The sequence below is a fragment of the Strix uralensis genome, chromosome 1, assembly GCF_047716275.1.
Source record: "Strix uralensis isolate ZFMK-TIS-50842 chromosome 1, bStrUra1, whole genome shotgun sequence".
In the NCBI taxonomy this organism is placed as follows: domain Eukaryota; kingdom Metazoa; phylum Chordata; class Aves; order Strigiformes; family Strigidae; genus Strix; species Strix uralensis.
The window spans coordinates 124,487,865-124,605,744 of record NC_133972.1 but is presented as its reverse complement, the minus strand read 5'-3'; the positions used below and the strand labels follow the sequence as shown (position 1 = coordinate 124,605,744).

Genomic DNA, 117,880 nt, shown 5'->3' with positions numbered 1-117,880 from the left:
ATTTAAAAACAGAGGAGGTAGGTAAAAATCAGTAACTTCAGCAATAGCAGCATAGACAGTTTCCTCCACCGCAATCTCCCATCTAGATTTTCCGAGCAGACTTGTGATTTCAGCAGCTGCCTTGGCAGGTGCCCAGCGTGATGCACCTGAAAGCAGCCAGGCTGTCTGACAGTGGATGCGCAATGGTTTCGGAAAATCAGAGGTCTTCAAGAGTTCTCAAGTCGATCATCAAAAACTACTAAATATTTCACATTTTTCTTCTTTCTCAGTGTTGCACGCCCTAAGAATGGCAAATGCTTTGTGATCTGAAGTCAACACAACAAGCACTGCTGTACCACTGGCTTGCAACAGCATCTATTTGAAGGGATATTTTAAAGCAGTCTGCAGTGCTGGAAGGCAGCTTTTTCTGTACTGCTTCTAGCAAGGATGTGCTGATCTGAGCACTCAGCAGCATGATTTATTTATTAGAACTTCATACCATTTTTTTTTCTCCCCATTGACAGAGGATTAAAATTAAACATCCTTAACTGTGCAAGATGAAAGTATAGCTTAGCTCATCCAGGTATGTCTGTATTAGATACATGTGTAAGCGATTGCTCTCCCCTAGCTTGATCTTGCATTCGTGTACAGGTGACACTCCCCCGAGACGGCTTGCCCGAGTTGGATGTTCAGATGAACTGTAACTATGCCCGGAGGTGGCAGTGATTGGACTAGGCCAGGGCAAACCTTTGCAGCCTTTGGTTCTCTGAAGATTCAATCAATAGCTGTCATTGATATTAAGAGGGGCCTGTCATAAAGGCTGGGGTCCTTGGAAACACATCAGATTCGTGGTCTTGTCATTTCACCTGCTGAGCACAGTGCTGTACCAACAAGTGTTAAAGCTCAATAACTCACCTCTTCATGAGTTGGTGAAGAGGAGATGCGTTCTTGGGTCATGCACTTGCCTGGCTGCTGAGCACTGCTCCCCGGTGGTGCAAGAGGCCCTGGGGACACCAGTGCTGGAGGAGTCTGGCCAAGCAAGAGGCACCTCCACAAGTGACTGCGGTGCAGTGGGGGGTTTTGAAATTGTAGGAGCATTGAAGCAAAACTCGATGTATTGGCAGCAAGTGGGGTTTGCATTCAAAGACCCATTAGAGGTGTGCTGAACTGGGAATGGTGCTTCAGCACATGCAGATTTTGCACAGACCCCCAGGAAGCAAGGGAGTGCCAGGGAAAGCTGTGCTGGAGGCACAAGTCAGCCTCAGCAGCACAGCCTGTGGTCATCTGGGCTTACTCCACTTCACATTAAGACTTCTCATAGCAGTTACCAAGTCTAAGGGAAATGTTACCAAGCTAAGGGAAATAGTAGCACCTTACAGTGGTCTCATTCCTTGGTGCTACCTCTCCTGAAGACAGTCCAGGTAGGTGGAAAATGTGTAGCTGGGTGTTCTGCTGCCGGTGCAGAGCAATGTCTCACAGGGTGGCAAGTCCAGAGGAGGACCATGAAGATGATCAGGGGGCTGGAGCACCTCCCTTATGAGAACAGTCTGAGAGAGTTGAGGTTGTTCACCCTGAGGAAGAGAAGGCTCCAGGGAAACCTTATAGTGGCCTTCCAATACTTAAAGGAGGCCTACAGGAAAGATGGGGAGGGACTCTTCATCAGGGATTATAGTCATAAGACAAGGGATAATGGTTTTACAGTGAAGGAGGGTAGATTTAGATTAGATATAAGGAAGAAATTCTTTACTGTGAGGGTGGTGAGACACTGGAACAGGTTGCCCAGAGAAGCTGTGGCTGCCCCCTCCCTGGCAGTGTTCAAGGCCAGGTTGGACGGGGCTTTGAGCAACCTGGTCTAGTGGAAGGTGTCCCTGCCCATGGCAGGGGGGTTGGAACTAGGTGATCTTTAAGGTTCCTTCCAACCCAAACCATTCTATGATTCTATGATTGTGTGAAGCCAAAATGCTGAGAGCAGCCCTGGAGACACACAGGACCAAGAAGAGGGAAGGGAAAGCATCCCCCACCAAAGTTTCACTGTCAGGGAGGCAGTGCTGTCTGCTTTGGATGCAGGGAAAGGAGCAGACAAGTGCAAAAACCCAGCTGGCAGGGAAGGTGGCAGATGCAGAGCAAAGGGTCTCCCTGCATCCGGCCAGTGGCATGGGGACCCAGGTGACCCAGCCCTGAAAAACACTGCTGGGCCAGACTGTGCTGCTGCAATCAGGTTGCATTCTGCCACTCCATCGTTAAAGTTTCTCCTGCTCCATCAAGCACACTTACTCCAGTCTCTGGGCAGACAGGCATGACTTTGACTTTGGGGTTCAAACAGGACAAATGGGGGAAAAAAAATCCAGAAGATAACACCAGCTTTTCAGGGAGGTGGTTTGCCTGCACCTTTGGTTCCCTTGGGGTCTCCGTTGCCCTTGCAGCTGTGGAGGAGAGCGGTGGGATGTGGTCACTCGTCCTGGCTGTGTATCAAGGGGCCTGTTGGTCTTTTGCTGATGAAACGGTATGGAGAAGTCAGTCAGGCAAGGCAGTGTGGTGGTTTGTGGCATACTAGGAGCACGCATGGTGAAGACTCGCTTGGACTGAGCGGTGTCTGAAAGGGCCTTGTCGGGGATGCAAAGGGTTTTTTTTTTTAAAAAGTGTTGCCTACGAGGGCCCCTTAACATTGCAAAGTGTGGAGATGAGCATGGTGCTCTGAAAGGAACAGGGGGGACTGTGGTGGAAAGTGGGGTCTGATCGCTCTGCTAGGGCATCTACACAGCATCCAGCAGACCAGGGCAGATGTGGGTTTCAGGGGAAAGCAGCCCCTGTGGTGTTATCTAGAACTGAATGCTTCCCCAGCAAGGAACATGAAGGAGAGATGAAATACACTTTTTGCTGGAAATACCACTGAATGCACAACTTGTTGCCTTTTACACCAGCTACCTTGAAACACCACCTCATCTTGCATGCAACCAGTTACAAAAGCAAGGTCTACTTTATTCTTCAGGCTGCGCAGTTTCCCTCCTTTTGCAATAACTAACAAGTGTATTACTTTGTCCATTGCTCTCTGTGCATACATTACGTGGTGAAATATGCTGTGGTGCCTTGTGCTCGAGATTCCCCAAGCTTTGAAAAGGTGGTCTTGAACAAAAGCTATTGTTGCAAAGACCTTCACACATGGGTTGGCTGGTTGGTGATTACAGAGTATGAAGGGATGAGCTAGGAGAGCTTGGGCAGTTTTACTGCAAACACTGTGGTCAAAGTTATGCTGTAGATGTTGAGATGTCCTCATTCATGAAGCTTAAATCACACAATAGGAGAAGAAGCCATGTTACCAATGCTTTCAGAAGTGTAATGTATATGAAAGTACTTCCAGTGCTTCCATCTCCCTAGAAGTAAACAGAAATTAAAATCTGCTCTAAGTTTGCACACACAGAATCATTAACTTTGTATAGTTAGGGACTAGAGGGAGGGAGGGAAGGGGGATTTTTGGTAGATTTTTTTTTTCTTTTTTTTTTTGCCCTGGGCAAAATTTTCAACATTAACTAATTAATGTTTATAAAGCACTTTGCATATATAGTGCCTTTCATCAGGGGATCTCCGAGTATTAGATTATATTATCTTGAAGGCCCCAGGCCTGTGCATACTAGCCCTATAAAGTATTAGCCTTATAAAGTTTAGTAATTCACTTTGGGTTTTTTTCTGGGTTTTTTTTTTGGTTGGGTTTTTAATCTTCTCTCTTCTGAAAATGTGCCGAGCATTTTGGTTGTATATGTAAAAAGGCGGTAAAAAGGGTGGTGTCAGCCAGAATGACCATATGAAAAATCAGGGCCCCATAATGCACTTCTCAAATCCTCTAATTGCTGGAGTTGGGGAGTAGCAACTGTGCCAAACTTAAATTGAACTATAAATCCCACACGTCAAGCAGGGATCAGGAGGAGGCATCATCACCGGTGGGTAAAGCAGCTCTGATATTTGTTCTGCATTACCTGGTAATGACAGCAGGGTTAGGGAAAGAAAGGGAGACCTCTGATCTCTAGCAGCATCAGGAGGCAAACGTAAGCTCCAGCGTGGGGGCGAGCTGGTGGCTCTTTTGTATTGCATTAAGTTTCTGTTACTGGTGGCTGGGAGCTGGGAACCCAAGGATAGGCATGAAAATGGCCACATTTAGCCCAGTTGCAGTGTCGCTGTCGCTGTCACCCTCCGGGGTGGAGGCAGGAGGCAGAGTACCCCAAAGCCATGCCAACAGTAGTGAATCTCCCATGTGTTAAATCTGAAAAGCCTGCTTGGGCGTGGGCTCAGTGGATGACTCAAACAATTACTTAACAATAGCTGGTTGCGTGAGCTGGCAGGGATGTAGCCAGGTTCACAATGGAAAAAATGTGTGGGCATCTCAGCTTTAGCGAAACACATGGGGAGCAGACTTGCTGCTGCATGCAGGAACTACTGACAGAGAAAGCAAGGCCTTGGGGAGCAGAAACTTGACAGGGACAAGGCAGAGGATGTCTTTGCCCTTACTTGCACGTCTTACAGGTGGAATTCCCCCAGCTGAATTTAGCTGGGTAAGGGCTGCTGCTCCAAGGGCAAAGACCGAGCAGCAAATCCAGTCTTTCAAAGAGTCAGCGGTATTCAGAAATCAAAAACAGAGCCATCCCCTCTGAGGCCATCTTGCCCAGACCAAAGTGCCCTTGCGAGCAGTGAAAGTTCACAGCGAAGGGTGGGAAATCCCTCCCCTTCAAAGGAGAAAGAGAGTTAAGCAGGCTGATGACACATGTAGCTAAAACCAGACAGGTATTTCTTCATAAAAACAACCCAAGAGCTCTTCCAGAGCCTGCACACATTGAAGAACTTGATAGGGAGCTTTGCAGTGAGTAAAAGCACTCACTTACCACTCGTGGGCTGATGTTCTGAGTCCCAAAATAACTACTGCATTTGACTCCCAGGGGAGAAGTGGTTGGGAGAAGTGTGCAAGGGGGCTGCGGGGAACAGCTCACCAGCTGGGGTACAGGCAGCGTCTGAACATGGAAAGTCATATCAGGAAACCGAGCAAGTAGGATTCACTCACCAGTCTCGCAATGTGGACAAGAGGCTTGGGAGGCTAAGCCTTGCAGCCCGCACTGTGCACTCCCAGTCCTGAGGAAGACTAGGAACCCCATGCAGATCTGGAGGGTGCTCACTGTCTGGACCTAGAGCAGCATTTGGATGGAGACGCAGTCGTGGCACAGCTCTTGCTGGCACGGAGCAGCCAGAGATGGCTTTGCCATGGAGCTCCACATCCTCTATCCCTGGAGCCAGCACTGAGCGACCAGGAGGTCCATGTGTTGTGTTGGCAGATCTCCTAGGAAGCATGACCCACATGGGCTGCTCTGTTGTTGTAAGCAAGAGGGTTGTGTGGGCCAGCTGTGGATTGAGAGCGACTAGAGAGCCAACTTTCCTCCTCTAGAGACACCACAGTGCAGAGAGTTGGCCTGGGAACAGCCAAAGGTCTCATCAACTTGCTCTAATCAACAGTGTAGGCTGATGTACCATATGTGACCCCAGTGAGCATTGAGAAAGATTTCTCCTGGTCTTCCCTCTCCCCCTCAGGTATCTGTGGTTGAAGAGAGACTGGGAGAAGAGGAATCAAAGCAAGAACTATGGTGGAGCATGGCTGGGTCTCTCTTCCCGGGCTCTGACGGTGCTTTTTTCCTGGGATCTCCACATGAGCTGAGCTCGTTTTGCTATTTCAGCTTCTCCTGCACTACACGCACCGTGTTTGTCTCCCACTAGCAAATGTGCATTTATATAGAGGCCCCAGATAAAGGGCCTCTAACAAGGCAAGCAGGCACGTTTACGAGGTGCTGCTGCCGCTGGCTGTGAGTGTAAGCATTATTCTCACCTCTTCTTTGATGTAGACACTTCAGTTACAGGTTGGGCTAATATGCCTGGCCCTTCAGGCAAGGATACTCCCACACTTGCTTGTTATGCAGCAGAAGGAAGTGCTTGGTGCTATTGGTATTACCTCCAACTGAGGGCAAGCTTGAATTAATTCATGCTCATCAATAGGGAGCAAGGCACCTTCTCCCTTTCACCGAACTCAGGAAGCAGATGTTGCTGCACCAGGCCCCGGGGAGCCGGGAGCCAGGCATGATGGCTCACAGGTAACCATAAACTGTCTGTGAGTCATTCCTGCCCTGGAAGCCAACCAGCTCCTTGCTCGTGAGCTACTGTTGCAAGAGCTACTGCTCCTGTTAGACACGAGTGGTTTCACTGCCCGCTGGTTGCTGTCCCTGCCCATCAGTTTGGAAGTCACTTGCATTCCTCTTCCATGGGTGGGTGGTACAAGGGCTTTGGAGCAAAATACGGTGCTTGGCTTTGAAGGAGAAAGGCTGTGAGATTTTACCCATTGCATGGCTGCAGCTCCACCCCTCACCAAAGCAGGTGCACTGCCAACTGCAGACTTCAGCCTCAGCAGGTCTGGGAGAACTGGCGCTCTTTGGTTGCTCTTCCCATTTGCATACAATTCCCTCTAACTCCTGAATCCTCTCCCTGCAACAGGTAATTTGCCTACCTGATGGGAGCTTGGGAAGAGCCACGAAGCCTGGGATTTCCCCACATTTCACACCAATGAGTCCTGATGGATACGCTCCTGTAACTGAGCTGGGGTGTAAGAGCAACAAGGGGGAAATGCACAAGGATGAGTGTGGCTTCTGCTGAAGCAGAAGAGATGTTGGCCCAGTGCAGGGAGGCAACACTATCAGGCGTGGGCTGGGGAAGACCATCTCGTGGTGCTGTGTAGGCAATCATCCTTGGGAGTCCTCTCCCACAGAGGTCTGCTGGTCTTCTGGTGTGGACAGCTGTAGCTGAGCAGCTGTAGCATGACTGAAGAGCTTGCAAGGACCAACATCGTGGCGCTGGCAGTGGCTGAGGGACTCCAGAGAGATAGACAAGAAAGGACTTGCAGCAAAGCTGACTCTGCAGGGCTGAGTTGGGCAACAGCAGTTTAGATCAGCTATAGATCTAGAGGCCCTCAAGTGAGGCAGGAGACAGAGGAAGCTTCCCTCTTCTGCCAGCACATCCATATTTGGAGGTGTGGGTGAAGGCTGCTCGCTGCCTAGGGGCTCAGGCGCCAACAAATGAGGCGACTTAGTCTAGCACTGGGGAAGCTCGCCACAGTGCTCTCCTTCTCAGGTTTTGGGGGGGTTTGGGTCACTTTGGGGGGAGAGGTACTAATTTGTACCACCAGATGATGTATCTTCAGCTCTTGTCTTACAGCAAGCTCTTGCATAGTATGGAAAGAAATTCAAGTCCCTCCGAAACAGGCGTTGTGGGCAATTCTCATTCCCTCGGGCAGTGCTGCTTTGGTTTTATGGCCCAGGCTATGTACATCTTTGAACTATTCAAAGCAGTGGCTCTCTCTTATTAAAGTCTGTGGGACAAAATAGAGACACTGCTTCCTCATCACCTATCCACAGGGAGAGACTGACCCTGGTGCAAGCTGCTGTTGTTCCCCACCATGTGAGATGAGCACTGGGGCTCAGCCATCCTTCCAGGCAGCTAAGCAGGGATGTGAGGGAGAGGCAGCAATGCCCTACAGCAAGGGAGAGCACTGCAATGAGGCAAGCTTAGGGGATGGGGAGGGTGAGATGGCTGTTTCGGGCTCCAGTATAGGGAGGATGGGTTCCTATAAGCACATGTAAGCCTCAACTCCAGCCCATCAGCACTCTCTCCTCAGCGGAGGGCATGCAGCTTCCCCTAGAGCATTGAAAACATGGAGGGAAATACCCTTCAGAAACTGCCCAGATTTTGTATTTGAAATTCAGACCACCAGTCTTGTGATTCCTGGAGATCTGATTCATGCTTTTTGAACGTGTGGGTTTGGCAATCCTGTGCTTGCACTTACAGCCATTTCCCAACCCCTTATTTTCCCCAGAGGTGTTCTTACTTTTCCCTTTTTTACTCTTGTATACATGAAATAAACTGCTTGGGGGTTAGGGGAGTTGTTACCGATAGCAAAACTCATCTATTAAATTCACAGTGAGCTGCTCACTAAACAACAACAACAAAAAAATCCCCCACAACTTTATAGTCTAAAATAACCATGCCGGGTTGGAGCAACTCCTCCCCGCTCTTGCTTTGCCTTGGGGCGGGATAGACTGGGCGAGGGCTCCTCTCCCCAAGGAGCAGCAGGAAAATGCTGTCCCTCCACCGCAGCCACGCTGAGGATGGCAGACAAGCCCTGGACTGTCGTGGTGGATGTGACCTGTCTGTCCCCATGTGTTTCTGTGGGAAAGCTGAGTTCCTGTCCCCTCTTGGGAGGGAGGTCTGGGGCGCTCACAGGCACATAAGCCCCTTGGAGAGCATCTAAGGGCCTCTCCTGGGGTCACAAAAAGAGGATGGTTTTGTTTTCGGAGATGAAGTGTGAGAGTTTTGGATCCATATTCAGTCAGCAAAAAATCCTGGTTTAACTGTCAAATATTTTTTTCGTCCAGTTGTGGCAGGAACTGTATCTTTATCGCCATAGATATCAATCAGGGGCATAAGTGCTGCCTTAGCTCAAAGAAACAGTACTAATTATCCGAAGCCTGTGCTGAGCACCATTTGTATTCCCATAGACAGCCTGCTGCTGGCATGATAGAAGGCAAAACCCCACACCCATGGGAGTGGAGACTGTTTTCCATTCCTTGTGAGGGATCCCTGCCCACTTGAAGACAGAGCAGCAATCAGGGAGCAAAAGGGAGTCCCGCTGAGAGGAAGAAGGTTTGCAGGGTGCCAGACCCAAATTGGGTGGCAGCATGCTCTGAGTGTGCGGGGCCAGGCAGGGGAGGTGCTACTGGGAGATGTGGCCTTGTTGGTGGGTTTGGGCACTTGTGTCTAATTTCAGGAAAGGGCTTTGTTGTGGTAAATATTAGGGAGGTATAAATAGCCCCTGCTACCCTGGGACTCCACTGCCTCAAGTGACGTGCCAAGGAGATCCCCAGAGGATGGCATATCAGGAAGGGGAACTACCAAAACTAGATGGAGGGAAATCCCCAACACAGGGCTTTAGCTGCTGAGAAGCAAGTGCTTCCATCTCGCGGCATTCGCTGTGATGCCGCAGAAGCCTAACAACAGCAAGTTTGTATTGGCATCTCAGCAAAGCCCAACCTGAAGGAGACATCTGCAAGGGAACAGCTTAATAGCCTAAAAGCACTGCAGCTGCCTGGGACAGCCTGCCTCCTTTCTGCAGTAGGCACACGCAGTGGTCTAGGAAAGGAAAACCGTTCCACCCCAGCAGTCCTCCCTTGAGGAAAACGGAACCTGCATCTCTGACACTTTGGTAAGCTGGAGATGATGGTGGACACCTTTGCAGCCAGCACTCCTCAAGCCTCTCTGGAAGTCACATCCAAGATTTGGAAGCTCTTCACAGGGCAAGTGCAACAGGAGCAACATTGTCAAGTCATTAACAAAGATCATGGGAAGAGAAAGTAGCTGAGCCCTATTTTAGCCCTGCTGAATTTAACGTCTTAGCATGCCCAGAGGATCTCTAGGTGCTCACAATTTCTGCTTGTGCAGAGGACAACAGGTTTGTGCTCAAGATCTGTGAGCCATTAGTCCAGACAAGTGGCAGCTCAGGAGCTGTTTGTGCAGGAGATGTCTCCTATGGAAAGCAATCAAAGCAGTGAGTCTGAAGAAGGCTGGGAAGTGACAGTAGTCATCCAAGGGAAACAGATTATTTGAGGGGTGGGAAGGACAACTGGTGCAGCCATGGAAGCTGAAGAAGGTGGCAAGCTTTTGGGAAGAGCAGAACTGCTCAACAAGCTGTGCAAGATGAAGGTGGAAGCACTTGGTCTGCATATGGCTTGGCCATGAGCATTTCACTCAGGTTTCACCTGTGCACAGAAGTTAAAGCCAGGCAGGACAGTGCCTGGACAAAGCAGACAGTTCACTCAGTGTTTACAAATCATTCCCAGAGCTTAAAACACTGAGAAAGGGCAGTGGCCAGGGAGACCAGCAAGGGAAGGCAGACAGCGTTACAGTGTGTTTATGCTGCAAGGCATGAGCATGGGGGCAAAATGCAAAACTAAGGCAGCTGGGGGTGAAAAGGGGAGATGGGAAGGAGATCCAACACCACAGAAACCAGGTGGAGGGGATGAAAGGCAGGAGTGGGAAAGACGAGGTGGGCCACTGCACCCACATCTCAGCCAGACGTGTCTGGGGATCTTTGTTCAAAGACCCAGGGAGCGTTTGTGCTGCATCCTGATGTCAGGAACTCGAGCCCCTTACATATGGCTTACTGCCCATGATGGAGTCTGGCTTGTCAGGGAGACCTCCTCAACGTGAATGCGTCTGGGGAAGCTGAGCATATGGTGCCATGACGGATCAAGGAGCACCCAGGGGGATCCATCAGCCCAACAAGGGATCAAAGCTGCCACAGCCAGGCCTCCCGCCCATCCGCTTACGAGCTCATCCTCTGGCCGAGAGCCACCGGACCCCAGCCCTGCGCAGCCAAGGGGCAGGGCAGTCCCGCAGCAGCTCCGTGCCTCTGGCAGGCTGGGCTGGGCTGGGCTGGGCATGCCTGGCGGCCCCAGGGCAGCGGGGTGGTGCTGGCTCCTCTGGGCCCTCTGCCAAGCAGGCGGCTTCCTCAAGGGTGCCTCTGCCAGCGTAGCCCCACCGCCCTTCCTGGGACTGAGTCTCCGCGCAGGAGCCGCGGGCGAGTCGCCCATGGTTCCTGCCACTCATTGTCCCCATACCACCCACCCTGTCTGAACCCTACGCTGCTTCGACTTCACGTGCTGAAGTGTCGCCCAAGGCAGGTGATAGCTATACAGTGTTTTAAATCCCTTCTCAAGCAGAAAACCTGTGTTTCTGGGGAGGGGGGGGGAAATTCACCAAAAGAGGCAGCACCCTGCCCCTGCTGCCCTACAAGGGCTGGGCCGTGCCCCCCTAGCTTTTTGCCCTTGAGGGATACTGCCCCTGGGGTCAGCTCGGCTTCCCTGCTCTCAACCACTGTCAGAAACTCAGCTGTGGCTCAGGACTGCAAAAAATTTAGCCTGTTATTGAGAAAAAGCCTGAAAAGGCAGACATCTACCTCAGAAGGTGGAGGAGTCTCACCCAGGTATAGGGAGGTCTGGAAGAGTCAGGTCCCTGCAAAGTTTTCTTAAGTTTTGACTTGATCAAGACTATAGGGAAAAAAAAAAAAGCAAAAAAAAGCCTCCTGACTCACTCTCTTCCCAAGACTGCCCTAGCCCAGGGCATTCTCCCTGCCTTGGGAAGTGTTGCAAAATTTGAGCTTGCCCTGGAGGTATCTCTCACTAATTACTGGATATCCTGGTTTTGTGTAAGGACACAGGCAGAACCTTCCCACAGGTTCTTCTTTATGGCATGGGAAAAAAAACTCGAAACACTGATTTCTGTTTCAGCATCTCCAGCAGACTGCTGTGAAGGGTTGATTGCACACTCGAGGGGATCTCCTGGAGCCATCCTCCCCAGCTCTGGGGCATCGCTCACCAACAGTCTCTAAGAAGCAAGGAATTTCAAAGGCAAAACCAACCTTACTTTTAATATTTGCCCTCTGTACTTGAAGTTTGGGTCACTTTCAATTTTTTTCCCTTGTAATAAAGGCAGCTAAAGCTTTCAAATTAGAAGCAGAGATTCTGAGCGCTGTGTGAGATGAGGTCTGTTTGAGTTCGTGCCGTCGGCCAGCCGTGCTGCAAAGGGCTAATGAATCGGCTGGTGAAAGTCAGGGTGCAGAAAATTACAGCCCTGGCCCTGACAAGAGGTAGTGCAACCCTGGTTACCATGTCTGCTCCATGCAAGGCGGATGCTCACATGAGGTTGTAAGCCTCCAACTGTGGTTTATTCACATCACTAGGGGAAAACTGCTTCAGCTCCAAGATGCTGAACAGCCTATGCTGTATCTACACAACTTCTGGTATCTACTATATCTACACACCTTCTGCTCATTCCAGCCTCTTTCAGCATCAGTCAGGCCACCAACCCCTGTGGATGGTACATGTCCCTCCATCCCGCATCTCACAGTGCTTCAGCTCTGTGGCTGGACCACAGCACGGGGCTGCAGCTGGCAATAATCCTTTTTGCCACTCCTTCAAACGGAGATGAGGTGATTACAAAGGATTTCTCCAATTTTAAAAGACATGAAGTTAAGAATGAAAACTGCATTGAACAGGAAGCAACAATTTAAGGGTTTCTTCCTCAATAAGTCTGCTTCATTAAATACATAACCTCATACACATACCCACCTACTTCGAGAGATTTTTTTTTCTAGAAAGGCCTTTTTCTGTCATTTCTGTAAATGAAAGCCTCTGCCAGAATGCACATAAAGGTATCACTGAAGCTCCCGAAGAGAGGAGCGTGCTCTGTCTTCGATCCTCCGAGTGCCTTCTCTTTTTCCTACCCTCCCTTCTTGAGAAGTCCCACTGATCAGCTCTTCAAGGGAGTCTTTATTCTCTGCCCAATTTTGCACAAAGGTATCAAAGGATTTTAACATATTAAAACTTGCAGCCTCTTCAAAAATTTGTCTCCTTCCTCCCTCTCTCCTTGTTGCTGGAGTTTCACACCTGGGAGCTGTTATAACTCAGTCTTTACAAGAAGTAGGGTATTTCTTTTTAGAAGTTACTTAGCCATCCATATACACACAGACTACATGTATATTCACACATAATTACTTGAAAAAAAACCTTCCCCTCCTCCCTTCCAGTTTCTAAGGACAGAAATAATAAACACTTTCAAATAACTGTAAATAATAAACCCCATCATGCTAAACAGTTCAAAGTGGAAGTGTAAATATCTCAAGAAGCTTGGGGAAATACACTATTATGAATTAGCTCTCAAAAACAGATACAGATGATCTGTCAGATTATTTTCCAGTCCAAATAGATTTAAAAATAATATTCCCTGTGACCTGTTGGAGAGTATCTGCTTACTGATAACTGCAGTTCTTCAAGTAAAGCCTGTGGAGCAGCAGCACTCATGCCAAGCTGCTGAGATGAACACGACTTTTTTGCCAAGCTGCTGAGATGAACACGACTTTTTTGCCTTAGCAGTACCCACGAAGAAGACCCCTACCTTTCCTTTATCCCACCAGGGCACAGCCCCAGGGCTGGCAGTCCAACAGTGAGCTACTGATGGGCAGAGCTCTGAAGAAACACGTACTGGTCACCCTCCGCAGGTCCAGCGCAGGCCCTAACACCACCTAATGTCCACCTGAATCACACAAGACATGTCTCTGTACCCTCTTCTACTTCTGAGACAGAAACAGACTGAAGAAGAGATACCAGGAAGAGCCGTGGGACTCTGAGACGGGAGTTGAGGAAGAGAACGGATGACTGGCTCTGATGCGGTCTCCGGCAGGAACTTCTGGTGACTCTGTCAGGGAAACATCCCTTGGAAGGTGGGAAGTAGCTACTGCTGCAAGGACCTTGTAGAAAACTCTTGACTGAAGTAGGACTTAATGGTAGAAGGCTACCATGAAATACAAACTTCCTGCCAGGATCTGCTCCCTGCACAGAAACTAGCAGCCTCAGGGATGACATGAGCTGACCTGCACCACCATCACTTCCTTCGACTCCAGCAGAGCCATTCAACTTTCAAGTCCAGGATGGAGATCCTCCTCTTCCTCCCTCCTTCACAGCAAAAACCCTTTCAAAAGCAGGATGCCTGGAGACAACCAGTGAACTGTGAAGCAGGAGATCCTGGGTAGCAAAGTTAGCAGCTAACACGCCAGGATAGCTGCAGAGAGCAGGCAAGGAGTGACCAGCTCATGCCTATAGTAGAAGAGGAAAGAAGAGGTGGTAGGAACAAGGACTGATGTACCTGGAAGGAAAAGACATTTCTTGCTTATTCCTTTGAATTGTTACAAAGCCAAAAGGGGTGCTGCTCATCTAGTTTACAAAAGGCCTGCACCAAGCAACATACTGGCATCGTGGCCTGTGGGTAGGCAGCCTTTCTACCAGATGAGGGTGGGACAAGCCACTAACATACCGTAACAAGCCCAGTACCAAAAGTGGCAAAACAGAGAGGTCCAGTGGGTTACATTCTTCAGTCTTGGCACTCAATTTTGCACTTATCAAAGGAGTAAAGCCTCCACCGCAGATTGCAGTTCTCTGCTCCAGCCATGGGACTTTGGATAACATCGACTGGATCCAGTTCTCAAAGTATGTGTAGACATCATGTGTGCTACACGCAGAGGGAAGTGTGTGCAACACTTGGCCTCAGAAACCCAACCGCTCTCATTCAAAAAGTTGCTGGGAGCAAGCCCGTTTCACTAAGTCCAATGACTTATGTCTGCCCCTTCAGGACATCTTCATTTGCTTTAGTCTTTCCTTCTTCACCCTAGTGATTACAAATGAAGAGGAAAGCAAAGAATAGAACAGAAGAATGAACCTGGAGAACAGCTGACAGCATTTTCGCAGAGCACCGTGTACTCACATGGCAGGACACAGGTGCCTACAAGTGAGTGGGCCTAGAACAACTTGATGCAAACAGGAGCCTTAAGCTACTCGTGTCAAAGTGTCCAAGAGAGTGCAATGGCTTTGAGGAATTATCTAGCAACCTCTCACAGGCCCCCACGACCTTCCTCATTAAACCACGAACAAAGCTGCAGGGTATGTTAGTGCACGCCAGCTAGTCTTTGCCAAGGGTGGAAGGGAAAAGCTGGAGTCAAAGACAGTGCAGAGGGCTGGATTCAGTGGTAAGACTTGAAAATGGCAATAAAGGGAAGAAGCAGGTGTTGGAGGAGAAAGAGTACAGGGCCCCTTTTCACCATGTAACATACAAAACTTGGCCTACTATGCTGCTAAGACAGTAGTAGTCAAGAGCCAGCAACAACAGCTTTCCACCCACAACCGTATATACTGTTCTCTCTAAAGCCTGAATACTTCAGTGCAGGGATAGTTGCCCAGACAGCTCAGTGCATCAGAAATAGCAACTAGGCTAGCAGGCTACCTGGACAGCAAGAAGTGCCTAGAACAAGCCTTAGATCCCTCGCAGCATCAGTGGCATAGACAGCTCTGCTGCTAGGTTCCCAAGCTTGAACACAAGCATGCCAAGAACAAAGCGACAAGGGAGCATGATGGAAGGGTTTGTCCTCATCACCTTACAGCTGGGATTTTAGTATTCCCATAAAGGGCAGCAAGATTGGGGAAAAGGGAGGAAATGAACCCCTGGTCATCTCTCCTTTAACTCCTGGTGTGGCTGAGGAAAGCCCAAGTGTCTTCTAAGTGCCACTTTAGAAGACTCAGAAGCAAAGTTGAGCTTGAATGAGAGGCAGGTTGAAGCCCTGGGAGCAAGACAAGTATTTTTAGCCTTTGCACCAAGGCTATATCTGTCCCTGTCTGAAATTAGGCCTAAAGACCCGCTGAAAAATCTTTCTGAAAATGTCTGCTACTCCTTAAAGGCTAAAATTTTTGGGGTATGTTTTGGGGGGGGGGTGGGGGGGGTGCGGGGGGTGGAGGTATGTGTGTGTGCAAGGGAAGAGGCGGCACACAGGGAGCAACTACTGGTGAAAGAGGTAACTTGCTATGGCAGTGATGAAAGCATGCAATCTGCATCGTAGGCAGGCCATAAAAACACTTGAATCATCTATCATACTTTATATATATCTATTTATCAATTGAGTTATTTTCTCCAACATTTTTCATTTTAATATCGCATTGGTTTAAAGAAGATGAAGAGACAGGCCAATATGCAGATGTTCATCTTCTGTTCTCCAACCTGCACTTAATTAATTATGAGTTGCTTTAAAAATAGGACAATGCTTCCACTGCACATTGCTGAAGTCTGAGACTGTTCCTGTGTTTTTACTTCCCAGAACACATGCAAAGCACTCACCTCTGCCCAGCTGTTAAAGAAAACCAACCACCCCAGCTTCTGTGCTGACTGACTGAGGAAAATCAGACAAATGAGAGGTTGCTTTTTCTCCCTGCCCACTCCCACTTCAAGTAATCCTTTGCTCTGTCACCTGGTTCTGTTTAAAAACCTTAAAATACATATGTTTATCCTTGACACGTCACATAAGGCAACCATGCCAATTACTGTGATGGGCAGATAGCTGGGGCCCGCTCTCAGAGCCACGCCATTAGTCATTGTGATGACAGCTTCAGACGCTGAATTTCTCATGTTAGGAAACAAAGTTACCAATTTATTATTTTTAATAAAATAATTGCTTTAATGTAGTATTTAAAATAATTTTAAACATCTGATCAATAAGATATAGTACACAAATACGGAAAATGCTGCACTTTACATAAAAAGTAAAGCTAAGCATTTAATTATACAAAACAATTTTGCCTGATGCCGTCAATATCTTGCAAACTATAGCTTAGTTAAAGTACTGCTTTTCTTTTATATATATATATATGCTATATATACATATATAAATAATTTACAGCATTCATTTACTAGGTTTGTTTACTACTGTTCCAACAAAAAAACCCATAACCAATTCAAAACTTATTGAATTTGGTAACTATCTGCAGTAGTTCTGACGGTGGAGGGCGTTTGAATCATTGCTTCAAGTTTTGAAGTAGCATGCCAAATAACCATAGGAAGCTTGTTCCTTAAAAGAAAAGTTTCAGCAGGAAGCCATTCAATACAGTCAGAGCCTTTCCCGCCGGTCCTGGGAAACAGCCATGCTATACAGCACTGTGTCATGGGAGGCAAAATGTTTGGAGGCTGGGGAAAAGGGTGACCCAGAAGGTTTTCCTTCCACCACAAGGCAGTCTTTACCAGCAAGTAGAAAATCTGTGAATCTATTCTAGCAGTCTTAATAATCTGGAGTCGTCTTCCTCACTCAATGGAAACCAAGCAACTGTCTAAATACCTGCTATTTGGGAAGTTTCCCTTTTATACCACATTAAGGTATTAAATCAATATTTTAAATAAAGCAGTGAATCCCATGCTTCACAAACACTGCTTTTCTCCTTAAGAGAGTCTCCAGCTGCTAAGTTTCAGTGCATCCCAAGCTTTCCCTTTTTTTGCAGTCAGCACAGGTTGCTTTTTTTCATTTCTTTCTACATCTATACTCAAGTCCAATGCTATTTTTTTATCTACAGAAAGATAAACTGTTTCTTTCATTTATCTTTTCTTTTTAGGCTCTTTCACTCCTTGTATTCAAATTTAGTAATTCCAAATTTTCCCTGAACATCGAAGTATGCCCAACTACACTGTCTGATGTACTTCAATCATGAGAATGACTAATTTTGTTCACTTTCCCTCAGTCATTTTCTCAGAGGAAAGGAGGAGGGCAGTTGAAGCAAGGTGGGGGGTTGGAGAAAGCACCCCTCAATTCCTTCTGCTTGCGACTTTGCTCTCCACAAACGAGCATCCAGTAGTAATTCTAAAACCAGAAAACTTAAGGAGATGCTGAGTCAGGTAGGCAATACATTAGCATGTTGACTGTCTGCTGGTTCATGATTAAATACAGTTGCCATGCTATGCAGTGCCTTTAAAGTGTTATTTGTTTCCCTAAATGAGGTTGGATTAGAAGAAGGCACTACACGTAGAACAGATGTTGCAGACTCTGGAGTACTGAAGCAAGCGACATACATAAACCAGGGACACATATCAAGCCCCCAGAGCCTGCAAGACAGTTAAATGCAAGCAGGTAGTCAGGTGCTTGTGTTTGCAGTTGAGTATTTTCACTGGTTTACAGACTGGTTTAAGCCAAATATTATTAAAAACCCTACAGGTGCTAAGTTAGGTATTTAATAAAAATGTTTATCTGTAAACAAGAGTTATCCTTACAACGGATCATTTTCCAGAAATTGGAATTTCAAGAGAGTGCAACAATGCTTCAGTGTTTTCTTTGGCAGTAGACAGCAAGGTGAAATGTAAAATTCAAATCACTTCAGAAGAGCACGGTACAAGGTTAGAGAATGCTTCATCTCCCTCTCTTGTTCCATGCAGAATATCAAGTCCCTGAGACAGACGCGGGTTATTCTTGGACAGAGCAGCTGTTTCGTAAGGCTAAAACCTGATGATCCAGAAGCAATTCCATTGCCATTGAAACCCTAAATGGGGGAGGGAGAGAGAAAAAAATATTAGAATTTCATGGAAATGCAAGTTTTTAACCAAACTGGTTGGATTATACTGCCTACTTGCATAAAACTAGCCTGCTGATGTTTAGCTTTACATGTTGAAAACCACCAATCCAGAAGTTCTTGCACGTTAGAGACTTTAAAAGACAAAGCAAGCACTTGCCAGTTGATGGTTTATTTCAGTCAAAGCAACCAGAAAATTCTATCTTTCTTTAAAACTATATTATTATAGTAAGATAAATAACTGCCCGTGTCTGTAGTATGACTGAAGTCATACTACATAGACACTTGCACTGAGAGAGGACAAGCTAACTACGAAGAAGGTACTACCACAGTTCGTATGCAGAGCCCCAGGTAGTGCAATGGCTCTTACTCCCACTTGCAAACCCTCGAGCTCCAGATGTTCACTTCTTGAAGAAAACCATCACTGCAAGTGGGCTCTAACCTTGAAACACAGCTGGGAGAAACTCTTACCCAAGCCATCACCTGTGATTTGTCCTTTAAGGGAGTATGAAATACACGCAGTGGAAGCATCTGCATGTTCAGAACACTGTATCTGAGCCTATCCATCTCAGTCGGCTGCCTCGCTTGGTTATGAAAGCACAGTTGGTAGAAGATGATGATGTTTAGTAGTTATACATTCAGGCTACTGGAATGAGCAACCCCCACGCATTCCAAAATGCCCCAAGATTTATTATTAGGGGCGGGGAGGAGGAAGATTACCATGAGCTGCACAATAGACTGGCTACTTATCTTGGAGCCAATCTATGCTACACAGCCAGTCTCTTATCACTACTGGAGGGTTCTTGGTAATGAATGCAATTTGTACAAATACGAGTGCTCAGTCTCTGTAACTTCAGCGAGGCAATGCCTGCCAGCATCAACACCACTTGGAGATGGTGTTGCTTGGATGCAGTGTTAACTATATAAATTCTTACCCTAACACTCTCTGCAAGACTTCAGCAAAATGACTTTGCCCACTTTGCTTAGAGAAATCTGGTTAAAACCCCCATATATTAGAAACAAATACCAGTGCTGGACTATCTATAGCAGTGAATGCTACTGTTGTTAGGGGGGAAGCTTTGAAATTTGTTAAAAAAATAAAGAGAATCACCAGAGAGCACACACTAACCACAGAAAACCCAGGGCATATTGCAGAAATGGAAGCTGTATTTCTTACTAGCAGCATGCACGGTATTCAGCACCATTTCATTTGCTTTACAGTCGATACTATTAAACACTATGAAATGCCATCATTTGAAACTTTCAGTTTGTTAAATGGCTTGGAACAAATGCATGTGTGGGGAAGACTGCTGGCCACATCACACAGAGAGGGCACTGCTGTCCTGGTAAGACACAAAGGGGTCACAGTTCAAGTTTGTCATATGACAACCCTGAAGGATCCAGGGAAGAGATAGCTCTGCAATGCAGCTGCCAGCACGGGTTGAAAAGGAGGTCAATTCAACAGGATGCAGCAGAAGGCCTGAGGCAATGTTATAAATGAAACAAACCCCAAGGGTTTTCAGTAACCCAACAGCAATGTCCTTTATAATTCAAAGAACTTTACTGAGGTGAAAGTATTTTCTCTCTAAATAGTCATTAGACTAGAAGTCTTACCTTTAAAAACAAAGGTACCCCAATCCTGTTCACTCCCTTACAAAAGGAAGCAGACAGCACAAATTCCCCAGCCTGCTTTGGAAGCTGTTGGAGATGCAAGATGCTACAATAGGGCAGAAGCACCAAGCTGCCTGTGTTTCAGACAGTTATGAATTTGTTTATTCTTAAATTCTTACCCATCATGCCCAGTGCAGAGACGTAAAGCGGTGTTATGCTGTAATATCGCATCCAAAGCCAAAGCTTAGACTGGGCTCCTGTTTGCTAAGACAGCCAGTGCATACTTCTTAAATTTCACGTAGCATTACACCAGTTTATCAGAGCTACTGAGTACAGCACTTCAAGGGCCAGGGGCTCTTGGACCAGTTACTGACCATATCTAAACCAACAGCTGCTACCACATCCAAGTTAAAAGAAAAGGTTGTTCTCTCAAAGTGCATGACAGTTTAAAATTGAAGAAGCCAACAGACAGCCTAGGTCATTCCAGTCCAGACTAGGACTGCGTTGGGGAACTCACTCTGAACTAAGTTTATACAAGCATGAGCACTAACTCTTTTAGCTACTGTCCTCCACAGCTGCATCAAACCACTGGTCTTTCATGGTTTTGTTTTGGACTTCAGACCAAGCTGTGGAGTGTGATGTACTTACTGCCTTTTTGTAATAAAATATTTAGAGAACCAAAAGTGAAAACACTTGATGTTAAGATGCCATCTGCGCATCAAAATGAACCACGACAGGAGCCTCTGTTAATGTCCAAGACCTTATTTAAGAAGTGTCCAACTCTGAGCTCTCCAGCTGACACAAGGGACATGTTAGGGGAGGGTCCTCTGCTGCTCAGTTCTCAGAGCCTCCTCTTGAGCAAGCTCCTGTTGGGCAGCAGGTTGACCTTGTCTGGCCCTAGGCAACAATCCTCTCCTTTACATCTCATATGCCCCTTCCTGCACAGAAGGTCCACCACACTGCTTTTGAGACTTTAAATACCCTGGTTTAGAATACCACCAGCCCACTCCTTGCTCTCTATTACATTCCTTCTAGTTGGGCAGCAACTGCTTGCATCTTGCTATTTGGGAGATTCTTCACTGCAAAAGTCTTCAGCCTACCCTGAGACAACTCTGTGAGCCTCTTCTGAGGGGAAGCAAAAAGTGCCACTTTGCAGTCAAGCCACAGACAAATACAAAGACAAATGAATATAAAATGCATCCCTGTAGAAGCAATTCTAGCAAAGGGTACTGCATCAGCCTACACCCCCCTTCTCCAACATTAGTGCCTTAACTAGAAACTTTTTTTTTTTTTTTTTTTTAAATTGGGAACACTCCTCCACAGGGGAGGCTGGAAGATGTCAGCCATATCCTGAAGTTCCTGCCTTTCACTGAACCCCCAGCACCCCTCTTTCCTTCTGAAAGGGAAATGACACAGACACATGCAGCCCAGAAGGGGTAACTACCAGCATAGATACTACCAATCAACCTGGATATCAACAGCTGACAGACCCTGTTCATAAGCCAGGTGAGGTACTGCATGGCTCTGCACCACTGGAAATCATCCTTCACATACCGAGAGCACCAGCTGGCTTAAAACCAGTCCCAGGAGGGCACAACTGCAGCAGTCCTGCTCTTGGTCTGTCCTCAGAGTCAAGTCAAATCAGGAACTTTGCCAAAGCAACACGCTGTTGCCCTTTCTTGATCCTTAGAGCCTTTTATATACACCTGACAGATCAGTTACTCTCACTGATCTTTGCAGCAGAAGACATTGTGGAGCTCCTGCTGTAGTCCCATGCCTGTTGTGCAGCTAGTTTTGTTGAGAGGTTGTTCCTGAAACCTGTTTTAAGATCTCTAGAGCTCTCTCCAGTGGCTGGACCGAGAATTAAATACCCACTCTCTAAAAAGGCAAGAGTTGATAGAGAGTCACAGCTCACAAGGCTCTTCCTTTACCCAAGTGACCATCACCACCTTACTCCTAGTCTCCAAGGTATCTGGAGCATGTGATCTGCAAGTCTGCATCACAGGTACTGACAAGGATTTTAAAGTTGCTCAGAGCTATTCTACAGTCCCTGATACAAAGATCAGAGGGGTCAGCAGACACCTTCACTTCCACCAAATTTGGGTCAGGCTCAGTGAGATGTTCCTGGCAGAGTACATGCTCCCTTCTCAAATTCAATGGCTTCACACCAATCACATTCAAAATTTTAAACCCTTGAGAGAGGGGCACTTTAAGAGGGCAGTGTTCAGTCAAAAGTCAAGCCAAGAGTTTTCATTTCAATTTTTGGTGTGGCATAAACACATCCCAGTCCCAGAGACAAGATCCCAAGAGAGCAAACTGTCATTGCAGCTCTGCTGCATATTGTGAAAATACCACCAGCAGAAGGAAGCAAAGTCACAAGACAGTTTTCAATGACATCTCCAAACACTGAGAAATTACAGCTGTGTGCAGCAGAGACGTTGTTGAAAGGTGGTAAGAGCACCTAGTGAATTGGGGGAAAGGCATCCAGGTTCAACCCGCAGCTCTGTCACCTGCGGTCACACTGAGGTCGGTGGTGTCTAGTGTACCCTGTACATTATTTTTCCAGCTGTAAAATACAGAATGCATTCCTGTCTCATGGAAGGAAAAAAGGTTAAAAAGCCGTTAACACGTTGTGGAGTGCTCAAACACTTCCCTGGGTCTCCTCCAAGGGGAGGGAGGAGGTGAAGGGGGAAGGAAGAGACCCTGTCAGAATTGTGACAGTTTTGCTTGTACAAATAAATGCCTCATTTAGGCCAGAGAAAACAAAGTGAAAGAAGTTGCTCTTACTTTGGTGACAAGCCAGCCTACTGATGCTTGCCTATTCTAACAAGCTCAGGCTAATAGAAATACTCCCAAATTCACAATACTAAAATACTACATTACTCAGTATTTATATGATTTTTTTTTTTTTTTTTTAAATAAAGTTGGTTGTGTTAGGTGGTTGGGGCTTCGAGGATTTTTTTTTTTAACCTTAAAGACCAAGCCAATGTCTGAAAAGCTTAGATCTCTATGTCCAGGCTGCTTCTCATGCAGCTGAAAACAAACATGTATATTTATGATGTTACCTGCAGCCTACAAAGAAGCCTCACAAAGCTGTCAGATCCATATAACAGAGAACAATATTCAGTTACGCATTTTTCCTCAGAGTTCATTGCAACATTCCTACAAGTCCTTTCAAATGTAGGCAACAACATGTTTTACATATTGGAACAAATTACTGTGAATGTAATGTCAGTTTATTCACTATTATGCCCAATATTCATGTACGCATGTCACTTCATATGGCTACATCAGATGCTTAATCTGTACCTGGAGGTATTGAATACTATACAAATATGTCATGTTAGTTAATAGACAATTATTAAGCTGAAATTTTCTGGCTCTTTGCCACATCATTTTAAGCAATGTATTGTCAACTAAATTATAAATCTCTTGACCCTTCACATGTCATCAACATTTGCACGTTACCAATATGTTCAGCCTAAAGCTACAATGCAATTAGTCATTTAAATTGCAGATATCTTTCACACATAAGAAGAATTAAGTTCATCTCTAGCAGAGAGAAGGCACGATATGGGCCAGTGAACTGTATTTCTGAAGTGTGTGAATGGCAGTTGAGAATATTTTTTGCCGATTTACATGGGGAAAAATTCACATCAAGTGTATGGCCTAGACTGACAACAGGCAGGAAATTCAGCACTGGAATTGTAACTCTCTAGCTGACAGAGCTGTGATTAGGTCTTGCAGCAGATAAGTAAGATGCTGAAGCCATATTTTATAATTGCAGTAACATTTTTAGCTCCCCTCTTCCCCAAAGGTATGACCACGCAGTAGACTTCAATTGTCCCGACAGCCTGAGTAAGAACTAGAAACTGAAATCAAGTGTCTGCATATGTTAAGCATATGCCAAGTAAAAAAAAGAAGAACCCTCCTTCAGACCTAAATCTCAAAATGGGCTGGGGGAAGGGGTGGTAGAGACACAGAAAAAGAGAAGGAAACCCCTCAAGTGTAGAAATAGATTTTGTAGCCTTGCTCTGAACACCTACTTACATGCAAGTAGGATAGGTCCAATTTAAAGTGATTGCTTTTAAATTAATTTTCTGCAGCTTTTAAGAAAATACTTTAGCAGACTATCATGTACCAATGCCAAGCACCAGCCAGCAGCCTCTGCGCCCCATGGATATACAGGGAGCAGCAAACCCATCGTCTATTCGCTACAGAGCCAACTTCTGCGTTTAATTCACATTTAGACACAGTCACATCCTTAACACCAATACTGAAGCTGATGAATTATGCTAGCATGTCCTCTCATCAGAAGAGCTCATGGCCAGAAAGGCAGCAGTAACTTCTACAGCTATCACTTGTTAGAGTGTAAAGCCAGACACTCCTTTAACTACCACACATCCCTCCTGCAAACACCAAAAAACTGAGAGTGATTTGATTGCCACACAGTGGAAAACCCCAAACATCTCTCTTTCCCAAACATTTAGAAGAGTTGGGGTTTTCTTTCATTCAGCAGAAAAGGACTTGTGCTTAAAAGCTTAGTTCTTCCCAGGTCAGCCTAGAGAGCATTTCCAAAGCTTAAACATGCACCACATACAGAATACATTTGATCAACATGTATACCGGCATCCTAAGCTGTAAAGCAAGTAGGGTAAGTTTAAGTTCTGCTAACAATGATCAGATGTGGCAGACACCTTGACCTAAAAGAGAAGACAACAAGCTTGTTTTCTCTACGCACAATCAATACTAAAAATGGAACAATGACCAGTGTGGTAAACAAGACACTTCTTCCACTTCTTCTTGCCAAACTTCTTTCCCAGAAGGAGAATACAAGCTTATTTGTGGGCTGCTGTATTGGAAGATGTGCATCACCCTGGAAGTATCACATTATTTTATGCATGTTGGACAGAGCTAAGAGTTTGACAGAAAGAAAGTACTTGAATGGCTCTGCACTGACCCCAGGATATCAGCTGCATCATTTTACTTCTGTAGCAGCTACCTGCAGTAAGCCTAAGTTTCCACAGCAGAGCTAGACTATGGGTGGCAAGGCAAGACCCACACTTACTAATGGAGCAGCCAGTCTTGGTGGGGGACGGAACAGGCACAAACTATCTGAAAGGAGGAGATTTCCTTTGCCGTTGGATGAGGTAAAAAGAAAGAAAAGACACAAGATTTACTCTTGAGTCAGTCAATGTGACAAACCTGGAAGGAGGCAAGTGATGGACAAGTGAAGGACACACCACCAACAGCACTTTGGGGCAAGACAGACTGCATGCCTTCCAAGTAGTTAATGTGTTATCACTGAGCCAGAAAATGGATGAGAAGCAAGCAGTGTCCCAAAAAACATTATACAGAAGTGCAGGCATCCAAGTAAGTTTTCTTGTATAAAGCAGAAGAATGGTCCAACCACAGCCTTCACAGAAGCTGACCATAAGAGTAATTGCCAGTCTCCTAACTCTACTTTCAAAAATGCGTCTGAACTTTTTTTTTCTCCCTTCTGTGTGATAGCACACAAATATACTGCTCTCAGTTTAAGGCCAAAGATGAGCTGGGACCCGGGACCTTTGCATAGAAGGAAAGAAAGTTTAAGGACTCAGAACTGCAGCCCGTTTCCTCACAGAAAAAAAGCTTTAAATATCTGCAAGGGTTTTCAAACTTCTAAGACTCCAGTTACAGTGAGAATGAGACAAAGCTGTTTCCAAAATAGCTCTGTCATCAGAAAAGCAGTAAAACTTAATCCAAAATAATCCTTGATTATTTCTCAGCATTGAAAACATTATGGGTCATGTTACCAACCAATAAAAACTACGAAACAGAACACAGAATCAGAAAAATAAGTCTGTGGCTTCAAGTTCACTTTTTTCTGATTTGTTTTAGAAGTGTTCTCCCTTCTCAAGAGGAGTTATTTTTCAATTCTTCCCACCCTTTAATTCATTACTGTTCACGCATGCCCCACTAAAAAAGAAAAGAGGTGGGTAACAAATACACAAACCCGAAAACACATATGAATGAAATCCAAAAGCCTCTCCCGTCATTGAATCCAAGTGTCCAGAGGGACCAGAATGAGAGAGATGAAGATATTACCACCTCTGGAATACAAGTAGCACCAATTAACACATTTGCACAATAGGGGGATTTTCTTACCAGGGCTTTCTCAAATTACTCTTTCTGAACAATGCCATTCAAATGTTAAGTTGTAGTGAAGAGAACATGCAAAATAAGTGTTTCCAACCAGAAGAGGGAAAGAATTCCCATTATACTGGTGCCTTTTTTCTTTTCTTTTTTTTTTTAATTAGGCCTAGAGCATTACCCTTATTTTTTTCATTCCATGACCTTCATGGATTTGCCTCTATTGCTATTTCAAGTTTAGCAATACATAAGAAATAATCATGGCAAGATATAGTTCTGTCTTTTTATGTTACTTTTAGGTCCAAATTAGTTGACAGACACTCCTGTGGGCAAGAACCTCTTTCCTTATTTGCTACCTGCCACCCTACAAAATGATATGGCTGCTAGTAATCCGGCTTCTAGCTGTAAAGCACGTGCTCATGTCACCACATGTTCTAGTTCCCAGATTAAAATCATCCATAATAGGTCTCCTTAAAAGACCAAGAAAGAAAGAAGAATTTCAGAGTACAGGACAGGATGAATGTGCAGGAATCAAGCATTCAACTATCCCAGGAAAAAGACTTTCCAGAAGAGGTGCAAAACCAGGTGGCAGAGTACAGAGGAAGCAAATACCTAGGGCTGAAGAACCATCCCAATTAAACACAGATATATTTGAGAAGAAACGAAACATGGTATGCTAAGGAAATGCGGTTCCCAGTCCTTCACTCCTACTGTTACTGCAACAGAAGGTAGCAGAGCCATACCAACCCAGTCTGCTGAGCTGCAGTACCTTCCAGTACCCATCACATTTTGGTACTGAATAAAGAAAGGCAAATATGTAACAAATTTGCTTACAGAGTTTCACTTTTTAAATACATACTGTAACTGATTATTTCTTCCCTGTCTCCCCAAATACCTTAGGGCTTCAGTTTACATCAATAATGGCTTGAAACAATTCCTTTCCTTTAATTACTGAAGTAGGCAACAATAAAAAGAAGCTGAACAGCGTCAGCTTTGCTCTAACACAGACATAAGAGATACAAACATTGTATAAAGAACATTATCCAAGGAAAGTTTAAGTCTTAGTTAAAAAAACCAAATGCAGTTAGCACCAGTGATTTCATTCAGCACTGTCAAAGGACCATTCATATTCAGTAACTTCTTCCATCCTACCTGTCTACCAAGATAGTAGGTTTAAAAAAATTAAAAAAAAATTGGTCACAGGAGTATTATACACAGATTTGCTCCTTGCCATTGCATAGTCACGAAGTTCTGACATTTAAGATTACTTGAGAGTAAAGCTGTCTGTATTTGCAATTTGAAATGAGAAAGTACATCCTGCCTGTTTAAATTATTCTCAGACAGGTTGCCCAAAAAGATGATTTTAAAGATGCCCAAATGTGTATCAGCCTAAGGCCATATAGTACTTGCCTTCAGTTTCAAAGACCTCCTTTCATCTCTGAAGAATGGAATGTTGTTTACTGCTCAGGATGTTTTGCCATGTTATCATGAATGTATTACAAATGTTCTGCTTCTTGAACTACAGAGTGTTTGTCAAAACCATTCTTTATTCTACATGAGAAGTCTTAAGCCTTTTATAAATCCTCTCAGATATATTGGGACACTTAAACGTCTAAGTCTAAACATCCTTCTCAAGTTTGCTAGCCTGAATAATTTCACAAAAAAGAAAAAAGGTCCATGGAGAATTGCTTTCTGGTAGCATGAAGCCTAAGTACTAGGCACTGGAATGCAAGATTGCATGTGAGAAACTGAAGTAGTTTCATTGGGAGAATTACTTTCACCTCCCGCCCTTACAACTCCAGTCTAGTAAGGCAACCTGTATGAGAAGCGTCTTAAAATACAGCAGGTAAATGTGTGTCAGCGAGATGCTATCAAGGTTTATGGTCAGTTTTAGGCTTATGTCCACGTTCTTTTAAACTGGCAATGTAAATAATGGATCACCACCTTTCAGTAGCAACATTGTTATCTGTCCCACTTCGGCACAATCTCATGAAGCTTTTAATAAAGCAGACACACCGCAGACGATGAGAAATAACTGAAAACTACCTAACAGGCAGAGTTGTTAAATATTCAGAAACAAATCCGGCAATAATTACAGAAAACCACTACGAAGAACAGGAATAGTTACTCAATAGAAGCTTGGGGGAAGAGGAGAAAAGGATGGGGAAAACTGTTCTTGTACTAGACTCATTTTTTCAAGTTTTTCCAGTGGTATTATAAAAAAAATAACTATACCTTCAGCTTCATGTGAAAGTGCATTAAAAGACTTCAAAGAATAGCTGCTCAAAAGCTGGGAACACTGCTTTCTGCAGCTTGTTTAGATACAGATTCCTTCACTTGCAGTAAACAGGGAGCGTTCAAGGAGCTAATTGTGTCTCCACACCAGAAAAAAAAATAATCAGAGAAACAAGTCTACCTCACCTCCTTACAGAGGTCTCTTGTCACAGCCCAGGCCAACAGAGAACCTACAGGACAGATGCCACCGTTATCTCAGTTACACTGCAAATAATTGAGCTTTATACAAGGTCCTTCCAGACTCCAATATGCAAAAACACTGGAGTATTTTCAGTCCTAGCATCTATTTCAGCCTCCTGGTCCACAAGAATGAAAGACTTAAGGTTTATCAGAAGGACAACTTTCCCATCACTTCTTCCACACAAGAGTTACTTCCCAGGCTTCTGTTCACTGTGCTTGGGTCACAAACCCATCAGACGTTCACTTGAGCAATGCTGAGGCTTCATGAGAAAGAGGAGCAAAACTGGCAACAACACTTGAATAACAGTCCGCAACACATTTCTCCTGTCTCCAGCCAAGATGATCACTAACAGAAGTAGGCTGTCAGTCTCCTTGGAAAGAACTTCTGCAGTCCTGTAAACTTCCCAGGTCCCAGAAACAGTTAAATCTCCGGCACAACATTAAGAGATTTGTTCAGACCAAGATTTGTTAAAAGCACCTTCAAGTCACTTTTAAAATGCAGCATGAGCCAGAAAAAGTGATCAGGCTCATTGCAGGAATAGAATGGTCTAGCTTTATTTATTTATTGATTGATTGATTTTGGGGGGGGATCTAGCCAAGGTGAACTCACTATATTTGAAAAGAGTCCCTATGCCTTGTGCATCGAAAAATGTCCACAGCCAAATATCAAAGCAAGAGCCATTTCAAAATAGCCATCAGGACTTCAACTGAGGGGCCATGACAACTAGCTGCTGTGGAAGACCACCACAGCTTCGTTACCCTCCACTGCAGATGGAAGTTTCTCTAAGACATCGTTTCATTCAATCCTTCATATACAGTGCTCCTATCCACAATTCTTCCTGTAACACACAATTAAACATCCCCATCAAATTCACCAGAAACAATCCTTTCAAGTATTTAAACACAGACTGGTCTTCTTACAGTATGTAACCAGCCATTTCACATAAGAGAATTCTCACTTCTTCCTACAGGGAAGGATAAAAATAATTCAGTATGAAGACACAACAACATGTAAGTTATCTCTGTACCTCCAGCCCAGATCCAACGTTTGATGAATCCAATGGTCTTTTCTTCCTTGGTCCAATGGCTGCCAAAGCTGTGAGGTTGGCTTCTCTTTGTTGCATTTGTGCTAACTCCAACTGTTGCATCTAATTTAAAAAGAAAACACCTACATTAATTATGATATACAGTATCCTAAAGGTCTTGTTCTCTTTATGGCAGCTTCAGATGGCTCTGCAGTCCCTACTGAAACAACGTACTTCACAGCATCTTTTCCCATATTTCTGGATGCTTTTGACAGATTCCAATACTCAGTCATGCTTAATAGTCTTGAAATGCTAATGGCCCTACGGTGTAACACTTTTTATGGAGACTGTACTGTGGTATCAATGCAGTCTTAACAGGAGCCTTGTTGCTGGTTCCTCAGCTCATAAGCTTTACCATTTCTGATTAACAAAAAATACTGATCAGAACTGCTTTATGAGGCTGGATTAGTATTAAAAGTTGAAGTTAATGAGTTCTGTGAACTGGGCACATTCTTAATTCAAATCTCAATTCATGACTGCACAAGCAGGAAACTCAATTTCTTCATGCTGTATTACCTGAACCCAACACTCAACATTGCATTCTGAAACATCTTATTATCCAACTGAACAGGATGCTGTCAGTCCACTGATATTCCTCTTTTTCCCAGCACATAGTTGAATGTTCAGGCATATCTAAAGCAATTTAGAGATATGCTGCTTACGTTTATTTTCACTCACCTCCAAAAACTGTTCAATACAAGGAAATCCTTAGAAACAACCTCTACCTGGGTTAGGTAAACTTGGGATGGAAGAGAAAGCCATAATCAAGAGGGTTTTTTTAAAAAAGAAAAAGTTTTAATTTCTGCATTTCGAGGTACATACTACTACATACTACTTCATTCTGTCCGATAACTACAGGTGCCAGCTGCTCTGGAGCTCCACCCAGTCAAGTCTCCTAATAGTCTTACCAGCTTGGATTGGTCACCTCGCTAATGTAACCACTCTGCTTTCAGATCCGCCAGCTGTCCAGCAGGGAGCATGGGTGGAGAGGAGTGCTCTCTCTGTAGAGAAGGAAGCTCTTCTATTTATTCAGGTTGAGTTTGTCCTTAAACACAAACTCTGGGTTTGATGCTAACCCTTAGATGATCTGACACGCAGCTAGAACAGCTCCTTAGCCCATGCCCTTCTCCCCATTCCCAGGATTCATCAAATTGTTCCGATGGGAATACTCTGCATGCATATGTGTGCACATCCTTAAAGAAATTACAGCCATATCATGGTAGCCAAGCATGCGATTCGCCTCCCTTACTCCCCTTCACCCCCGACAATCATAAAAACAATTAATTTATTGGAATTTCTCATTCAGTCAGTAAAAATATTTTGCTTACTAAGCTTGCAACACACTGCTTTTGCTTGCTTTTCAGCTCTCAGAAATCCCACTTGGGGAAGAGAAATTCAGTGGGTAAGAACTGAGCTTGTAGCACACCTGCATGGCACCACTCCCCCACTTGCTACTACTTAAATAAAGATGAGTCCACAATAAAGAAATACTGTGGGGTTTTGCGGGGGGTGTTTTGGGGAGGAGGGCTGTTTGGTTAGGTGGGTTTTGGGTGGGTTTTTTTGCAAGTCTTATTTTACTTCAGATAGGTGGACTTGTTCTTACTTTAGTGATGCTGGCAGCTTCACATCAAGTACTGCAGCAGTTGGCTATTTAAAGAAAAATGGTATTTCGGGGCAAGATTCCTAAAAGGACCTCCACCCCTGTAAGACTCAAGCTACAGACATGCTCAAGTTTTTTCAGCAAAAGTCAGAGAATGCAAGACTTTGACACACATACGTCGAGAGCAGTTGTTTTTTGGGGTTTAGTGTCTTCTAAGGTTTTTTTGAAGATGAGACAAATGCTTCAGTTACAAAAAGTCAGCTTTGATTATACTACATAGGCTTTTGCTTACAGAAATGCAGTAGTACTTCTAGATACCATCACTTACCACACATGCTATTCTTACTTTTGTGTGCAGTGTAAACACTTATAAACCTATTCTTTTGAAATCACTCAGTTCTGAATGGAGCTTTGTTTGTTTTTTCAAAGTATACCATATTACTTTCACGAATATTTTAGAGATCGTAAGGTTTTATGTCCCTTAAACTTGAAAACTAAGTGTTCTGCAATTGTCTGAGGTTACGTCCAGCCAGCCTACTTGCATAAAATGTTTAAGAAAAACTTCCCTTTGATTTCAGTCTTAAATATGTATATTTATATTCAGGAACACATTGCAACTAATCAGAGATGGGGGAAAATAAGACTAAATCTGAAAAAGTAACTTGAAACTTCACAAACTCTATGAAACACTGAGGCTTAGGAACTATTTTTATGCAACATCTTCATCACTTCCTGGATTAATTGGGAGCAAAAAACCACTGAGATTCTTTGGCAGAAGCATGTGCTGACTTCCAGCCCCAGGTGCCCAGGCCCACTTCCAGGCAGCTACGGAGCATCCCTGTGGAAGTACACCTTCCTTCTAGCACTGCAGAAGGAAGTCACGGTGGCCACATCTTCCTGCCATGAGAAGAGGCATTCCAACACACCTTGCACATGGCATCCCTCCGGGGGCAGATTAAATTCCAAAAGGCTCCAGTGGCAAAGAAAACCAGAAGGGGAAAGATGGCTTGCTTTACTTTTAAGAATCATTACACTTACAATGAAAAGGACTTTTAAAACCATTAAACTTAAAACAAAAAAGCAAAACAAAAGCCTTTATTAATCTTGTGCTTCCATTCTTGGGAGTCATTAGAAAGCACATCCTGCCTCTCCCTCAACCCTACAAAACACATACAAACCAGCTTCACTACAATTAGACATGTGAAAAACAGGTGGCTGCTGAACATTTGGTCACTGGCTTGAAGCAGCATTGAAATAAGACCCTCTTCTTTTCACAGCTGATGTTGATGGGCAGCCATGGTAAAGACAAAGGACAAGAGGCAGAGCTATGAATTAAATAATACCAAGGGGGCTTTGGGTTGGCATCAGCATGGGGTGGAAGGGACTGGGTGGGTTGAGTACCTCTTGGTGGACTACCAGACTGCTGCTCTGGCTGAGGACTGGGTAGCGCCTGGGCTCCATTACCATTTACCCCACGCAATTCAAGCTGACAAAGCATGCCGCCGACACAGACGCCTTGCAGGAGCAAGCACTGCTGCTTGAGGGCACTGCTGGCAGAAAGCCTACCGCTACAAAGGATGGGATGTCACTTGGTGGACAGTATGAAAAAGGTGTTCTTTCTAGAAACAGAACTGATGCATCTTTGACCACATAGTTCCCAAGACAATGCCAGAAGTGCATGTCGTTACCATCATCTACTCTACCCAATATATTTTCCACCTCGTAACCACTCAAAGGATTTTTCAAATCAGGAATAATCTCACCGGGGTTTTGGAGCAAAAGAAAAAAAGAAATCATAGTCTTGTTGCATTCTAGACATCTCGGGGATTTTTCTGAGAACATAATTAAGACAAATGAATTTAAACACTCAATCTCCATAATGGACTCAACAGATCCCCATTAAGAGATATGGGCAGGCATCCAAATTACCCTGCTGAAGCCAGCAAAACCATCTTTTCATCAAGTTTTGTTCCATTAAAAAGTGTGAGATTAAATGTCCAAACATTGTGTGAGCAGTTAAAAGCACAGGATAAGGAGAAGACAGGCAGATAACATCAAGGGATACCTGAGGATACTGGCTGGCTAACTACTGCCAGATTTTCCTAAACAAGATTAGGAAAGAGTAAGAGGCAACTGTGTTGAGTCAAATCTTTCTTTAACAGACAGTTTTGTAGCATACAAGTTAGGGCAGAAAGATCACCGCAGCAAGCGAAAGACAGTAAAAGTAGTATATACATTTTATTCAAATATAACACAGAGAAGCTGCGTCTAGTATCATTTCCCTTCTATGGGCCAGTTTTACTAATAACGGTGTCTCTAACAACCAAAGAGGAACTCTCATACCTAGGTTGGTATCTTGAACACAGATTATTTTTTTCCCTTGAAGATAAAAGTGTGTAATGGCCATTCAAGAGGAACAGGGGGAACCTGCACCATACATTGAACCCACAAACTAGCAGTCTTCCCCTCAACCTGACCTACTTCATCTGCTGAAAGATGATGCTGTTCCACCACAACACAGGAGCCCAACACATGTTCTGTTCAAAATTCATTCTTCAAGAAGGGCATTGAGAAGGGACAGTCTCCAGGCAAGAAACAAATGAATGTTCATGCCCCTTGTCCCCTCTTTCTGATTTTTACATATGCTGAGAATCGCAGTACAAAGAGTTCTAAAAACCTGTGTATAAAGATCAAATTGCTATGAAAACGTCTCAGAACTTGTAAAATAGTCTTTGTTGCTGCTGGCCTTTTTAATAATAAAAATAGGGTTTAAAGTCTGGTCTTGCAGCAAGCAGGAATCTCTAGGGTGACACAATAACCATTTTAGTTAATCTGACCTGCAGCACAAATCAAGAAGTAAGGTATGTTTTAAAGTCCTCCCTTATAGTGAAATGGCATTTGCAGCATGGCTGTAATCACACAAAATGAAAGGTTTTAAAATTGACCTCTCTGTTCTTCACTCAATCCTCTACTGAGAAAAGTATTTCTTTTACTGCTCACAGAAATTCTCTCTCACTTCTGTCTCATGTTCCACATTTCAGAAAATACGCAAAATCTATTTTTACTACTATACCAATGACATTTTTGTGGCATTTTAATATCAAAAATTAAATTTCAAGTTGCATAAGAAGACAAGAAATACTTCAGCTATGAGATGCCAAGACCTTTTTTTTTAAAGCAATACTGCAAGTTGGTTTCAAACCCTTTCAGTTACGAAGCACACGATATGTGGTTGTTAACATTAATCAGAGCTCCAATAATTCAAGTTATGCAAATCTAGCAAGATTTTCCCTAAACACTGCAAGGAAGAATCCCTTAACCACAAATGAAGAAAGGAAAAAGTATGCTCTACTACAAATAAAGTCCACTAATTCACACCAGTTAATCCACGATGTGTACAGCAGAAGGTGGCTGTATTATCAAAGGGGGGAAATGGAAGAGCTACCTAGCTGAATACACATTCACCTTTGAAAAGGAGTAAAGAAAACCCTCAGGTCTCATCACAAAGTACCCAAATCGGAACAGGGTATAGCTTTCACAGAAGACAAAGTATATAAAACCTTTACTGTCTAGATCCTCAAGAACAGTTTTACCAGGAAAGGCTTCTCTAAAGGTAGAGACAAGAAATTAAACATCTGTATTAGCCAGGGCTCACAGAGCAGTAACAGGTCTGAGGTTAAAGAAAAGCCAAATGGGTGGCACTTGCCCAGCACAATGCTGGCAGGTAACATCTGTCTCAAGAAATTCATACCACTGTCCACTTCTGCAGGAGCTTCAATATACAAAGTTCTAGAAAATAAATGAAGAGAGATTTCTTTTCTCTATTCCTCAGATTTAAGTGTTAGGAACTTATTTTAAGAAAAAAAAAAACCAACAAAATCATCTTGGCAACGCAGTAACAAATAAATACAGCTGTATGGATGTAAATGAGCTCAGAAGAAATGCTGGTAAGACAGGTGGGGAAGCTAAATGCCACAATTCTGGACTTGGTTATTATTAATATAAGGGAAAGACTAAAAAGCGTATGTACAAGATACTGGGTTTAATATAAAGAAAAAAGTGGGGATGACATTGTAGGTTGACAGAGTCTGGGACAAATTAAATAAATATTTAAAGTAACAGAAGAACTGGCAGGAAAGGAAACCAGGGAAGGCTGAAGACAAGTTAATGTATGCCTAAGGGTTATGCGTGCTATCCAGCAGTAAGTACTTCAGCAGTAATAAAAGCACTGAAGTAGATGAACAAGAATTTGTATAAGACTTGCGGGGGGAAAAAAACAAGGAATATAAGCACACAAAAGAGGTCCAGAAACCTCCTATTATTTCAGCTTCCACAATAAAGAAATTAAACAATAAATTAATGAGTACTAAAATTCAAAATAAGTCAAAGCAACTGTGACCAAATATCAACATTTGCTTTTTTCTAGCTTGCATCAGTGAGAAAGTAACCTGATCACCTACATGGGCCCTTACTATTGCCCTTTACTGGACATTTTTAATGAAATAAATAGAGGTACCTGTTAAGTGTGACCACTTATCTCACTGAACTGACTTCTCTCTTTCTAGACATTTTTTTTTTCTGACCACCTTTTTCAATCAAAGTTTCACTGGATTTCATTGTGTCCTCCATTTAGTGCTTTGAAAGTTTTCTACTGCTCTCAGTTGCTTCTCCCTTCATTGTCTTTGGAAAAAAAGAACTCAAATTTTTTCACATTCCTTTAAGCATTTTAAGGAACTTGTGACAAAAATGAAAAATAAACCTTAAAAATCTGTTTTCAATCCCAAGCCTCTCACACTGCTTGTCATAAAGCTCAATGAGCATTACTGCCTCCAGCCTCTACCTTCCCTATACAAAATTTTCTGCCCTACAGGTTGAATGCGGCTGAATAGCAGACTTCTCATATGGGGGACATTCTCTGAGGAAAACTGACATTTGAAGGCTGCATATTTAAACATTTACCATCCTCTTCTCTTGCCTATAATGCAATTTCTCTTCTTGCAATTGCTTCCTTTCAAACTGTTTTAATTAGCCATACAATTAGTTTCCACTGACTTTTCCCTCTGTTGTAATTTAGATTTAACAGCAGAAAGGCAGAATAGCATGCACCGGTTTGATATGCAGTCCCCTAACTTATAATAGAGCTATATGTAATACTGTAGATTTCTTTCAGGTTAATATTCCACATACATGCTTGAGTGGCAGCACAGGCCCTGCATGGCTGTGTCCCCCAAGACCAGGTGGCTTGTCTGTCTAGAACTAAAGGGTGCAATAAGATGTTTTGGAGAACAACATAAAGTTTTTCCAGGATAGCCATGAAGTAATCTACCCATAGGGAAAAAAAAAAAAAAATCCTTCAGTTGATATTTGACATTTCCTAATATGTAAGTAACTTCCCACAAGACTTCAAGAAAAAAAATCCAGGGTGCAGTGACTTTCTGATTCCTTATTTTGCCTATTCTTGTTAAGCATCTCCCAGGTGTGGACTGTGTATTGTCTTTTACCATTTTTTTTGTTTTGTTTAACAATTACTGATGCGTTTCTGTGTATTCCCCTGTGCAGTCCCATCAGCTTGCTTTACTTGGAGGCCCAGGGAAGTTCCTGGGTGTCTACCATCCAGCATCCCGCTCTCTGCGTTTTCAGACACTGTTTAAGCTATTTTTGTGCAAGGCCAAGAAAAAGGCTACAGCCCACCACACCAAAGCAATGTACTCCATAGTTTTTGTTTCAGATGCTATCACTTGTGAGAAGGCTGCTCAACAACCATCAGCAGACCTACATTATCACAATGGGACAGCGTCCAGCCCTTGCAAGACATTACTTTAAAACCGATCATGGTTATTCCAAATGCACAACATTTTGAATGATTTTCAGCTGCTGTAACACTGCGTGTTCATTCACTCACTCTTGAGGTCTCAAAGCTAGAAAACATTTAAGATTTATCTTCTACCTTCAGGTTTCTCCATCTCATCACGCAGTCCACCCAACACTTGTTCTGGGCACAGAACTCTGTCCTAAAATTTCCTCTATTAGCAAGTTTCTAATCCAAGGCCATACTTTCAGCAGGTTACATGTCCATTATAGTCTTTCAGAGAAACTTTGAAAAGGTTATCTGAAAATCCATGAACAGGCTTAATGGAGCTTTGGGGGGCTTTTGTTTGTCACTAGATAAAGATAGCTGTTATCATCTTCCAGCCAACTGGTTTTAGGGTATCCAACAGTATCTCAGCTGCTCTTTTTTTACGCTCCTTCAAAACACCAATATGAATGCCACATAATCAGGGATTTGGTTCACTTTTTAGCCTGCTCAATCTAACACTTTACAGGATTTCCACCCCTGACTTTCTGCAAGACTTGTAACACTCTACATCTCTGATAATAGCCTCTTGTTATGTGTAGGGATACACTGCAGGGTAACAAAATTTATGTCTGTTCAATAATCATGCCTTTTTTTTCTTTCCAAAACATGTAGAAGGTGACAAGAAACACTACAAAACAATAATGATAATATAAATCAGATAATTAAGCAGAAGCTCTCAGGATGTCACTGAAGGCTCATAAAAAGCCAATTGATCATGATGAGATCTTCTTTTGCTCGCAGCATCTTGTTTGCTTTTTTGAGAGGTTATGGTTAACTAGGGAGTTTCCTTTTCCCCTGGCACAAGAGTGGTCTTAAAGAATTTGAACCATTAGGTCCAGAAGACTAAACACAGAAGCAGCACAAGAGAAGGGGGGGGGGGGGGGGGGGGAGGAAACAAACAGCTTCAAAATGTGGGTTGGAGACAGTAGGGAGAGCAGCAAAGAATGAGGTTACAGTTACTTGTTATCTGAGAATGTGAGAAGAAATAAAGGAGAGAGTTAGGATGGACACATGAAATAGAGAAAAGAAAAAAGATTATTTTTTGTAAAAAGATACTATACAACAACTAAATTTCAGTCATTGCTATATAACACCCAGGAACTCATTGGAATCATACAGACTTTTTGTTCAATGTTTTTGATAGGGTTTGTTTTGTCCTTACAAAAAAACCTAGGGTCTGCTATTTTCCTCCCAGTCAGTTGATATTAAAAGTATTGAAATTTCTCAGCATCTCATCTACTGCCGTCTTGTGACATCCGTATCAAACTCATAACAGTAAAATGCACAAGTGCATCAAGCAGGCAGGAACAAGGGACTGGGAAGACCTGTGCAGTTGTAAGTGAACAGAGCTGCTGGAAGAGCAAGGAATGGAGCAGGCAAGTCTGCTGTCCATCAGCTTGCTCCACTCGCTCCTTCCCCTTGTTCAAGATACAACTGCTCACCTTTATCCACCAATAGATGCCGCAAAGTGCCACAAGATAAGAGCAGAGAAGAAGGTAACTACTGTGGAATAAGCAAAGATGCTCAGTATGACACACGTTCACCTGCTCAACCCCAAGCAGCAATCTTGCACACACGCAACCTGAAAGGTTTGCCCAGCCTCAGCCCTAAGCTTCCTGAAGCCGTATTACCAGCACACTCGCTTCTGAAGACGAGAGACAGAAGTAGAAAAAAATCAGGGTTTATATTTAAGTTTACAGTGCACACTGTTTAATACTGACATTTTTACAGGTCTTCTGGGACGCACTGTTCATATGGCATGCTTGCGCATTTGACAGTATCCTACACCTACTCAATTTAAGTAAACTCATTTCAGAAAAGGGATGAAGCCAGAGATAAACTATAAATACAGCTACAAGAATTGCATCAACTGAACATTTTCTTTGTAACTGGAAGAATAGTTGAAAGTAGAACAGGAAATGGCAAAAAGCACCTAAAAAAAGTTATGGTTTAAAAGTACAAGCATCAGGGACAATGCAAGGACTGTATCCTCTCAGCTTGAAGTGGCAGATAAAGCTGAATGAAAAGCAGGGGTAATTTACCCAGACTTCAGGAACACCACTGCACAAAGAGCTGGCCCATGAGGTGAGCAAGGACAAAATTCTTGAGCACACAAAGAAGCAGCTTGCAGCAAGCCTTGCAGCTGTCTCAGAAGGAACACGCACTTTCCATAGGTATTAAAATCTGCTGAAACAGGTGAAAGGTGGAAGTAAATAAAGAATTTATGGCAAGTTACATAGACTAAGAATATAGGAAAGTAAATGACTTAGCACAGGGGAAGTTTGAGGCAATAGGTCATGCAAAAAGGGATGAAAAGGTCACAGTAATTATGTATAGGCTTTTGGATAAAAGAATCCACTGCCAAGTCTCTGGATGTACTTCCAGCAACGTTAAGATGTTGCCTCCAGCTGCTGGATGACAGCACATCCTGGATTTATGAGTATTCATTGTTAGGATGTAGACACTGCATTTTGGGAAACATTCCTTTAGAACATGCTCCAGTGCCATTACCCCACACTCTCTTCCTTCTCTTGGGGGTCACCATCAACACATAAAAGACAGCTTTGAGGAAGGAAGGCCCATATTCATTCTTAAAGAACTTTAAATGGATCAGGTCAGGCTTTCTAGTGGATACTCAATGAAAGCGGCCTGGAAAGCATCAGATTCCAGCTGACAGAGATATCAAAATTCCCAAGTGTGGTTTCTTAGGAGCAGGCTACACTCATAACACGACAAGACAGACAGACAATGGTGAGCCTTTTCAGGCATTCAACCCAGTATACACTGCGCTTACCAGTTTCAGCCTTAGAATATTTGTTGATTTTTATTTTGCTCTTATTCCAGCTCTACTCACGTTTGCATTTTTTAATGCAAATGTGTGCTGACCATCTACCTCCAAACTGTCAATAAAGTGCCAAAACTGACCAGCTGCATTTAGGCTCATTTCCACTCAAGCCTGAGATGGTGTCACAGATAAGAGAGCACCCCTGGCACAGAAGGCAGGTTTCCCATGAGAAATATGAAGCCTGGAGAAGTTCTGGCTGCCTCATTCTCCAGAGAACAAAGCAGCAAGGCAATACCAACACAAAGATCTGCCTCCTCTTCTTTTGGTGAAGCAGTTGGAGACGGTCACTCTGGGAGCAGCACAGCATGGAGAAATATGCAGGACAAGTGCAATGAAGGCTGTGTTAGTCCGGCACAAGGTAAGATGCACGGAAGGAGGTGAACTCAAGCACTTAGTAGAACACCAAGCACTAAACTTAGACACACCTCCTCTCTGTTGGCTCCTTTTTTGTACACCTATATGTCACTTTTTAAGAGATCTCTCATTAACAATACTAAGCAATCTAAAAAAAACCCAAAACACATACCTAACTGATTTCTGTTCTAAACATCCAAATCATGGAATATTTTTCAAAATCCTACACATTATTGTTCATAAGAAAAGAGAAAAGAAGATGCATAAAGAAATTGCTTTGTAGTGTTTTATTAAAAGAATGAACCTCTAGAAACGACCGGATGATGCAGAGGTAAAGCCACCTACAAAACAAGACAAATTAGCATCACCCACTGACTGTTGATCCTGGTGGCACTAGAGGCAAACTGGGAAGAGCTTCAGGGCAACTTTGTACTCACAGATTGAAAGCATGAAGAAAGAGTTATAAGCAGAAAGAAAGAATTAAAAGATAGATAGTAAAGCAAGTTCCTTCTCTCTCCTCTTATTTCACAAATTTCTTTTAGTATGGTGCAAATCCAGAGCATTGATTCCAATACTATTTTACTGGATTTCCATTTGTCTTGCCTGGGCTCCTACATTAATCCAAACAATAAGGGCCTTTAAAGCATTCATAAATAACCTGCTGCTGCTGCTGGCACCTAGGAGCCAAGTGCAGCAATGTTAAGCAACAACAAATTTCATAGTTCAAGAGGCACAGTTAAGGAAAAAGGTTGCTCAGAAAATCACTCTCATTTAGCACAAAGATCCTTAAAAATTGCATGAAATCAGTCAAGTAACTATAGAAACCAATTTCTTCAGCTCTGTATCACACGTCTCACACCTCAATTGTCTTTATTATCGTCTGCTGTCAGATCCTTAATCAGAAATGTGAACAGGCTTGATGATTTATTCAGCAGGGAAAAGAATCTGTAGGTCAAGTGAAAAATTTCACACACACATACACATGCACACACATCTTCAACCTTAGGTACTTTCATTTCATTCTGTTCCCAGTAGCTCTGGGGGCAACTCCAGTGAGATCCAATATTAAGGCTCAATTAAAATAAGCTCCAATTAGTGGAGCTTTTTTCTCTCAGGCTAGAAAAGTCAGGAAATGGATATTGGGAAATGTAAAAAGTCAGCTACTGAGAGGAGGCTGCAGACATAAATGAACTTATTTGTTGATTTCTACAGTTGCTATGCAGAGGCCTCTGGGAGTAAAAGCTTAACCAGTCTAAGCTATAAACTAAAACCCCTGCAGCTAAACATGAACTGTGTGAAACAAGGGCTCCATTCCAGAACAGAAAACTGCTGGGCCCAGAAAATTAAAAGCCAGAGGCGTTTTCCATTTAAAACTAAATCCCAGTACCGCCTCCCAGCCAAAGAATTATAAGCAGTATCAGATTTACAAAACGAACAATTACCCTGGAAAAATGTAGCCTATTGTACAGTCCCAGATGCTAAATCTCAAAGTTTCTTTTTTTTTTTTTTCCTTCCCTCTAATCCCACATTATATTCCTACCAAGTGTACTGCTGCAGTTTACAAAGGACCATTTCTAGACAGGACTGAAACTACGAAAATAAAATGTTAAAAAAGAGAGCTCATAATTCATTGACCTCATTTGAAGCACTGCCCTTGCCTGTGGCAGTTCCTGTCCTTCCCCAAGGCCTCTGCAAATGGTATGCAGCAGCAAAATAAACCCTGACCTAATTGCCAGGACAGGACTGCCAACCTTCTCTCAACACACAAAGGCAAGCATGGTAACTGCAAAGTCCTACCTCTTTCGCTTTCTGCTTTAACCGCAGTTGCTCTGGATCTTCTTTATTGGAACGGCTCTACCAAAGGAAGAGGAAAAAGATTGAATAGAAATTACTGGCATCCAAACACCATCGTATCCGTTAAATATTTAATAAATGACAATTTTCTCTGGTGATTGAAAGATTTAGCTTCAGGGGTGAATGCCTCAATCCAGACTGGCTTCCCTCCCCCTCCACACACATATGCACACCCCCCTCCTCATCTGGGCCGGCTGCCTCTGCTCTAGCCTGAAGCAAGATTAAGCTGAAAATGATGCTAACACTGTCAGTCAGGTCCAGTCTAGGCATGATGTTGTTCATGTCAGCAGCAGACACTTAAAAAGAACAGGAAGTATAGGAAAGCAAGGGAGTCATACTCATGCAAGTACAACACAATTCTTTCAAGTCTAGATTAGGCTTCCACCCAAGGGGCTCCAGAACTCAGCTTGAAACAAAACCAAAAAAACAACAAATAGAAGTTGATCAAGTCACATCTGATGGAACAACATCTGTTGATTTTATTTATTTTTTTTTTGCTCCTGTTCTTGAGGGAAGTGGTAAGAAGGGTACTTATTCTGTACTAGCAGTGGCTAGGGTACCAGCTCCAAGGATAGCCCTCTGATCTGACTACAGAAAACAAATACATCTGGCAGGGTGGTGGATCTCACCAGGCTCCAGCTTGAACACGCACAGTGAACCCATATTTTCAAACAGTGCCATACACAGATGTGGAGAAAGATTTACCAATTTCAGAGCCAGAAATAGAGCGGAGGGACATTTACAGCTATGTGAATACTTCTTTTACTTCATTTTCACCAGTAGGAATAATCTCAAAAGAAGAGTTCACCCCACCACACATTTGAAGGAATTCCTGTGATATTTTTAAAGAATGTAAAAAGCTAAAACCCTTTTCAGTATAGCATAAGCTATCCTAAACATTACAGATTTCCAGTTACAGGGTTAATGGTTACTACACTTAAAGCAGAAATAGGAGAAACCTGAAGATGTTCACCAGTCTAAAGGACACCACTACTTCCTTAGAAAGCAAGAAGTGAAGTTCTTACCTTGGCTGCTCGAAGCAACATTTCACGTTCCTCTTCGACCTTTCTCTGCTTTTCTAGGTGATCAAGCTTTTCAAGAAATCTCAGCTGCGCTTTAGTGTCACTAGATACGATGTACCTATCACTCCCCTGGAAAAAGAAGTTTGTTACAGACAACCAGACTTTTATACACACCACTAGAGCTATTAAACCCAATGGGAACAACCCGAAAAGAACAACCCTGTTTTTTCAAAGCTGACAAGTGTAGGCTGTTTTAGAAAGACTACAGGTGGTAGGTAGTCATTTACACATTTCCTCTCCTCTGAAGCATGTTTCCTGGCATCTGTGACTAATAAGAGGTTATTGAACAATTGACATTAACAACATCTAGTCTCTATTGACTGTAACAACAACGCCTTTAAGTCTAAAGGCTAAAATTTTGTTTTAAACAGCAGCTTCATATCCAGTAAACATTATGTACAAGACTGTCTTCTGGACAGGTTAACATGAAAAAAAAAAAAGAATTGTAAAGCAGCAGAATAGCATATCCTTTCCTCTTTAAAAAGAGAAAAGGTAAAAAAACCCTAAATTTGACATTTTAAGTTTCTAGTGTTTGGTGTTCTAGTTTCAAGCATTTAATCCAGAATTTGAAATAATCCTCACCCGGTATTTCCAAAAAGAGGTTTTATGGACTAGAGGAGTGGTTTAAAACTAGTTATAATGAATCTTGGGGGTAGGGAAAGTGACATAAATTATGGTTTATTAAAGCTTTACGAATACGAATTTTTGCCTCAGTGGATTCTTTCAAGTCATAGACTAGTTTATGTTCAAAGGTGACCTGTGGAAGTCATATGGTCCAGCTCTCTGTGCAAAGCCAGGCCAGTGAATACTAATTAATAGTTCCAACAATAACTGAACATGCATGCATTGAAACAAGACTACGGTCCTTTTGGTCAAAAAAATAACAATCAGTAGTTTATTTTTCATACTGTTTTTGCCCTCATTGGAAAGCCTGAGTTTAGTTTTACTTTAGATAGGAAAGACAAGAGAGGAAGGAAAGATCTAAAACATGGTCAACTGGCAATGAAAAGCTTGTTTTTACTATTCTGCTCTTCCAAAGACAGGCTGTTAAGCCATGCGCTGGCTGCAGGGCATTAGGCAAAACAAGGCAGGGAGCCTATTCTAGATGAGGCATGTCTGTGCCACCTGTTTGTACCACTCCGTAATGCACATCATCTTTCTCTGTTACTTTGTGAGCTTTTCTTTTCCTCAGAAATTTGTCCTTGGGCTTTTACCTGCCAAACACACTATATACTTTCAGCAACCCTTCTTTCTACCCTACGTCAATCTCACGCTTTAATGAAGCAACCCTGACACACAACTATTCTGGAATAAACACAGCATATTTTACAGCTATATTTTAGGGAAGGGTATATTTTACATATACGGACTAACAGTGACTTCAGTTGCTAAATTTTTTTCAAACACACTATACTCAGACTCTTCTTCCCACACCCAATCATATACTTTTAAAAGCTGGAATGAAGGTAAAAGTCTTCTTGTGGGGCACCATTGTCTCCCAATCTGAATTCTCACAACCCAGCCAGAGCATGAAATCAATCCCTCTTCTGGTATTAAGTGTGGTCCTTTTCAATGAACCACCACATTGTCACATATTACCAGTTGTGGCACAGACCACACCATGTGTTGCAACCAAGGAGACTTTCTTTCCCAAGCAGAGTCTGTGGCTCTGCAAAAAAAAGTCCAACAAACCTTTCCTCCCTGCTTCTGTCACTGCTCGAGATTTTTTTTTTTTTTACATTTCTCCCCACAAAGCATACGCTACTTTCAGTCTCAGTACATTAGTACAATGTTTTGAAAAAGCAGTTTATAATAATCTACCAACACGCTGCAGTCCTTTTAAAGGGACAAAGAAAGCCGTATTACAGATGATTATTTTCTCCAGAGTTTAGAAGTGGTTTGCTTTGAAATGCCCAAAGTCAGATACTCACATTTTTTAAAGCCATATCCAAGACCCTATGCCAATTAGGAATGCAAGCCTCTCAACCAGAAGCACCCCAACGCACTACCGTGAGCTTATATGGGACAAGAAATGGGTGCATCCATAATAACAGCATTTCAGCTCATCAACAACTATTTTAAGATACCTTATTTCAGGAATTTTTAGAAAAGGAACACCTGCAGTTATACCTTGTCCTACTCAAAACTTGTTCTCTGTGATCATTCAGCACTGAATTGCTTAGACAGAACACATTATATTTGCACACCTATTCAGAACTTGTAGCCATTATGATGAAGCAAGTTGGATTCAGTGTTTGTCCGTGTAACAGTTTAACTTCCTCACATAAGGCCAAACTGTTCCCAGCTACAACAGTGCAATCCCAACAAAACTAAAGTTACAAGTGTAATTGAGACCAGAATTTAACTTACTGATAGATAAAGCACATAACCACAATACAGAGCATGGTTAGATTTGTATGTGCCAAAGCTGAACTTGTGTATCTGACAGTTAAAAAGTAATTTTTACTTTGAGCTAAATTTAATCTGGAGTTCACCAGAAGTGAAAGAAAGTTTTTCTGCTGTCCTGAAAGAAGCTATTGCTTTCACAACAAAAGCACATTAGCGCATCTATACAATCTTGTTATTAAATTCATTCCTCCACACTTTTTCCTTCAAGAGAAATGCATACACTCAAGACTTCCCCACAAATGCACTCTAAAGCACAGCCAATTTGTCCCAAAATTTTTACATTAGGTTTTCAAATATGCAATGTTAGGTTTTGCAACATGCAGTATTGAAGCAAAGCATTCCCAGGTATGCCTTTAGTGAGAAGACAGCTGGCAACAAATTCAAGAACAGTTCTATGTCTTGTCTGCAATTTGCAACTTCCTTTCTAGATTAACACATACCTGTAAATGAATCTGAAACCTGACTAAGACAATTTAGCACCAGAAAGGTACTGCATGTCCAGGGGCAGAAAGGAAAAACCCACATACAAGGAAGGTGCGCTCCACTTCAGTCCACCAGGAAAGAAGTTGGAAGAATCCCACGAAGACTAGTTCTCCCACAAAATCTGATCAGTTTAAGTCATGTTGAACAGATTTGCTGAGGACAAAGCAGGAATGCAAGCAGTTGCAGAGGCTCAGCTACTATGTGGGAACCTATTAAGCTTTGGCATTTATACAGTCAATCCCTAAACCATGTTAATAACAGAAAAGCTTCTGGTAAGCTACTTCTGCACTCCGCAGTTTGATGGTGGCATGGGGGTGGGTGGGAGGAGGCTGGCTGTTTTCACATCTAGGAGCGCTCACTCCTTCATTACATTTAGAGCTTACCCCTTAAACCAGTGCAGCTGCCACACCATTACTGCCCTACAGATAGTGCAGTTCAGGGTTGCAGCGCTTGACTGCTACCGCACATGGGGAAAATGTTCTCATGGAGCAATGTTTATAGCACAGCACCCTATCATGCCTCTCGAAGTCATGTGCTCCTGAGCTCCAAACACAGGAGCACGGTAGTCATCTCATGCTGTGCATCAAAAACTTTTTTAACCACCGTACTGTTCAGTTGTCATTATTAATTCTGGTCTTGGGTGTCATATTATGTCACATGCATGCTCATACCTCAGCAATTCTCCAGATTCTAGGAGGGAAGCAGCCGAGGAACCAAACCAGCTAGTTAACTGCCTTTATGGTCTTACCAAGGCTCTATGAAGGCACTGCAACAAGTCACAGCACAGAGAGTGGCTTACAACAATCTGGAAGGCTATTCCTGCTTCAGATAAAGAGACCACCATGATAATTTTATCCTAATTAAGTTAGTGACTTCCAATTATGTAACTTTTTTTCTTAAATTTAGCAAAAAAAGGGCAAAAGTTGAAAAGTCTATATGATGGAATGGTATGAAACTTTTTTTTACCCTGCCAGCTCTCTCTCTCTGAAGGGCTACCCATCAGATGTAAGCTGCTCGGCATGAGCTGAGCAAACTGGAAAGAAGAGTTTCCCAAGTATGATCCCATGAAGCATTGGCTTTTTACACCAACTTCTACCCTAACAATAGTTACCTTGGCTTCACACCACAGCTACCCCTATTACTGTCTGTCTTTTTGTAACAAAGATAGGCCAATACAAAGCCTTACAGGGCAACTACTCAATCTTCTTGGAAAGGCTCTGGATAATTCTCTGAAATACATGGAGCCCACATTGCACACTGGTACCTATCGATAGCCTAGAAGGAAGAGAGGACAGGGGCAAGCACTGGGGGAGATGGTATAGAGGGCTGTGTAAATACATATATAAATACATAATAGGGCTCCAAACCCCTCTAGTGTTCTGTTCTTGAATTTAGATCTCTCACAATATTACTCAAACACGCAATCCTGTAAGACACTCCTCTAGTGTAATACCATCTTTCTAACAAAAGAGGGTACCTGTGACTCTAGGATTAGTATGCCCATTACTTTTTTGCTTGTTTGTTTTGTTTTTGAGAAAAGAGGAAAAGAAAGCAAGCTTATTGTAGTCTTACAGTATTATCATTGCTTACAGCAATTCAATCAGACAAAAACCTATCAGTTTTTCTATTGCTTTAGTTCAATGAGAAAGAAATCAGCCCTATCAAGCCCACTGTCCAAAACATTCCCTCGTGTCCTTGGTGTCTGCAAGACACTAAGTCCTACTGGTTACTCAGGACTTCAGCTTCCACCTCGCTTTTGCTTACAAGCTCTACTGGATCTCCCACTTTGGAAAGACAACACAGAACATGTTCAGATTTCTAAAGACTTCTCAGAAAAACTCTATATTTTTTCTATATCAATTTTTTTTCTACTGCATCATTTTCTGGCAAGGAACAGCATACTCCAACTGCTCCAGACATCACTATAAATACCTGGAAGTTTCCAAATAGTTCCTGCTCTTTACTATTGCTTCTCCAGTGCTTAAAAGACTATAAAAAGTGTTCAGTATAAAAATAACTCCTATCCCATCAGTTAGTTGCTCTTGTTAAATTTCATTAAGTATAAAGCTCCTGTAAAAAAAACCCCAAACATACAAGAACTTAAGAACTGACAGATACATCTGCTTCTAACTTCCATTTTTTTTTTCTAAAACAGCTTGATACTGAAAAAAGTAAGGACTAATATCTTACTACTGAATGAAAAAAAAAGCCTCAAAAAGCTATTTTGGCCACTGCCAAGTTATTGCTTTCCCATTTGTACCATACAAGCATCTTAAGGGAGACTGGGTCACTGGAACCCAATATACTTTATATTGAATGGAGCTAATACAAGATTCCCTCCCCTTCCTCTGAAGTGGCACTGGCAGGAAAAAGTTCCAGAAACTTTAAGATCAAAGGGGTCTCTGCCTTCACATGAAGCACTTTCTAAAAATAAAATACTCAATTCAGTTTCTCAAGACTTTTTACAGTTCCACCAACAGTAAATGCATAAAGCAAACACAAGCCTCTAAATCAACCTGACCATCAAGAGCATTCAAAAATAGTTTTACATTTACCATGCAAGACAGATTTTGTATAACAGCCACTACTTCTGTGGAAGAGGAGAAATGCATGCATTTACTCTTACGCTGGCTTTTAAGAGCACCTATCCAACAAGTCGAATAGAAAACATGAGGAATAGTTAGAGGCTATAAACAGTTAAAACAAAACCAGCCTTTGGTAGATATTGAAAATGCACATATTGCATATGATGTGCCTATACTTGGAAGAGGTTTACCTTCAAGGCTGCAAAGCAGGAAAACTTTGGTGCAAAACTTGCTTAATGATTTCCTTTACCTTGTGGGTTGATACTCTGTGCTGAGCAATTACAGTCAGTTTTTCTAGGAGCCCTCGTAATCTCTCCTGTGTAGCATGGGAGATCAAGTTCACAACATCAGAGTTAAGTTCCATAATGTCATGCCTTTTACCTGTGGAAGCAGAGAAAATCCATTACGTGTTTTAGTAGTAGCTGATAATTGAAATAATTAGCACAGCAGGTATTCTGTTCCCCCTGGAAGTCATACCCATTATGAATAAAGGTTTGGAGATTATGATTTTCCTGGTAAAGTCACAACTTCAAAGATCTCAGACATTACATTAATAAAACTTAGCCTGGAGCTTCAGAAAATATAGACATTGTTTCACTTAGCCTCCAGAACCACTCTCCTTGCAAGGTCATTTATAGGACAAAGTTAATAAGAACACAAATCAAGCTTCATGTTCGGGGAGGGGGAGAAATGGTAGCTGTAGAAATTAGTGCCATATTCTGTTAATTCCAGTAATTAAAAAAAATAGAGAATTACATTTTGCCCTGCTTGACACTGTGCTTGTTAACAACTCATGACATTTATTCGATGAGCGGGAATGGTTTTTGCAGCGCACTCCAGGCACATGGGACCCTCTCACCTGCCTCAACTGATTGGCATGGGGCAAACAGACTCAACCATCCCACAGCAGCAGCTCAGAAAACACAGATCAAGTCCAGCCAGGGTCATCATGCCATCACCTTCAACCTTTTCTCTCAGGCTGCCACTGCCTCTCCGCATTTAGGTGGCTGCAACTGAGGCTGGCAACGGCTCCAGCCAAAGCTGTGCCAGCCCTGTGCCCAGAGCCAGGCATCACCTCTGAAACCTTCCTCCGACCACAAGCTGCTGACAGAGAAGACTTCCCGTGGTTGGCACCATTGATCACTCAACACAACTCCATCAAGATACCTGGACGACAGCAACTTTTCCCTGGTAGGCACGGCAGGCAGCTGTTTCACATGCTTCATATGCCATACCCGTCAGAAGCGTTTTTTCCTTGCCCCTCACCGCATTTACAGCGGCTGTAATATTTTATGATGCAATATATAGCACGCCTTCAAAACCCATTTCGGTATTTATTGCTAAGTGGAGTGTTAAGAATGGATAAACAGTACACTGTAAAAAAACTAATCACCTATTTCATTTGCCTTTGCTACTCTAACTGAAAATGAATAACTATATCTCAAGTCAGGGAGAATCTACAATGTTCTCCCAGATACGATCAAATTGTTCCCATTATTTGATCTTGGCCAGTAAGCACTGGCCTGTATCTCAGCTGAGTGCAGAGCTCATTTTGCTCAAGCACCTTCCAATGCTTCCTCAGCAGTTTCCCACTATACTATCAGAATACTGAAATGTCAACTTAAAGACAAAACAAAATCCCCCGCCCAAACCTCAAGACCTCCCTCCACACACACACACTCCCCAAAACACAGGGCTCAATTCAAGAGCAGAAGCGTTCATTTTCTGAATTGCTGTACTCCCTGGCAGTATTCCTTTCCTCGCAATCAAAACACTTTTCATTTACGACATGAATTATTATTATTAATGTGGAACCGCTACCATGCCAGCCATGAAACAGCCAGGCTTGTATTTTCTGTCTTTCAATGAATTGTCTTCACACCCCAAACCAGACAATTATTCTAGAAGTACTTTGTCTTCATGTTTTTGTAGAGCTCTTCATTTTGCTTTCTATCTACTTCCCATGTGTGACCCTCTACTGAATTTTGAGAAAAGGTTCTGCACCAGTTTCAATGCGTATTTTCCCTTTTCCACTAGTAGCACAGCACTTACTTCACTCAACTATGCCCCATACAGCTCAGATGGCACATCTGGTAACTAACATGGGATGCATTGAGGTAGCATTTGCAGGTTACATGCTTGTCACAGCTAGCTGCTTAGTTTGGACTAAGAACAAGTTGCATGTAGGAAGACTTTGAGATCATGTAGTTAAACCACCATGACAGAATTATGACTGCACGTATGAATTGCAGGCTCTCCTGAATGCTCAGCTGTAAAACTCGCTGCTCTGCTACCAAGCAGAGAGCAGGAGCAAGGAGTTGAACAACATTCATCAAGTTTGCTGTAGTGGTACCAATCAGTGTGGTGCTATACAAATGTATGCTTCCTGCTCTGACATAATACAACATTGTTAAGCAACAGTTATTATTTTGCTCAGATACAAACATTAAAAACTTCCTATTTACAGTTTAGTGTCAGCCATTCAACATGCATTCCACAATATTATTCACCGATACAAACAGTTTTAACATCTCTTTTGCATAAAATGAAAGACTTTTCCATAAAGAAATTGATAAACAGAGGTCTGCCCTGTGCATACTGACAGTTTGAAACTTCCTCCTAATCACATGGGCAGGATATGTAATGTTGGTCAATAGAGTACATATATCTGAACAGGCTGAAGAATGCAAAAGCTGTTAGCAAAGTCAGTGTGATGCATCAAGTTAGGAGCCACAGAATAGAAGAGCCTGCTTAAGTGTCTGATTTGACACTAGCATCTATATGGTTATGTGTTCCACTAACTTTAAGAGTAATAAAGTTGTTCAGTTCTCACATGTAAAAGCAGCACCAATTTCTTTTTTTCTTAAAAGTACAGTTGTTTCCTACAAGGGAAAGTAAAAGTTGAATATAGTTGGGTAGAAACACATGAATTGAGATGGCAGATCTTAATAGTTTCAGCTCCTTTTTCAAAGACTGGAGGCAGGCTGATGAAACAGGCAAGAAGATACTACATCCACACATATCTGTTATGTATGCTTTGTTCTCACCTATGTTCAGGATCTTCTTCTGAAGCACTTCTGAGGAGAGAAAAGGTTCATCTGCACAAGAGCGGATCACTGTACCAATGAGCTCAGAGTTTGTTGCCAAAATGCACGCATTCTCCTCATTCAGGTTGACCCCAGCCATAGAAGTCACATCATTTATGTCATCTTCATCTCTACTAAAGAGAAAACCAACATTTTATGCTTAGTTCAGAATGGAAACAAAAAGAAAGCCTCTTGACTTCCAACAAACAGCCACATTCACCTATACAATAGATTTTAGTGTGGGCTGAACACGGACAGACAGCTCCTAAAAGCTTTCACACTTCAGTGAAGTGACTCTCAAACCTTAGCTTGGCTAATGCCTCAGTTGCTAGGCATGCAAATCCTTTACATGAAATGGAAATTTTTAGAAACTTGGAAACTAAGGACTGAGGTAAACCTGGATTAAAAGTCCCCACAAGCCCCCCACTCTTACAGCCTAATATTTGTTCTAAAACTCTAATTCACCAGGTAGAACCAAGTGTTGAACTAAGTTGAATACTGACTCATTGAACTTCTAAACAAGCCCATTTTCTAACCAAGATGCTTATCCTAAGAACTGAAGCTTACAGCACATGTGTATTAGCACAAACCTGATCTTCAACTTTGCTTTTAGTGAGCTCCCTTAAAAAATAAGATACAAACACTCCTTGTCAAGATACAAACCAGACCTTGCCCTTTCAATCATCCTACCACACAGTACTTATGCACGTAGCAGGGACGATGCTATGCTTCTGAAAAACAGCAGCAGAGCTCCAGTTCTTAACATCCCCCTATTAGCTGGATTCTGCTGTAACAGCTTTGGTCTACATGTTCAAAATAAAAACTCAAGTCTGGCATACTTAGGGCTAACATAACTAAGACTAGCTATAATCATGGCAAAGCTCACGCTAAGCAAATAGCCTGTGTGCCTCAGCTTTTTTTTAAAAAAAGATCATTTTAGTTAAAATATTGAATGAATTTTATACAGGAAAAGTTTTTGCAAGACGAACACAATGCAAATACCCAAGTTATTTTCAATTAAGTTTATATCACCAGAAGAAAGTCTTTTTTGATTCACAAAGTGACAAAGGCCCTAATGGTGCCTTCAAGGGCTTAGAACCAGAACACAAGTCAGCATAATTAATACAGACAGGTGGAAGCACTCATTTGGAAGGTCTTTTGATTTGGAAAAACAAAACCAAAACCACACAGACCCCCCTCCTGTAAAGTAGTCGCTGGCAAGGTTTGATAAAGTTCATCTTCAGAAAACACTGTGTGGCCTACGTAACTCTTGAGCAAGGGGTTAGTCAGAAACTTGCCATTATTAGAAGAAATGGGATCTCCTGGAGGCTGTCTTCTGACTGGCAATAGGTAGAAGCTGAAGTTATTAGAACATGTGTCTTTTGAGTATTACACAAACCCAACCCAAGACAGTATTGGGATTTTTTCTTGAACTATAAATGCATTTTCTCCACTGGGCTTCAATAGGTTTCTATGGTGCAAGTCTTCTCTCCCACAAATTTCTGGAGAGAAGCCTGGCTAGGTAGGAAAGGAGCCCAGCCTTCCCCTACTCCTCCTGGCCTTTGTTTGTGTGTCCTCAAGGCCAGGAGTTCTTACGTGATTTGTTCAGGGAAAAGGAGACCCAACAGATTCTCCAATCAGCTTCGTTCATTAAGTCTAACTAGACATAGCTTTCTGACTAGGCTTGTGCCCCAAATCCATTGTGCTAAGAGAAGCATTAAATCCTAGGACTGTCAGAACGGTTAAGTGACCACAGTTACAATTCAAAGCTGAAGTTTAAGTCACCACTGCCAGAACAGCTTCCCTCCTCCTATCCCTTCACAAGCAGCAACTGAGCAGTTCCAAGAATATACTCATGCTCTGTCAGCCTAAAAGAGACTCTGATCTTTCAAGAAGCCTGTAAATGAAGCTTCACTGCATGCTAATTGAGTGCTAACTGATATTCACAAGTACACTCCAGTTTCCTCTTCTAAATGACCACTACAGAGAAGGCTTTGCTGGTGGCAGAGACAAGAATGCCGTGACTGCCACGAATCTGCTGATAAAGGAGATTACAAAATCAGCACAACTAGCACCAAGAACATAGATCACAAGCCATCAGAGCTGCAGATGCTGGAATCTGACATCACCCTGGTGGAGCTGTCTATGGAATCCAAGTAAGCGTGCTTATACCTCAGGTACAACTGTATAGCATGCAGTTTCAGTAAATAATTTTAGCTTTTAATCTGGCCACATACTCCAAATACTCAAGCAAAAAGGAGGTAAATTTCTGTACTATACATGTACCCACCTTTCTACATACACAAGTTTCAGTTCTCTAACACCAGACTTTATCAGGTTACCATTTTCTTTAATACTTCCATGCACACAGTCTCTGTTGTGAGTACACACATACAAGAGCTTATATGCAAGCAGACATCTTCACCCGTACTGTTTTCAAGGACCAGTTCTAACTTCTTCACTGTGGGATATAAGTTTGCGTTAAGTCACCAAGTCACTAGCCTTGATGAAAGATTAATTTGCACCTATGAAAACACTGCTGCACTTATTTTACTTAACCCAAAGAAACTATCACTACATTTCCTCAGAAGTAGTGCTCGCTAAAGATTAATGTAAGTTTCAGAAGCCATGTTAAGTTTGTACTTTTTATTATTCTTTTTTCCTTGCTGTTCAAACAAACCTGAGTCATTTTAAGTAAGGTATCATGTACTTCCGGTAAGCTGTAAAAATCATTCTACCAAAATGATAAATTTTAAATATTTCAGAGTGTACATGCAGACGTTTCTGCTGGATGGACTTGCTTTCATTTTCAGCAACCCCTCCATAAAGCCCCTCTTCTACACCACCTCCTTTAATGCTTTTTGCATTTGATCATGTCACATCCAGAAATTAACAAGAAAAACTCTCCCAAGTGTTTTAAGTCTCCAGAGATTTAAACTTATCAGGACAAGGGGGAAAACAGAAGACAGAGTTCTGAGCATTACCCTGTATGAAGTCAGGTTTGACATTTATACTAAATACTCCACTGGAAAAGAAGCCTGAACAATGCAGCTGCACTGCACATCTACGCATTTGCCTGTATTGGCTGAAAAGTGAGTCTGTGGCACCCTCTGGTGTTTGACCAACGCACATGTCTTCTGAACCCATCTTTATTTACTCCATTTTATATAACAGTCAAAGGGAAAACTAGCAAGGCACGCTTAACCCAAACCTCCATGCACCATCATGGACAACTCATGAGATACAACAATTCCAGCAGAGCAAGAACCACCAGCGCTCCCCACCACCACGGGGCAGGAGGAGCAGCTGCCCAGATCTTCTCCACTCCATCATCTCACTCCTGTTTGTCTGCTAGTTGAGATTACTAGTATCTTCCAGACAAAATCCACAAGTCAGAGTTGTATGTGCTCTGGAGAACAACTCTATTAAATAGAACAGATGCAAACCAAATATTTTTTTTAGAGGGTGCTCTCTAGCATTTACTTTAGAGAAATATGTAGAGCAGTTCATAAAAATTTTGATGCCTTTAAAACAGACTGACCTTTACAATATGTGCCATGGGGCAATCAAGTGTCAGCCATGCCCATGCTTAGCTGAAATAATTTCTGCAAGGTTTTGTGGGTTTGGTTTTTTTTTTTTTTTTGGGGGGGGGGGGGGGGGTGTCACCATTTTTTCTACTGCTCATCTCAAGCAACCTAAAACAGCCCATTAAAGAGCACACATGGTCAAATTGCAGCTTATTAAGTACAGCTTAGCGAGTATTATGTTCTCAAATCCTAACATAACCCAGTCACACAATGGCAGATGGAATCGGGCTCGATGACATACTGCAATGACAGAACAGAGTTTGAATTGTCACATGTACAATCACATCAATTACAAGACATGCTCTCTGTCCATAACGAATCTCATAACAAAACCTGGAAGGGGACCATGGTGCTTCTCTATGCCTCCCACATGATCAGCAGTTGATGGATCACAGGTCACAAAGAATGGCTGTGCTGGGAATACTGAAAGTCTGGACAGAAGAGAGCAACCCACTTCATGGGTTACTGGGGAACATCTATTACCCAGGTCAGATTACACTATGTGGTGCTAGACCTGCTCAGAGAACACAGATACATGACTGAGAGAAGCCAAAAGTTCAGGTACACACTGTCCAGGTTCAGATATATGAAGATTTTCATATGTAGTCTTTAAAGTTAGAAAGTTTGGTTATAACAGTCAATAGAAGCAGCAACAGGGGTGTATTTGAAGACATAAATTCTTCAGAGTCAATAGACTTAATAGAAAAATTTAAGGCAAGTTAGAGATTTCAAATCTGAATTCTCATGGACTTAAGTTACTTTGAAAATCATAATACAAAAGCAAGAACAGAAATCCGTCTTGGATCACACTGTAAAACTAGAGTTTTTCCTACACTAAAAGTTTAACAACTTAGGGAAGGAACTTCAAGAATTCAAACTTTTTCATGTAAGGCAGTTGATATATTCCAATTGGAAGATCACAGAAAAAAAAGTTTCTATTTTTTGGGTAGGAGTTGATTTATTTGCTTTTTGGTTTTTTTTTCAAACTATGATATTTATGAAGACTTTTTTTTTCCCAAACATCACTACCCAAAAATTACATCCCAAATTATATTCTGAAATATATTTCATAAAAACTTGAGGTAGCTGAACAGAGATACTGCTTTAACATCAGCTTTTCATTTCAACTTCTGGCTACCAGTGTTTTAAGTGTTCACTATATATTGTATGTTACTGTAAACAACAACAACTCTCTGTCTATATCAGTGCACACAAAGCTGTAGCTTTCAAGAGATGAGAAGTCAACTGGTCAACAAGACAAAAGGTGTCATGTCTGCTTTTATCCCTGGAAGAGCATCTTCAAGCTTGACTTAAAAGTCGTAAGACCAGTAATGATTATGGCAGTCTGTACCTCTGTTCCAATATTACATTTCAGAGCTACAGAAATAATTTCTGCTTTTGAGAAGTTAATCAGATACCAGAACTAAAAGCTTTAAGCACTCTTGTAATCTAAAGGCCTAGAGAATATGCCAGAAGCCATAATTAGAGGTGTAGTCAAAGACTTTCACCTCTACATACAGGAACAAGCTTGTAAGAGGAGCTAATAAAAGATTTTGAAATACAACACAGAGCTTTAGACAGGTTACCAGCCAGCCCAAGTAACAGTTCAATGTTATTTGGCCGTCTGTAAAAAACAGGTTATATCTGTTCTAATCCCATGGAGAGCTTTCAATACAAGGTAACTTTGCTTTAGATTAGTTAATGGTACTCACAGGATAGAGATCAATATGCCTCCTCTACAAGTGAAAAACTAATACATATTGATGGACGCTGTTCATATAATTGCACTCTTGCGATAGCATGATGAAAATCCAATCTCATCAGGACAGTTTTCTTATATTACAAATAATTAACATCTGCTACGAGGTCAAAATTTTTAGATTCCCTCTTGCCAATTAGTATAATAAACAAGTTTCTAAAGAAAGTTGCTTTTATTTGGGCTCCATTCCCACCTCTATACTTGCTGTCTGTTCCTTTTGTTCTTTCCAGAAAAACATCAGTAAACTTCTGATATTGTTTATCTTTACCTGAAGGACGTTGCTCCATTCTCTTTTATTTTAGCTTTTTGAACAGGAGATGCTTGAAGCGACAGAATTTTATTTCCCGGCAGGGTAATTTGTTTCAGAATGGAACCTAAAACAAACCAAAGAACATGTCATAGTAGAAAGCAAAATGCTAAGACAACTGTTTAATCAGTTCATACTTCTAGCAAAGGCTACTGCAGAATCAGTAACAACAAAGCAGGTCCATCTGAAAACCAGACATTCTATAGAGTCTTACATTCTACATGTTTTGTATGGCCAAAAACCCTACACGCTCTCAGCAAATACCCTCCTCTGTGCTGACCAGTGAAAGGTTTTATGAAAACTCACTAGCTGAGACCAACTCATGTTATGCATCAACCTGGACCTGTTGAAGGAAAAAGCAAAGTCTCATGAAACGATTCTCAAAAGCATCACAGTTTAAAGGAGGTTCACTGCAAGGAGCTTATTCACAGTATTTTAACAAGTACAAATGTTTGACTGACATGCTTGTGACAGGTGCCAGAAGCAGACATGACACTGAGTGCCATCAGAACTCCAAGCAGACAGTAAAGACATTTAACTTACCGCAGAGCTTAGGTAGACAACCACTTTACATTCCTACAATCTACCAACAGCCTGCACTTATTTCTATACCTCAACAGCCCTCTCCCTTCTCCATTAAAGAGATTCCACTTTACCTGTAGGAAACTGATTAGTTTGAACAAGCGTATTCAGTGGCATCCTTTCCTCAGTAGATGTCTGTAGGGTCAGTGTTGAGGGTTGGGGGAGTGTGGATACTTGCTTTACAATAGTTCCTGATGGTTGCTGGACTACCTGGAAATGGAAAATCCATTATCAGGAGTGAGAAGAGCTAAACATATAGAGAAGTAAATAGTATCAACATCAACATGTTCGTTTAGCCAGAAGTATCACTGTGCAGGCATGCATGTCTACCTTTCAGTTTAAAGCAAACAACACGCTCAGAAAAACCTCACTTTCTTTCTTCTACTTCATGCCAAGAAATCTTAACAACTGGTGGTAAGCTTTAGCTCCAGCTCATTCAGTGAGCTCTAACTGACGCTTCACCCCTACTCTCTATTGATAACCATATTAGACAAGTTTCACTGAGTACTACACAATCCATTACACTAAGAGGCTTTTCTCTCCCTAAGTCTTGCTTAACAGACTAACAATTGAATATTGAGTGTGCCTGACAGTAAGTTCAAAAGGGTAGGTATCACATACACCTAGTTAAAAAGAAAGAACACCAAAACAAACAGCTACAAGTCTTGCATGAAATCCTTTTCCTGTCAAGAATTAAGAGTACACACTATAAAGTTACCAATGCATTTTTGGAGCCACAACATCAACTGTAAATTGAGATGCTGAGTTTCAAAGTGTTAAGCGAAAGTACACTGACCACCATCAGTTAGTGGGAACATGAAGTACCAGCTAGCAACACCTATAGGGAGTACAGCCTCTATACAAAAACATCAGTACACTGCTGAAGGGTAAGAAGGAAGGGGGTTGATAGTTTTGTTTAAAAGAGGCTCTTGAAAGAAACAAAACCAGACAGCAGGACGCCAGCACAACACAGACCTACAGGTACAGTCCATAAATACTAATTCCTCCTCTTCAGGGGCAGCTACTGAAATGCAAGAAAGTAATAAAATTGCAGCATTCTTAAAAGCCTCATTTCTAAGCCTCCTAGCTAGCAGAATGTGGGCTGCAGCTTTTGATACATCCTTTGGAAAAGTTCTTTATTACAAGTAGTAGAAAGACATGCTTTTACCAAAGCACAAAATTATCAACATCTTCAAATTGAATCCTATCTTTTTAGCAGCAAAAATCTAATACAAAGGAATTTTCAAGGTCAAGAAACCACTTTTTCTCCTCTACATCATTTATTCTAACTTCAGAAAGTCTACAGAGTGCTTGTACAGCAACACTGCAGATTTAATTAAAGAATTGACATTTATTATACTTCAGAAATTAGGCTGTCTCCTTCTGTCATCTCACTTCAGATTTATCAGTAAACATCATCAGCATAAGCATCACACATTCACAAAAAGACGTACTTTGTGTATGAAATAGTCAAGATACAGCCCACCCACCCCCATATTAATAGCACTGTGGTTTGGCATAGCAGCAGTAATGTAGAATAACTAAGCTGAAGGTGGTGTCTGAAAACCAGACATTGAACAGGCAGTTCTTGAGAAGAAACATAAGATCCATAAGAGGAAAGAACCAGGCTACAGGGACAGACTGTGGACAGAGTCCAGGCTCATCCATGCAGCACTTCCTAACATTTGCTTCTGTGTGCTTTTACCAAAGCGCAATTTGATCTTTCTGAAAGATCCAGCTTCCATACAATGGGAGTTGCAAATAAATGTTAACAGCATCATTTATGTGGTCAGCTAATTACTGAGCCACTGACCAGCTTGGACAAACTACTCACAGGCTCTGCCAGCACCCACACTGACATGCACCTAGAGATCCTCCCTACCACCAGTAAGAATTATGCTTCATCTTCAGCCCGCCAGAAACTGAAACCGCACAGGAGGAGACATAAGCATTCAACATTAAGGTACAGCAGACAAAAGAACAGAGATAGGCAATGTTAAATCAACAGTCTAGGTGGAGATTGGGAAATAAGTCAAGTAACCAAGGAGACCAGATCAACGAGAAACAGAAAGGATGTGTTGGCAGTAAAGCTGATTTTCTGTTTGCCATTCTAGCTGCTAGACTAACAAAAGCTGGAAGTCCTTGGGACTTGCAACAGGAGAGGGCAACAATCCTAGAAATATCGACAAGGATCTAATGCCAGAAACAAGCATTACAAAAATAGGTAGTATCTGTGAGAAAGAGTTATTGTCCCTTTTCTTCAGGTTAGCAGCAAGAAGTAATAAACAAAAGGGACTGTTCCTTTGTGCCTCGTTAAGTAGGTTGACAGAGACATCAGAACAAAAAGCACCAACATGCTTTAAGTAAAAAAAAAGAATGCAATGCAACATCCAGCTGACAGCATAGAGACAACTGCCTGAGAGAGACTTTGATTGGTCTTGCTTGAACCTGTTTTACATTCATAAAGCAAAGTTCGAAGATCAGCAGAGAGATGTTGAGGTATCATCACACACTACAACCAGTATTGCTTCATGAAGGAAGCCTCACCAGCTGAATGTAAAACCATACATGCAGAATAAAAAACTCTTGAAAAACAACAGAGGATACTCTGTTCAAGAAAGCTCAGTTCAGCTCTGAGGGGACTCAACAATAAGAACAAGTAGTTGGAACAGCACAAGCACTTCACTCCTTTCTTCAACCATCAGCGATGTCCAGGGAGCGTGTCTCACCGGTAACTGCAGGGACTACACCATAAAACTCTTGCTCTTTATGCTTAACATGAAGTTGTAGTCTTACAGCGGCTTTCTCACTATTGGAAGCCAGCGGCTAGTAATGTAAATTTTCATTTATTGTGATTTAACAAAAGACAAAGCAATACTACGGCAAGACAAGATTTATTTCCAAGATGAAACTTCTTTGTAAGCCGGTGCCCTTAAATGAGGCTGTGTTAAGAACATCCCCAGGAGGGAACCCTTTCAAACATGCAACTCTCACAGCATAGGTGTGTGATTAATCCCAATAGCATCCCTGCAGAACAGGTCCCTCTCTGTCCACCATACAAACCCAGAGTTTTGATAATCATGCTACAGAAATAAAAGTTATATGTTGCATCAGTTCAGTCACAATTTTGATATTAAAATATTGTGTTGCTGCATTCTTAAGCACCACCAACATTACAACGGAGCTAGCACATAAAAGTTTGCTTTACGTTCCTCAAGCACAAGAGACCTAAATTAGAAATGGGCATGCAGAGGGAGTGTATGGCAACAGAAAACCCTGCGGGCTGGAAAGGGAAAGAAATTTCTGGCAGCATTGTATGGACAGATTTGCACAGCTGGCATGTGCTTCTTTTCAGCTGGCAGCAGGACCCGTCTGTTTAGGGAAGGGAGGTCCAGATTTGTTGTCTTGTGGGAGGAAACTGACCCTCTGTCCTTTCAAGGAAAGGCATCAGGGAAGCCCTAGAAGATGCAGCTGCTTCAAACTTGCTCTTTGTACAAATAGGATGTCTGAACAAACACCAAGCTCCTGATATGGCTAAGCTGTGAAGTGGTCAACTAAGCCCTTCAACTACATCCAAGACAGGAATCAAATAGGTATTTTGAAGAGCAAGTATTTTAATCACTGTGCCTGGGATCTTCCCAAATGAGGATAAAAACATGTTTTGTATGCAAATCAGCGTTTGTAAGGCACAGTGAAGAAAAGCAATTGCAATAGGCTGCCACACTGCAGTAGTGGAGGAGGCAGAAGTAATTTCTTGAGTTCACCAATATCATATTCAAGAAGTGTTTTGACTCTCCAGTGTAGTTAAGCTTCCTCGTCTATTTGTACAGATGGTCAACCTTTCCCCTGGATTACACGGCTTGCTGCGTAGCCAACAAACCGCTCTCCAGCCCTTGTACAACCTAAGAAGCCCTCATTTTCTTCTGGCTGGAATTTCAAATTTAGTCCTCAAAGACAGTAAGGGTACCAACTCCTTTTCCAATTTGGCTTTAGCTACTACTATCGAAGACTGTCAGTGCATATGCTTGATAACTGTTTGTTTTTGAGGGTTTTTTTTTGGTTTTGTTTTTAAAAAACAAACCCACTCATAAAAAGGACCCCTCATCCACTCCATACAGTTCAATGCTTTGTTCTTTTTAAGCAAGTCTGGAAAGGTGAAAAGCTGGTAGCATAAGCTCTTTATTTAGAATGCAGGATTCTTGTATTTTATCCACCTTATGCACTTTGAAAGGAAGAAAATTAAAAAAGCAAAACATTTTAGGGGTCTGAATACTGTTAAATCAAGTATACACAATAAACAAACTACAAAGGAAATTCACACACTAGATTCCCTACTACAGATCTTCTACTATACTACTTTCACAGGAAGTCTAATGTTTTCCCCTCTTTTAAGGAAGAAATCTTTACAAGGAACTCTTATTCAAGAATCGAGTTCTTTATCTGCCAAAGGGAGACTATTCTCCCAAAATACTTGAGAACATTACTTACAGGTAGACCAGTTAGCATATTACTTGGTATCTCAAACACCCATAAACCAAACCTACTGTATTTCACAATGTTGCTCTTTTGGGTATACCTGCGATCCACAGTTTGTTGGTATTTAACATTAACATTAGCAAGAAGTTAACCTGTGCCAAGAAAAAAAATGTTAGCACATTGCTTTTGAGAGTATTGTTTTAATAAGACATTTATTCCTCCTGGAATTTGTTAGCTAATGAGGCCTGATAGGAAAAAAGCTCGTTTTCGGATGACTTCATAATTAACATGTCTTAGTAAATTTGGAGGTCAGAACTCTGCTCTGAAAAGCTCCTTGAGCTAGTTCATACATTTCAGTTAACGTATCACTAAACATCATCAAGCCACTTGTGCCTGCAAAGTATCCAAGGTAGGAACTACCAAGATAGAGAGACTGGAATCCCTGGTGGTTAGCTGAGGCACAGCCCTAACAGGGCATCTAATAGTAATTAACGTAAGCAATTTTTGTTTCTAACACTAGCATTTCCTGCCTTTTCTTCAGATGCCAACCTAGCCTGGCTGCACGCATAGCAGGGGTCAGAACTCCTATTCCCTCGTTTCTCAAGCTGGATGTTCAATTTGGTGGAATGGTAGTCAGCATGTCTTGCAAGAGATCGAGTTTACAGCTTGGCTTCAGATTCACCTTTTCAACAAGGGCTCAATATCCCTAAACTATAACAAACAAAATTAACTAACTCATGACAGACTAGATTCATATGTTTTTTAAAAAAAAAAAAAGCTAAGATCCACATTGGAATCCTCTTTACGAAACAGTAAGAGTCAAAATGACGATCAAAGGATTGGGAAGCTTGTCATATAAGGAAAGGCTGAGAGAACTGGGTGTGTCCAGCCTTGTGAAGAGAAGGCTTAAGGGAGACCCTATCACCATGTTCCAGTATTTAAAGGGTGGCTACAAAAAAGATGGAGAGTTCCTTTTTACAAGGAGTCACATGGAAAAGATGAAGGGAAAAAGATTCCTGAGGAGATTCCAATTGGATACAAGAGGAAAATTTTTCACAATGACAACAATTGGCCACTGAAATCATCTCCCCAGGGAAGTGGTGGATTCTCCAACACTGGACACTCTTAAGATTCAGCTGCACAGGGTGCTGGGCCACCTTGTCTAGACCTTTCTTGCCTAGAAAGGTTGGACTAGATGATCCCCAAGGTCCCTTCCAACCTGGTATTCTGTGATTCTTTGACTATGAAACTAAAGAATCCCGGTTACAGAGAAGCAGAGAAATTAATCTTACCAACTGTTTCACTTTAACCACCTGCTGTGCACCCACTGACTGTGCAACAATGGAGTTCGGCTGTGAGATTTTAATACTGATAGGGGTTCCAATGACTGGTTTCAGAGGCTGGAGAGGGGTTGTTGCTGAAGATGCTGCTGTAGAGACCAGCATTGGCTTTGCAGACTGGAGAGATGATGTTGCTACTGCAGAGGTGAAGACTGGCTTGGCAGTTTGAATAGCAGTTAGCCCTGATGTTGCTATCGTCGTGGTAAGCACTGGAGCTGCAGGCCGAAGAGATGCTGTCACCACTGCAGAAGAAGGAACAGGCTTCGCAGTCTGCAGAGAGGCTGTTGCCAATGCACTAGCAGGGACTGGTTTTGTAACTGGAGAGGCTGTGACTGTTACAGAGGCAGACACTGGTTTTATAACTGGAGAGGCTGTGACTGTTACAGAAGCAGACACTGGTTTTATAACTGGAGAGGCTGTGACTCTTACAGAAGCAGACACTGGTTTTATAACTGGAGAGGCTGTGACTGTTACAGAAGCAGACACTGGTTTTATAACTGGAGAGGCTGTGACTGTTACAGAAGCAGACACTGGTTTTATAACTGGAAGAGAAGTTGTTGCTACAGCCAAGGTTGCCACTGCTATCGAAGGAGATGGTGCTGCAGAGGTACAAGTCGAAAAAGCTTCTTGGGTTGGAGCTGACTGCTGCATACACTGCTGGATAAAGCTCTGAGCGTTGGGCATTAGCTGCCGTAAGGCAAGCATGCTTTTCTAGAAGAAAAATGAAAAAACACTGGATGTAATATCAGTCTTCCACAATACTGCTACATTAGCAACTGAATCCTCTTCCTCATTTTCCAATTTAATTTTTCATGAGGCAACAAATTCCTTATTCCAAACAAGTTTTGCTAGAATTCAGGCACCCTTAAATTGATGACAATACTACTCAGTGAAGACCACAAGATTTATCAGCACAGGCTGAGCAAAGGTCAGTCACCACAGCTTCACTGCACATAGCAAATCCCATATAGGGAAACTGACCCTTAACTTTGTTCCTATGCTTAGATTTTTCAATTTGGAATTTATGTTTCAGAATAAGAGCATTTTAGCTGCTTTACTACCTCAAAAAATTTTGTTTTGCCAAAAACCCCTGATATATTATAACAGCTGTGCTTATTTTATGGAGCCTGTCTGACAGAAAACTACAAATTATCCAGTAAAGTCAGAAGCAAGCTCTGAAGATACTGGCACTTCTATACTAATACAGCTGTATCTACACTAGGGGGGGATACCACTTTAATAATCTCTGTATAGCTGCAGCAGCACAACTTAAGCCAGAATAGTTCTCTGCAACAGGAGAACATTAGTAAAGGTATCTGGCAACATCTCATTTTTACTACAGCTGTGTTTGAGAAGGTTAATGGACAGAATAATCTTCAAGCTCTCTACAGATTTTTCTCCCTGACTACGTACAATCTGTTATGGCTCGGAACCAGGGGAAATCAGTTCTGCAGCTACCTGTATATTCTCACAAACCCTTTTTTTTCCCCCTTGACAGTTTCTGAAGTTTGTACATCTCCAGCATAGTGCTGTTGCTCTGGGCTTCATGCAAAAGGAACATGTCTCACATGCTAATATACCAAGTGAACAAATTGTTTGCACATCTGGATCTTCTGCAGCACACCTATCTTTAACATTCACTTCCTTTTCTTTTAAAAAGCTGCTCAGCTTTCCTCATGCTCCTGATGCAGTTTATTTACCAAAAGCATCCAGCAAATTTCAAAATCAAACAGGCTTCACAGCCAAAGTCACTGTACTTTTCCACCTATTTGAACAGACAAAACATGTGCAACAACTTCATCAAAAACCTGCAGCTTAAAGATAAGAGACTACTCCAGAGAGTCCTCCCTAAAACTCCACTTCAATAGCTAAAAGTGAATTGGCAACAAGCCATATCACATGTCTTTCCAGACTCGAGATGCAGGCATTTCCCCCACAAACAAGGCCAGCACCGATCCCCACAGCACCTTACAGAAGTGCTCCTGAAGTCAGCTTCCATTTGGCACTCAGGCCCATCACAGCTGCTCACAGTTACAGACCAGACCTAACTGGTGAGTATCAACTACACATCCTTAAGGTATTTTGGAAAAAAAGCTATCAGGGTGAAAAATGTTTTATAGGATCAGTAACACTACAGAGTCAGCTAACTGACCATGACAATGTCTAAACAACGTTTCTGAAGTCATAGTATTTCTTTGTTAATATAGCGTGCACCAGGGAGAGAGCATCTTGTCAAGGATTAGTGGGTATGGATAGTGCCCAAAACAGAAAAGTCTAGATTCTACCAGCACGCTGCAGGAGAAACGTGCAACAGCTCTGCTGTGATGGGTCAGGGTTTGACCTGCACTGATGAACCCAACTTAACTCCTGTGGAACTGCCTCGAGGTCTGTGCACCAAGTGTAGCAGCTCTCCACATTGTGGGATGGCTTATTAACTCAAGCTGAGCACTTCTGTGAGTGCATGAGGACAGTGCAGTGCCTGAGCTAATAAACCCTCAGGGGACCTGAAGGAGTGGAAGTATTAGCAAGTGCAGTGCAGCCACCCCTCGGCTCCTTTGCATGAGCTAGTCTGGGGCTAACAGGGCTCACCAGCCCCAGACAAGGTTTACCTGTGACAGATTTAGGCTGGGTCTGCGCAGAGCTACCGAGGTTCACCTGTGCTGTTTCAGGAACACAGCACAGCAGCACCTGAGCTGCCCCACGCAGGCACAGGCATCCCACATCCAGTGGGGCTCATCAGCCAGGGCCCTGCAGAAAGCAGCTACGCTACGTCTGAAGCCAAACTTGCCCTGGCAGCTGGTAGAGCTCTGCTGAGACTCCAGGTACCTCATAGGAAACCTGTCAGTCACACCAACCCTGCACTTAACAGCCTGATCTTTTGCAGCCAGAGCTGCACCAGACACAGGAAAGCCCATACTCTGAGCTGTTTGTTTTTCTAGGTTTTGCATGGGCATTTAAGAAGCTTCCAGGAAATTAAACAGAGAATAAATAAGTGACCAATATGAAAATTTTGTATCAAGCCCTGCAGAGATGACTGTAGTCTTCTAGACTCTTGGCAAACTTGTTAGCAAAGCATTTAAAGGCTGCCACTGTAACAAAAATACCCATCCCACACTTGAACAAATTAACACCACCCATCCAAAGTAGTATCAACATTATCACATGCATTGTTACATGTACTGTCAAATACTAAGAAAGAGGACAAACTCCAGAAAACCTCTGTCCCAGCTTTACCACTTAACTATTCTTTCTTGGTTCTCCACCATGTCTATAATGAATGCCAAGGAAAACTACAGATCTATTAAGCCTAAGAATACTATGCAATTAAGTAAATGTAACCAGATTTTCCATGTTTTCACTGGTATTTAACGCTTGCTATACAAAGATGTTAATTTTTATTTTGTCAATACCAATCTACCATATGATTAAAAGTGTTAAGAGAGCATTTTTTAATTTATGTGATTATGCTTGAACAGAGGTGGAGTTGTCCTGGGTTACTTTTTCCTAAACTGAAGTAGTCCTGCCAGACCCTTTCTGGAGAAAGGGGTGGGATTTTTTTTTTTTCCTGCCTCCAGTTAAACACAAACCAGCAGAGGGACAAATAGCTTTACGTAGATTCTTTGAGCTTAAATACTGCATAAACTGTGCACAGCCACTGTTGTCAGTCTTCTGTATTAGAACTCAGAAGAGCTACAGTTTTGATGAGAAAGTAAGAGGTCATCTTAATACAGCTGCTCTACTCTAGATGCACCAGCTTCCAAAGTGAGTCTCCACTAATGCCTAGAGGGTAATTACTCTCCAATTTAAGAACACAGTGTCAATTACTCTGGAATCCTCCCTCCCCCAAAATATTGTCTTCCCAAGAGCAACAGTCACACAGGGTTAGGTTAAGCACCTTTTCCTCAACTGACCTGAGCAAATACCTATTTGAGTGCTCTGACTCTTTTCTTTTCTGATCCTCCTCCCTCCCCTCACTAAATACTACATATCCACAATCAGACACTTACCTTCAGAAAAGGAACTAAATACGGTTGTGGAGATGACTTGAGCTCTATGTAAAGTTTTTTTGTAAATTCTTCTGGTTCAATTTTTGCTTCCTAAGAGGAAAGTATAATTACAGTGGTAAGTTATAACTATGAATCTAACTTTTTTTTCCCCAGATGTATCAAAACTTCATTGAAATTTACATTATCACGGAATTGTTCAATTTCAGTACTCAAATGCTTTTTTCCTCCTGTATTTTTAAACAAAAGGTTTTAGGATAGAATGATGTAGTAATTTAGATATAGTATTATCAAATTAAATTACTGTCTTCAACTACAGGCAGTTAACACACTTAAGGATACTTGTTCAAACACACATTCACTGAAGTGAATGGATAGAAACAAGTTTATAAGTAGCACTGATCCTTTTGAGTACCTCATTGTTATGCAGAGATATTTAAAATCCACTACAGTACTTTTTTTCTGTAAAAGCAGTTTATCTGCATAAAGATCTATTTAAAGAGACCAGAGACAAAAGACAACTCAGTAGTTTTTCTAAGACAATTCTAGTCTAATGCATTCATAGCATGATAAAGCAGAACACTTAACACCACCTTTCAAAATCAGGAGAAACTGAACATCAGAACATCACTTCTGCATAACACTACAGTAACACTCTTCCGGCTTGCAGAGTACAGACTCCTTTCTTGATGCTTTTTGCTCTGCCCTAGGCACAAATACCTGATTCAAGGGCTTGGGAGGGTTAGGAAGCTGCAGCAGTCTTCCAAGACCCCTCTCTCACTACTTCAGTGCCACCACGACGCTAATAAGGTGGTGGGTAGCTCCAGACACTGCTGCCTTTTCTCACCCTCCCAAGTGAGACCCAGCCACAGAGTCACCAAGAACGTAACCTCCTCCAAGAAGGTACAGACACACAAGGAAGAGGGAACCCAACATCAATCTCTGTCTCTGCAGAGAAATTACTCCTCTTCTCATGCATATTCTCTTTTGGAACAACCATTCCAAAGAGCTACATGATCAGAGCAGGGGTTTTAAGGACTGTATATTCACAGACACACAGAACTTACAGCAGCTCTCATATTTAGTCACTTGATCTACTGCCTGTTAGGTCTCACTGAGCTGTGGATACAGGTAACCAAGGTCTCAACTGATACAGATACAGTGATTTGGTCACTACATCTCAGTGCATACAGGGAGCTTGACATTCACTTCATGAGGTGCTGCCTTAAGGACCATTTTACTTCAGAGCTGCCGTTTACTCATTTCCCTCATATATACAAAACATTAATTTATTTCTCATTTAAATCCTACAAACATAGTGAAGAGCAGAAAACCAGCATTTTTAAAATACTACAAAAAGCAAACAAGTGCACAGTTAATGTATTAATGTCTGGTAACAACTGTTCTTAGAAAAATAAATAAATAAAAGTACTGTAAGTACAAGAAGGAACAACTCTAGTATGTTCCTACAAAAGCTTCAGAAGGGACAGAGAGGCATAGGAATCAAATTTTTGCAAGGCTGCATCTTCAAACAATCTACTCTCTGAAATTACACCTCTGTCTACACCATGCTTTTCTAGACTGAAAAGTCCTTTGGTACCACTAGCAAAGCCGTCCCCCTCCACCAGCCCACAGCCTTCTGCTCTAGTGGAACAACAAAACAGCAGCAACGGTCAAATGCCAAGACAAGAAGTGGCAGGAGAAATCGTTACCAAGAAAACCCAGCTGTGCTAGGGTACAGCACGAAGCAGCATACAGAAGCCACCTGCAAGGAGAGAAAGTTGCAGCCACCACGTTATTGTCTCCATCCCACTGTCCAAAGACATTATCTATGTCATGCTTGTTCCACTGGAGCTTCACTATCAACCTGTAACTCAGTCCTACTGTAAAGCAGTAGTATGGATTTAGCACTGCACTACAACCTCCAAGGTTGCCATTGAGGACTCACAACTACACTAACATGAAAAAAGAAAAAAGCACCTCAGACCCAGAAGCTACGTTAACACTATTAGCTTCTCCTGTTGTCAGTCAGTTACCTGTGTGCATAAAATGAAACAGAAATGTGAGGGGGGAAAATACAGCATGGGATTCAGTTAAAATAAGAGTTATAATGTAAGAGTTAAAGAGGGTCAGGTGTACTTCAGCCACAAATCCAACTCTTCAGTTGTTTAAAAAAAAAAAAGAAGGAACAAAAAACTACGACAAAGTCAATGTCAAAAACGGTACACAGATTATGCACTTTGTTTTTAAGAAAAGTCTCACCAATAGATTTTGCACCAGATTCTTCACATTCTGCCCCATCTCATGGGCTTGAGGCCCACTAGATGCCAGTTTTATTAGCGTAGCAAGAAAATTCTTGCATTTCTTCACATTCTCTAGCATCTCCTAGCATGAAAATAAAGAGAAGACTGTTAGATGCTGCATTGGCTCTCCAACCTCTGATGAATATAGAGAATGTTAATTTTTAATTAAAAACTTTTTTTTTCCTTACTGTAGAAGCGCTGGTCTGTGCTACTGTTGTGCCCTCTGCTTTCACAGAGACTGCCTTTTGGGAGATAGCTTGTGCAGGTGGTCCTGTAACTGGAAGTTTTACAGGTGTTCCAGTACTCGAAGGCTTTACAGCAGTAACTGTAGTAACACTAGCTGTTGCAGCTGCTGGCTGAAAAGAAAAATTAACACTTTGGTTAAAAAGTCTAACGTGACAAACATACGGTATTCTGCTAGTGTATAAGGTGGCACCCTCCCTCCACATTACTATTTAAAACATAAATAAGCAATTTTTATCTTTTGATTTTAAAAGTTTGGATTCATTTGTTTTGAGAGGCTCTATTTAATACCGTAAGTGACAGAACCCCCACAGCCACAATTCTGTTTTTAAATCAAGGGTGGGGGAAGAAATTACAAAGGCTCACCCAGACTGAAGCAATACCTGCAACTTCAAGAGAAGAGAGAAAAGTAATTGAAGAAACCAATATATTAACTTTGCCAGGCTCCTACAGTCCAAGACTAATGAATTTTGGACAATGCTAAGCCAGGTGATACTACTCTGAAGATAAATAAATATGACCTTAAGTGATTATTTATCTTCCTTTCTCCCCCTGCTGCTCCTCCCCTCAGTTGCAGTATCCCTTACTCTTCGTATCACACACACAGTAGGCAAAAGACATCACGTCCACTTTGGAAGGATGCACGTGCCAACAGAAGCAGCCAGCTGAGCAAATGCACCTACCACGTTCTTCCTGCCTTTTCCTTGTGGGCAGCAATGCGGATCTCACTCTCCGCTGCCCAAACACAAACCCTCACAAAATTCAGTTATTCTGAGACCTCTTTTTAAAATCTCATTAGAACTTACCAGCAGATTCAGAAGCTCCAGCAACAGGAGAGTAATGAAGGTTTAGTAAAAAAACAACAGTTACCTCTCTCCTTTGAAAACCAGGCTAAACAGAAATTTCCAGAGCAAAACCTACTAAACCGAAGTATTTTTACTTCAGATTTTAAAGCAAAAAAAAAAAAAAATCCACACCCAAAAACCCCACACAGTTCTTCTGATAAAACAGAATACGGTATAAGAGACTTTACTTTCAATTTCTCAACTTGAAAACTAAAAAACCAGATTGACCTGCAGGTTACAGAAAAGCAAGAGTTTCAGGTTTGCATTTGAACCCTGAAGTTGGGTGTTGTTCTTCCTCCAAACCTCTCAAGAGAAAGTCTGGTTTTGTAGGCCAAATTCTACGTTCAGACCTGCACAACACAATTGCTTTCATTGACTCTTAACACATTTAAAATGCTGCAGCTTAGTCCAACAATCACAAATTAATACTTGCTAATTGCATTAATGATAAGACAGTAACACAAGAGCCTAATTTACTTTACCATGGATTAAAAAAAAACCCAAACCTGATCAGAGTTGGACAGACATCATGTAGAATATCAAAGGGCTTTTAAGTCTTTCAGGATAAGGAAAATTAATGAACAAACATTTAAAGCTAAAGCAAAACACTGGCACTTTTGTAATTTATTTATAAATTATTTTCTTCCTGGGTGGGGTCCGTCCCCCTGCAAGCTGCTGTGAGCTTGACATGAAAGAAGACGGCAGCTACCAGAAAGCTATCCAGCTTAGGCTCCCACTGTTGGTAACACTTTAATAGCTCTCTGCAGGATCTTTGCCACCACCACTGCCTCTTCCAAGGATGAGGCTCAACAGCTCTAAGACCACAGGGAGGCAAACTGGGCATGAGAATCCCACAAACAGATGGATGGGAGGAAGACGGAAAGGGACAGAGTACAGATCTGTCAAGCTGCAATGCCCTGGGCTTTTAAAAGTCGAAAACATGAGGTTCACGGGAGCTGATCTCTTGCAAATTCCAGCATGTTTACACATCAAGACCAGAACGGCATTTTATCAGCTGAGGGAGGGAACAACAGGAAGTCTGCTGGACCCTTTTCCCAAGAAGATGAATATATGGGAATTAACTTCTGTCATCTGCCCTCAACCTTTTTCACTACTGACAATTCTCATTCTCACTTCGAACAACAGAGAAACAGTTGCCAAAAAAATGGCATTAATCCTGCATATTTTGAAGTACTTTCAAGAGAAGAAGTGCTCTGCATCTAAATGAAAGTGCCCCAGCGTGATGCTAATTAGATACTTTGCAGCTTCACTACCCCATCTGGGAAGAAGGTAAAAAATAAAAACGTGCAGGTATTTTGCCTAACTTCAGAGCTTAAACATTCAGGAATGCCAAAAAATGGAAATATTTTTGTAGATGAGGAAAATAATCCTGGATCAGTAACTAGATAAGAGTTTTGCAGATAGTAGTGTTCCAAGTTGTACTTCACACAGGAGATACACAACCCAGCCAAGGATTATTTCTTCTTCACTGTCTCCCACTTTCTGTGACGACATCATACTTACACACCAACATTCCTCTCCTGTGACCTCAAAAAACTGTCAAGACTAACATCAACAAGTTCTTTTAGGACTGATGAATGAACGGCCACCAAGGAAATCTGACCCAAGAGCTCTTCCTTCCTTTCCCCAGACAGTTCCGTCAACCTTATGCACAGACTCCCTTGTCAGCATGCCTCTCTTGTCCACCCCAGGGTGAGGAGTGAAGTGGCCCTGTGATGGCTGGATGTACCCATATTGCACTTATTTACCCTTTATTGTATGAGGAGCTTGTACAGAGGGCTTTGCAATCCTCTGCAAAACAGAGCGGGCTCCAAGGAAGCCACTCCAAAAAAAACAGTGCTTTAATTTTTCCTAGAGTCCTAATTTCTGCTCTTTAAACCCAGCCCTGTGGCTCATTAGAAGTGCTCCAGGTTCTAAAACAGACAAAAATATGGCTTACAAAAAATACTCCATGCCTACCCCTTCAAATATCTCAAAAGAACACAAGTTAAATTTATTACATCAAAACTGAACTAAGAAAGTACAGAAGAACCAAGTCAAAGGCAGATGTAAGTTAAAGGAAAAGTTAATAGCATGATAGATCTCAATGTTTATCCACATGAGAGTGTGAGGATGCAGGCAGCTTCATCCATCAGATGGAATAAATCTTTACCTTCATCTCTTCTCCCCAGTGCAAGGGTAGTATAGTAGATGACTATTGCTTTTATATCCTAAAGATCTCTATGTAGAGATCACAGGCACAGTTTGCAAGCTAGTATTCCAAAATAAAAGTGGGTATGGAATACCTTTTACTGTTCTTAAACACAAAGCGTATGTTGTTTCCATTCTAAGCAAAACAGAAAATGTGTTAAGTGAGGCCCCTGGGTTTTTCCCTTTAGCCCCAACATTACCCATCTGCAGTGAGAATGAAGAGAAAAAAGATCATAGAAAGAGTTGTGAGTAGTTTTCAGTTGCCAATACAGAAGAATAGCACGAGGACAAATTTGTAAGTCAGACTGTTAGCTACCACTGTCAGCAAACATATCTCCCAATCCTTCAACCGCCCTCAAGGTCAAGAACATACATCCAGCATGTTTTTTTGAATGACTGATCCTGCTCATTTACTGAGTCCTTGGCCAACCACTACAGCCCAGCCTCCTTCAAGCTCTTGTTCACAAAAGATACATAAAAGCCAGACTTATTCTCAACTTCTCCTCCAGATTATGAGGAGAACAGAGAATTTTAGCTGCAGAAAGCAGTTTTCTTTTCATCACATGCTTATCCAGAACTCTGGTCCCCAAGAACGGTGGATGAACTGTATCTAGGAGAAGTCTCATACTCTACAGGTGGCAAGAGTCTCTTCAGAAGAGTCCTACAACATTTTTCTCTAGAAAACGAGAAATAAGACCTAGGAAATAAGACAATAACACCACCTAAAAATAATGAGACATTTCCAACCACTGTCTATTTACAGTTCATATCTGCACAACGTGTCTGAAAAACTCAGTTAGAAAAACTGAGGTCTTCAGCTACAACTTTCCTTCAGTTTTTAATGAAGGAAAAAAATATACACATGAAAAATAGCTTGTCTGGTGCAGACAGCTCATTTTCCCCTCAACATCATCTCAGTAACTTTTTTCCCCCTTAAGGAATCAGGGAACCCCAACAGGAGAGCATTAGGAAGTCTCCATCTTGCGGAAAAGCTTCAGCTAGAGCTTGAAGGAGCTCTGTCACAGGATACAAAAGCACTGGAAATGGCTCTCTGAACTATTTATTTTATCCTTTGTTCCTGCATTTTCTACTGCAGTGAGATAAGATGTTCTGACACACACTGGTAAAGCATATTAAATTATGCATTTTAAAAGAGACATTTAGGAAAGAATTTATTGTGAGGACAGAAGTTACCAAGCTTAGTAAGAACCAGATTAGAGTTAGAAATAGCAAGAATGCATCCATTTTCTTCAGTTCTCTCTGTCACTTATTCCACTGTACTACAAAGCTTGCTACCTACCTGTATTACAGCAGGTGGCTGAACAGTGGAAGCCACAGCATTTGTTGTCTGAGATAATGTTTTCACAGGAGTAGCTGCTACTTTCTTTAGTAACTGGGTGCCAGAGTTCTTAAAACAAACAAAAATAAAAAATAATTATATACATGCAGAGAACAGTTGTCAGACAAGTCAATGACCAAAGACACACTGAAGTTAGTACCTGCTCTTGTCCGATATGAATCAAGACACCTGCTTTTACAGTAACAATACAGGCATAATTCACATAGTCCATATAGTTTAAAACATGATTCAAAGCTATATGTCTACCAGTTTCATACTCAAGAACAGATTCAGAGATAGACACAATGCCTAATCAGAATAAAACGGTTAAAAGATGAACTGTTGGAAAGAAATATGCAGATGGTTAGGTTTTCTGTAATTGCTCTTACTCTTGCATGCTGACCACATTACAAGAGATGGAAGCAAAAAGCCAGCAGACCTCAGGGAAGGAGGAACATCCTGGGGACATGGTAAAGGTCCTCCGCTTCACTCAGCTTCAGAGAAGTATCCTGTCAGAGGATCCCAAGGTTGCAGTTACTAGCAGTAACCATTTAGGTAGGTTTTTTGGTTTTGGATTCTTTGGCTATTTTTTTAAAACCCTTTACATCTTCATCATCAGAGAGCAATTGCTTAATCTGAACTATACCATATGTAACAGCTAGCAGATTTTTCAAACTCGGAAAGCAAAGCACATAGTGATGGTTATGTGCAAAACCAAACACTATCATGCCGTTCAGAAAACGTTCAAATGCTTATTTAACCCTCCACAACTTGTTTGCCTGTTATAACTACATAACATACAGCTACGTCAAATTAAAGCTACAAAAAGTTACCTGTACAGCACATATTCTGATTGCAGGTGTGCTGGTTGCTACAGATGGTCTCACACTTGTGTTATTTTGTGGCTGGTTCTGTGCTCGTGCTATTGCTTGTTGAGATACTAACATTAGTTGGCCATTACTGCTTCTGATAAGAACAGTTCCTGTTGGAGAAAAACATGCACACTGTTAGAAATTAAGCGATATTATGGCTTTCCAATGCTTCTGTGGAAGAAATAACTAGGCCACACTGTTAAGACAATGTAATATTTAGTTTCTTACTGCAAGGAACAGCTGCCAAGAAATCTAAGAGCTAAATGTACATCAGCTTTACTCTGCATTTTATGACAGAAAACAATTCCTAAAGTCAAGAGAAAAACTTAACTAGACAGCCACATCGAAACACTATGTGCACACATGATGCAAATTGCAGAGCAGTTCGTTATTTGAGTCAAGAAGATATTCTGGACATTAAAAAGACAGAGAGCCCCCCCACACACACACTCTGGGATCGTGTAACTTCTTTAAGTAGTTTTTCAACCTGCAAAATTTGTCACCACTGTCACACTTGGCTGCCTCTGTACATTTTCACTTTCTGAGTATTTAGGCACATACTTACAGGTGAAGATACGGTTTACAGAAAATCTGCAGTGGGAACTGAACACTTCAATTCAAAAACATCAGTATCAGTTCAGCTGCCTGTATCAAGACCATTCCCCTCGGTCAGAGGACAGTGGTCTCCAATAAAAGTCAAGGCCAAGGCCACTCAGACATCTGAAGTGGTCGCTCTGTCAAGGGTCCATCCAAAGCATTAAAATGCATGCTTTTAATCAAAGCTATTTACAGCGAAATAGGGAGATTCTAATGGGAAAGGGAAAAAAAAGGAAAAAAAAAAAACAGGCTCTTGTGCTTTGTTTCCGTTCTTTTTTATGTTTTACTTTCAAACCTACAGCAATGTCAGCCCATCACGATTCAACTCCTACCACCTTTCTCACACCCTTTCTTACACCCCATCAGCTGTAAACGGCAAACAATTAAGCAGTTAACAAACAATTAGTAGTTATACTAAAGCTTTCAAATGAAAATCACCCTAAGGAGAATCTGTCAGACGCCACAACACAGTCCCATCTTCCCTGCATTTGGAAACCATTCAGCTACAAATGCCTCCTTCTCCCCATCCCCCTACTAAAGGGTAGGCTCTGGAAAATCCAGACGTTTTATCAGGGTCACAAATACAAAACGCCAGCTGGATCTCTGGTCTGAACGGCTTCAGATCCTTCAAGGGAGATACGAAGCACCCTACATTTGCTGGTGCCTCACCTCACAGCAGAATCCACCGCTAAAACTACCATCGTCAAGCAGCTCACTTAGCAAAGGCCTTTCGCATAAAAGAAAGGGGGAAGGTACAGGAGAATGCAAGATATGTAAGTAAGAGTACCTCAACATTTTTTGAGGACTGCATTACAAGTTATCCAATATCTGAAGAATCCCAGATCTTCTGTGGACACTTATGATCTTTCCTAGCATAAAACAAGACTGCATCAATGCAAGTGTTTACTACCTGGTTAGTTTGGAAGCTGTCAAAATATTGCTGTACAATACAGCCTAAAACACTGCTTCTGTCTGAGTTTAAATGAATACAACAGAAAAAGCCACAAGCTCCATGAGCTGGGTTTTGTTTTTAAAAAGGAAGATCAAGTTATAACCACATGCTTAGAAACAGCTTTTCATCCTCCACATCTAAAAGCAGAAGATGATATTGCAAAACAACACAAAACTTGGTATAAAATTATGTAACGTCAACATACTGCCATTTACATAGCACACACAAACTGAGACTGCAAGAGTAGCATCTAGATGATTCCCCCCTTTCTCAAGCAGCCTTTACTAGATGGGGCAGATGCACAAGACAGTTGCATATCCAGCAAAACACTGTTACTCCATCTGACAACTCAGCTTTCTCCTCCTCCACTGAAGTCTTGACTATAATTATATTTAGGTACAGATGGATCGTTTAATTTAATCAATGAATACCCGGAATCATAGAAAACATCAGATTTCTAATTTTATTTTCATGTCATCTTATTTAGACAATGATTCATGGCATACAATTTATCATCAGTCAGAAAAAGGACATTTTTTTCCTTGTTTACATCACATGCTTATGCAGATTTTAGGGGAAGAGAGAAAGCTGACAATACCACACTTTTGATAGCAATAGCATTTCTCTCTGCTCTAGGTCTACATTCAGGATGACAGAAGTGTTGCTACTGGAGGTTTTAGACTTTTCTTTTTTCATGTTGCTTAAAAATGTCATTGCTAGCTCTACTCTTTGAGAAAGCACACACATTTATCATTACATTCCTTTAGAGATCTAGAAAGCATTAAGTGCTTCATTTTCACGTATTTGGGTATTTTGTCACTACACATTACATCTGTTTTTTAAGCCAAACTGTCAGAAGCACAGTTTCTACTTCTAGGAATCATACTGCATATGAGAAACAGCATCATTACCAGTCAACTCGATTATAGGGTTGGGTTTTTCTCTGTGCTACTGTTCCAAAGCTTCAGTTAGTTGCCAGAGATGGAGACCCTGACTGAAGAGTATCCCATCCTCAGTCACTTGAATGGGGAGAGTTTCCAGCAGATTCCACTTGACAGGAAATTACACAGGAGCAACACTGCTAGCAAGCTTATGCAAATACAATACAGTTCATATACAAATTCATTGGTATCTCCAAAAAAAGTAAACAAAAAACAACCACCACAAATATTAACAAGTCCCAGTAGCCCTTTACATTTGACCATGACTGCAATGATCTCCAACAGCACTGTACCCTGAAACATAAATCAACTTTCCTTCTAGTAACAGGATTAGTCAATACAAGGACAGCAGCAATACTTCATCAGAACACTGTAAAATAACTTTAGACTTATTCTTGGTGAGAGCAGCCACAGAAGTTACCTAAGGCCACTCCAGTGGTCATAGCTTGATTGGAACATATGACTAAGATGATGCCTGTTTACTTCCATATAACTTATGGTAAGAACCTGTTCCACTTGGAACAAACATTAATTCCCCTGCATTTATTCCGTTTGGCAGAATTTTTAATATGGTGGTAGCCTTTTCATGGCAGCAGCTTTTCATGATGGCTCACAAAATTAGGACTCCAAAACTAACAAAACCAATATTATGGTAATCTACTAACTACTGCTTTTGTAGGATTAATACTGTAAATGCCTGATGGTAGCACAAATAAAGCTGAAGGCAAATCAAACAACTGTCATAGCTACAGATCCATACAGTGAAGAGCCACAAGAAATCTCTTCAAGCACAAAACACAGTTCTGGGCAGTTACAACCTAATGTCACAAAGCAATAGTAAACTGACACATGGATTGTCTGAAACAGTTTGAAAGCTGTTGAGAACAGCATTTCTTTTTTATTTCTAGTTGCTGCAATTCACTTATACTTTTTCACAACTTAAGATTATCCCAATCTTTTGATACTCCCTTTTTGCCTTGAAACAAAAGCAACGACCCAACACTGAAGTCAATAGAGCAGGGTCCAAGATGAGATACAGGAGCCAGAAGCAGAGGTTTCTTCTTCTTCTGCCAGAAGCCAAGGTTTCACGGCACTCAAAACCCAATGCCTGACGTCTCACACATCCTGAAGTCTCATACATCACGTACAGCTGAACAAGTGTGAAATGAGGGAACAGCAGGTGATGGTAACCTTGAGGTTCTCAATAGAAAGGTCATGTAAACAGACTCCTGCAGCTACCAAGATGCTACTATCAGAAATGAAGTGCAAGAATCCACATCCTTCACTTCAAAGAAGAAAAAAAGGTAGTATTTCTTCTCAAGACCTGTTTTCACATTCACTACAAGGCAAACTAAACGTGAAGACAGCTCAGGTCTTGCAGTCATTGCAGCTCCACAGGAAAATGGGGGAGGAAAACCTCTGAACAGCTGAAACACTGAAGTTTTAGCTAACATCACTCAGCACAGCATTTAAAAACAGAAAAGATATCTGCAATCTCTGACCAAAATATCAGCACCAACTGTAGTTACTGAAGAGCAATCACACATCTTCATAATGCCAAAGGTGCCCTCTTTTGGGTAGCACTTCCAAGAAAGCACCATTTACAAGATACACAGTTCAATAGTTTTACTGAAGTTGTTTCAGAGAACAGGAAAGACTTTCTCACTACTCGTGCACTTTGATAGTAAGAGTAAGGCACAATCCCTTCAGGACTACAAGACTATTCCTACTTTCAGATCACAAACAGAAAACCTAAATCACCAGTTACCAGCAGGGATTAGTTCTTATATGCTTTGCTGGAGGACTTGGGTGTCTCTCCAATTAACAAACAGCCCTTTTCACAATGAATTGAAACTTCTGTCTTTAGATACTCTGCCTGCCCTGCCAAAAACATCCTTTGGAAAGTTATTTATTTTTCTTGACTGCCAGAGAAGACAGTTAAAATAAATTCAGCTATTTCAGCCTTTGTTCCCTGCACATCTTCCTTCAGCTGCAGTACTGTGGGAAGGCTGGGGGGGAAGAAAGTGACAAATGAAACCCAGCTCAGCATCCTCCAAAGCTACAGAGAAGGAGCAACACTATAGCTTCTCACCTTGAAGACATCTCATTGAGATCCATACCCTTTCTCCCCAGTGACCTGCCTTCTCCTGGAACAGGGGCTCCAGGAACCATGCCTCCAAGAAGAGCGCCTGGTGTCTCTCCTGCAAAGCCCAGGCAGCCACCACCCAGAACAGTCTCTACCTAGGCATGCCAACAGTGCATGTCATTGGAAACCAGAGGCCTTCTATCAAAATTCTATTTGCTGCTCAAACCTGAGATAACTCTGATGTAAATTTTTGCTGTCCCAGCACCACCAGCCAAGGAAATCCAGCTTTTTCTGAACCTGGTTATAATGCACTTCAAATCTCCTAAGCTGTAGCTGTGTTTTAGCATCCAACCCAAGAATCAAGAAACACAGGTTAGCAGAAGGACCAGCTTCCAGATACCTCTTCATTGTAACTACAGACAGAGATTGAAAACTCAGAGACATGGACAAAATGCTGTGGGATCATGACAGACATCTGTTTATGCCACTGTATGTAAGGCCACCTGTGTGGGCTTCACCATATTTCAGGGAATATTGTTAATGAAACCACACTGTTGTTAATGTAAAGCTGTGCTGCCAACCAAAGCTCAGGGTTTCATCCAGCAGCACTGAAACCAATTGTGCTACAAGGATCCCACCATAAGGGCAACTTCCACAATTTCTACCACATAAGGTAGGCCTGAGGCAATTTCTGAAGGGGAACATCCTGAAGGAATTTCCTGAGATGAACCAGACAGCAGGTCTGCTCCGCTGGAGATACACCATGCTGTTACACATGAAGCTGCAGTTGCCAAATTAAGCCACCACTTTGATGACAGCTGCTCAACACAACAGCTCTTTGGAACTGCTGGCTGGGGTGTAACGTAAGGAAACAAAAAGAAGTCTTTCTCCTAAAATAAAATACAAGCAAGAACCAACTGCATTACACCCAACTCATTTAAGAGAAGTTACAAAAACCCCTTTCGAAGAAAGGTAAATTTAGCTTATTTCAAAACAAGGGGTGCCCGCATCAAGTATGTTGGCAACCTTAGTAAAGTTCACTTTAATACCGATTACAAATGCAGGGCTAAATGAGACTTTCAGGTCCCAAATCAGTAAGGGAACAGTTTAACAACAAAAATGTTTTAAAACAACATTAACTTTTCAGTGCTCTCTGTTCCTAAACAAATCTCATTCTTTCACTGAACTACTCAAAACAAAGGGATAGCTTTTAAGGCAGTTACAAGATAAGGCCAAGCTTTAAAGGGGATGTTTTAGTAGAAAACTAAATGGCAACTAGAAAGAAATATTGGTTTTAAGTTTCTTAGCCTGACTATTTAGGATGGCTCAAAATTCAGGAAATAATGGGCCAAATACCACTAATCTATGCAACAGCTTGAAAATAGTTTTTCCTCTCTAAAGGCATCCTTTCAAAAAAAATGCATTTTTTCTTCTTCTACCCATTTACTGAGCCCCACAGAACAGGTCACTTAAAAGTTACAAAAACACATTACAGGACTAAGACAAACTCAGAATGGACATTATTAGAGACATAACATAGGCTGTTTAGGCAGTGATCACATCAAGGTGTGTTACGTTGCAGACTGGCTGTAGAAGACTGCTAAAGAGGCAGAAAGTGTTAACGAAATACTGTGAAAGACACAATAGGTAAGTTTGATACTGAAGTGCCTTAACTTTTAAATGATTTACATAACCCTTCTAATAAGTTGGGGCTGGATGTTTTCAGATGAATTGTACTGCATGCAGAAGAACTACTCATTCCCCATGACCCTCACTTGGTACTTGAGTTTTCCTAGATCTCTAGTGCAGATTTCTGTACTGAAGATCAAGAAACAAAGGCGACAGCCCAATCTGGAGGCAACATCTAGCTGTGCTTCTCACTGTCTTAAGAACAAAGCTACAATGAAGATCTGGAGGCCATATGAGGTTATCTCACCACAGGCTCCCAATGATGAATTCGAACTTCTATTCTTAAATCAAATACAACTGACTTCAGACAACTGATCTGGGAGGTCATAAAGACTGCCTGTTTGGGGCTTTTCTTAGCAAAACATCTCCAATTGCTCTAGATTTCCCAGACAAGCAGGGTAGAGGGCTCATCTACACTGTGTACGGGTCAAGTTGTGTTGTTCAGCTTGTACACTACACCCACAAAGCATTTTACTCTGTACGACAAATTGTTCCAACCTTTGTAAATCAATTTTAGTCGATGCAAGAGGAATTCAGCAATGACCAACCAACCCATAATGAACACTGTTATGGAAGCCACCAAAATCACTCACCACATACCCAAGCCCTCAACCAATTCATTCCGTTCACATGTTATTTCACTAACCAAATAATTACATATCTCAGAAATCACCCTCTGCACCCTTTCCCTCTGTTCCAGGGAAGTTTTTATACTAATGGGTCTTTGTAGCAATGGCTCAGGACCAGTGACTGGTGTGTAGATATTGTAGTTTCAGAATTAGATGCATGATTTTAAGTTCCAGTAAAAGACACCTTGTTTAGCCCACAGATATGGAATTCATTCATTTCCAGGTCAAGAGAAAAGTTCAAAGGGCATGATCCCAATATGCTTTCATGCTACAACAGAACAGGGACAGCCTAAATAAAATAGAACACAATGTTACATCCACAAGTTCTTTAAAGAAATTGATTGCATCTTTGACAACTGCACAAACACCGCACGGCATATTCCTGTGGACTCTGGCCTACAACTTTCAAGGCTGCATCAGCTTCAGATGGCCAACACCTCACCTTTTGAAACCCAGGGACTAGCTTTACTCACAGACATCACTGTCCAGTTGACAGCACTGTTTCACTAGCATTAATGTTTCCCAGATTGCCTGGGTTGCTGTGAGCAGCTTTTTAAACCACCACGCACCCACAACTCTGTCACACTAACAGTCCCAGCAAAGCCTGCTACCTCCAGTAACTCCAACCTTTCTCTAGCAGGGTTCTGTGCTAACAGTCGGCACCAGCTCCTGAGATGCCAGTACAGGGACAGCCTTTTCTAGCATAGGGAGCCAGGAAAGAAATGAAGGTAACTCTTCTAGGCAGGACGGAGCAGAGTCTGATAACCTACTGTTTCAAATAGTCTGTAATAATGGATACCGCACATCTTTCTGAAGAGTCTAAATAATATCAACTCTCCCTCCCTTCCTCCAGGAACTAGACACATAGTGCTAAAAATGCAAAAATCTGAAGCCAAGTTTCACACACTGCTTAATCAGTAAGTCTTATCCAAGCTGTTGGAGGCTAGCTGTTCATCAATGCATTTGGTGCCCAGATGGGATATCTCTATTTAACAGACTAGCAGTTGGGCCCCCATAGCGCTGATGCCTTTTCACAGAATACAGGCCCACGTTTCAGAGTTAACAGTTCTCCTCAACTGCATGCACAGTTGAGCTTCATTACTTAAGAATACATTTATATCCACGCAATTTTACAGTTATAGTAGAACTGTTGTGCAAAAATATAACTGTCCCAGTTGCAAGGTAGTATACCTTTTATTTATAGCAAACAACAGATGTCCATACCAACCATCTAAAGAAAATCTGGACATTGCATTGATTCTTGGAGGGGCTGTAAATAACTGACAGGTCATAGATATTTTCTGGGCATAGTTTCAAGATGGCACTACTGCTTCTATTCTAACTCAAAGTGTATTTATTACACTTGAATCCCAAGAGTTTTCATTTTTATTGTGAGTAGGCATACGGGATTCCCAGCCAACACCATGTTCCACGAGGTAGAGTCTTATTTGATATCATGAGAACATCTAGCTCTTGTCCTTGGGCCATGTCTTTCAGCAACCGGGATCATTTCCCATCAGTATTTCCCCATCTCATCTTTGTGGTTTTCAACTTTGCTACTTGAGGCTCGGTGGCTTTCCTATCTGAATAATCAGTTACAGGATTGTCTACAGGTAAGATGATCTGATCTAAGAGTTCTCTGGGATCCAAGTTACATCATGAAGGAGCTTCAAGTATCTGCAGAGGACTAAGCTGATTGCAGTGAAATAGTACCTCAAAGGAGCCCAAGTGACACTTCCTTACTTTCAAGTCAAATCCTACCGCCCTGAAAAAGGCACTGAATCTATACACCACATGCTCTCCTAGTTTGCTGTGTACTCCTAGTATTCACTGGAGTCAAATTCTTTAAATAGCAAGTTAGATGCTTGGCACATTGCAGCCATATACATACAGCACACAGCTTTAAAAGGCACCAGAAAGTATGCCAATACCCTGCTCTTACCATTTCTAGAACACTGTGAGCTATTAAGCTGTTGCAGAGCAATCTGAAACTTATAGAGTGTTGAGCTATAAATCTTAATTTTAAACCAAGAGATGCTAAAAACATAACTGGTGTCTTGGTAGTGTTCTAATAAAGGACAAGATAAGCCCCCTTTAAATCTCTGTCTCCTTTAAATAAGAGGAGAATCAACTCGACTCATCCAGATTAATTTTGCAATGGGACACTTGCTCCCTTAGTGTTCACATGGGGACCAGCAGAAGGTTGAATTCCACTTAATTTACTTTAAAACTACATATTCACCACTCTGTTGAATGGATTATCACTTATTTCAGAAGGGCAAGCAAGGGCTTAACACTGAATTTTAACACTGATTACCACCTTTCTCTAAGTGGGATGGAGCAAACAAAAATTGTTGTAGAAGACAGCAGAACCTTCACAGAAGTATTAACTTCTGTCTGCATGGATACTGTGGAAACTGTCACCAAAACTGCGTGATATTTGTCAAGCGGCTAGTACGCAAGCCATATATAAAGGTGTTCTGAACACACTTACCCGCTTCAACACACACCATTGGCTGCCCCAGGCAGACTGTCAGACTCCCAAGCAGTCAGCCAGACCTGGCTTCGAGGCCTCCCCCCTTGAACTAGATGGCGTCTGCCACTTGGTTGGCTGCAAGTGAAAGTCTTCAGGTGTTGTGCCAACCAGGGTATGCTGTTTCACCCACTTGCTAATCTAGCCTGGACATCCACACAAGGAACTTGGATTTCCCAGGCAACTCCCAGGAGCAGCCAGTACGAAGAAAGCCATCTCCTCTGCCTCCACCAAACTGAAAGTGTGTGCTAAAGAGGTCTGCAAACACAAGCTATGAAAACCGAGTGCCACCATAACATCCGAACTGTTCTGAGTTCACCAAATTGCCCATCGCATCACTGAGCTTCACGAGTTCTCCAGCCTTAACAGACCCTAGATTTGCTCATTAGCAACAAGAATCTTTCATCTGCTGCCATTTTTACCCTGCTTCAGTTGTGATCGGAGACTATTTCCTCAAGACACTGGTGGACAAGAACAGTTAGTGGACTTTGTTCTAAAGGTGACACAGATGGCAGAACAGACCTTAATCCTGACAATCTGAATAGCAAGTAGAAACATCTACTGTGATCTTTTCTACTTTGCAAATTATACACATTTTTCTTCTGAAATCATCACAGTTTTCAGAGAAGTAGCTTCATGCAAAAAGAATTCCAAAAACAGTAGTTGCCTCTGGGGTTTTGTCTAAGTGGTTAGGGTAGTACTAATTACTCATCTTTGACAGTTATCAGAAGCTTTGTAACTTACAGCAAAACTCACATATACAACTGTAACATACAATCCTACCCACTAAGCACAGCACAGATTTCTACCACACGGCATGACAAATACTCGGTTCTCTAAGATAACTTAAAAAAAAATGTGGTATTGCGAACTACTCAAAGTAACAACTCATGAGCTTACCTACTTTATCAGCATCTTTGGGAAAAGAATACTGAAATATAATTAGTATTTCTTCCAGCTGTCACTTGTGTGTGGACGATGCTATTTTTACTGCTACAAGCTGAAGGGTCCTTTAAATACTGCAAAAGCAACACAAGTCAGGCTCACATTCTCTCTCTTCTGAGGATTAGAACAAGTTTACTATTCACCAATCTGTAGCTGTAATTCTTTGCAATACACTCCAACTGATTGTTAAAACTGAACAGCATTTAACATTAATTTTAATGAACATCGTATTTCAGTGCTTCAGTATTCAGAATGCATCCGGGTTTTTTTGTGAAAACCATACATCTAGAAGTTAGCTTTATATTTTCTGCCAAGATTTAAATCTTAATTCCCACAGGGCTGTGTATTTAATGATATGAAGGCATCGTTTTGCTAGACACAGTCAGTCCTGAAAGCAAAATCAAGTCCTACAGAGCAGCTGAAATTTCTACTGGTTAGAGCAGAAGACATTTACTCACTATTTTTTAAGTTTGACTTAACTCTTCATGTCTGCCAAAGCTTTGCTGATCCCTCCTCAGAAAACAAAAGTTGACTGGTGTCACCTATTCTGAAGAGAAGTTTGCAAACAATCCACCCTGACAAACCTGCTAAAAAGAGGACACTATTGGGATGTAAAAGGTTGCAACCATGTATTATTTAGCCTCTACTGGTCGTCCTACAGCACAAGTATTATGCTCAGCCTTCATGAGATTATCAACATCCAGAAATTGCAGAATTTGAAGGAGTTTCTAGGTTTTTTTGTCTTGTTGAAACAAGAAATCTTTGGATAGCCTCCTCCTACCCAAACAAAATATAAACTAAGAATTATTTTAAAGTCAGCACTTCCTCCTATTCCAAAGTGAAGGGACCAGATGCACATATGAAAATACCAAATTCCTCATGTGGTTTTACAAGCGAGAAACAACAACTAGAACATGACGAGAGAGATTGAGTGTACTGTACTTGAGAGGCCAACTTCAAAAGCAGAAGACAGCAGCATCCAGATGTTTACTAGCCCTTACCTCTTCAGGTTACCTTAGCTTCTATATACAATTAAGAGAAATCTGACGAGAGCAGGCCCCATACCACCCTGTAGCAGTTTTGGGATACCCACATCAGCTCTCTCCCACCCACAGGTGTCTGCACACTGACTGCCTGCCTCTTGCCACGCAGCCCTGGCCACCTGCCATGAACAGCCCTTGTACTTTCTAAATAGTTACCCATGATCAGCCTAGATAAGCTTTAGGCAGTGGAAAACCTGTCAGGGACAAGCCAAAACACTGAAGAGAAGACAACGGAGCTGCAAACAGAAACCAGGAACCTGTAGCCGCTGCCATTCCCCTCGAAATCAGGTGCAAAGGAACCTTTACACAGGGTGGCCACGCCTTGCACCGGCTTACTGGTGCAAATTAAGGCAGAGTCAGGACAACATCTCTTTGCTGATACCATACTTGTTCAGAGGTGTGCTGGTAGCTGCTGCCACAGCCATGTAACCAGCAGCAGTGGCATCAGGCGAGCTTTTTGAAGAGCCTCCTGCTGTAAACAAATCCCAAGGTAACAACAGAGGATCGCTAGCATACGGTCAAAGTTCTGTATTTTTTTGTCGCTCCTCAAGAGAAGCAGATACATCTGCTGATTGTCCTTTCAACACTTGCCTGTAATGAGCATTCACGGGCCAGGGAGAGCATGAAAGCCACAAGAACAGACACAGAAGGGACAGAAAATCAAGTTCAAGAAAAGTACAGAAGAAAGGAAACCAGTGAACAATGTTTTCCATGCTATTTTTATGCTTCTTTCCTATCCTTCATTTCTCCAAAGGTGTGGGGCCCAAAGACACTAAGGTGGGCTACAGACCATTCATCATGGCCCACGGAAATCTTGTCACTCGTTCCTCTTCCCAAGCCTTTAACTACTTCCCCATGTTAATAGCACAGCCAACCATTTCCCCCCACAACACTAAGCTCAAGTTAACCAAGGACACAATTTCTTGTTAAGCAGATGGTCCATGACACGAGACATTCGCAGTTTTGTGAGCATCAGCACAGACCATACGACCAGCAGAGCTAAGGACTGAGGCAGTACTGCACTTGCCACACTGGTCTGCTCTCTGCCGGTCCCACAGACTACTTGGCTACGTGCAAAACCTTCTGAAATGCTTCTATCCTGTTCTTGTCAACAAAGAGGGCAATTGAGGAAGGGTCCCTTTGGTAGATCATACAAGTTCCCTCCATTCAGGAAGACAAAGCCCAACCATTCAGTCTAAGAGCTGATTGTATGCAAGGTCAAAATGCCACAAGCAAACCTTCAAGGCAGCATCTATCCAGCTGAAGGTATATGAAGGGCAGAGTCCCCAGCTGGAGTCCTACTTTGTGCTAAAACCCCCAGTGGTGGTAATCTGTGGGTAGACTGACACCTCCCGAATGCTAGTACAGGAGATACCCTGAAGGTGAAGGAGGAGTACCAGCACTGATCTAACAGCTGGCTACTCAGCTGAAAACTAACACTTTGTAGGGGAAAACACGCAGATGAAAAAGCCTTGTTACTCTTGAGCAAGTTTGGGTCCTGCAAGACCTGGAAAACTTGTGAAGCTCAGTGATCTTTCTTGGGTAACTAGGTAAAGTGGCATGTGGCAGAGGGACAATCCATGCTCAGAGAGGTGAGGAGTCATACCTGGTCATCTGACTTTCCCACCTCCTGGCTTTATTTTGGGCAAGAGGGAGGGGGAGGTAGAGATGGAAGAGAAAGAACGGCCTTAAATCCATGATTTCCATGAACCTCTGCTGTCCTCCAAGCTACAGGGGCAAATGCAGCTCCCCTGCTATCCATCTTTCCCCAGACTGCAGCCCTAGTGAAGCACAGGAGCAACGCCTGCTCCAGGTCACAAGCAGTTCACGATTAATACAGGATGACCAGCAAGGGCAGTGCAGTCCAGGCTTCCTCAGAACAGGCCAGTTCAAACATGTCTCTTTGAAACTCGGGGGAAGGATGATTTCTGTATGCATTTTTCGTAGCTGGTGCCACAGGTTGAATGCCATGATTTTAAAGCCAGGAGCATTCTCCCTTCTCTATTTTATCCTGCATGGCTAGATTTTGCAATTTATTTGAAATAGAAACTTTTCAAGCCTAAGAATTTGGTGGTTTATTCCACCTTCTTTTTTAAGGATGCTAACACTTGAATCCACATAGAAGATCGAGGTAGAATACTAACACTCAAGCCAGAATGCATTTTTACATCTTCCTTAGGACAATTATTTAGACAAGTTTCCTGAAACATTGATCCATTTTAAGTCTGCCAACTTCAATGCTCCTTCTGGAGCATTAAAGTCCATACAGTTACTTTTAATTTATAATACTGCACAGTACCAGCACTTCTGAACTTCCAAACACAAAGTCTGCTTTGTTTCTTGTCCCAGGAGCAAGGAAAACAAGCTGATGCAACTGAAGAGTAACGCTACTTTTGTTACACCTGCCTACTGCCACCATACAAGTCGGATGACATTCAGCAGCATACTTTGATGTAATCAAACCAAAGCTACTAGGAAAACCGAAACTTTTGCTAATTTGTAGTTCCCAAACTGCAAGCAACTCACATGAGCACTCACCTTCACAGAAAAGTCTAACTGAATACTGATAAGATTCCAGAAAGCCAAAATATTAGGTAGAAAACCTGAAGATATGGGGGACTCTACTACGAGGGAAAAAAAAAAAAAAGTCCATCACAGTTCATTTCGGAGGAAAGCTAGTAAGGATTCAGACTTATCCTTGACTGCTGACTACCCAAAACATTATAGCATCATGTGAGTGCTGGGCAATCTACAGTGAAACTTACGGATTAAAGACAGTATTTTTTAAAAATTACATTAGTATGATGTATTTCCTTGACAGGTGCATGTCTTTGATAAAGACATGAAGAAAAAGAGGAAAGACAGAAAGGCAGAAAGACCAATATGTACCAGCAGCATAGGAACTGACATAAAACCAGTCCTCCTTTTACGCAACATCCTACCTGAATGTAACTGGAGCAACAGATGCTCCAACAAAGGAACTGTCCTGGCAAGAAATAATTACAGCAACAATAGCAATAAAGTGATTGCACATCTTGGGGTCTTAATATAGCGAGACCAAGACCAGCAGAATCAAAGTCACTTTCTTTTTTAAAAAAGCATTTAAATGCAGCCTGCCAGGGAAGAGCGGTAAGTTTAGATCCAACAGCACCTTCTCTCTCTTGGGAGAAAGTGCAGGTAGGAGCCTTGGCTAAGCCTCTGCTGCTGCTTATCAGCGCTACACAGTTCCTACATTAATATTTTCTTTGCCGCTCTAGGAATTACATCCGTAAGTGTGGTACCTCTCTAAAACTCTTGTCTCCAACATACGCTTTATGGAAGAAAGCGTTTCAAAGGGCAACACGCAATGAAATTTCAACATTACACTCTTTATGCAGGATAATATTTTGTTTCAATAACGGTTCCCCTCGGCCTGGTTGTAACAGTGAAAACAATTCCTCCGGAACAGCTTGCTTGGAGGGGGAGTAAGAGCAGTATGACTTGCACTGTAAGTGGGAGTTACTTCGCAGCCGCTAACCCACGCTCACGCTTCCCCGCGTTACTCGTTCATCCAAGTTCCACGAAAGCCTCAACTAGTCTTTTTCGAGTCACAAATCAAGGTAACTTGGCCACTGAGTTTTTGGTTAGTCCTCCTGCTCCTCACGCTATCCAGCAAAATAAAAAAGGTGCCTTAATCCAGAGACTTCCAGATCCATCCTCCAGACACGCTGTAAGCATCTCGGACGCTGGAAGCATCCCCGCTGCTCACCGACTTCACCCGTTCACGTTTCCAACGCCCTCCAAGACAGGCAGACACCCCCGTCCCCAGAAGTTTGGGGCAGAGAAGCAACGCGCCCCAAACTTTCGGCACCCCCGTGGAACACCCCGCCGCGGCGGCCGCAGCTGCCGTTCCCTCCCGCAGCGAGGGCAGGGTGCCGGGCTGCCGGGCGCGCACCGGCTGCCATCCCGCCCTGACAAACCGCGCTCCCCGGCGGCGGGCGGCGCGACACGCCACGTGAAGTCGCGACACAGGGCCGCCGCCCGCGGCCGCCCACTCACCTGGGGGCAGCTGGAAGTTGGCCGGTAACTGGAGGGCGGCCGCGGGCGGCCCCTTGGGCGCCACCGGTCGCGGGGCCCCGGGGGCGGCCCCCCGCGCCGCCGGGGTCCCCACGGGGGCGGCCGCCAGGCGCGGCGGCTGCGGGGCGGCGGAGGGCGCCGGGCCGCCGGGCAGCTGGGCGGCGGGGCCGCCCCGGTCGGGCGGCGGGCCGGCGGCGGGGGCGCAGAGGAGCCTCGCGGGCGGCGCGGCGGCCGCCTGCTCCGGCGGCCCGCCGGGCATCAGCCTGAGGGGGGCCGCCGCCGCCGAGGTGCTCATGGAGGAGGCGGAGAAGGAGGCGGCGAGGGGAGACGGGGGGCGGCCGCTTCGCGCAGAGCCCCGCGCCGCCCCGTGGCATCGCGGGCGGGGGACGCTCAGGCGCTGCCCCGGCCGCCGGCTCGCCCGCCGAAACACATGGTGGCCCCGCTCTGCCGGCTGCCGGCCGCCGCGCGCACGTGGGCCCGGCCGGCCCGGCCTCCCCTGCCGGCCACGGGAGGGGGCGGGGGGCGGGCGCGGGGCGGGCCCACACCGCCGGCGCGCCCTACTGCGGCGGCGCTCGGTCCGGCCCGGCCCCGCCGCCCCTCAGCGCCCGCCCGGCCGCGCCGCGCCGCCGCCCGCCGTGTTGATAGAGCCACGCGGACCCCCGCGCAGGCGCCGAGGGCCGCCTGCCCCCCCCCCCCCCCCCGCCCCGCCGCCACCAGGTGGGGCTGGGCCGGCGCTGAGGGGAAAGTTGGCGGTACTCCGCCTCTGCGGCGGTTGGGCTTTGCGGGGGCCGGGGTCCACGCTAGGGTGGAAGGGGAGGCGGCTGCCCTGCCCCGGGACGGGGTCTCGCCGCAGGGAGACGCTGTGTGGCCCCGCCGGACGGCGACGTCGCTCCCACCTGGCTGCGGGACCCGGCTCCCCGCCCGTCCCCAGAGCCCCGGTTTGAGTCCGCGGAGCCGGTGCGGCGCGGGTGGCCCCGGCAGAGCCGCGAAGCTGACAGCGAGCGGGCTGGGCCCTGCCCCCGCCGCCGTGCCAGCCTCCGGGCCGCTTCCCTGCGCCAGCCCGCCGAGGGCAGCGGGGGCTGCAGGGGGCCTCGAGGCTTCCCTTCCCGGCGGGAGGAGCTCGGCAAGCGCGGGGCGTGCCCCGTATGGCGCTCGGCTCCCGAGCGGAGCTGAACTTGCCGACGGGCCGACAAGGCGCAAGCAAGCGCGTACCTGGAAGGAGAAGGGGGACGAAGTCGTCCCGTTTGACCTTCACGCTCAGGGCCCGATGTGAAGGAAGACTCCCTCCCCTTGCAAAGCAAGCGTAATCGTTACAGGGTACATGCAGCACCGCTTTAAAAAAACATTTCAGGAGTATAACAAAGTTTTTGCTCGTTTGATAGGGATGTCAGCATGACCTTCAGTAATTCTGTTTCAAGGTTTTTGCATGTCATAGCCAAGTTAGGGGTAAATTTCAATAGTTTTGAAGCATGCTTACACATGTGCTTCTCTTTACCCATAAAACTTAAGGGGCGTTGCTGTCTGCCCAAGTTGAGCACAGTATTAAGTGATGTACAACCAAGGCCTGGTGAACAGTTTGTTACAGTGGTACAGAAAGCTCAAAATCCAAGAAAATTTTAGGAGAGCAAAAAATAATTTCCCTTTTAATTACTCTTGTATTAAAATATCCTTTGCAACTATGTTTTCCAGGTAAAAATGTAGACAAGAAAGTAATCCTTGAGGATACACTGAAAATCATGCAAAACGTGAACAGAATGCATGAAGTTACACAACTTTTTTTCCGTGCCCTGATAGATAGTTTCATGCACTGCTGCTTACAGGCTTGTCAGACTCTGGGAGCAAAGGAAACACACCTCATTTTTGACCATTTCCATTCACAACCTTGCTCGATTGCACAGTGTTGCCGCTTTAAAATGCTGTCAGAAGCAACTCAGCTACAGAACGGAAACCGCTTGAGATGAGAACTGGAAGCATATGGCCACAGCTTAATTTCCAGCATGGTCACAACACAGGTGTACCTTCCCAAACTCCAATACTACAGGTAGCAACAGACATGCAGATAAGGTGCATGGACTAGCTGGTAAGTGCCTTTTACATGCATATCAAGTTAATTCTAGCATGCTTTCACCACTGTTGTTACACTGGTAGCTTTAACTGATTGCAGAAAGCACAGCTATCACCTGCATTTGCAACATACCAGGTGCAAAACACAGTGCCACAGAAGCCTATATTCAAGAACACAAAATACCCCTATTTAGGATCCAAACACAGTATTTGCTCTCTCACACAGCATCCCTTCTCCCTCACCTTGCCTCAGCTCTCACCGTGCCTACCATTCCAGAAGAAACTCAGCCCAAAATCCCAAAGAGGAGGCAGCAGACATGGTTACAGTTTCCAAGTATGAGAGCAGGGTTGGATGATGGTGGAAGAGGTGGTGATGGGATAACACAGGAGGGAGGTAGTCTCTCTACCCCTTAGAGCTCTGCCAAGTCTGAGCAAATTAAATCACTTCTCAAGTGTATAAAGCTGCATTACACACAGAGTAACAACCAGGGTACAGTGAGTTACCTCCCACATGCCAAAGGGTGCTCAGAGACCAGGAGACAGGCAAGCTTCAGTTCTAGCAAAGACCAAGAGTGACTAACAGGAGGAGGAGGATGCAAGTGAAGGCATGCTGTCCACTGTTCTTGGATTTCAGGAAGAACGAAGTTGGCTTATTATGTAAGGCCAAGTTTTTCCTCTTCCTGGGGCCATTCAACTTCTGAAGGAATCTCTGAGACACCCATGCAAGTGCTCAGGAATGAAAGCATATCTAGAAGAGACAAAAAGAAACAGCTGAAGAAGACAGAAGTGTATGCACTACAGCTGTGAGGCACAGCAGAGTGTGAAAAAAGGAAGGAGAAAATACAACATAGTGAGAGAAAAACATAAGGAGATTGCAAAAGGAGCAAAGGAAATGATGTGAAAGAAAACACAGGAAAAGGTATAGCACAATGATAATAAAGAGAAAAAACCCAAAACACTGAACAAAGCCCAGAAGATTTAGAAATACACATGTCTCTCAAAAAATTCTGGGCTCCGTTAAAGTGCCATAAGTGTCCTTGCCAAACAAAGCAGATGCACCCCTCATTCTATGAAACTGCGCAGAAAATAAAAGGTCCTTTTTTCACACTGGAAAAATATATTACCAGTATGCAGTCTTCATTACCCAGAAAAAAAAAAATGCAAAAAGTCAGTCAGAATAACAAGGAACAAAGAATCCAGAATTTTAAAGCTGTTTTCATAACTGAACAGGTTATAACGCATGTAAGGAGAGTTACTTTTGTCACTACCTGGAGTTTGGGGTTTTTTTTTAAATCTTTATTTTCTTGGGTGACTGCTACCACCAAAAAACCCCATGCATTGAAAAAAACCTTTGAATTAAGTCATCATTCTTGTCTACAGCTTTTTCCCCAGGACATACTGATAAATATGGTAACTGCTTTTCCAAGTCAGCTGAAGATACATCGAGCTGTTCAATCCATGAATGCCCAGCCTTGGCAAATTGACCTGCTTCACCACTTCAAATAAACCATGAATGGACTCATCTGACATTCATGTAGAAGTATCTTCTTTACCTTCCAGGCATAGGAAAGCATTAGTGTAAACAAAAGGAACCATTAGGTTCTATACTGCCCATAGTTTGGTCTGCATAACCCTTTCCAACAGCTGAGACTTACACAGTGCACACTGAATCAGTCTCTGCTGTTCTAAGCTTTCCTGAGGCTTTCAAATAGCGTATTTAACATACAAATCAACTACCCATCCTCCAAAATTTCTGTCCTTAACTCTTCCAAAGACAGACCTTTATAAAAGTCCCTAGATCTTAAGTCAGTTTCATATCCAACACTTTGGTTTTAGTTTCCTACAACCCTATAAAATCCATCTAATATGCTTCAGGGTTTTTAATCTGTCAGTGATCCTTTTTACAAAAGTTTTATTTTCTCTCCAATTGATAAATCATCAATTAAACACAACCAGCAAATTAGCTGGAATGAGAAACTCGTAATATTTGCCTTAAGCTTTTCTTAAATGACAGAGACTCAGAAGCATTACAGAATTAACTTAAGCATATAACGGCAACATGAAGGAAAGAAATATGGCTGAAGATTTAATCTCATTAGTTAAAATAGTTAATTTTAATGGGAAAAAATAAAAGCTTACCATGAAACAAGCTAAATAGTAACAAAGAACACTAGCTCTTCAGGGAAAAAAAATGCTGAAAGAAATGAGATACTGTAGGTAAGAACAGTAAAAAAATCAGGGAATAGAAAATTTCATTTAAAAAAAAAAAGCAAGAATGAGTTAGTTGGAAATGCAGGAATAGAAGATATGACCAAAAATATTAAGTAACGGGAATATAATTGCAAATATGAATTTATTTACTAATGAAAATGACTAAGTGAAATCACAGCTGGCTATTTAATATCCTCAGTATCCACAGCTCTTCATTAAGTTTGCAATTTCAGTGATTTTTTTTTTTAATTTATACTCAGCATTACAGTCTGACCTGGTTTTTCTGTCTTGACTGATGATCTTTTATGGAGGTGCTTCTTTCTTTTGGACATTCAGGTCACAAATGCAAAACCAAACATTATACTTATCTATATAAAAGTCAAACTCGTTGTTCCATGAGGTACAATACACTGCAGCTTTAAAACCTTATAAAACATTTAAAAGTACAACAGGAAGGTACAGCAAAAGAATTAGGCACATACTCTTACACTGTTCTAATCTATAAAGCTTGGTTGACTCTACTGAGCTACTAATAACAAGAGAGCTAACTGAACTTGGAGCTTAGCCATGCAGGGAGGCATGTTAAGTCCCAGCAGAGCAAAGCCTACCTGGCTGTGCAGCTGCAGTTCCTGCCAGTCTGGGCAACCGAAGCTACGTCATGAAGCCACAAAAGTGATGTGATGAGGTGGGAAGGTCAGGGAAGCACATGCACCTCACAAGCTAGGCTTTAAGTGAGGAAGAAAGATCAGAAGACTAAATGAACTGAGGGAGAAAGAAGGGAGGAATGGGCACAAGCAACAGAAATGGGTAGCTGAAAATATACAGTAACAGGAAATAGGTATGGTAAAATGCCTCTACAAAAAAGATTCACAGTATTAAAGGCTTAGCCATTGGGCACAAACATATTCTGAATGGAACACAGAGTAAAAAAGATTAATCTAAGACTTCACATTTTAAGAATTACATAACTGTAGTTAAGTCATGCTGGATACCACTTGCTAGCCAGTAAAATTCACTAGAAGAAGGCAGTTTCATCACTGAAGCGTTATGTAAAGTGACACTGCTTACCTATTTTTCATTAATAATGTACAGCATTGCAACACTTAGTAAATGAAACAGAACACAAATCAGAATTTTACTGGAGTCATAATACAGTAATTATCCCCTTTACAAAAAGTTACAGCAGAAAAGAAAAAAAAAGGGGGGGGTTCTGAGAGATTTTACATATCCTGTACAGCACTAACCAGGGGCAATCATCACCTTCTGGAAAACATATTAGTAACTTTTTGTGCCAAATACACCTGCAAAAAAAAAAAAAAAAAAAAAAAAGATTATGTGAATATACGCCTCTTTGCACAGTGCAAGATGAACGAGCATATTGGGTTCAGCACAGGTGTAGCTCCATCAAGTTTCAGGAAAACTACAGAACTCAGGAAGAAACAAGTTCATTCAGCAACTCTATGCACTGTAGACAATTACTGCCTCTTAGAACTTCAAAAACATTATAACAGCCATCATAATTGTTCTGCAACAAGTATTTTTCTCTTTTTTTTTTTCAGATTCTTTTTCTCTTCTCTATTTCTACAACTTGCATTTCAATATCTTTTGCACTAAAAATCTGAGTAAAACAAAATTACTAATTCCATTATTTCCAATTGTGATGCTCTAATCTAGTTACATTCCATAGCAAAAAACTGTGCTGCTAAATATTTATAAAGCATTTCAAAGTGATGCAAACAGTCAGAATCAGACTTATGAATCAGATAATGGTGAATTAAGAGACTGCTGGCAACTAGCGGTGGAGCTACCAGAGGGGCTAAACGGGACTGCATCCCCTTCCCACCAGCCACGGTAAGGCTGAGCGAAAGCTGTAACACAAAATACATCAGTAAAATCCGAAATTCAGCTGCAGACAAATGAAAACTGGTGTTGGTGTTCACCTACCTCCTTAAAAAGGGACTAGAATTCTGTTGAGGGACGTCTTCCTGTTTTTTCATGCTGTGCCTTAGTATTAAACAAGCTCAGATGTCAGTCGGAACCATACTCCACTAGGTTACTTTCTAAAATGTAAAAATATGTACTATAATTAATTGTGTTTATCAGCATTTTATAAACACATAGGTAGTTATGCCAGCTATCAGAAATTTTTATTTCTAAAAGAAAACAGAACACTCTGGGGAGTATTCCAACGTTGTTGGGAAAATAAACCTACAGCACAGTTGTTTTTTCTCTGAGGAAAAAACTCTCAAACCAAAACCAAAAAACCCACTAGGTTGGGTTTAGAAAAAGGACATAGTAAATCAGTTTCATCAGGGCAAATCATGAATTCTCCTTCAAATGACAAGGTTGAGTCCTTGTTTCCTTTTATCCTCATAAGTATCACGTTGTAGGAAGCTATTGCTGGAGTGGTGTGTTTAATTTCCACCTCCCTGTGCTTGCATATCATCTTGGATTAAGCAGGTGCATGTTTTTTAGCTGAACTGCTAGCCTTCCACTGGGAATTCATAATTTGATTCACCCATAACACACACAAAGCATAAAAGCATGGAAATACATGATTTCTGAACCTGTAACTGCAATCTTCCTTATTTTACATCCATGGATGTTTCAAGCAAGCTGGTTTACTTGATCAAAAATAGTAAGTGCCTAACAAGGATTTATCTTTTTACTTCTTTTGCTGAATAATAACAAGATTTTTTTTTTCCTCTTCCCTCCCCCTCACTGTTCTCATATTTGAATGGTTGGAGAACTATTTTAAACTTTGAACAAATGTTAAAACTAAAAATTGCTTAACTTATTTAAATATTTGGGAAAATATGTTTACATATTGCTCCCTCCCCCATTTTCTCTGTGCTGTTTTCCTAAACATTGAAGTCACAGTCACTTGCTGTACTATTGTATTGGGAGAGATGAAATGCACACTGAATTTCAAAGCACATGCTCGTCATTCAAATTTGTTATTCAAGCTGAAGGCCTAGATACAGTCAATAGGAAATCCTAGATACCTGTAGTTAGGCCAGGTAGATTTGAGTTCATCCCTTCTCTCCATCCACACCTGAGAGGTACTAGAGAAAAAAAAAAATACAAACCCCAAACATGATGAGCTAGAACAATGAACACAGTTTTGAAGATGGTATCTTTATTTTTTCTAACAACTATCACAGAATCATGGAATGGCTGAGGTTGGAAGGGACGTCTGGAGGTCCTCTGGTCTAACCCCTTCCTGCCCAAGCAGGGCCACCTAGAACCAGTTGCCCAGGACTGTGCCCAGACAGCTTTTGAACATCTCCAAGGAGGGAGACTCTACAACCTCTCTGGGCAACCTGTGCCAGTGCTCGGTCACCCTCACAGTAAAAAAAGAGTTTGCTGATGTTTAGAGGGAACCTCCTGTGTTTCACTTTGTGCCTGTTACCTCTGGTCCTGTCACTGCGCACCCCTGAAAGGAGCCTGGCTCTGTCCTCTTTGCACCCTCCCTTCAGGTATTTGTAGACTTTGGTAAGATCCCCCTGAGCCTTCTCTTCTCCAGGCTGAGCGGTCCCAGCTCTCTCAGCTTTCCTTATAGAGCAGATGCTCCAGTCCCTTCATCATCTTTGTTGTGGCCCTTCGCTGGACTCTCCGGTATGTCCGTGTCTGTCTTGTACTGGAGAGCCCAGCGCTGGACACAGCACTCCAGGTGTAGCCTCACCAGTGCTGAGTGGAGGGGAAGGATCACCTCCCTCAACCTGCTGGCAATGCTTTGTAGTACGTAGTAAGTGTTAAAGTAACTGTTCCAAAAAATAAAAATACTCTATTCTGATAATATTTTTATGTAAATTTTTGTATGTATTCTAAAGCCTGTATTTTCCACTTTTGATAGAAACGGAAGCCATTAAGCTATGAAGGGACTACAGCATGTCAGAAATACTGCGATAAGGATCACTGCAGGATAAAACATCGCTATCATTTTCATAATTTTCAAAAACATTGATAATGTCTTTTACAACCCCTGCAAGAAGCACATTGCCATACACCTTCCTACACTGCTTCCTGCATGAAACATTCCCAACAGTCTCTTACACTATTATAAATTAGCAGCAATCACTATAGCTCCCAGCACTATCAATCTAGAGAGACACTACAAAAAGTCACCTAACATTGTACCACCAGATGTTAGGGGAGATTTCATACATCAAGTTAAATGCACAGGTGTCACCTGGAATAATTTTTGTGAGATTTTGTATACCAGTTATATACTTGTTTCCTATAAAGTCATTAACATATACCTGTGGTGTCTGGTTTCTCCCTGTTATAGCAAGTTCAATGTTTTTTCCATCAGATTTCACAGCGTAACATACAATGAAATCATTAAAACAAATATATTTATGAAACATTTTACGTTTTCATGAAGGAAAGAAGCTCAAGCTTTTCCTGAAGCATTTATCATGTACTTTGTACTGGATTACTTCTTAGCAAAGCTGCTTATTAATTAGGTGGTGTCCTTTTGAATTCCTGTAACTTCTTCTGGGTAACTCCTTTCCAAAAACCAGTTTTAGCATTGCCACCAACTGCATTGGCCTGTGGAGGACAGAAGGGAAGTTATAAGTCTCCCCACAACATGCATTAGCTTACATGTTGTAATCAATTGTATAAAGGCTTGTGTACATTTCATACTGGGACTCCCTCACTATCACTATGCAATATGTGGTACACAACTTGCCTGTCTGCCAGGTCAATGATTTCCTCTTGCAGCTTCTACTTAGAATCTGATAACATTTTAATACTTGATCTCAGGGTCTCTGGGAACATAAATAATATGACAACAGCAGTTCTCAATTTTTTCATGCCACACATGTCTTTTTCTTTATATGAACTATTCTAGCACTCTGTGTTTGCCAAAACCTCTTCTGATGTAGAAGCAGGGGAAAGACAGAAATTTCAAAACCCTTTAACACGGTCCTGTGAGCAATAGTTGAAGAAACTCAAATTCTGGCCATGGGAGAAGCATTCTGAGTAAGCCAGGATGTAGAATGTTTTACTAACCTATGTAGGTCTGTATTCAGCATCTTACAAATGCCATGGCTTGGGGTTTTGTTGGTTTGGTTGGGGGTTTTTTTGCAAAAAGCCAAGAAGTTCTGTCTGGAGAAACTGCCAAAGTTTGGTACCTGTTTCTTTACATCAGAGAAGAAAAAAAAGGCACACGCAAGGTTTCTCTCAAATGGAATTCAAAACTTTTTTCAGTTTCACTGTCATCTAAATTTCTATCAGGTCTTCCTGGTGAATTGAAGAGTTTCCACATGGTCTGGTATGCAAGACTGGCTTCCAGTGCTGCAGCTCTTGTCTTTTCTTGCAAGATCTAGTGAATAAATGTTTTTAGTGATTCAAGGATTACCTTCCCCTCTCTGAAGTTTAATAATTAAAAAAAAAATTCTAATGTAATAATAGTTAAAAAAAAAATCACTAATATTTGTTCATTTAAAAGGGAAGTGGAAGGTGGGCAGAAGTTTCATCTGGGTTTACTGAGGAGCTGATTATGACCATCTCCACCTGTGCCATGACTTTGTCAACTAACCGTATCCCTGGAGGCCCAACCGCCAATACACCTCTGCCAATTTTGCAGACAAGGTTCCATCAGCATTTTCCCAAATTAAAATGAGAATGGCAACGATAGTGTCTTACACTGTTTACAGTGCAAAAAAGTACATTCAGAGAGTTGTTTTTCTTTTAATGTTTACAATACTATCATCAATAAGCCAGTTGTCAGATTTTGTAAATACTCAGCTTTTCAGGGGCTTATTGCTTGATCTAGCCAACATCTATCTGCATGTTCCAGGACTCTTTCCCAGATAGCTCAAAACCACCTTTGAAGTATCATGATAGCTGATGAGCACAGTGGTCTGTGTTTTTGTCTGAGTTCATTAGAGATGAAAGAAATCCACAGGACAGGGGAAAAGCAGATGGTGGCTAGGACTTCCCTGCTTTCTGGCTCTTGGGATTCAAGCAGGGAACATAAACCGTAATCTAATTAACTACACCCTTGAGGCAAAAACTAGGGAATAAGAGGCAACTACAGGCAGGTCCCAGCAGGACAGGGAACCAAGGAGGCGTGATGGGCTTATCACAGTATAGAACAGTAGAAGACTGCAAAGCGAAAACACTACTGCTTGCATCAGTAAGTAACTCTGCTACTCTGCATTCACCTTGGCAAAAATAAAACCAATCAAATGTGCAATAATTAAGAAAGGATGAAAGAAGGAATTAGGACTTCTTACCTTTTGTCCGTAACCTCCAAGTTAACTCAAATCTCAGAACAAACATGGGCGGGAGATAATGGTAACAGCAAGAATGGCTATTACCTGACAAATTATCTAAAAGGCAACTTTCCCCACTGTGGTGGTTTAGTCCCTGCAGGGGTCTGAGACCACGTGGCCGCTGCCCCTCCCCCACAAAGGGAGTGAAATACAAAGCCCTGGGGCTGAGATAAGGACAGGTTTAATACAACAGTGCAACAGCAACAAAACAAACAATAACAATAATAATAACAGTAATAACAATGAACAGAGCAAGGTATGTATGGATACAGCAGTGAGAGGAATGGCTACACAAAGGCACAAGCTCACCGATTCTCCCGGGCTTGGGTGCCAGGACATGATGTCAGCATGGTATATGAATAACCCAGCTAGAGCTTCCCCCCACTGCTGGAGAAACTTAACCCTATCCTAGCTAAACCAGGACACCCACAAAGTTTCTTAAATAGAGACAATGCAAAGTGTTTACTTACTTGCCAGTTTTAGCAGCTATGTTAAAGCCATCAGTAGCATTAAGAGCTGTAAGAAAAATGGCAAAAAATCAAAATGGTAAAACTAGCATTTATGTATGAACACAGTAATAATAAATATTTACATAATCAAACTATCCACTTGGAAACAAAGATTTGTCAATACAGAAGTGATATTCACTATTCAACTTTCTCTTTGGATTTTTTATTTCATTGGTGGACAAAGACAGAGAGAAATTCATAAAATACACAGACCATACATAAAACTAGTGTACAACTTTAAAGGATCTTTATGTCCTTCAGTCCTTTGCCTCAAAACAAACATGGTCTTTGATTTTGCCTTCACCAAGGCACATATGCTCATGGGTCTGGGGGAGTTTTAATCCATTCTACAGAAAAATTGTTCCAGTTTACACATAAGCAAAGTATGGAAGCTATTACATCATGCTGGTGTACTATCTTCCTCCCTCCTCTTCTCCTTCTAAATTTGGAAGACAGTTATTTTCAAAGATAATTAATCCAAAGCCTTCTGAGCAGTAAAGGTGGACAGCGCCCCTGTCTGCACTGGAGGGACCAATCCACTGCAGCAGCTTTCAGCTGCCTTAGCTATACCTATGCCAGAACAGAAAAGTCATCAGCACATGGGTCCAGATGCTGGAGCTTGGTTATCTCTATTGCTACAGTGATCTCTGGCACACACTGGGAGCAGGCAGCCAGGAGACACAGCAAGCCCATTTTGGAGGCAAGGAGCGTCTGGTATAAACATGGTCTCAGAGACAAAAAGTGGGCTTTGGCAATTTTGTTCACTAATGAAGAGGTACCCCATCAGCTCATGCACTACAAGAGCTTTCAGAAACCACTAGGGACAAACTCAGCAATGAAATCACTCTGGTAAATTAAAGTGGTAAACATCTGATTGACTGAGCACAAAGAATGGACAACACCAGCTGTAGTCAGGTGTGACCATTCCTTTAGCCAGGGGACTTTCTCAACCCTGCCTCTACCTGTCTCCATTTAGTAATACTACTACTCTTGGTCATTGCCTCCATGACCAACCAACGTATTCAACAGCTTCCCTGCAATTGGAATGGGACCCAGAATATAATCATCCAGATTGCTCTCTTGCTACTGTTTCCAGCAGCACAGCTGCAACACCGACAGGGAGAGCTTCTAGTGTGAACAGACTGTACACAGAAGGGTTCACCATATTTGTTCCAGTCCTGCTTGAGTCAATTACAAAAACATGTGATCAAGAGCAAGGTATGACTCAAAATTCTCCACTACAAAAAGTCCAGTAATGGCCTAGTTGCTGTTTGTGTTCTTTCAAATACAGTTGATGTGCAAGTTTTAAGTAACTATACAGAAAAGTTTCTATAAAAAGCAACGGAGGAACAAAAAAAAAAAATCACTAAAGAAACACAAGACATATTTCAGATGGAATTTATTTTTTTTCTGTATGAACAGGCTACCATTTCTTGCAGCAAGTATTAAGCTTTTGTAAAGCTTTTACATCTATTTATGTATTTTTACCATAGTTTATTTCTAAAACCAAGTATGTTTCCGTGACTTACCTTGAATATTCCTTCTGATCCTGTTGATACTTGGTTCAGAATTCAACATACAATGTCAGAGACATGCACTGAGTATGCAAAAACTTTTAATGCATAAAATTGATTCTTCATACAGTCCATATATGCAGCACTTACATATAAATACTTAGATACTTACAGACAATATATATATATATTAAGTTGACTCTTACGTTCTAAGACCAGTAGGTACCAGATGGATCTGTCTGGTTCAGGACTCCCACTGCTATTAAAGCCCACAGTCAAGGCAGATGTACCAAAAGACCTACAGCCGTTGCTTTGCATGCAGCACCATGGGAAAGCTGACAGTTTCAGCATCGCAGAAAATTAAGAAATTTACTGGTCCAACACACAAGCAAAGCACAAGACTGAAAAGGCTGAAATCAACTCTTCATCATAAAATTCTTCACTTACAATATATCAACATCTTATTTTTGATCTCCAGAAGTTAGTTTGTGGTCAGTGTTCTAGTTATGCTACTCCATTCAAGTCACACACAAGTAACTAAGGCAAAACAGGCTTCACTGCAAAGAAACTACTCCCTGTTAAAACCACACAGACTACAGGAATTAAGGCTTAATCAGATTATCCCTTAACATGATCTCAGGCACAGTTGTGAACTGATTTGAAGGAACATCTCAGATGGTTGCAATCAATCAGCCTGCTCACAGGTGTTCTGCTAGTCTTTATTTGCAGATAAGAATCTGTATCTGCAAGTTTTACATTCAATTTGGCCTTTCACATTGATCTCTTCTGTGAGGGATCCTGTTGTTTTCTTTTTAAGTTTATATTTTTATCACAGCTCTTTTATACAGTAATAACATTTGGGCTCTCTGCATTATTATTTCCAAATTATACAATAAGGTTCTTCACAGATATATATATATATGAGGAACAGTTATGTTTGCTGGTGCTCCTTAAAATAAAAGAGCTCAAAATGGTGATTATTTTCTTGTGAAAAAGTTATTTTTCTCAAGGGATATTAACTTTTTTTAAGAAGTTGTGCAAAGGAAACTTAACTTGACTTCCTTTTTTTTACAGATAATAATAGAAACAACTGGTTTGTTTTCAATACTCAGGATCATCTGACGCTTTTAAGCGGAAACCTAAAAGTGTCAAACTGCTTACATGCTAAAGTTGCAAAGCAGTATGGAGTGTATTCTACTGTAACTGGACCCTCGAGAGTCAGTTTATGGTGCTGTTAGTCATTATTCTGGCACCAGCAGCCAGGTCTGTGTAATCACAATGATAAAGTCATCACAAAGACTCTTTCATTAACTAGCAACAAATTATTATTCAAGAAGGAGCAAACTGTTGCAACTTTTTTTCAAGTCAGAAACTGCTGAAAAAGCAATGTAGGTGAAGATAGGAACAAATTCAAAACAGCACATAGAAGTAACTTTATTCTGAGGAACAGCAACTTTAAGTAAATTTCAGGCCGTTACGGTGTTTAATTTTACAGAAAGTTAATTTACAAATTAAATATGGATTTAGCCCCTCCAAAACCACATATGAAAATACACTGCTCCCTACTGTACAACACATTATGGTTTTGGTATTGTACCACTCCCTCCACCCCACAGTACCAGGAAATGGGGGTTACAGCACCGTAATAGTGTATAAGAAGAGAGGGTTGCTGAAGTACATCCTTATTCCTCTTCATTACAAGCTACTGTAGAAAACCCAAGGCACAGTTTCACATTATAAATTTCCTGACAGTAAAGCCAGTTGAGTAGGTTCCTGATTTCCCGATTTCCTAGTCAATTATTCACTTGTTCACTGGTGTAGTTCTTCATTCTCCCATTCTCCCACAAATTCATCTGCTTGTGAGGCCAGTGAAAACACTCAGCTTCAGAAAGTAAAAGATAATATTTTTTTTTAAGTTGGATCATTTTGGTGAGCCATTTACTACAAAAAGCTGAAAATTTCTATCACTTGGAATCCCCTTCTTGCAGAGCAGCTCCATGTTCAGCATCAGACAATCTAAGAGCACAGTGCTATCAAAAGAGGAGATTCTCCTGTCTCCTGTCCCTCACTGCACCTTCTCATCTCTCCTTGTGTTAGGACGAGTTGTTCTGCAGCTGTTACGTCAGATCAGTGTATGGACCCAACTCAGAACTACATTCTGTTTGACCAGCTGAGTTTTGTTTTCATCCTTTCTGAAAGCACGCAAAGAGGACAGTTTCACATCCTGATAGGATGACCTAAATGGAGACTGACACAAAAAGCAGCATTTCTGTTCTTCTCAACCACTTCCAGAGAGACATTCCTGCAGCTTCCCCTGAACTAGATTTAACAATCACACAACTTTGTGGCAACTCACCAAAACAAGAATTCACTTTGCATCAGATCAGTAAGTTTAGGACTGTTTTCTTCAGTAGTAGTTTGCATGCACAGTTGGTTAGGTGTAACATCAAATTGCACCCTCAGTGGGTGATAATAATAGTTTGACCACCAAAAATGGACAGTTCCATCTCCTCCACCAATTTCTTCCTTCACTCCCCTCTTCTTTCACAGAGTTATGGGGTTCATACAGTTGCACACTGAATCCATTCAACGAGCATATGAAGCATTTTTTTTCTGTGAGGTTAGTGAGTTGAGTCAACTCATAAGGGGTCAAAAAATCATCAGAAAGTGCACCAGGGAGGAGATGAAAGTGCCTAGGGTAGAGCAGGAGGAAAAAGTGGCACCACCCAGGAGCAAACACTCTTATGAGATCAGTGCTACTGTGACTCTCCTCTGCGAACTGCTTCCCCTTCCTCTGAGCCTCTGCTGGCTCTCGCCTGTCCTTGGTCAAACATTGCAAGAAACTTTTTCTTCCTGGCTTATCTCTCTGCTGATCAGGTTTCCAGCCTGGTTTACCATGCCTCAAGCACAAAAGCAACAATGGAAGAGCATAGCCAGGAGCAAGACCATTGTCTTGCAGTGGCAACTAGCCATGACCACTCAGTTCAGTGGGCACATGAACCTGTACATTGAGATAAGATGCATGCTCTAGGCAGTTTTGCTAACCAGTTTGCTGAGTTTCTATGCAGTCTTACCTTCATTCAATCCTTATCTGAAGGAAAATGTTCCTTGGGGAGGCTCAAAGTTCAGAAGTGTTAGTTCATCTATGGAACAAGGGTGTCATAATGTCTCATGATGCCTCATAAATGAGACAGACATGTCAAGAGGTAGTTTTGAGGGCAGAAGAGGAGGACTGCAGCACAGATTCAAGCCCAAAGTTGTCTTCCAACTCTCCAAGAATATTTCCAATATCATTCTGGTTTGTTTTGATGAATTTGATCTCTAGGTTTGCCTTTCTCCTCCCTTCCAGTCTGCTTATTGCTGTTGCAACTAGTACAGAACAGCTTCTGCTATCCAAGGGGCTTGTCCCTGCTGACAAGATGGAAACAGACCCATGTAAGATGGTTTAAAAAAAACAAAAAAAAAGGGACCAGTAAGTTTTAAAAATCAAAATAATTCCCACTGACCCCATAAGAATCCTTCAGCTATATTCAAGTTACGTAGGAAACCAAGCCTTCATATCCTAGTACCAGTCTCCCAAACCACAGCGTCCACCTTCACAATGTTTTTCATAAATCCAGTCTTTAAAGGTCTTTTACATACTGCATACCTGCTCGGAATGTATTGTGGAGCAATAATGCTACGAACAATACCTGCAAAAGCTGAACAGACATGATCAACCAGTGAATACATTTTCTTCTTTCCCCTTGAAGCTTGGTGACAGATTTTTTTGTGTACCCAACCCAGCTGTATCCAGCCCTCAAAATCCAGCCTGTTAGATGAGAATAGTTGTTCTTATCTCCAATATTAACTTTATTTATGCTATGTAGAGGAGATGTTATAATACCAAGTCTTTTCACAAGGACACAGGCAAACAGCTATGTGGAGGCTGTGCCATCGTCCCCGAACTATAAATAATAATGTCTGTTACAAAGGAAAAATGATAAGGTGTGGTAAACATCACAGCAAAAAGTTTCAAAGTTGCAAAAGTTGTGGTTTACAAATACAGTACAGAGAGCCAGCCCCTGAAAAAAAGGCTTACAACCAAAGTAGAAAACAAAGGAAATAACGTGGTTGCAGAGACAAGAGCCCAGGGAGATAGCAAGACAACACAGATCAATGTGATAAGCAGTATTCTTGGTGTACTCGCTGTTTATAGGTATAATCATAGCTAAGTTGATCTAAAAACTAATTGCTGACAAAGAAGGGTAATGTTGCTCCACTCTCGTGCCCCAGTAATTGTCTTCCCTTGCTTTGACATTGAAACTCATCTGCTCCCAATTTGTGAAACTCAACAGGCAGAAAACTGCTTTTATAGAAAAACAAATTGTTTTTCGCTAATTTAGCTTCTGTAAACATCCCACTACAAGATCAGATAAGTAAAAGTGAATGCACAGGAGATCGAGTGGGAACACTTGGCCACAGGTGAGTGTAGAGGGGGCTGAAGGAAAAACAGCAAGCTGTGGGGTTTACTCAGCTGTAAGATAATGCCAGACTGCAACTTAAATGCTGTCACTGGTTTTGTAGGTATTTCAGTGGGGAAGAGTTTTGAAAGTAGACAATGATGTACTACGGACATTTATGAGAAGCTCCTTTCATATCCATGGGTAGAAGAGAGATGAAGACTGCTGTTTTGAAAATGTCTGAAAAAGACTAATGGAAAGGTTGTTAGGGTCAGCATCTCAAGAGCAGATAAGAACTTTGTTTTTTTCTTCGTTGGTTTGAAACTCAGTATTTCCCCTCATAAAACCTTTTTCTTAGAAGACACAAATCAATGAATGCTGAAAGGAAAGAAAAACTGACCAACACTGTGTCTGACAATGGGCTGAAGAAAATAATGAACAATATGATCGATGATAAATAAACTAGGATTTTGAGCTGAAAGTCTCAAACATGACTGAAATAGCACATGACCATCCCCTCCATTGCTTTCTCAGTCTTCCTCAAAGATGTTATCCTACCAACACTAATGAATTGATGCAAAAGAGGGCTTACAGGAACACACAAGTAGTTGTCTCCTTGCAGAGATTTATCTTCTTATCCAACACTCAAGAAAGAAAACCTCTTTTAGTACACTATATACAAAACTCATCCATGTTTTACTTCCTTTGACTTTCCTTTTAATATTCTCCTTATCTCCTTACCTAAGACCAAAGCTTTGCTACATCACAACCAACATAAAACTTTTCAGTTTCTCTGATTATTTAGTATAAAGTGCACACAAGGTAAAAGATTACATACATGAATGTAGAAAACTGTGTATTATTTTAAAAGACATAAGCTGATATCTTTGGGCATTTAGGAAGAATAACAGACTATGGCTTCATACTTATACGGTGAGATGTTTGCTCTTTAAAAAAGTCCAAACCAACAGGTACATACAATCTAGCTATCAATTCTACTTGTTTTAAACAGGCCAGCAAAAGTTTTCATAGGCAATTTCTTGTTACATTTTCAATCCATGACAAGTTTTGTCCCCTGTTCTAGCCCTACAATTTATTACTTTGCTTACAAAAATTAGAGCTGAACCAATAAATATCAGTAAACATAGGAGGTTTCATCTGCTTCTCTTCACCAGATTTGACCACTATCTCTTCCACTTGGCTCTCCTCATCATAATCTCAGATGAATGTCAGTTTTTTGTTTCCTATCCTCAGAGAGCAAAGTTACCTCTCTTCTTGATTCATGAATTATAATTTCTTGTCCATGCCAGTGTCTACTCAACTTTTCAAGTTGTTGCTGACCAACAGGATGAGGATGTCTGGGAGAGACAAACATCAAGCAAAAATAAAATCGATACTTAATGTTTTCAATAAATACATAAACATCGAATCCTGCAAAACCAGAATTATTCCAAACTGAATTATTCCCGATAGCTAAATCAGCAGGGTGAAATGATGCATCATATAAGCCAGAATCAAAAGTCATCCTGGAATCAGTAAGAAAGAATATAGCATTTTAAAAATGGCATAATCAATTTATTTGAGCAACAGGACCTTATTCCTGCAAAAAGATATATACACTACTAGGTAAACTGTGAACATATTTAGGAAGTTATGCAAAATCACATCTTATCATTATCAGAAGACTAGTAATAATAATAAAATGTAGATTACATTGTTGAACAGAAGACTCCTTTTTTATTCCTATAGAATCAATACAAGAGAGACATAGGTATTATTATGACCTGCATTCCCATCAAGAAGGCTTCTAATTAGTCTTTTAAATTAGAATTTTTCTTACTGATATCTAGAGCAAACTCAGCTTGATTTTCAGACCGATAAATTGCTATTTCCCTTGCAAAAGAATATATATAGCAATTATGTAATAACACTATGATAATTTTCTAGAGTATCTTTTTAGATTAGAGTCATGCTTTAAAATTTTATGCTGAATACAAGGAAAAGATGGGGAGTGGTAAAAAGCATTGCTATGTCCTTAAAGCAAAACAAACGCTAGAAATCATCAGTTACTATTTTTTTTCTGGTTTCATATGTTTCTTAGAGAAAACTACAGTCAATTCCACTTTATAGGGTAGTTCAAAGGCAGTTTACCTATTTCTAGCACGCATCCCTTGTTGCCCTCATTCTAAAACAAAAGGAAGACAAAGGCCTATAGTTCCTATTTGTGTGCACTCCCTGCTTCCCCTGGAGCTCAACCTTTCCACCACCTTTTGGTGTGCCTACTCCTGTGAGCACACAGGAAGGGACGTCCTCCCAGGTAGGCAGGAGGACACCTCATATGACCAGGGAATACCCAAACAGTCTTTACACATGCCCGGATCGGTTGCGCACCTGCTTTCCTCAGTGGCGTGACAAGGACAGAGGAACGCTCCAGCAGACACCATCCCTACAGGCCAGGCTTCTCCCCGTGGATGCGGTCTCCTGGTCTGCACAGCAGACCTCCTGTACCCTGGGACCCTCTTCTCACAGACTGCACTCACACGAAGTATCTTCCTTCTCTGCCCTTTTGCTCCTGCTCGAAAGGAAACACACATGCATAGATACATATTATACATATATATATGTTCTATATCTATATGTTTACAGTAATGCAAGTTAGAGACACTACCATTCCAAGCAACCATTCACTGTACCTGCACAGTCTATGGTAAGAAATTTAGATGAGATAGATAAAACAAACATTTCAAAATATCATAGTTATTTTTCCTAGTGATTTTCTTGCCTCTTGAAAATACATATGCACTCAGTTACTGTATTTCCACTGATGATGGGACTACTCAGAACAGAAAGGGATAAACAAGTAAACTTTCACAGGAAAGGAAGAGTTTTGTCCTTCAGTGAATCATGTGCCTTTTGAGTGGTCCCAATGACTCAATTACTGTACACATACCAAACACAGAAATGGAGCCAAAGAAACAGGGCGACTTCTGGAAGGATGAATACCATGGTACAAAAAATGTTGCGATACGCATCTTCAACATAAGTTTATTTTGGTTTCTTTTTAAACTTTATAAAATATGAATATGCTGTATCTGTTATTCCATGCTAAGAGTGAAATGCATGTATCGTGTGTGTATGAAATATTATAAAGGCTCATTCTGCAACTATATCTCCAGTCATCATAATTTTATCCTTGAAAATACTTGAAAAATGGAGAAAAGCAAACACAAAGCAAGGATCCCACAGACATTAAAAGTGGAAAACAATCAATGTACATTCAATATAACAAGATTTTAGTTAAGAGTATATTTTCCTAATTTGGTTTCAAGCACAGTAATACTCACAAAGCATATTTACAGAAATGTGAGTATATTGTTTCTTTTGCTGTGCTTTGTTGTTACTGAGGTGCTGTGTAAGAGAAATGGCACCACTGGTTATTAACAGTGACAAGACTATCTCTATAATCTATTTTAGGTCAAATGTAACTGTATTCCCTGCTTTGTATTTCATTGTATAATTATTTTTTATTCATCAAAAGAATTAATATTTTAAGATTTTAAGACCTTCTGATGAAATAGTGTCTTTGAGATACACTCTGTATACAAAGTTGAAGAACACAATGTTAAATGGCTATTTACTGTTCTTCTATGATTTAAAAAGCAATATGTAGAGTATATCAACAAAGAGACCAGACAGAATAGAACAAAACCAAATGCCATTTATGTGAGACAGCAGCAGGAATGGAGCATGGAGCTTTGCCTTGGGATGGATGAGCAGTCAACTGAGAGCTGGTGGGGCAGAACGACATGTGCAAAGCATCCTGATATCTGGGGAAGGGGCAGCAGAGCAGGGCAGAAGCAATGCAAAAAGTTTAGGGTGTGCACTGATTGACAAATCCCTAACAAAGGTGATTGAGGAGCCCACAAGGAGGGGTGCTCTGCTGGACCTCACAGTTACAAACAAGGACTGTTTGGGGATGTGAAGGTCTGCGGCAGCCTTGGCTGCAGTGACCATGAGAAGGTGGAGTTCAGGATCCTGAGAGGAAGGAACAAAGCAAAAAAGAGAATCACAGCCCTAGATTTCAGGAGACCAGAATTTGGTCCATTCAGGGACCTGCTTGAAAGAGTCCAGGATGTGGCCCTGGAGAGAAGAGGGATCCAAGAGAGATGGTCAATTTTCAAAGATCAGCTCCTCCAAACTCAAGAACGGTCTAACCCGATCTGCAGGAAATTGAGCAAGGAGGCCTGCAGGGATGAACAAGGAGCTCCTGACAAAACCCAGACATAAAATGGAAGCATACCAGAGGTGGAAATAGTGACAGGTGATCTGGAGCAATATAAAGACACTGTCTGAGCATGCAGGGAGGGGAGAGCAGTGGGGTTTTATTTATTTCAACCTTAGTAAGGTTTTAGATAGTTATCTCCCATAACATTCTCATAGGCAAACTGAAGTACAGATTATATAAGTGTACAGTGAGGTGTACTGAAAACTAGATGAACTGCCGGGCTCATAGGATCGTGGTCAGTGGCATGGAGTCCAGCTGGGGGCCAGTCAGTAGTGAGATATCTCAGGGGTTAATACAGGGTCAGTACTGGGACCAATACTGTTTAACTTCTTCCTTAATGACCTGGATGCCAGGAGACAGTAGGCCCTCAGCAAGTTTCCAGGTATTACAAGACTAGGAGGATTTGTTGATACACCAGATGGTTGTGCTTCCATTCAGGGGGACCACAACAGGTTGAAGAAATGGGCAGACACAAACTTCACAAAGTTCAACAAGGGGAAGTGCAAAGTCCTGCACCTGGGAAGGAACAACACCATGCACCAGTACTTGCTGGGGGATGACTGGCTGGAAAGCAGCTTTGCAGAAAAAGCCCTGGGGGTCCTGGTGGGCAAGGTGAATGTGAGCCAGCAGTGTGCCCTTGCAGCAAAGGCCAGCAGCATCCTGGGCAGCACTGGGAGCAGCACTGATAGCAGAATGAGGGAAGGTCTTTAGGTCATGGAATCAAGCTTGCTGAAAGAAAATTGTGCTTGATATAATTATCTTTCTATATTCCTTCAGCAAGTTGTTGATTAGGATTGTGACAATAAGGTAGAAGTACTGTCCTGTAGCCATTCAGTCATCTCCTCAGTCCTTCACAGTCATGAGTCTTCAGAAGGCAGAAGCTGAAGATGATGCAGAAGTGAGTTCCCAGAAGCACCCCCAGAAGAACAGCATACCTCTCCATTGCAAATGTGTTGCCTTTAACAGATATGAATATTAAGACCATCAAGATCATTGCTACCTTTTCTTCAGCACTGCTTGGTAGTGCCTTCTTATGTTTAACCTTTCTGCTCTGCTTTTGACATTCAAAAAATGAGGAAGTTAGTGCAGTGCTTTGCTTCTGCGTCTTAAAATAAAATATTAACCTCTAAGAATTCCTGAAGAATTTTCAGCTCTAAGGAGGCTTAGATTAGATGTTCTGCTATTCTTTATTTATAGCATACGTTCCTAGTAGCTGGAGATTCCCTTCTGAAGAATAAAATCAGGACACAGAAAGATTTTCTCACCGCAGCTGTTGCACTTGCTCCCATTAGTGCAAAGTGCTGAACCTGCTGTGAGTTTCTTTATTCTAAATATTTATATTTTCAGACTAAAATGACAGATACTAGAATAAAAATTTAGCATCCCAATGATTTTTTTTCTGGGTTTGTTATTGCCCCTCTGGAATATGGCAGAGCCACCAATATCCTTGTAGCATGCAGTGCTGTTTGGGTACTTCACTTTATACCAGAACATATAGGCTTGCATTTCAGGTGCGATTTCTTACTAATATTCTCTACAATAGCCAATGCAGAATGTAAATTAGAAAACTGAAAAAAACAGACAAGAAGCTGACAGAATAAATTCAAGACAAATTTATCTATTCAGTGTGATCTCTTCTAGGAAGCAAAAAGCACCATTTACCCTACCAACAGTCTGATATTGTGTATTTTGATGACAAATTACTATTTATTAAATAAGCAGAACTGGACCCATTTTCAAGACTCAACTATTTACATAAGCAGACCTTCAGGGGCAAGTGCCATTTTGCAACAAGATGAATTAACATGAAGACTGGACATGCGGGAAATGCCATCAAAGTTAGAAGATTACACCAAATTCAGTTAGTGAAGAAATACTAAACTGAAAATAGCATTCCTTCCTTTTGCTGTCTTTCATCTACTGAAAGACGCTCCTTCCTTGGGGTCTGCTCTGTTACCTGATTGTATTGCTGATATCACAAAACACATGCATAAACACCACTTTTTCTTAAAATTGCAAGATGAAAAAGTAGTCTACTCTGAAACAGAGGCTCAAATTCACCCTGTCATCCTACTAGCAGTAGATCCTGAGCTATCATTATAGTAAAGAAGGTGTTGGGTGGGGTTGTCAGTTTGAAGTGAATGCACGAAATGAGGTAACACCAACATGTTAAAGGCTTTGTCTGAGAAACATCTAACTCTCAGGAATCATTCCCAACTTTCATAATGAGACCTTTAGTCAAGCAGGTTTAAGCAGATGGTGCTACCATAAAATTCTTTTCTGTCCTCTTTCCTGTATATATAGCTTTGTAAATGCCAAGTTGGATTTTAATTTTAAATATAAATTTGAAAATTATGATGAATCAGCATTCTATTTTTTCCTGCTTGTGGATGGGAATGTCTGTGGGTTCCTTCTCTTATCTCTCCGAGAGGATTTATGGAAACTCAGATAATAAAAATGGCAGAAAATAGAGACAGAAACTGAAGATTGCTTATCATTTTTTCTCAGAATTGTTGGAAGACTGGATCACTGCAAATATTATAGGTTTCTCCCAAACAAAATGAATTCCTCTGCAATGAGGAGGTCTGACACAATCCTGGGAAGGCTAAAATCACTCTACTCTTAGCACTTCATTTCAGATAGCTTTCTCTAGGAACTAAATGTTAATGCTTTCCAGACCCCAGTCTTAGGAGCTATATCTCTACCTACTACTTGTTACTGAGAAATATGAGTTGGAAACACAGGGAAAAAATCTTTCAGAAAAGGGCCCATCCTTCTCTGCATTCTCTTCTCTCCAAAAACATATGACAACATACGCAAATGCACATCAACAAAAAAGACACTACTCTGACAAAAGTTGGAACAGAGGTGGTGTTAGGTATTTGGAAGCGTGAGGAAGGCAAAACAGCAAAACAGTGAGAAATCTGCGAAGCACACATTTTCCTTGACACAGAGTGCCCAGAATAAACACAGGACAGGACGAAGGTCCAGTGATTTGTGTTTGATGTGGCGCCAAGGAGGAATGCGAGGCGGGGTGCAGGCCGCACAGTCCCATTCTTTCACTTCAAGGACAGATTTATCTCCTGTTCTACTCGTTTCCCTCGAAATATGATTTTTTGTAGCAACCTGACAACTCTGTGCCTCATCCTCCCTTCTTTCCCACACAGCCCAGCTGCACCTATCGTACCAAGTCGACCTTGCTTCCCGTCCTCCCTCTTTTTCCCACAAAAACCAGCCCTTGGCACCATGAAACTAATTATGTTATTATTGATAGAATAATGACTTGACTACAGTCCCACCCACTCACCATACCTACTACGATAAATAGTACCCCAAGTTTGTACCTAACTGAGAGGGACGATAATCTGACACCAAATTTGAGGGACAGATCGACGGGTTTGTGCTCTCGCCGCCCGCCCCCCCCACCCGAAGGGACGCCTTTTGGTAAGACTTCCTCGACTACGCGAGTGTTTACCCGGGAACTGTGTGTGTGTGACTGCAATCGTTTTTCTTTTGTGTAGTGCTATATAGCCAACCTGCAGTTTGTGCATTTGTCGTAGGCAATCTTAAAGAATCTGTAGATGTTGCATGAAAATAAACCATACTATTTGTGAATCTGACTGCTTCTCTTGAATGCAACCAGACTTACAGTGTATGGGCTGTTTGGGCTGGGTCAGACCTATAGTGTCGGCCACTAATCCGCACCAGTCGTGAATCTGACGGCTTCTTTTGAACGCAACCGGACCTACAGCATATGGGCTGTTCGGGCATCCGGGTCAGACCTATAGTTGCGGCTCCAATTGGCATACCTATTAAGGGATAAGTCCAGCTGCCCCTCTAATCTCTAATCTCTGAGGACCAGCTAGAATGCAAGGGGATTTATCTCTTACCAAATTTATTCTCACCCTAAACGCAATAGGTGGAAGATCTGATTAAAACATATTTGCATTTGAAACTCTTGATGATGGTCTAGATTTATGCATCTAAATTACAATTAAATAATGTTAAGGTTGTGAGTAACTCACAAGAGCAAAGAAATGTGCAATTAAAGAGAAAATATACCATATGTCCTTTGATATCTAGGCATATTGCAGTGCATTAAGAAAGTCATAAAAGAGACACCCTGTTGTGGATATGTGTTCTGAGACATGTGGCACATTTCCATTGTAGCTATCTACTTCCCTGCTTGTATGCATCTGTGCCATTATTTAAATGTTGATTTTTGAGTGTGAATTTCCCTTTGCATGGTAAAAAATGGGGCTGCGGACTCTTTTTTCAATGTTTCTTTAGATCTATTGCTATTTATGAATGTGAAGATCCAAAATGTTAAACATATCAGTTAAAAATCATTACAAAGAGGAAAAAATGGATTTAATTATCAGACAAAAATAGGCAACGGATATGGTTTTAGTTACTACGAAGTAATGACCTTATATCTTTGTCTAAAAACTGATACAGCTGAATTCCAAACACTGTTCTCCTGTATTTTGCATGGAAATAGGAATGTACTAAAAAATTTCACATATTTAATTTGGACCATTTTGGGAAATTACTCCTTTCAATTTAAGGTTCCTCACCTGTGGTATCCCACAAGCCTATTTTTTCCCCTCTACTCAAAACCTGCAATTGTGGGAGAATACGATGGAACATTCAGATCTTAAAAGCAGTGGCTGACATCTAACACAAATTGTCTCAAATGCAGTGATCACCAGGACACCCCAATGCAAAATATTTTATAAAGAGTGGTTGGGTAGCCAGAGGATGAGAGCGAGGTAAGTTATACTTGTGGGAAGAGAAAAACATTTAGTGTAATTCCCAGTGTCCGGAGTATTTAATGAGAAGATGTTTACCCTGCAGTTGCTGAAGATGCCTGAAGCCTTGGGACATTTTCAGACACCTCACCAGTTCTCCAGAGCCAAGTACATACTTCTGCTGAAGAAATACGTCCTCGTAATTCTATTTGCAACTGGCTAGGAGATGGTACCTTCTGATTACGTGCTGTTTTGGCCACGACTGTCTGCATTCTTCATTCTTAGGACTCTTTGTTGTGTTTGTAGTAACTAGAAATAGTATCAGTTTGAGCACAGAGCTATTATGACAGTTATCCTATGAGTTCACTCCAAGATCACACAATAATAACCATGAGTCACCGTGAAGCGCATCGACTTTAGAAAAACCAGGTTTCTCCAACCCTTTCTTTCTTTGCTTTTGGCTTCCTGCAAGTATAATAGTGATGATGATGACAAAGTGGGTGGGAGACAGAAAAAAAACAACCTGCTAGTCCAAAAAATGGACCCAGATACCATAGTGATGAGTGAAATGGTTAGAAACACAAACAGCCTAATGGGTATCCTGGCACAGTTCCTCCTTCCTTAGCATGACCGACCATGCATGACTGGGCCAGAGATGTTTTCTGGAGAGGAGAGCAAGACAGATTAGCATCACATCAACGCAGGGTCCTGTATAATCTGAAGAGATGGAGCAGAAGCAGTGCCATTCTGGTAGCAGAGAGCATCAGGCCCAGGTGGTGGGCCCTTGTAGAGGGGGATGCTGTAGGGATGCGAGAACAGCTTGGAGCCAGCAGCCTGGGAACAGGTTGTCAAGGGAAAAAAGCAGGGGGTGATGGGCAGTCGCAATAAAGAGCCAGGAAGGGTAATCTCCATGGGGCTGGGGAAAGGAGCCAGCCTAGAAACAGTCTGAGGAGAGAGCACGCCAGTTGGGAAGCAGCTGTACAGCCACAGGGTGGCCACGGATGCCACTGACAAATGTGCACTGTAACCACAAGGGTTA

General features: G+C 42.1%; 1 protein-coding gene and 1 long non-coding RNA gene across 2 annotated transcripts; both read right to left on the bottom strand.

The window, feature by feature from the left end:
* Positions 1 to 16,129: 16,129 nt before the first annotated feature.
* On the bottom strand, positions 16,130 to 91,073 carry TAF4B (TATA-box binding protein associated factor 4b). The gene is made up of 16 exons (XM_074893450.1): positions 90,761 to 91,073; positions 75,269 to 75,417; positions 74,397 to 74,504; positions 69,986 to 70,153; positions 69,757 to 69,879; positions 67,498 to 67,587; positions 63,957 to 64,201; positions 63,443 to 63,776; positions 57,749 to 57,884; positions 57,054 to 57,159; positions 51,401 to 51,573; positions 48,604 to 48,734; positions 42,820 to 42,945; positions 41,738 to 41,794; positions 29,228 to 29,347; positions 16,130 to 17,951 (listed from the first exon to the last, which is right to left on the bottom strand). Exons 1-16 carry the CDS (start codon positions 91,071 to 91,073, stop codon positions 17,784 to 17,786), a joined length of 2,547 nt encoding a protein of 848 aa, XP_074749551.1. The 3' UTR covers positions 16,130 to 17,783.
* A 5,965-nt stretch (positions 91,074 to 97,038) lies between these two features.
* LOC141954171 (uncharacterized) lies at positions 97,039 to 99,568 on the bottom strand. Its single transcript, XR_012632119.1, has 3 exons — positions 99,429 to 99,568; positions 98,059 to 98,118; positions 97,039 to 97,113 (listed from the first exon to the last, which is right to left on the bottom strand). It is a non-coding gene; the product is annotated as an uncharacterized LOC141954171 (long non-coding RNA).
* Between the last annotated feature and the right edge of the window lie 18,312 nt (positions 99,569 to 117,880).

Coding starts and splice junctions, on each gene's coding strand:
- TAF4B (XM_074893450.1), bottom strand. CDS start 91,073: ATGAGCACCTCGGCGGCGGCGGCCCCCCTCAGGCTGATGCCCGGCGGG. Junction 69,880..69,985: donor CACAGACCAGCGCTTCTACA/GTAAGGAAAAAA, acceptor TTTTCATGCTAG/GAGATGCTAGAGAATGTGAA. Junction 57,885..63,442: donor TGGTTAAAGTGAAACAGTTG/GTAAGATTAATT, acceptor TTCCATTTCCAG/GTAGTCCAGCAACCATCAGG.